This window comes from Aristolochia californica, unplaced genomic scaffold (assembly GCF_029961685.1).
Source record: "Aristolochia californica isolate CCGP_79_NKW_82.1479 unplaced genomic scaffold, dmAriCali1.0.hap1 SCAF_5, whole genome shotgun sequence".
In the NCBI taxonomy this organism is placed as follows: Eukaryota; Viridiplantae; Streptophyta; class Magnoliopsida; order Piperales; family Aristolochiaceae; genus Aristolochia; species Aristolochia californica.
This window is the reverse complement of record NW_027182214.1, coordinates 5,128,489-5,272,667: the sequence shown is the minus strand read 5'-3', so window position 1 is coordinate 5,272,667 and position 144,179 is coordinate 5,128,489. Positions and strand designations below refer to the sequence as shown.

Genomic DNA, 144,179 nt, shown 5'->3' with positions numbered 1-144,179 from the left:
TTGATTAGTCAATCAATTAACATGCATTGATTCATAATCCTCTTCTAATGACTCTAGTTTTTGAATGATTGATTGAATTAAAATTTTAAAAGTCTTAATTCACCTCTTCCTTTTCCCCCATCTACCTTCTCCCCATCTTGGGTTGCTGCTTGGACCAACAAATACAAATTCTAAGGTAATCAATATTGTTAGAGCAATACTTAACAATTTGAGAGAAATATGCTTTTGCATAATTTTTTGTTATATATAACTCTTAGCCACATAAAAGTATTTGGACAATGCACTAAAAAATAATACCAAATGTTGAACCCAATTGATAGATTTCCATGTTGTAGAAACCAAATTTAAAAATTGGGTATGCAGCCCACATTGCTTGCTTCAAAGCATAAGGGTATTCATAATTTTGGGCTATGTGAGGGTTGGCATCATGAAAGTATTTGAAGACCGGTTTGATGATAGTTTTTGAACAATTGTAACGAATCGTAAGTGGCTAGTGCCTTATCTAGTCTTTCTGGGACTATACCTTCCCTATCGACCATTTGACCAAGTAAACTTTGCTCCACGTAAGCCCACATCAACTAGTTCCATTAGACACTATATTAGTTATTATAAGTGAATTCATCTAATTTGGGTGTAAACAAGACATAATAAGTTATAAGGGTAGTATGATCATTAAGTAGCCATCAGAGTTAATGTTAGTAAGGTAACACTACTACTTAATGGAAGCTAAAATTTGAGTTTAGTAATAGTTAACATTTGAGCAATTTATTCTTTGGACAAAGAGAATGTTTAGTTTTCTAGCGCAAATCCTAGAGTTTTAGTATTAGTTTTTATTTATTTATTTATTTATTGTGGATTTTGTACCCTTTTCTTCTATGATTTTTTCATGTTTGATTGTTTGTCGACTTTCCAACACGGCAAATAGCTTCTCATTCTAATTCTTTTACAAAGAAAATTTGATCTTAGAAATAGTGGAGGTCAAGCAGAGAGAAAGTTATGAGAGGCAAAAAGAGGTTTCAATCAACTAGGGGTATTCACCATCAAGAGTGAACTAGACAATAAGTTTGATCTATAATGCAAGAAACAAGTTATTATTCCAATTTTTTACAAAGAGAAATAAATGTTGGAGTTAGCAAATTTCAGTTGAAAGCAGGTTGGCATTTTTCATTATAGTAACTAGACAATTTTAGGCTTCGAATAACTTGAAAACCAAAGTGCAAGAAATTTTATGAAAAGTAGGGCTCACATTAACTAAATTTTGCTCACTATCAACAACGAAACAAATTAGGGGTGCTAAATAACACATACGTCGAACACATTATTGATTGTACTGACTCCAATTTTCAATTAGAAACAACAAATCAACCAATGTGTGAAATCATGACTGTGCTTTACCCTAATGAAGCACATACCGAAAAACCACATATAAGCCTCCAACCTTAAAATCGTAAGTTGCAAATTGGTTATGTTGTAGTCAGTTTGAAGTTGGCTTCACCGACACATCAAACAACAAAAATGCTTGTTGAACTTTTTCCGACATGAAGTTTAGGCCTCACCAAGGCACTATACACAAAATCAACTCTTACCAAATAAGTGACAACATTAATTCCGCAATGTCTTTCGTCAACTACTTGTGGCTTATAAGTCAAGTGAACATTTGATCCTCAATTGGACATAAACTTCTAAAGAAGTCGGAGACAATGAGACAGTAGATGACACAAACAACATCGATCATTGTTGAACTTGCATGATGAGATTCTTGAACTGGGTCAAATATATGGCATTATATTAGGTAGTACATAAATTATGTGCTTATGAAGGTATTAATGTTATGCCCTAATTTATTTTTGTATTATTTTTTGTGTCTTCTCTCTCAAACAATTCCAAGAAAGACCATCAAGATTTTCTATGTAGTGCGAGATTTGGAGTCTCCCACAGAGCTCTGAGAGGAGTCTTCTAGTATCAAAGATCCGTGTCCTAAGCTAATATTTATCCAGGGGCTGCGCCCATCGAGCCTTAATTCTGCTCTAACAACTGCTAATAGAATTCCGCTTTTCCTCGGCGACTCTCGACAGAGGCCACGCTCTCCCCAAAGTCCAGTGTGCGCGACCGATTAACAAAACAGGAAGCCCGTCTCGTTTTGGCTCGCTCGGTCGCTCCTTCTCTCCTCTCTCTATTTCGCTCTCTCACTCTGTCCTCCTCTCTCCCCACCGTTTCACTTTGAGCCTTAGTACCCGCCAAAAAGCCGCTAATTAAATTCCCACACTTCCCTCCTATTCGCCTTCTTCAAATCCCTCTGTTCCTTCTGTTCCCTCCATTCCGATTTCCGACTTTCCCCTTGTCGTTAATTTCCATCTCTTCCCCCCTTCTTGGTATAGATTGCTGGATCTGATCTTCCTCTGGTTTTATCTTTTCGGATGTCCAGGTTCTGTTCAGAATGTGAATGTCGGAGGCATTTGTGTGTCCTTCTCCTATGTGATGCCCTATAGAGTCGGAAAAATTGGGTGAAGCGGTGTTTGTGGGTGGGGGGTCGGCGGCTTGCGGTAAGTACCTTTCCATTGCACAAATGGACGTGGTCGCCCCAGTGAACGATCGGGTTCAGGAGAAGGAAATTTCACTTGCCAATGAGAAGTCATCATCTGACGTGTGCGATTTGGAAAGTGAGGAGCGGTTGCCGAAGAAACCGAAGGTTAATAGTGGTGAGGACTTGAAGCGGGTTGCGGAGATAATCATGGTTTTATCGGCTATGGGGAAGATTCGGGCCGGCAGGAACCCTAGCGCAGCCGAGAAAGGACTCATGGTAGAGGCAAGAGAGAAGCTCGCGGAGATGTGCGAGTCATTGACCCCCAAAGACCTTCTCTCCAGAGACGCTGTTAGGGTTGTTATGGAAGACCTTGGACTTCACAAGATGAAGGAGCCCTGGGCAATGGAGATTCGCCCCTCCAAACTTTCCATTTCACAGAGGTTCTCTCTATCAAAAAGAAAGGTTGCGGTTATTCTCCGTTTTGTCTTTCAAATCCCTTTAGTTTCAATAATACATATATTTTGTATTAATGTATTCATTTTCATTAAATTTGCATGATGAAATCATGATTTATATAAATGTATATACTTAACGCAAGTCTAATATTTTCTTTATTCTCTGAGGCTTTTAGGTTTCGTGTTTCTTTCAACTTCTCGCTTCTACCAATTTATTATCTTCCTATGGAGCTGAAATTTCTTGCTTATATTTTTAGCTTTCCAATCTAATAAAGATTTTATTTTAAACTGTTTTCCTGCAAATTAGTTTCTCTCATGGCTGCTAAACAGATCAAGTCCTACCTCAACACCGTATAGCCTTCTTAAACAAAACCTGGAACAATTGTAAAGTCATGCTTCATGTAACTGGAACTGGTACAGAACTGTTACGAGTTATGAATTTGGTGAGCAGGGTTAAACCATATATTTTTCTGATGGATTCTTCATCTGGATTCAAACTTTTGGATACTTTTTGTCTCACAGATTAGGTTCTTTATTTTATTAGTACAGTAATCACATCGATCATATTGTAATATATTTTATCGAGCACTCAGAAAGTCTATGAGTGATCCTACTTTATTTGAGTAAAATTCTCATCTGATATTTCTTCTGTGTTCTTTCCTGTAGATGGAAGAAGCACAGAAGACTGCATCACAAGCCTCATATACCTCAAGAATGCATACTGTGAATCTTAGCCCTGATGGCCAGTGTACACAGACTCATCCAGGTGGATCCCATAGGTTCCCTTTGGACAAACCAAATTCAGCTCCTTTATCTACTGGAAACTTCCAGACTACCTCACCTATGGTCCCTGTTTCTGCAATGCCATCAGTATCTGCATTGAATCCACCAGCTGTCTGTAGTGATGTGCAAGCACAGCCTGCTATTATCCTGATGAATCCACCATCTAGTAACTCAGCAGCAAATGATTCCCATTCATTTGTGTTGCCTCGAACAGAACCGGCGCATTTCATTTTGGAGCAGCCATATAATGGAACTTATTTATTTCAAGTTCGAGGTTGGACATCTTATGACTTATGAATTGTTATTGGTTGTTTCCTTTTCTTTTCAAGGAGCTAGACAGATGCCAGGATGTTCTTTCTTATTATCTTTATAGGGTCTTATGCCATTGCTCTTTCTTTCCAACTAGTTTACATATTTCCTATTTGTATATAGCATTTGTTTTTGTTCTGGGAGAGAAAGCATAATTTTTGCTTACACGTTTCACTGCTAAGAGCAACTATCCCTTAGATATTACCTTGTTTAATCTGTTTTCTTCATGTCTGATTTCTGTACTGAATCTTTCAGATTCAAGATGGTTAGGCGCTGTCAGATACTTTACTGCATGTCCATACTTTTTTTTCTTCTACTTTTGTTGAAGCACTTCCAGTTGTCCTTGATGGCTTTCTTTGTCAAAGTTTCTCTTGTTAGAAATATCCCTTTTTTAATTGAATTCTGGGATATTGATTTTTCTTATGAAAATTATTTTGATCATGGAGTTCCCAATTTTATGGCTGCTCCTTGAATAAGTGACATACGATACGGAATATGTCTATTACTCATTTGTGGTGGTTCAATTTATTGGTATAGATATAGGAACATTTATTTGTTCACTCATCTTACCTACTCATGCTCATACCCTTGGACAAGAGCTCAGGAATGATCTCATCTGTTTTAAGTCTCTTGGGAAAGTTGCTTTATTGGCAGTAAAAAACCAATTAATGTTGACGCAAACAGAAGGTTGCAGTACATAAATAAATATTTCAATGGGTATCTTTCTGGTCTTAAATGTTTGCTTTTACTTTGGACTTTCTTAAACTGTGTAGCAGAATTACTCCATTCACTATAGATGAAAGGAGAATACAGTGTTCATTTGGTCTGTCACAAATTAGGCAGATGATATATTTGAAAGTCATTAAGTCTCTGCTGTTAGAATGGGCTGATTAATAATAAAGCGAATTACTTCAGTTAAATTATAAACTTGATTCGCTAATACTTCCAGCATGTTCAGGATCCAGCAAAAGCTCTACCACTTCCTTGGACATGTTGCCTGTGTATTATTTATTGGAATTAAGGATGACTAGGTAAAACTGCACTTAGCAATAATAATTTTTTTATGACCTAGTTATTCTTTATCCTTTGAGAGGAAGACAACTTGACATAGGACAGGATTTCAGGCTCTAGGGTTCTAATAGGTGCTGACTAAACAAATCATATTAATTGCATACTAGCACCATAAGAAAATCACTTAAACAATGAAAATGTTTTAAAGTCACTAGAAGCATTCATAACAAGCACTAACTAAAGGAGAAAATATCTTAGGGATGAATTTCTAACAAATCTGAGGGGATAAAAGGAAAATAAAGCTTAAAAAAGTCTCAAAACAGGCTAGGAAATGAAAAAGATGCAATTGTTTTGGGTAGATGCTACCCTAATTTAGGCAACCTATCCTAGGAAAAGCAAATTTTGATGAAAGAACTATAGGTGATTGTGAGAATTGATAGAGAGATGTTGTAATTGAAGCAAATACTCTTGAAATTGAAGAAAAAGAACTGAAATTTGTAGAAAAGAGTGTCAAAAGAGGAAAGCCAGCAACTTTAGGGTTGCTACAGAATCATGCAACAGTAAAAACGAAAAAAATGGCTTCTTTCTCAGTGAAATTGAATTAGAATGAAACTACAACGAAAGAAGAATATTTTGGAAGCAAAATCTTAGAGAAATAAAAACAAAGAAAGAAAGAGAAAGGGAGCATAACACCTGATTTTGGAATTTACTTCTGAGAGAGAGCGTAGCTTCACACCCAAATAACATAATTCTGGAATTTCATTCATTAAGTGCCAATTACAGGACGCCGGTGGCTTTAACTAGCCACAACACTAAAATTTGTAGATTAAAAAACATCTTATTGATTAAAAATAATGGCCAAGATTAAAATTCAAAAGAACCCTAATAGACCTTAAACTAACACTAAAAAGGGCCATTAGACTAAAAAACTAAAATTACAAATACAATCAATTAATTCTTATGGACTAAGACAAAGCCCAACTAACATAAGCCATTGAAAATAATGAGGAAATTACAACTAAATCCCACACAATCTCTTTGTTGAGCCAAATAGCCACATTTTTTTTTCTTCCTTGTACTTGCTTGGAAGTCTTGATCTCCATCACAACTTGAAGTTGATTTTATTGTCCTTTAAGAGTGTGCTTTAGTGTATTTTCCCTTTGTCAGTCTTGGGCATTCTTTATCAGTGTTATTTGGAAGAGTTGTGTTATTAGACCAGTGAAACCTAGTCAACTTATGAATTTGACCAAAGTTGAAGTGTTTAAGAAATTTCTTTTGTTTTAAATGAATTAGAGATTATGTTTTATGATTCTCTCTTTTTCTTAGCTCCACTGCACAGAACAATCTCAACTTACCATACATTGTCTTTATAAAACAAATACTTCTGATGATGACTTGCAAGAGAAAAAACACAACAAAAAACTATTGGAATATAGTTGATAGGCAAGGCTGGAATATGAGTAACCCAACCTCTATTTTCTTCCTGGTTATCAAGTTCAAAGAGATTTGAATTTTCATGTGTTTTGTGACTAACTACATGTGAACAAGACCTCTAAGAAATTATTCTCTGAAAAAAGAGAGAAAAAAAAGTTGCTCCAGCAACTAAAAAACCTTGTACTAATCTTCAAAGCTGATTAATGGTTACTGAGAAATCTTCCTATTTATATTCTCTAAAACCATTATGACCTTGCCAAAATAGGCTACATCACTATAATAGTATTGTGACTTACTTAATTGAAACCACTTGCTAGGAAAGAATTCCAGCAACTATCTTGGATAGATACTACTAATAATAGACTTGCGAGCTTTAAAACTTTCGTAAATTAACTTGCAATAGAGGGAACTTACTAAACACTTAAACAAAACTCTCTTAATTGGACTGTAGACAAACTAAGTAACTATTAAAAGTGGAAATTTGTTGACTTTCTAGAAACAATGTACTAAGAAAGTGCTTTTTTGATGCAATAACTTTCCCAAAATGTAAACAGTTGTATTTCAGTCTTCATTCCTTTTCTTCTTCCTTTTATATATCTTCACATGTTTTGGATGACTTTCTTCTTCCACGATTGAGTCATCTCCTACTTCATATATTGGAACTTTATTTTTTTTATATGAATTTAGGGATTGATTTATGATTCTGTCTTTTTCTCTGCTCAACTGCACATAATAATCTCAACTAACTGTAGATTGTCTTTACACAGCAAATACTTCTGGTGATAACCTGCAAGACAATAGTCCATCATCTTCCTCCCAAACACCTTCTGTGGCACTACATAAAGTCAGTGTATCAAATAAAGTGCCAGATCATACTCCAACAACATCCGAGAAATCTCAAGAACCAAACACCCTTCAAGTAGCTTCGCAGGCTATGAGAGATCCCAACCCCAAAGCTTTTGCAGTTCAAACTGCACCCTTTCAGGGCTTAACTTTTGTGCAGCAACCAAGTTCATTTTATACCCCTCATAATGACATAGCTAGAAATGTTCAGAAAATATTGCATTCTAAGGTTGCTGATCAGCCTCAGTGGGTCCCACCTTCCATAGATTACATGAACAAGCCCATGACTTGTGAAGTGTGCAAACTAATAATAAATGATGTAGAGAGTCTTCTGGTTTGTGATGGTTGTGAGAAAGGAGTCCACATAAAATGCCTTCAGTCGTTTAATCAGAAGGTCATTCCTAAAGGCGAATGGCATTGCTCCAAGTGTGTGCAAATCAGCAATGGACGGCCATTGCCCCCTAAATATGGCCGTGTTAGTAGGAATCTTGCAACACCAAAGACATCCATGGTCTCCTCTGGAGCTCAAGCTTTGTCTGATAAGAAGTTGGAAAATACTGATCAGAAGATTGTTGGTCACCAGAAATTATTAGCTAATGGAAGCCCTGGCTTACTAAGTTCTGCTGAGTCTGTGAGTGTGGATAACGTCCCTAGTGAACTTCCCAATGACATCAAAGCACCTAATAAAACAGAACTGCAAGTTGTCACTTCAAATATACTAAGTGTGGAAGATGGAGTTTGCACCAGGACTTGTGATGATCCTCCAAAGGAAAGGCCAGTGAAAATTCGTTCTCCTGGTGTGTCAGAACAGAATGATGATCAAACTGAACAAACTAATGAATTCATTTCGTTTGATGCAAAGATGTCAACTGTTGCTCATAATCTGACTTCAATGGTTGAAGCCAGATCTCTGTCTGATTGTTCAGGAGGAATTGTGCAGGGCGCCTCTCATGCTGAAGCCCTGCCTATTTCACATGATGATAGCAAACCACAAGTGCAAATTGATGATGGGGTTCCTGAAAATCAAATACCTGAAGCTAGCAAGAGTACATCTGAGTTACATAGACCAGCTAGTTCACAGAATGCTATTGTGAGTAGCAGTGCAGTGGAGCAAAGGGAAAAAGGAGAGACTCATGTGTTTTTTGAGGGGGAAAATGATGATAGACCTGCTGACAAAAGGTCTTCACTGCAGAAATTGCCTGACGTTGAGTGGGTAGGTGATGTAGTCAGAGTTGTTGATGAGAAGACTTATCATGAATCCTGTTCCAGTAATGGGATGGTTTATAAGCTCCAAGATTATGTTCTTTTTGCCTCAAATCATCACCTTTTGCCTTCAAAACTGCAGGTATCTACATTCTGTTTGGTTTTGTGGTACCTAGGGATGTCTTTGTTGTTGTCCTGGTAATTGTGTTCATGTCATTAACGTTGATGGATTAGATGGATTCTATTGAAATAATTGTTTTTAGCTATAGTGGATAAATTATTTATGAGAAAAATTTCACGATTTTTCTATATAGGGTTTGTGGGAGGACAATAAAACAAAGTCGAAGTGGGCTCTTTTGAACAAGTGCTACTTCCCATTTGAACTGCCGGCGGTTGTTGGCCGACCATGTACTCCTGAAATTGATGAGGTTTGTCGATGCAATTTCTGTTTGGTGATGTTATTGAATTTTTTACCACCTATAGATAAGTAGAGAATTATCAATTATATTTTATTTTTCCGGTATTTTCTTTTTAGAACCCTGTTTGTGGCTTGTATATTTTCTTACGTGTGGAGATTATTAAATTCTGAAACTAGGTTTCTTAACCTTCCTAGTGTATGTGCTTTATGTAACTTTTGTTATTTTAAAATTGCATGTGTTCTATGTAAATTAAGTGAGATATTATGGGGCCCTATTTGGAGTTTGGTAGTTTTGGAACATGTTAAAAGAATCAATTTCATATTCAATTTCTTTATGCAAAAAAATGCACAAGATTTTGTGCTTCCTTGGGCAATAAATTAAAATTTGGTTTTTCTTTTTTAAACAATACACTTGTTAAAGTCGGATTTAGATCTATCACGAAATGACTAGCCAAAGTTAGGAAACTTCCTTTTCCAACCATGCACTTTTTCTGATATTGGTTCATTATTCCTGTTAATACTCCCTCTCACATCATGACCTACTCAAACACAACAGTTTTGAGACACGATGGATGCAAATGGCCCAATAAGACAAATGTTTTGTTTTTGTACCATGTTAAAGTTGGGTCCATGTCCATCCAAAAATGACTAGCAGAAGTTAAGAGTTTTTTTTCCTACTATTAATTTGTTGAATTTCTGGAAAAGAGAAATAATTCATTGACTTGTTGTAATTTGAGTACAATGAACTTTTATTTATAATAGAGGAAACAAGTAGAATCTAATAATAATTAAACTACCCTTGTCCTAGTTACACCCAAAGTCAAATACTTAAAATAAGTCGTAGAACAATTGAACAACTGAATATTAATAGAAGACTATCATAACTAAAACACTTTTAACTGAGACTCTTCTATGAGACTTCTTCTTGTGAGACTCCTGTAAGACTCCACCATATTAATTCAGTCTCTTTGAGACTTCTTACTATAATAGTCATGTAAGACTTTTCCATATCTGCTCTTCAACACTCTCCCTCAAGTTGGAGTTCATAACTTTAACTTGCAATGAAAACGATTCTAGCTCTTCATTTTTTTTTTTTTTTTTGTTGAGTTTACTAAAAAAAATTCTGCATAGATGTAAAATTTTTATCTTTATGCAAAAGAACTTCATTTTTGTTTTCTCTTTATGTTGAATATTTTGGTCACATAAAAATTTCCACAACATGTGAAACAAAATACTTATTTCTTGTATTTATTCTTCTTCTCCCCCTCAAGTTGGGGATAAAAAGGATAGAGAGATCCAACTTGGACAAAACACAATATGGGAGAAATAAAATCACTCGTAGTCGTATGACAAAACTCCGTACACCAGTAAAAAATGGTCATAGTGTGAAATACACTTTACTCAATTTTAAAGGCAGAAAAGGCCCAACTTTAGGGCACAACAAAGAGACTACTCACTTTTTAAGGGTAGCTCAAACACAAATCACCTCTTGGGTGAAGAATAAAGACTTGATTCAAGCTAGATGTTGGACATACTCCTATACTTTTTAGGTAATGGATCTAGGCATTGCTTTGAAGTGAGAAGAACACAAGATGATAAACTGAAGAATACTAAAGGAAAACAACTTTAATTGGAAGGAGGCGGCTATGCAACACTTTCCAAAGTGACCTTATTTTTTTTTAAAACTTGAAAAAAACTATAACGGTAGAACTTAATAAATTTGACCAAGTATAACTTTTTTTTGGGGTGACCACAATTTTTGGGAGTTAAATATACGGAAGATATTCGACCATGTAACAAAAACGCAAAACTTGAAAGCAACATCGAAGTAAAATATAGTATACCTTGAATGAGCACATAATAGAATGATGAAGTTTGACTAAAACTCTCTGATTAGAAAAGAAATTTGGCTAGAAAACTCAGATTTTAAGAGAAAAGGAAACTCAATTCACGTTAATGCAAGGAGAGATAATGGGAGAGAAAATAAATAAAAAAATGATTTTCGGTAGAACTGACCTTTGGTACTTCTAATATCAATATCTCCAAAAATGTATTCAAAATCACAAACAGTTTGTTGCTCAAGAAACTAGACTCAGAGAGCTTTAAATTGATACATAATTTGACATAAAAGGCTTTGTTCTTGAATCTTTTATAACCTCTTGATTTTCTTCATTATTTTGCTTGACCCTTGTCGACTCCAATACGAATATCTATAAATCAGATTGACATAAAATTTTCTCCTTCTGAAACTAGATTTCGATACCTTTCATCCAAGTATAACTTTTCTTCATAAAATGTACTTCTTTTAAGAGAGAATTTGATAGATTTCTGACTCTTTAATCTGGTCGAACTAAGTGCTCTTTCTTCTTTGGCTAACATGACCATTGACTCTTCTGAGATTGATATCTCCCTCTAGAAAACTTAGATTGAAAGTTGGTTGGATAGGTAAAAAAATAGACTTACAGATCTTTCTCTTGATATATAATTCTCCATATAAAGTCTCATTCTTGATGGTATAAAATAGCTCAAAAGTTGAAGCTTTTTGCTGTTGCTTGAACCTCTCTTGCAGTCTATCTTTTGTTGCTTCAAATATTGATTTCTCTTTATAGAAAACTTTGATTGCCAAACTTCCTTGCGTTGGAAAGTGGACTTGAAGATTTTTCCATCAATATATAATTTGCAACATGAAAAGTTTAGTATGGAGGTGCGAACGCCAAGAAAACAATGGGTATTAGGACAAGAAAAAAGAAAAAAGATAGAATGCAAACCTAAACTACCATAGATGATAAATCAGAAAAGGATCACATTATCTCTATGGGTTGACAGAGTCAACTCACAGAACCCGCTCTGTTATCATGTTGAAGTTATGGAAAATAGAAACAATTCTTTGACTTGTTGTAATTTGAGTACAATGAGCCTGTATTTATAATAGAGAAAAAAATAGAATTTAATTACAATTAAACTATCCTTGTCTCAGTTACACCCAAAGCCAAATACTTAAAGATAAATCCTAGATCAACTTAATATAAATAGAAATCTAACATAACTAAAACACCTTTAATTGAGATTCTTCTGTGTGATTTCCTCCTGTGATAATCCTGTAAGACTACCATATTAAGTTTGGCTCTATGAGACTTCTTACTGTGAGAGTCATGTAAGACTCATCCAAGTCCGTTCTTCAAAAATCAAATGACTTTTCTTGACATTAACCCATGTGGGACTATTCCCATTATGAACACCATATAGAAATATTTACTATTTTAAAAAAAACTATGACATTAAATGGGAATTGATGTTATCATATGAGTACTAGTGTACTATTCTTTGCAGGGCACCCACATAGAATTCCTGAGAGCTAAATATTCATGCAAAATGGCTTTGCAAATTTTTGGTTGGACATCTCTAACAAGTTTTTTATTGGTAAATATTCCATCTACTTAGATCTACTGATTAGATGAATGATTACTTTCTAAACTCTTGATTAACACCACATTTGAATTAACGCTCGCCATTGGATGGTTCTAATAATGTTAGTCGGAAGGCGCCCTATGAATGAATACCATACAACTAGGGGTGGCATTGAACAGAGCCGATTCACGAATAGCTCGAGCTCGGCTTGGTTCGAATAACCCGATCTTGAACTGAATTTGTGATCGGGCTTTTGATTCGTTTAAGTAAACGAGCCGAACTCGAACGAGTGACGGTTCGGTTCACAAGCTTGCGAGCCTGCTCGTTTAATTAAACCAACATCTGAAGTTCTAAAATATGCCAATGCGAAGACCTGCCTTTCGGGATTGGATGAAACACCTCTCATGTCTCAGCGAATTTGAAATGCCTCTCCAGTCTTGGCGTCGTGTTTCGAACCTGGGGCTTCTTCTAGGGCTTGAGAATCCATAGTCGTAGTCTTGGATTAAAGAGTAACGACGAGAAGAACCCTTACCTCTTTTGGAGTTAAGGTTATAGAGTCTATTGACAATCATTGGAATGGTAAGGGTTTCAATTGTTGTAAAATTGTCCATGAGCATCAGAGTATGAGTAACGAGGAGAAGAACCCTTACCTCTTGTTGACGTCTGAGCCATGGAGCTCCATGGAGTGATTTTTGTAACCATTTTGACGATGATGATTGTCTTCAACATCGGAGGATGAGTAACGAGGAGAAAGAACCCACCCTTACCTCTTTCCAGCGTTCGAGAACTGCTTTGATAGTTGGGGCGTCGGTCTCTAGTAGGGTACTCTACCATCATTCCTTAATCTAACTTTATTACTTTTTATTTTAATTTATGATTACTTATTGATGTCATATTTAGTCAAGAAAGGGTCAAAATCAAGTGACCTAGGTTCAACCGGTGAGTGATCGATTATGATTTTTAATTTCACTAATACCCATCATCGTCATCCCATTACACAAACTATTTTTTAATCAACTTATCAAAACTAGGGGTGGCATCAAGCTGAGCCATGCTCGACATATGTTTTTGACCATAACCTATTGGTGAGCTTTTTGTCAACTGGTGTCCACTCTGTGCAAGTCAATATTGATATTTCATTTAAACTTTTGTGTTTGATTATTTAACAAAGTTTATGCATAATTTATGAGCGTGTATGAACAATATTATGCAGAGTGTATGGACAATTTTAAATAGAGTTTATGTACAATATTTGTGTGTAATTTTATACAAGAGGTCATGCACAATTTTCTTTAGAATTTATGCATAATTTTATGTATAATATATTTGATATATATTTTACGAAATTTTTTAAATATAGGTTGGAGCTCAAACCCGACTTGAACTCGAGCTCAAACTTGATTAAAATTATTGGGCTCGAGTTGGATTCCAATTTTAGGCTCGAGGTTGAGCTTGAACTCGAGCTCTGAGTTCGAAGTATCCAGATCAAGCCAAACTCGAACATATGCAGGTTCGAGCTTGGTTCGGCTCGATGCCACCCTTACATACAACAAAGATGGCCATAGGCAACATATATACTTCTTGTTCTAATAAATGATTGCAAGAGTTGCAACATCCAACAAAAGCAGCTCCTTTGTTTATTGTTGCAGAGTTTTATATTGTCCTGTTCAATGGATAGCACTGATATATCTTGTAGGAGCCAAGTTTGCTGGACTTGTATGTTCCTTGAGTGTTGTCTGCTGGTTGGGTTCACTTTCATCATCCTGGATTGAATAAATTATGGAAATTACAAACTACTTTGTACGTCAATTTTGAGATATGGCAATTTTATTGTACAAATCAAACTGCTTGTTTGATAAGTTTGCATTTGTTTCTCTCTCTCACTCTGGTTTGAATTTCATCAATTTGGACGTCACATCCGCATACTTTATTTGTTTTAAGCTCTATAAATATAGTCACAGTTCTTGATTTATTCTGGTTCTCTATTCTTTCCATTGCAGGTGTACGAATCTAATCATGGAAATGTCATAGCAGCTCGCCTAATTCAAGGCCCATGCCAAGTCCTACCGCCCATCAAGTTTAAGGAGGAGAGTGAAAGGAGAAAGGGGCAGCCTGGACTAACTCCAGTTTTCTTGTCCAAGTAAGTTGTTTTTGAAGTTGTATGTATTTTCTAAAGAATTTCATGCTGCTTTTAGCATTGTAAAGTTTGAGATGGGGATGCAAGGAAAAAGAAAACAAGAGATAAAGAAAGAAGAGGAAAAAGAAGAGAAGAAAAGCAGCGTGAGAGGCTGCTCTCGGTAGGGGGACGACCCCTCACATGCTTTATAACACTTGAGTGAAAAAGGGGCAAAATGGCAAAAGTGCCCCTGATTACAAGGATTCATAATACACTAAATATAAAGGCATAAAATGAACAGAAGCTAGAATAGACTTATAGACTAACTTCCTATACTGTGTACAGGAAATAGAATAGACTTGTAGACTAACTTCACAACTAGAAGCAAAAATCACACAGATAGAAATACTCTTACTCTCAATTTCTAATACCCACCTCAAGCTGGAGCATAAATATTTAACAAATCCCATCTTGTTAGAAAGTACCATATGCTCATGTTTCCCAAGGGGTTTAGTTAATTTCTCCTAATTGCTCAGAAGACTTTACATAAGGTGTAACTATCTTCCCTTGTATAATGACATCTTGGATAAAATGACAATCAATTTCATTGTGTTTTGTTCACATATACAACTAGAACCATAACACATGACTGTCTCTATAGCATAAATATAGAGTGATCACAATGGCTTCTAGAGCATCCAAACTCTATAACCACTTGCTAATTTCTCCTTTCCAATTGAAGTAGAATTATTCCTTGCTGGTTTCCAAACTTCTCCCAACAACTACTGGAAAAATGCTTTGTTCTGCCACAATGAATGCATTTTATATTACTTCTATCAGCACGCCATATCCTTGAATAGAAGAATCTTTGCCACGACCTCCACCATTTTCTCCATAACCCCGTGAGGCTTCATACTTGTTTGAAGTAGAGTTAAGGTTGAGGGCTGTAGTTTCAACAGTTTTATTATCTTTATTACTTTTGGTGACCACGGCACCTTTAACATGAATTATGCGATTGAAAACCTGTTCAAGGGTAGAGACATCATCATTCACAAATAGCTAGGCCCAAATAGTATCATACTTACAAAGTTCATCTGTATTAGTGGTAAACTGGTGAAAAATACTAATTTCCTGCAAAACACCTCACATTTCAGTAACATAGTCAGTAACTGATCACTTACCACTTTGCACACTGAAATACTTCACATATAATTTACATACTTTTCAAAAATTACTTTCTTGAGAAAATATAGATGCAAGTTTATTCGTATTGTTGTAGAAGCCCCACAACTCGTAACTTGATCATTAAACTTTGGTCATTGCTATTAACGAAACAGTATTTCAGTGTAGGACCATCAGATGACCCATAGGGGCATTAGTAGAATAGTGGACTGATCAATCAGCAGTAGAAGCCATCAACTAGATAGTTATGGCAAAAACAAAAGTGGAAAAATCAGACCTTCCTCCCACCAATAGAAGAATGTGAAGGATCCTCCTGTAAAAACTGAAATATGAAAAGTGAGAAGAGGAGATTGCAAGAAAAACTTCCCTAGCTTGAAACTTATCTCTATGTACCATTTAAAGTTTGAGATTGAGATGCAAGGGAAAAGGGAAAAGCGAAAAGAGAAAAGAGATAAAAAAAAAGAGAAAAGAATCAAAGAAACGTAGCTTGGGAAGCTGCTCTCTTTCGGGGGAGAATTCGACCCCTAACAGGCTATATATCACTTAAGCGAAAAGGGGCAAAATGGCAAAAATCCCTCTAGAGTATAAAAATTTCACAATACACTAAATTTAAGGGCATAAAATGGACAGAAAATAGAGCTGACTCATAGACTAACTTCCTAGAGTGCTATCTGACCATTAGAATCAAATATCACACACATAGAAGTACCAAAATTATGCCCTAATCTCATATTCTAACAAGCATTAAAATCCATTTTGGTCTAGGATATGCTAAAATCAAACATGTATAAAAGTATGGAAATCGGAGAATTTTACGCTCGGAAATATGCTTATTGAGCTAATTTACGGAGGTTACTGATATGCACAATATACTTGGCATGATAAAATTTTTATCATGTCATAAAATTAAGCAAAATTATATATGGAAGCCATTCCAAAGAAATATGTTTTTGAAAGGGGTTTATTTCCTACATACCTATGCAAATGGTATAAATATCTAAATAGCCTGTACATATATATCTAAATACCCTAGGTTTCAAATTAATATGTTGATACGCCTATCATAGCCTGAAATATACCTACATACCTTGCTGCCAAATTATGTTCGTGAGATTAACCTAAAAAAGACTAAGAATGCCCTCTTGAAAATATTATTATAACTTAGTAGGCCTTACATGGTACTGAATTAATGTGAGCCTGTATAAGTGTGGGCCCACTTAATAGCTCTTAGTACTACTGTTATTATTGAATCCGGTCTTGAACCTAAGATCTCCTGAAGTTTTTTTTAATATGTTGTTATTTAGACGGATCCCACATTAGTCAATTGGCCTGTATTGATTGCTATACTGAGAGGCCCACATTATGAAATGTTTTATCATTTTTGTGGCTTGGCCCATTGTGAGATTTTGGGTTCAAGTCTCACAAGCATTAGGCTTAACTGTAAAAAACAAAACCATTTTTATGGCTTGGTTGGAGTTGAGTAAGTATTTATGATGATTTTACTAAGATGATGTATGTAATGTGTTAAAACCCAGGGTTAGGCAAGTATCTAGACCGTATTTCGGTGTTATATGGATAACAAAGAGAAGAAGTATGCATGTAGTTTCTGATTGGGTTTACACCTTTCTAGAAATCTATCATGTTGAATGCATTCAAGGGTAAAAAATGCCAGGTTGACTTTGATTGCTTTGTAGGTTTTTGGTTTGTTTTAGGTATACTGAGATGTGGGGTTTTTGGTTACTTCTGCTACAGTCATGTCTAACGTATAGTGCCACTTGTATTAGATGCCTGGTTTTGGTTAATACTTAAAAATATTTCATGGCTTCAATGTATTACCTCGTTGACCTACAAGGATCTGAGTAACTAGAGATAAACTTACTGGAGCGTGCTTATGAGTGTTCCTAACAGAAGGGCGAGTAAAAGAGCGCTGTTTGAGATGGTTCGGACCTGTTTATGTTGGTCAGGCAGTGCACTGATAAGAAAAGGTTGTTGATGGACTAACAGGAGGAATATTGTATTGTACCCAAGGATGTTATTGTGAGATATGCAGGAAGAAATGAATCAGAAAATGAACCTCGTCATACGGGCAATTTAATTTGAAAAAGGAGTTCCATAAAGTCAGCAATAGAGTTAAGACAAGGATCAGGAGATGATGAGAAGTCTAACGGTAGTAATATCAATTATTTGTTAACTCTTTGTCCTCTATATCAAAGGATGTAGGATTTGTGCAGGGGAATAGGTGAAGGGCAGTTTTTGACATACATATCCCGCTGATTTTTGTTTTTCGTGTAATACATATTTGTATGTCAAGTGCCTAATCTTGGATACCGTAGGTCTTATCAAACTTTAAGATGCTTTTTGGTCCAGGAAGCTTGTCAGTGGGATTCTTTTTTCTAATTAAAAAAAATTATTCTTTTCCCCTCAAAAACTTTGAGCCTCCCATGATAGTATATTCTGCTGTCCAGGCCCCTGGGTAACCTAAAATTTGTTTTGCAGGTGGTTTTATGATGAATCCAAAGGGCTCTTTCGACCAGTGACCGACTAAATCATACCCATTTTAAAAACCATACAATTATCATGTTCTGGGAAACAGTCCCTGCAAGCCCGGCAGGGCCCCATCCAGAATGTTGGGTCCTTGATTAATGCTGCAAACCTGCAATATTACATAACTGCAATTTGATCAAGCTTTCATGATTTTCTGCGATGCTGGCATTCCTCATGAGAATACAAGGAGAATTGATGGTGGCTTCATCCGGCCATCCTGTTTATTCAGATGATGGAAAGTTTCTTGTTTGTCTCGAGAGCCAGGTCTGTAAAATGGGCCTCGCTGGAACATGCTGTCACCAACTTTATGCTGTAAATTATCTCGCTTCTCTGCTGTTTATAAGCTTCATATTGATGTTGTAATCCTAAAATCATCTTTCAGTGAAGTCTCTGCAGTAAATACAGAGTTTTTTTGGCAAGCGTGTGTCGATTGCTGGCTGGTGGATGATGATATACCCTTTTGTCGGGTGATCAAATTTGCTGTTGAGCTTGCCTGGTCAGTATCCCTAACGTGGTTAATCTGTAGAATTCTGTTGGGTCTGCTGGAGGTTTTAAAAAATCTGGGATGATAATACCCTTCACAAGGAAAAGTAGTGCTTCCAAGTCTGGGATGATAATACCCCTGTGCGAACCTTAATCTCAAGGCAAGGTTGTACAACTCTAAAATCTTTTCTTGTCGTTTACCATTCTCTTTACTGATTAAGATGTGTTAGATTTAGGATCCCATGATAGGTACTTAGCCAAGAGGGTGAGAGATGAGAGAAAAGAAGAGGAAGAAAGAAGAGGGGAGGGACGATTAAGGAGATGGAGAGAGAGAGAGAGGGTTTGAGAGAAAAGTGCAAAGACGATTTTGAGAGAGAAGAGGGGAGATTTAATAATCTATCCCTTGCTTTGAATTTTTTTTTATAGTTTATGAACGAAGTTACAATAATTACATTGCTTTTAGGGTTACAAGTTATCAAAAGGAAAAGACATAAGTAGATATACATCATCTTCTCTATTTGCACCTTTTGTATCATATTTATGAGGAGGATACTAATTTATACCTTTTGTTATCTTTTTTACGTGGAAAAGATATTTACCTTAATACCCCTTTGAGATGTTTTCTAACAAGATGTTAAACCCAAGACATTAAAATGCACTTGGCCTGTTGTATAGAACCAATCACAGTGACATGTATTACAGTCTGATTGAGAAGGAAAGGACTCGGTTGGTGATTTACCCTTTTCTGGTTAGTAAATTTAATCACAATCGGACTTTCTTAAGTTGAAATAGTTGCTAATACTTCGGCTGAACTGTGTCCTTTTCGTTAGTGGGTGCAGAGGGCAGATGTCATCTTTATCTATAGGCAAATTAGTCTCCTTGTGTAATGGGTGTTTCTAGGTTTCGAGAGAAGATTTATTCTGGATAGTGATCAATCTGTTTGTGGAAATTCCCATATGATATCACTGAAGAAGAAACGGACAAGTCTTATATATGTCCAAGAAGCGGATTGTAAATATGTTCTGTTGCTTAATTCAATCTAAAACATCAAAATTCAAGATTCGAAACTGTTTTTATTTAGTTATTTTTAATTTTTAAATGTTAGGAGCACAACACAGTCACTTCTACTAAGAGTAGAAAATCAGATTCTTTATGGTTAAATAGAATGAATGTAAAGAAAATCAAAAGTTTTTCATTAGAAAAGCCTTTGACTAAACTCTTTGATGGAGTTTCAGCCTTTATGGAGAGTGGATTTTCAGAGTATCATTTGACTCAAACAGGGTACAGGTTGGATGTTTGATTCATTCAATCAACTCTCTCCCTTTCTCCCATTTACTCTTCATGAATTAACTTAATGAAGTGAGAAAGCGTATCAATGTGATGCATGCCTGAAGCTTGGTGAGATATGCATATGGATGACAATGAAGCAAGTTCACTGGAAACCCATTGATAGAAACTCATCTCTATCGACTCAGCTTGACTCGCTTTATTTGAATATGAGTTTCTCATGTACCTTGCAGGGTGGAGAAATGCTGCTTCTTTCCCACCAAAATTTCTCGGTTTTGGTGATTTTCCCGTATCTTTTCCTTGTCGGATTCGAGTCCTGCAACGAGTAATTTGTCTATAAGTTATTAATGGATCCATTACGTGTTTGTCTTGGTCAAATGGGCCGGGCGAGGACCATGAGGGCCACGGTGTTTCTGTTTGTTTAGATGAAAAAAAAAACTCCTTTTATTAATTCCAAAGTTATTTAATAATCAACATTTCCAATTAACTTAAGACAATATTTAACTATTAACTATTTTTGTTAATGACTAACTAATAATAATTAAGTGGTAATAGTTTATTATCTTTGATAATAAATTAATCTTTAATCCTTGATGGTGATTAATATTTGAGGTATTGGTATCTAATCAATGATTTAAAATTTTATCATAAATTGATTAATTAGGGACATAAGTAATAAATTAATGACGAATAAATAAATTAAAAAGGTAAATTTTATATTATATTTAAAATTTATATAATATAAAATAAAATGCAATAAGGTAGTTGTTTATGGTTAATAATTAAGTTTTAATTCTAATAACAATAAAAATAGTAATGTATAATAAGTATAACACCAATTACTAATACTAAGTATGAATGATAAGATATAATAATAATAATAATAATATAATCATGACATGTGGCATAAGTCTTTATTTCTTGAAATTACAACATGTGGAGGAGCTAAGTCTTTATTTCTTTAGATTGTGACACGTGGCAAAGCCAAATATTCTACCATGTGTTGGATGAGTAAACCATTTTATGCTATGTGGTGATGTGGAACTCTTTGTTGCCACATGTCACTTATGTGCCAATTCCTCTGTTTGTGTGACACTTAATTACAGTATATCTCCTAATTTAATTTTGGTGGTAGTGGCTTGGTACCATCGACTTCAATCTTGAAATCGCAGCACATGGAGGAGCTAAGTCTTCATTCCTTGAGATTGTGACACATGACAAAGCCAAGTATTGGATGACATTCGTTTGATGCCATGTGGTGATGTAGAGTTCTTGTTGGAACCACATGTCACTTATGTGCGAACTCTTTTGCTTGTGTGGTGCTTAATGGCATTTATTAGACCTAAAATAGAATTATATTGGCCTTCATTTTTTTAATGATAACAAAATGAGTAGCTTGAAAGTGTGCTATTAATGGTTGTTATTTATATACTTAGACACATTCATTCCGGCATGAGCATTATGAGGTCTATGACAAAAGCTCTAGATAAACAAAGGTTGAACCAAAGCAAAATAAAATTGAAGATTATTGTTAGGAGGAAGAATATACAAAAAAGAAGATAAACGAAGAATTGAACCACATATATGGTATGGAGTTTTTGAACCTGCATATTTCAAAATCGTGTTTAGCCGATGCATTAACATGTTTTATAACTCGCTAAACCTTCTTAGGAATAAAAAATTTCATGCTTTGAAGTCAATTCTAGCAAACTGGCTTTGGATTGATCGATCATTGTCTGCAATGATTGATTAAACAGAATGTGTAACTGCAAGAAAAATAAAGCATAATTGATCAATATGTGATCATTGAACGATCAACTAGAACTCTGCCAGATTGTGCTATAAAACATGATCAACTATTCCAAGTGGACTGATTGATCATACATGTTCAGACAAGAAAATTTGCAAAGCATGATTGATCACCCTATGAGACTGGTCGATCAAGCAGATTCATGTCAGTAAGAGACTCGATGCATGATCAATCATTGCCTAGACATTGATTGATCATAAATGTATTACACAACTAGTAACTTCATCTCATGATCAATTAGTTTGTGTACACAGACGATCAATAGTAAAATATTGACTGATCCTTCACTTTACATTGATCAAACAGTGAGATGTTAGCATTTTGTAAACGGGCAAATAACTACTAGTTTGACTTGGGGAATTTATATATACCTCTCCCAAACATCTTAAGGAATTTGAGTTGTGTCTATATTTGAATATCCAAACTTTGGAAAATTGTTTTGAGCTTCACTTCCTCATTTTTTCCCATTAGAAGAGAAAATCCAAAAATTGCCCAAACTTTCATTTTCTCTTCAATCTTCATATTCATCTTAGTTTCTACCAAGCTCCTTACACATATTCATGCTTAAATTCTAGAGACTTAGATCTTACATGGAGAAAGGGTTATCTCTCCAAAGAAATTTGTAAGTTTGTGTAACTTTCCTTTTTTCTTTTTCATTGGAAATTTGTAAAGGTTGTCTACGACCTTGAGTCTCGAATCATTGGAAATTTGTAAAGGTTGTCTACGACCTTAAGTCTTGAAAGGAAAGGCCTACTAGAGCTAGAATTTAGTTGTAATCTTTTGGGAGAGTGAAATCGCGTAATAAGGTATTACATGTGGCTTAAAGAGGGTTGTATTTTCTTTTATATTTTTCCAACTATTATAGTAAGATAGTAGAAATTTCCCAAGCAAGGGTTCTTGGGCAGTGACTGCCATTAGGGGAACATCGATAAAAAAAAATTTGTGTTCCTTTTTGTTGTTGTGTGCTCATGTGTTAATGTTACAATTCATGTTTAATTTTGTGATTCAAATGAATGATTAATTAAACAAAATAATAGTTTTTAATTATAAATTCTCAATTTTCCCCCTCTTGAGAAGCCACCAAGGCCAAAAACATCTAAGTGACATTTCTCCTAATCTAATTTGGTGGTGGTCTGGTACAATCGATTTCATCCTGATAATTGATCAAACTTCAATCTTGTTTGTTGATTTAGATTTTAACTGAAGCTATGATTTTGACAATTGACAAACTGTTTGACTAAACCTTCTTTGTCCCGATAATTGATCAAACTTCAATTTTGTTTGTCGATTCATAATTTGACTGAAGTTATGATTTTGACAATTGACAAACTATTTGACCAAACCTTCTTCATCCTGATAATTGATTAAACTTCAATTTTCTTTGTTGATTCAAATTTTGACTGAAGTTATGATTTTGACAATTGACAAACTATTTGACCAAACCTTCTTCATCCTGATAATTGATTAAACTTCAATTTTCTTTGTTGATTCAGATTTTGACTGAAGTTATGATTTTGTCAATTGACAAATTATTTGACTAAACCTTCATGCTTTCATCTTTGGGTCGTTCAACTTTGATTAGGTTGATTTGATTTGAATTGTTGTTTGATGTCGATGATCCAAATCATTGTTTGGGGCTTTAATTTTGGCGATCAAATGTCCATGAGTTGATAAACTACTTTATAATTACGTTATTCACTTAATATAATTAAATTTTATTATGATATAATTATGATTACAATAATTATTAATGAATTAAAATATACATAAAAGCAAAGTGTAATCCCCTTCACTTTCCCTTATACTCTCTCTCTCTCTCACACACACACACACACTTAAGTCTCTTGGCCTTTTCTATCATTGTCCACAGCTTCGTTTCACATAGCTTCAGAAACGCATCTAAACCAAATTCAACCCACTCAGGTTCATTGTATTACACAAAGCAACATACACAAACTGGATAAACACAACCAGGTAAAAGAACCAATTGCAAACCCCTTCACAGCCCGATTATACAACCAACAGCAAGTCCCAGCAGATACATGAAGTGGCTGTTGTTCACAGTGGCAGCGATCGAGGAAGTAGGTCCAGCTGCCATGGCATGGTCGTGGATTGGCTTCTCCGATGCTGCCAAGGCATGTGATTGTTGGGCCGTCACCGCCGGTGGTTGCACGTTAACATCTAGTTTCAGGCCTTTCTTGCAGCTCTCCGATCCGCCACTGGTGAAGTAACGCATCCCTTCACGGTCAAGGTCCAGTTGCAGCAGGCCGTCGGAGTAGAGCCGTATTGGGTTGCTAAGGTCGCATGAATCGAACTCCTCTCTGCCACCCAGCTCTATTACGTTATCCAGTGCTCCAGAAAAGGTGAACCCTGCCAAATGCCGAGTGCCAAGTGCCGCGGCAAACACCATTAACGGACCAGTAGAATAAAAGATGACAAAAGAGCAGAAAATAGCTTAATGGTTTTTAGCACTAGCTGTCTCTTTCCTGAAGCAGGAATGCTGGGTCTGGGATTTCCCAGGACCGTTGAATCCCTGTCACGGGTTTGGACTTAGCGCAGGAGGATCCAGAAGCTCCAGAAAATCTCGAATTGCAGATCCAAGGGCAAAGCAGTTGAAAACGATGGCTTCGCCCAGAATGGAAAACGGATTGGAACCTCAAAAATCTGATCTTCCTCCGTTACCAAGAGGTGGACTGGAACTCAAATAAGTCATTAAAAGTTTAGTTTTTGAGACAAGTTAGTCATGTTCCTCTGCGAGTCTAACTCTAATCAGCTGGATTTACATCCAGCGGATTTGACTCAGACAGTTCTGGGCACAACACCAATTCCATATGCTTGGCTTGGATCGACTCACTTGCACTAAAGAAAGATTCAACTCAGTGAGTTGAGAAACCATGATTTTAGCAACTGCTGGAAGACAGAACAAGAAGTGGGCCTAATGTATGTGTCCCTTCTCCTAGGTTGTTGTTATTAATTCCTATTGTTCTGTGTAAACTTCGACGAAACTTCGTTTTCCCACCAATAAATCTCAGGAAACACAGTCCGAGTTTGGAAAACGCTCTCGGATCACTCTTGTCTTATTGGAAATCGAAAATAATGGTGATGGACGAACTGACAATTTCGTGATATAGTGAGATTTGCAGCCAAAAGAAAAATTATCTGCGTTCTGTGTGTTTCTTACAGGATGAAATGTAATGGGAATTTCGTAGTTCGTAGTGTACATTTCCTGATAGCAGATGTCCCATGCATTATTGATGATACAGAAGGGAAAACTTCATCTTCAATGGGGTCAATGAAAATTTTCAAGAACACAGGCGATCAAGTTTGTTTCAAAATGGTTATTTGTTTGGAGGATTCGCGAAAAAGATAGTTCGAGTATTTTTTACGGCAATCTCAACTGCTGTATCTGCCAATAACGTAAATGTCATGTAAACCCACAGATAAGAACAGAAGAAGAAGAAGAACCCAGAAATAGAGAGCTTACATATTTTATCACCGACCCGGAAAACTCTGCCGACCGACCATTCTGCAATGTTCGACGCCGGCTCCCATCCACGGTCTCCTCCAACGACATGGTGCACTTGCGCTTCGCATCTCCTCCCCTGACTCCCTAACACCGCGACAACCATTACAACCCCTACCATAAAAGAGGTTCTCATCTTCTACAAACAGAAAGCAACTACAGTACCAAGGGAAGGAATCGAGAGCGGAGGAGCAAGGAGCCACGGCGGAGTCTTGTTCAAGCAAAACCGTGAAGGAACTTTAAGAAGAAGCCCGATTTTTTTCCCCTTTTGTCTTCTACCCCACTTTCTTGTCCGTGGAATGGTAGCTTGTCTTCTAGAAGAGCATTAACGATAACAGTGGTAGGTCGCGTTCATTAACTAATAGCCATTCATTCTATTCTCGAGCACGGGACGCTAAAAATTTATTAGAATTTCGTTCTAATGACGGTAGTTTCTCCTGTTGTCATTAGATTGATGAGAAGAGAAGATCTCCAGTTTGTGGGGGTTAGTTGAGATTCCTGGTTTGAGATGGGGAAGGTTAGTTGAAGCTTGTGGTGCGAGTGGTGCTGGTTCTATAATAGAAGGGAATGGGTTGACGGGCGGACGAGGCCAGACTGTAATTACGGATTTGGGCCGGAATTCCCGATTGCCCGAATTTAGCTCGGCTTTTGTTTACTCAGCCAGGAATCAGATTTGGATGTAGAACATGTTCAACATTAGGAAGGAAAGGAATCATAGAGGTTTCTCCTGGACACCAGCTTTTTCCATGCGTCTTCTCTGAATGAGTTTCAATTCCTTGCAAAATGGAGTTCACATGTAGAGGCTTTGCTAGCAAACCCTATTAAGCTAGTACGTTTAATTTGTTGACTCTTATCTATATTTTGATGATAACAAAACTTAATTGATTTAACAAATTACAAATTGAGCATTTCAAATGCATAATCTTTAAAAGACAAAAACCAAGGTCTATGCAAAAAAAATCGACATAGTCAAATCAAGACCGCAATCTTCAATCGTTTGTCAAATCATCTTGAAGAATCACTCACAAGTAAAGAAATGAAGAACTAAAGATTAGAGTCCAGGTTACATAGAAAATCCCCAAGACTTCAAAATTGAGGTACAACTTGATATTCCAAAAACTGTTAGAATCAATTAAGAATCACTTCTCATGCTTTGAATGTTCCAAAAACTGACATTGGATTGATTGATCAGTATTTGTTAATGAACGATCAACCAGGATGTGCACTAGTAAGAATTACATAACATGATCGATTAATACATGTTCATTGATCGATCAACCAAAATTGCACCAGACTGTGCTATAGAGCATGATCGATCATCCATTGTAGCAATAATCAACCATACTTGTCCAGGCATACATAATTTGCAAAGCAAGATCGGTCATACACTGTAGCAATGATCAATCAAGCAGAACAATGCCAATTGGGGACATGAAGCATCATCGATCAACCTCCTTACATTGATTGATCACACTTGTATTGCATATCTAGGAATTACAAAGCATGATCGATCGATCATTATAGCATTGATTGATCAACTTATTTTTGTTAGCCAATGTTCAAATACTAATTGATCAATAAGTCATTTTTGACAAAAATATAGTTGTTATGCACGATTGATTGACTAATCACTTTACACTGATCAATTATTGTTAGGTGAACCTTTTGCAAATGGGAAAAAAAATCTAGTTTGACTTGGAGATCTTATAAATACCGCACCAAACATTTATTTGAGCAGTTACTCAGCATTTATTGACAATTCAACTTAATTCTAAGCATTCCAATTTGAATTTCCATATTGAGTTCATTTTTTAGAGAGAAATGGTAGTTTTTTTTGCATATCTCCACCATTCCTCTCAAATCCACTCCTTGTATTGATCTTAAACAAGCTCCAAATCATTTCAAAGTGTGCATGAAAGCTGAAGATTTGATCATTTTGAAGGACAAGGTTGTCTCTCCAAATTTAAAAAAGGTGCAAGCTTTTCATTTTTGTTATAATCTTTTGATTTTATTTGATAGATTCATCTAGAACTTTTAATCTAGATTGAAGATTTTGCTAGAGTAAGAATCTAGGTCAGTCTCAAGGGAGATTGCTTGTAATCGTGTATTTGATCATATATGTAGCTTGAAGGGGAGCCGAAATATATTTCTTGTAAAATTACAAGCTATCAGAGTTGGCCTTAGACATTTGAAATTAAATTTTATTTGATTTCCTATATATTTGATTTCATGGTATCTCAAGACAAAATGCTCATTCCTGAAGGACAATCTGCCAATTGTTCCCCGCAATTCAACGGAGTTAACTATATGGATTGGAAGGTAAAAATAACAAGGAAGACAAAGAGCAACTCAAAACAAACTTTAAGGCCATCAACTTGTTATTGTGTGCCTTAGAACCATAGGAGTTCAATCGAGTCTCTACATGTAAGACCACAAAAGAAATTTAGGACAAACTAAAGGTCACAAATGAAGGGACTACTAGAGTCAAGGACTCTAGAATTAGTTTTTTGATTGTTCAATATAATGAATTCAAGATGAAATCGGGCGAATCAATAGTTGAGATGAACTCTAGGTTCACTCATATCATCAACGAATTGAACATTCTAGGGGAGGATATCTCCCTCCATAGATAAAATGACAAGCTTCTCAAGACACTTCCAAAGTCATGGGATATAAGGAAGACCACCATTCATGAATTCTTGGGTTTGAAAGAGCTGCTAGGGATTCTTTAACATATGAGATGGAACCCCAAGAGAAAGAGGAGGAGCAACCCAAACGGAAAATTCTTTCTCTCAAGGTGAAGAGTAGTGCTGAAAATGACACTAACGAAGAGAGCTCCAGTGAGGTGAGCTTCATCATTAGACCTCTTCCAAAGATGTACAAAAAGAAGGAAATTTTTAGAAATGGCCAATTCAAAAATCAATATGATAAATCTTTCGAGAAGACTGATGTTTATTTTGAGTGTGGTAAACCAGGCATAGAAGAAACATGTACCCTAATCTTGAATGTAGAACCTCATCCTCAAGCAAAGATCATAAGAACAAGAAGAAAATAATTTTTTTCCCAGCTTGGGATGCAATGGAAGAAGAGTCTACTCTTTCCAAAGAAGAAGAAGAAAATGATGTCAAACTCATGGCATTTGAAGAAAATGACAACGAGTCTACCACTTCGAAAGAGATAAGTGACTCAGACTATGAACATGAATTAGAAAAGCTTTTGGAAAAATCTATTTATAGTTAAACAAATACAAAGATAAATGCAATGCTCACAAACATGAGATTGCAAAGCTCAAGGAAAAATTCAATGCCTTGAAGGAAGCAAATGAATGTTATGTGGCTAATGTTTCAAGGCCATGCCGTGTGATAGACAATCTATCATGTGATAGACTTGCCTTCTAGAATAAGAGCATTGAATTAGAACAACAACTCAAAACTCTATCACCATAAATCACATCTAGGAGGAAAAATTGGAAGAATACGAAAAATCAAAATAAGAAGTTACTCCCATTCCTCATATCAAATGACACTATTGCAATGGCATGAGACACTATGCCCACATTTTCCAAATTAAGAATGGTAATGACATCAAACAACGATGGGTACCCAAGACAACCAATGAGTTTGTGGTAACCAATAAAACCTTGCGTAAATAATTTTGGATGCCCAAAACACTGAGCACTTAAAATGGATCTTGAAGGGTGAAATTTATTGTGATGGTGGTTTGTCTCCGAACCAAGAGAATGAATGATTCTCGATAGCGGGTTCTCAAGGCACATGACCAAAGATAAGAAGAAGTCCGTAGAACTCAAATCAAAAGTCGGTGGTCATGTAACATTTGGAGACAATAATAAAGGTACCATTAAGGGATTTGGCAAAATCGGTACCTCATCCTGTTTCATATCCGATGTCTATTAAGTAGAAGGGTTGATGCATGACTTATTTAGCATTAGTTAATTTTTTTGATAAAGGAAACAAAATCTCATTTGAGAAGGACAAATGTTTATTAAAGAATGAAAATGATGAACTAATTTAAGAGGGACATAGACATAAAAACCTCTATGTAGTGAACATAGTTGATTTACCCTCAACTAGTGTCATCTGTTTGGATGCAAACATCGATAAATCTTGCTTATGGCATAAGAGACTAGTGAGAGGACTACCAAATAAAAAATTTGTAAGAGAGAAACCTTGTAATGCTTGTCAACTTGGAAAACAACACAAAAAATCTTTCAAACATAAGACATAGTTTCAACCTTTCGAGCTTTCAACTAATCCACAAGAACTTAGTTGGACCTACTCTAACCTTAAGCTTAAACGGAAAGCGTCTCACCCTAGTGATTGTAGATGACTACTCGAGGTTCAAATGGGTAGATTTCCTAGCTCACAAGGATGATGCTTTTCTGACCTTTGTAACGCTATGTAGAAAAGTTTAAAAAGAGCGAAGATATATCATTATCAAATTCAAGAGTGACCATGGAGAAGAATTTGAAAATTCACATTTCGAGGAATATTGTGTAAAACATGGTATAGACCATACTTTTTCAACTCATCGAACTCCTCAACAAAATAGTGTTATCAAGAGAATAAATAAGTTTTTCATTGAGATGGCAAGAGCTATGTTACATGAATACAATTTATCACATAGATTTTGGTCCTAAGCCGTAAACACAGCTTGCTATTGATAAATATGTAATCTTAGTGAGAACTCTTATTGTGTAAAATTTTATCTCTTTGTAACTTATAAATACATGTATTGATGAATGTAAAACATGGTGAAATATTTCTTCTGATTCTTCAATAGAAATTCGTTAGGAGAAGTCAAAATCCTGATACGATTCTCTGTTCGTAGCATATGGGAAAGCCACAACAGATCAAAGTGGGGATACACAACAGAACTCTTCGTACAATGAATTAAGATAACTGACCTTTGGCTACGATGCTTTAGTAGGTTGCTGTGAGTAGAGGCACTGGGGATTCGAGAGATAGAAGGGGAAGGGGATGAACCAGTTTGTCATTGCAGTAGGGGAAGAGAAGAAGATCACATAATTGCCGAAGGGAAGAAGAATCAATCCGTTGTGTTTTGTTTAGTATAGAAAGAGTTGTAAATTGTTTGATTTGAGTGAGAAATGAGAGGAGACAAATAGGGAAAATGATCACTTTGATCTAGAAAACATCACTTAACATAATTGATCGCAACTGTTTACTCCATTTAGGTGTTAAAGAATGAGGCACATGTCTCAAATATAGAGAAATACCTTGCATTCAGTTGTTTTTCAAGTATTTACGCTATCTTTGGAACAGAAGAAAGCAGAACTATAGTGAAGAAGCACATGTCAGATATCATGATGTATAAGAACAGAAAGTCCTCTTAAGTGAACTGTGACAGATCACCTACTTTCTCCTAATGGGAAGTAATCGATCACGATATTAACAGTTCATCTCTAACACTAGTTGCTGTAGGTAATGAACATTAATGCTTTTGGAGACGAAGAACTGGAACTACTTTTCATCTTCATTGTACAACAAAAGTAAAAAGAAAAAGAAGAATGGTGTGCGTAGAACAAGGAAAAGAAGCAAAAAATCTCGGCCGCAATGATCGTTTTGTTAACCTGACCGTTAATTTGGTTTTACCTGATAATGAAGTAGATAACGATATTAGTTAACTTGAACCTTCCCTACTCTGTTGGTTGATTAAGGGTTTTTTTAAGTCTTGTCTCAGAATGAGATATAATGAAGAGAAGGCTCAGCAGTGCCTGTTTCTAATCTTTAGTGCCTGCAATTCAATTATAAAAACACATTAATTTCCAGGCTGATTAGCATCAATCCACAAGTAAACCTTGAAATCATGATTTTCATCGAATAACTTTGTGGGGTCTAACCAAGTAGGCAAATGTTCCTTATTCATGGGAGTGCCCATGCAATGTTACCCACACTTGCAACACAGATACATAGAAAAACCTCCATTTGTGCTCCTAAGGAGTGCACTCACAAGCAAGAGGCATCATCCCTATCTTCCAAATCAGACAAGACATATTCATATCGCCACTCCCTTCCTCGGATCCACCAACCCTAGCCTAGGACTTATTTACCTACAATCGCTTCTCACTCTTTCTAGCTAGATGATAAGGCGCCACTAAATTGAATAATGCAACGCGCTAGAATCCATGCAAGCGACTGGATAGACCCAGTTGATTGAGGATTGGTCTTCTTCCTCTGTCAGCTTTCGTATTTTCTGTAAACAAATAGATTAGAAAAAGTACAGGGGAATGATCAGTTCTCAGTCCGTTACTCCAAAGTTTCAGTGTGAGTCGACATATGAACGACAGGAGGAGACGTAATGACCCCAGTGTTTGGAAGTTTTTGGGTGGTTGTTAATGAGAGCATGTGGCAGTGGCGCTTCATCATAAACCTCCCAAATCATGGAGTTTTCCGATTTGAATCCCTGTTGTGTTCTTCGATAAAGGGGTCCCTACTGTCCCCTTGTATGATTCATTTATTACTTTTCTCTTTCTTCTCGTAGTTCCATTTAATACGGTAGAAACAGAGGAATCAGTTCATCACGTTTTCTAAAAAAAATAATTTCAGACGAGCAAGTACAACCACTCCAGGCTACAAATTCTACATGCGATGATGGAATGAATCCAATGAGAGTCCTGAGGAAAATAACAAGCAAGAGAAGCACAGAACAAACCTGAAGATTAGAATAATATGATGACTGAGAGATTAGAGGAGAAGCCGATGATTTGAAGAGGGAATGACGAGGGCCAAAGAATGGATGATATATCCTAATAGCTTATACATACCAGAAAAGAAATGTGGGTGCGTCTTGTTTCACGCGAAACGGCGATTATCACGCGAAAGTGGAGTAGGGGAGAGAAAGAAGAGGACAATATCCCGGGTCTTAAGAGGGGAGGGGGCTCCCCCCTACGCTGCTGACTGATTTGAATAAAAGAAAAAGTAAGGCTAGAAAGGAGTAGGAAACTTGGAATTTTGGGGGAGACGATGGGAAAAGCGGATTAATCATTTGTTCTTATGACCAGTTTTGATTAGATGGATTATGTTCGAAGTGGGTTTTGTTTGCCGACACAAAGGAACGCGCTCTGTAATCTACATACTGTTTGTCCTTTGAATGTGCGAAGATGACAGAGAAAGTGGGAGATATATTTTGATGTTTTGGTTAAAGGCAGACAAAAATCTGATTACTGCAGATCAAGTGGAGGTTAAACTGTTAACATCAAAGCGAAAAAGAGAAGGATTATTTCTTTTCCTTTTTTTTTCTTTTTTCTAGCTTCAACAAGTCAAGGTTCTGCAACTTTTTTCTCCACCATCTTTTGACGCTGTTAGCAAGGTACAGTGCTTTAGGACTTGAGAGCTATTTGAGAAATTTCAAAAGAAAAAGTTTGTGTTCTTCGTCACAAAATCACACCCTTGAGATTTATTGATTCCCGGCATTGTTTGGTCCAAGATGGCAAAATTATTCCTTCACACGAGACTCACAGAGATTATCTAGTTTTCTGAGCATTACGGAAATTATAGAATCGGAATCAGGGTGATCCATTCATATGAAACCCATATAAACACATAATTGAAAAGACCAGAGTTGGAAATCGATTAAAAAAGACCAGAGTTGTAAATCCAACAATGGATTTCCGGCACAAATCTTGGGAATTACTGCGCCATGTGAGACCCATTCTGCTTGTGCGCATTTTACTTTATCTTCATAATAACTCCCGCCCCTCGCTCAGTGAACCAATGGAGGCTTTTCTCAGCTTCCTTCCTCATCCTATATATACGCGGTCACCTCCTTGATCCCTCCATCAACCCACAGAAAACCTAATAGCAGCGAGGCGAAGAGGGTCCACTTCATGGATACTCTGCAAGGAGACGACATGGTAGTCCCTGAATTGAAGCTTGAAAGGATGTTCAGCATGAAGGGGGGTAACGGAGAGACGAGCTATTCGAATAACTCGCAAGCTCAGGTAATTAATCTTCGTCTCCGCTCAAGCCTCAGAATTACTGCACAAATTTCATGCTCCTCTATTACGACCCTTTATAGAATTACTCCTCGTTAATCGCCTCATAATTTTCTTTTCAAGATTTCATGCTCTATGGTTTTTACTGCACAGATTGAAGAGTCTGAAAGTCGCTCGATCTGTCTGAAACAAGAATTTTTTTTAGAATGTTGCGTCCCACGTTGTCGATGAGTAGTTTGTGATATGTTGTAGTTCTCTAATGACATGATTTACGTCGGAATCCATTCATTATTTATCGTGGCTTTCGTTTCTCTTGACGGAGTTGATTTAGTGGCTGTTATTTGCACTATTCGCTTCCCTCCTCTTAACCCCTTCTCTGGTTCTCTACCAACCTTCAAAATCCTGACCGTGGGGAAACTGAAAAGGATTCACGTCTACCTGTATATTCATGTCCCCAAAATGAAGCTTGAAAATCTCCTCAGCATCAACGGAGGAAACGGGGAGACGAGCTACCCGAAGAACTCAGTAGCTCAGGTATTGGAGCTCATTCGCAGCCTCTCCATGCATGACTAAACCGGAAAGTTTGTCTCTTTTAATTCGCTTTTCTTCGTCTTTTGCTTTCCTTTTTTTTTTTTTTTTGGTCTAGTTTATGTACAGCCCAGAAACCAAGAAAATGTTTCATTTGGATGCCCAGAAACGTTGTGTCCTTGTTGTTAAAGCTAATCGAACTATGGATTATTGTAATCATCAACCTGAACTAGGTTTCTGATCATGTTTCTCATCATCATCATGACAGTCAAACTTTGTAGACTATCTTAACGACACAATGAATTCATAGATTAAGCTCGAGTTGTAAATTAATTTAGGGTTGCTGGATTCAAAGATTTTGTGTGAAAAAGTGTTTTCAAAGTGATTTATGGTTGGTTGGATGGTTATTCTTGATGAACAGGCTCGCCATGCTCGGTCCATGCTGCACCTTCTGGAGGGAGCTCTGAACAACGTCCTCCTCCCCTTCTCCGACACCAGACCCTTCACCGTCGCCGACTTGGGTTGCTCTTGCGGCCAAAACACACTTTTCATTGTTGACGTCATCGTCAAACACTTCATCAAAAAATACGAGGACGCCGGGTGCGAGCCGCCGGAGTTCCAGGTTTTCTTCTCCGACCTACCATCCAACGATTTCAACACTCTCTTCCACCTTCTCCCTCCCTTGGCCGTTAAAGGGAGTCTCGAGGAATGCCTCTCCTCAGACGCTCCTCGCTCTTACTTCGCCGCCGGAGTCCCTGGATCTTTCTACCGGCGTCTTTTTCCAGCGAATTTCATCAACGTCTTCTATTCTGCCTTCTCCTTGCATTGGCTGTCCCAGGTTTGTTCAAATCTCATTCTATCCTTTTTCTTGCACCACCAAGGAAGTGATCGAATTGACCGATATGATGGCCCCACTGCCAATGCAAAATCTGTACAAAATGCAGGTACCGGAAAGCGTATCGGACGCGAGGTCAGCGGCTTACAACAAGGGGAGGGTGTTCATACACGGAGGCTCAGAGCATACGACCACTGCCTATACGAAGCAATTCAAAACAGACTTGGCCTCATTTCTCAAGTCTCGCTCACATGAGCTCAAACCGGGAGGCTCCATGTTCCTCGTCTTTTTGGGTAGGACCTCCCTAGACCCCACGGATCAAGGTGGAGCCGGTATCTTGTTTGGAACCCACTTCCAGGACGCCTGGAACGATCTTGTCGATGAAGTTAGTTACTTGATATAATTTTTTGATTAGTCTAAAGAATGAATTCAGTAAGAAACTGCTTCTGAAATTCATGTAGGGTTTACTGGACAGCCGGACTCGTGACAGTTTCAACATTCCGGTGTACGCTGCCAACTTACAAGATGTGATGGAGGTGGTGGAATCCGACGGATCTTTCCAGATCAACAACCTGGAGATTTTCCGGGGAGGGAGTCCGCTGGTGGTGAGCAGGCCGGAGGACCCTGCGGAGGTCGGACGGGTCCTCGCCAACAGCTGCAGATCCGTCTGCGGCGTCCTAGTGGACGCACACGTCGGCGAGGAGCTGAGCAATGAGATCTTTGCCAGACTGGAGACGAAGGGCGCAAGCCATGCCAGAGAGTTACTTGAGCAGCTACAGTTTTACCATATTGTCGCCTCCCTCTCCTTGAGGTAGAAAGATACCACAGAGACGTTGTTTATATGTTGCCTAACCTCTCTTGGCAGACTTATAACAACCTTTTGCTTTTGAGATTGGGGTTGTTTATAAGTCCATAACAATAAGGTAGGATCAGAGGTTATAGAACTTTGGTTGTAAGTACTTCGCAAGTTACATGGATTTGGGGAATCTTTAAGACTTTTGTAGCTTAATCAGTCATTGACATATGTGATTTTGCCCTTCATTTCCTTCTGCAAACGCTGTCTCAGAAGAAATATCCACAAAAGAGTTGCCCATCCATTCGTGCTCGACCAAATGCTTGAACTTCTCCTCCCTTTCTGATTACATGTGAAGTTAGGTCCAAGAGTCATTCCAAAATGACTAACCAACTTAGGAAACATCTTTTCCAACTAATAAATTCAACATTTTTTTACTCACTAATCTATGTGGAACTATTATTTAACACCCCCTCCTCACGTATAGACCCTCTTTTATGGCTTTACATGTGGATAATTTTGGGTGGAGGCCCATATATGAATACATGTTCTGATACCATGTGAACTTGGGTCCAAGTCCCATCCCAAAATGACTAATCAACTTGGGAAGCTTCTTTTACAACTAATAAACTTAACATCTTTTTACTCACTAATCCATGTGGGACTATTATTTAATATTACATTCGGAGAGGTCGTCACCCATTCTTCTAGTGTCAGTTTTTTCAATGTAGGTCACTTTTCTATCATACTCTCCAGTGGCTTCTTCTCCATCCACAAACACGAAGGTTTGAAAAAATCAAGAATCCACTCTGCCTCGGCCATTTTGTGGTGATTGCTTGGATGATTATCATTCATTCGATAGTAGCTCATCAGTTGATTCCCCTAGAACACACAACCTTCCTCCCATATATTATTTTTCCCTTAGCAACTGATCATGTCATGGTAATAAGATGTTACACGGTTGAGTTGAGGAAAGAATGGATTAGTGGGTAGTTTATAAAGAGAAGAAAGAGACGATAGCTCCAGAGAAAGAATATGAACGCAACTTCATTATTATCTACTTACTTCATATAAAACAATTGGTATCAACTTATTATTATTGACTAAAAGCTTGAGATTCAGTGCAGTTATCTTTAATCCTAATCTTTGATTTTATTTTCCAAAGACCAAAAGCCAAAACTTTGAACGATCATCCAATTTCCATTTGCTAATTTAGAAGACTTTTTTTTTATGGGTAAGAAGATTGCAAGCTAAGAAAACAAATTGGTGAGTTAATTTGAACAAGGTCACCGAAATCAAGAGAATTTCCTGTCTTATAAAAACATTTTTTTTAATTTTTGGCTTCTAGATAGTTCTCTCCCCCATCATGTGTAATTTTTGAATCAAATTTTTATTTATGAACAAGATTTTATATAATTAAATGATAAAAAAATAGATTTACCAAATGTGTTAAACCTAATAAATCTAAAAATTTAACAAAATACATTAAAAGAAAATTGAAAACCAATACATCTATATATACGATTTCCAGTACTTTGGTAGCTCATTTTTTATGATGAGTAAAAGGAAGTCAATGTGGCTTCCCTAACTTGCAACTAATACAAAAATTATCTGCTATGCAGTTAGGTTTCTTACAAATTAGATAGTGATGGGAGGAAAATCCAACTGTGTTCAATGGTTGAGAATGTTGTTGCTATTAGTTTGTGTAGTTTAAACTCTACCTTGGCTTGCTGCAATGCTTGACCTAATGGAGTTTGATTGACTACTGGCTGACCTTTGTTGCTAAGTAGTGTATGATATCTAGTTTTGAGCTGTTGAAATTGAGTAAAATGGTCCTTTATTTATAATAGAGGAATACATAAAATCAGAGCTAAATCAAACTATCCATGTCCTAGATAGATATAGAACAATTTTTTTAATTAAAATTAAAGTAAACAATTAATACAAAGTACAAATAAAACTAGAAGACCTCTGAACTGAAACACTTCTTCTATGAGACTTCTTCCCAAGAAATCTTGTTAGACTATACCATATAAATTTTCCATATGTGAAACTTCTTTCTGTGAGAATCATGTAAGACTTTTCTAAATCTGCTATTCGATACTCACCCTCAAGTTGGAGTTTGTAACTTTAACTTACAAAGACAATTATTGGTCTTTAATCTTCTTTGGCTGAAAAAAATTATTCATCCTGTTCTCCCCTTGAATATTCTGGTCACATAAATTTTTTTACCACAACATATAAAATTCTTCATTGCATACTACATCAAATACCACAAAATACCATTTTTTTGTACTTCTTCTTCGACTTCTCCCCTATAGTTGTGAATCAAAAGGACATATTGATGACCTAGGGTGACCCTCATCCATTTTTTGATGATAATAAAACATAACCAAATTGAGATAATATTTACAACTCAAGTATTTCATATGTATTTCCTTCAAGAGATACAAAATCAAGGTCAGTGTCAAGTCGTCTTGAAGAAACACTTTCAAAAAGCTTGAAGACTTGAAGATCAAGATTCAAGTCAATTAAGAAATATCTTAAAAATTCTATCCATGTAAGAGGATAATTATTGAAGAACAGGTATGAAAGATTCTTACATGACTCTCATAACAAGAAGTTTCATGAAGCCAAAATTAATATGATGGATTCTAAGAGGAGTCATGGGAAGGAAGTTTCACAGAGGTTCAGTTTAAAGGTGTTTTAGTTATGTTGGTATTTTTTTATGTTCAATTTTTTAGTTGTTCAAGGACTTATCCTTTAGTATTTGACTTTGGGTGTAATTGGGAAAATGATAGTTTAATTGTAATCTAATTCTATTTTTTTTCTTTATTACAAATAGATGCTCATTGTACTCAGTTATAATCAAGATAGTGAATTACTTTCTTCTCTAGAAATTCAACATGGTAGTAGAGCAGGTCATAGAGTTTATTGGCCAACTCTTAGATATTGTTAAAGAGTAAGTGTGGGAGAGTCTTAAATGACTCTCATAACAAGAAGTATCACAATGATGAAATTAATACGGTGGATTCTATAAAGAGCCTCATGAGAAGGAGGTCTCATAGAAGAGATTTAGATTAAAGGTGTTTTTAATTATGTCAATCTTCTATTCATGTTCAATTATTTAATTATTTTAGGACTTACTTTTTGGTGTGTGATTTTGGGTATAACTAGAACATGGGTAGTTTAATAGTAATCTCATTCTAATTATTTCCTTTGTTATAAATGCTCATTGTGCTCAATTATGAACAAATCAATGAAGTATTTCTCATTTTCAAGAAATTCAACATGGTACTAGAGCAAGTTTTGTGAGTTGCCTCAGTCAAATCATAGAGATAATGTGATCTTTGTTTTATTTATCATTTTTAGTAATTTAGGTTTATATTCTACCTTTTTCTTCCTTCTTTGTCCCAATACTTGTAGTTTCCTTGGTGTTCACACCTCCATACTAAACTTTCTATATTGAAAATAATATATTGATGAAAATATTTTTACTGCTAATTTCCAACTAAAAAAGAATTTTGGCAATCGAAACTATGACAAAGAGAAATCAATATTTGAAACAAAAAAAAATCAAACAATAAGAGAAGTTCGAGCAACAACAAAAATCTTCAATTTTTTAGGTGTTTTAGGCCATCAAGAACAAGACATTATGTGGGGAATTGTATGTTAAAAAAAATATATGTAAGTCTATTTTTTAACCTTTAACACCAATTCTCAATTTGAGTTTTTTATTGAGATTTTTATCTTTAATTTATGTTTAGTAGTTTAATTATTCTATGACTTCTTTAAGAGTTAGACTTTCGGGTGTAACTAAGACATGGGTATTTTAATTCTAATATAATTCTACTTATTTTCTCTATTACAAATAAAAGCTCATTGTACTTAATTATTATTAAGCCAGTGGATTATTTTCTTCTCCAAAAATTCAATAGGATAACCAATATGTGATCTCCTACTCTCGATAAACAATGTGGTATCATGTTTAAGTTAAAGAAAATAATTTCAATCAAGAGTAGGCTCCGCCTATAATACAACTCTCTAGGTGCATCTTTTAATCCATACGAAGCCTTTTTGATCTTGAACATATGATTTGGTTTTGAAACATCTCAAGACGTGGAGGTTGAGTACATATACCTCTTTTTCAATTAGATCATTCAAATTTTTTGATTTTCCATCCATTTGATATAATATGAAATCCTTAAAACATTCAAAGGCTAGAAAACTTCTAATTTCTTCTAATCTAGCCACCAGGGCCAATCACACTCAATACCCTCTTGAGACTATCCTTGAACAACTAACCTAACCTTGAATCACCACTTCACTCAATGCATCAAGCTTTTTCCTAAACACTCACTTGGTTCCTATGACATTACGTCCGTCGAGTAGAGGAACTAAGCCTCACACTTTACTCTTAGTGAATTAACTTAGTTTTTCTTAAATGGCTTAACCAATTGAGATCCTTGAGGGTCTCCTTTATGTCTTTTGGTTCAAAATCTGAAATGAATGCATAATTCATTTCCTTGTTTAAAATACCCCTACTTATCATTTGGTTGCTAATTTCTCCTATAATAAGCTCTCTTGGATGAGTTGACATGTATTTTCGAGCTTTAGGTAGGCTATTTGTGAATTCTTTTTCTTGAGTTTAACTTAGAATAATCATGAGATGTTTCCTCTATTTTACTTGAGTTAGGTTAGTCATGGAGTGTTTCCTCTATTGGAAGGTCATGATAATCCTTATCCACATCCTTTTCTTTATCAAGATTGATCTCTTGAAGCTTTGTTTGAGCTTCAAGGACCTCAATTTCAACCTAATCACTACTTTCTTGGATAAGGAAAAATTTTCTTGGATAACTCTCATCAAACTTTACATCAATGAACTTTGTTATGGATTGAGTTCTTCTATTGAACACCCTAGAGGCCTTACTCATTGTTGAGTAGCCCCATAAAAATCCCTTCATACGATTTGGATTCTATTTTGTAAGTGATCCTTCATGTTTAGGATGTAACACCTATATCTAAACACCCCGAAGTTCCCAATATAGGGAGTACTACCATTCCAAAAAATCTCATATTGGGTCTTTCCTATGGTGCGTTCAGATACACTTCATTCAATATGTAACAACTAGTGCAAACTACTTTTGCAAAAAAATATTTAGGCAAATTGAACTCATTCAACATGATTCCTCAAATCTCTTGTATGGTCCTATTCTTCCCCTTAGCCATTCCATTTTGTCCGGGTGTCCTTGGTGTTGAAAATCATGTTTCTAACCCTTTTCATCATATAATTTTTCAAATTTCCTCATGAATTCACTACCTCTATCACTCCTAATTGTAGTGATATTCTAACCTTTTTCATCATCTACCATGGTGACCTATATAACACATTCTCTAAATTCATCACTCTAATGTGCAAGAAATAAATCTGGGTATCTAGATAAATCATCAAAAATCCCAAAGACATGAAGTTTTCCACCCAGACTTGCTACTCCAATATTTCAGTACAAATCCTTGTGAAATAGTTGTAGAGGCTTGATGGTAGAAATTACTTTCATGGAATTATATGAGCTTTCCAAATGTTTAACGTTCATGCAAGCATCACACAAAACTTGATTTAAAAATTAAGCTTTAGAATACCCCAAACAATATTTTTATTTGAAATAGTTAAAGAAGAAAATAAGGAAGCATAAGTGACTCTCATGATAAAGGAGACACACTCATAAATTAATTTGATGGAGTCTTATATAAGTCTCATGGAAATAAGTCTCACTTAAGAGGTGTTTTAGTTCTATCAAGTATTTATTTTATGTAATAGTGATTTACTTTACTCATGTTTTTTGTGTAACTAGGGTATGGATAGTTTAATTTTACTTTGATTCTAGCTATTTTTCTACTTAGTGTACATCAATGAATGGAATTTATCTCCTACAATTTTAATAATGTATAAGATCAAGTCCTCTAGGTTTGTGGGTTTACCGATCAACTCACAAAGAATATGAGTTATTCTTAATTTTATTCTCATATCTTGTTCTTCTTAAGTTTGTTATTTCTTTGTAATTTTTTGTGAGTTTTTGGCTTCTGTCATTCTTTTAGCTCCTTGCATGATTTTTAAATAGTCGGGTCATTGTTCCCCGCTACCCATGTGAGGAGACTCGTTGGGCTCAACAACAAGTATTAGATTCTTGGCTCTGACTCTCAGCCCCAATGAGTTGGGTTCCCTACCTGTTCTTCTTCAATTGACTGCCCAATACTTACTAGTAGCTTCCCTCATAAACTCTTCATTGTCAAAATCCCGAGTGTGATTCACTCTCTTCCCATTGGTTTTTACTCGAATGTGATCTCTAAACCACCTCTATGAAGTCCAATTCTTTGTCTTCAAGTCCCTTCTTCTCATTTCTTCTTGCCATAATTTTGCGGTAGATGGAATTGTCCAATTCATCATCGTCGTGCGTAATTTTACCTTATTCTTCTTTGAAATCAATGTGATGGTTGATAAAAGATCATGGGGAGGGTAACTTTTAAAGGGCATGGACTCAACACTATCTTAGAGAGCGAGAGTCGAAAAGGCATCGACATCAGCAACCAAGAGAGCTAAAATTTGTAGATAAGTAGAAAAAATGATCTCTCTGTTGCAATTTGATTACTTAATAATGAGGGAATGTCAAGTCGACTAACCAACAAAAATGTTTCTTTCAAACCTCATAAGAGGTTCATGAGGAAGGCCCAAATTTTGTGAGGGAATCCACAATTTTGAGAAGAATGTTTCCGCCTTTGCCATCAAGGAGCTCACCAGAATCCAAGTGTGATCACCAATGGATGCCAAGTGAATTACAGATCTCCCATAATTTTTGTGTCTCAATCTGACTCAGTACCTTGAGTCAACTTGACTTGGTATTTTGACTCCGCTTTACTCGCTCATTATCAAAGTTCCTATTGTGTCACATTATCTGTTGATGCTTCTAGTAACCCCGTTGCTATATAAGTATAACTTGGGCCTTGGCTCATTACCATAACCGATATTGTCTCTCTTTAATTGAGACATTTGTGTTGAAGAAAATCCTCAGATTGATTACCTTGTATTATTACTCACAGAGGGGTTTGGTTTGTTCACAAGTTCAGCACTATGATGGCTCTTAAGAACACCAGAGGCCAGAAGACTATCTCTATAGAAGAGTTTGCACTACTTCAGAAGATAAAGCATTTAATGGCTTATAGAAACAACCAAGCCACCTCCACCAAGATTTCTCCTATTATTGCTATTTCTATAACAAGTATGGTTTCAGTTACTTCTCCATCCTAGATCATTCCTTTGGGGCCTCTGAGCACTTGATAGATAATGGTACCCTCCTGAATTCTATTTCTCCTTGTTTACCTGACAATTTTGTTTATATAGCTGATGGATCCCAAACCAAGATACGTGGGGAGGGGTCCACATTTGTTACACCTACTCTTCATTTAAAAGATGTCTTATTTTTTCTTGAGTTTCCATTCAACCTTTTATCTGTTAGTCAACTCTCAAAAAAAAAATTAACTATGCCATCACCTTTTCTCCCACTTCTCGTGTTCTTTAAGATTTGAAGACAAAACGGGTTATTGGTGGAGGCCGTGAAAGAAGGGGGCTCAACTATCTTGATTCACCAGCACTAACAACCACTACTAGTGCTCAACATACGACTCTTTAGTGGCACAATAGGTTAAGACATCTTCTATCACTCAAATTGATTACTCCCACATTACAGTCCATTTTCAGTCTCAACAATGAAGAAAGTCAAGTGAGTAAACACCAACAGAGTACTTATTCTCCTTGCGGTGAAACCAAAAGTGTTGCCCCATTTTCTTTAGTTCATACTGATATATGGGGCCCTATGAATATCTCCAATGTTTCCCGATCAAAGTATTTTATTACATTTGTGGATGATTTCTCTTGGGCTACATGGTTGTTCTTATTAAAAAAAAATTAAAAGTCTTACCTCTTTTTTAAGTCTTTTGTACCACGGTGCCTACTCAGTTCAACGTTACCTTAAAGATTATTCGCTCTGATAATGCCAAGGAATATCTGTTTACAAACTTCCAATGTTTTTACTAGGAAAAAGGCATCATTTACCAAACTTCCGGTGCCTACACACCACAACAAAATGGTGTAGCTAAAAGAAAAAATACTCACCTTCTTGAAGTTGTTTGTGCTCTCCTCCATCATATGCATGTGTCTCATTTTTATTGGGCCCATGCCATCCTCATAGCCTATTATGTTACCTTCTTCAGTGTTCGGTAACCAAACACCATATTCTCATCTTTTTTCCCGGTGATTAGTTGTTCTCTCTTCCTTTGAGAGGTTTTGGGTGTACTTGTTTTGTTCATAATACTTCCCCCCATACTACTAAATTGGATCCCAAGGCAATTAAATGTATTTTTTTTGGGGTACTCTCTTTCTCAGAAAGGATATGTATGTTACAATCCGTCTCTTCGGAAAATGTTTATTTCTAGTAATGTCACATTCTTTGAGGATTATTGGAAGATGGGCCCAAACCCACACATTCAAGTGTGTTAGAAGATGGGTTCAAGCCCATAAGACGAAGGCATACATATTCAAGAAATGTGGAAGATGGTTCAAGGCACACAGACCAAGGAGAAGGCCACAAGTGATGCCATGAAGGTAAATAAAGAGTATCTCTTAAAGATGGCATTGATGTAATTAATTTAAGTTTTAGATGTATAATTATAATATTATAAATTATTGATCTATAAATTGAGCTTCAAGGGAAGGGTTAGGATACAAGTCCATAACTTCTTCTTCCTCCTATTTTCTCCCAATGGGTGTCTCTCTCTTAATTTATGGAGTCCTAAAAATCAATATGGTATCAGAACATTGATTTTCAGGACTCGTAGCTATGGTGTTTTTAGAATTCCAACATTTTTATTATTAAGTTCTTTACTTCTGCAATCTTCTACTCGGATACTCTCTTGCTGTTTTTTTCTCATTTTAACCTGTTGATTTTGTCTCTGCCTGCTGTCTCCTCTGAACCAGAGTTCGAAACTGGTCCTTTTGATTCTTCCACAAAAGAAAGAGAAGAAAGAAAATCCGAATCCCAGTTTCTTTTTTGAGTTGCATCCAAGTTGAGCCGAGTTAACTCGGCTCAACAACGCCATACAAGGTTCCTGCGCAAGCGTTATTTCTTTTCCAAATGCATTGTGATGTCTGTCTCCAAAAAATGAGGTGGTCTAGGGACTCCCCATCAAGAAATCCTCAAACCAGAAACCAGAAAAAGAGTCGGAGCACAAGAAAGTACGGCCGAGATGAGCTAATCTACCTTGGCTAACTCCGGGGCATGACTCTAATACCATTTGTAAGGACTATGAGTACTACCTATCTCCACATTGGTATGATATTGTAAGCCCTCATGGATTTGCTCTTGAGCTTTACCCCCAAAAAACCTCGTACCAATAGAGATAGTGTCCATACTTATATATCCAAGATCCTCCCCACTTCTAAACAATGTGGGACTATTGGTCGTATACCCAACAGAGTCACCGTTTCTGACCCTAGCGATGCGACGAGTTGAGGAGAGGCTTTCCGTAGCTGAAGATAGACAAGTGGTCGATGGTAGCTCAAAAGCGCCATGGTTGGAGGCTAGTAATTTTCATATAAAATCTCTTCGATATGAAGGTTCACACTTAACAGAGAAGCTCTTATCTTCGTGAGTCAGTTATCAAAGAAGACTAGACGGCAACAACCGCCTGAAATAAAGATGTTTAGCTGAGAGTGAGACAGAATAGATGGCTGTATCTTGGGGACACGAAGATTTTCACTTTTTCAGATGACGGATCAGATGAAGAGAGTATGAGAAGCAAAACGAACTGGGCAAGCTAGATTCAGAAAGACGAAGTTTTGATAATTGTCATTTTGTTCTTACAACGCTTTCGATTACTCGGTTCACATATCGACGATTCCTGGTATCTTCACTTTGCTAGCGTGATTTATTTCTGGAAAGATTACTCTGGAGCAATTGGATACCAGAGTCGTGAAATCATTCCTGTCTTGGTGATTAACAACATAGAAATTCCAGCTGGTTTCATCAACTTGGGATTTCCAGCATCGTGAAAATCCTTCTTGCTCTGCTGTCGATGACTTGCTCTGATTGGTAGCTTATCGGCTGCTTGATTATCTCCAGCCTGAACTCGACTACTTATTGATTGGTTATGCCGAACAACTTCCAACTGCTTTTTTACCGCCTGGCATCCAAAAATTGCACTGAAGATGACGATTTCTCATGGCGAGGAAGTCGTGAAGCGTTCCTGCCATGATTGTCGACCGAGAATAAATTTTCTTATGTTTCCTTTTCCGGACAATTCTCTGGCCCATCAACTACGGTAATCTCAAAAATCTCTCCCGAGTCGTGGAAGCAACTTCGCTTTGGTTTTTGCGCTCTGTTCGGTCGTGGGGATAATTAAAATGCCTTAGTAAGGTATGTGCTTTTAATCCCCCGAGTGACCCGAATTGGGTGTGTTTTGACCTGCAAGATTAACCCAACGGGCGGACGCCAGACTCATTCTGTTCCACTCAGGTTAACCCAGTCGGCCGAGTCAACTCGGTCTAGATCAACTCTATCGGGTCACCTTGACTCGGCCCAACTCACTAGCTTCCTGCCTCATTGATACATATCCAGGTTCGAGTTCTATACCAATTTTTTGTGCGACTCAACTATATTGGTCTGATATTTAACTCAGCTCGACTTAGTCATTTTTCTTCGGCTGGATTATTATCTTGGATTCCATCATACTATTTGGTGCAACTTTCTTATTTAGTGATGGACTATTTGCAGATTATTTTATGGGTCATTTTTAAGGACTATTTGTTTCATGTTATATGGGTCCAAACCCATTTCAACTATTGTTATTGTGTCTCTTTGGTTGGGATATTATTATTGAAGAACTTCTCAATTGTTGTTTGTTGTTAGCATTGATTATTATGATAAAGAAGAAAGAACATGGTGGCCCCAAAATATTATCTTCCGGGTTATTACCCGTTACCCCCCTTATTTGGCATTTTTACTCCTACCATTTGAGAGTCAGTGTCCTGTGGAGGGACACCGTGATGGAAGAGTTTATTACTACACTTCTAAGCAATGCCTACAGGCCCACTACCTATAGAGGATAAGAGTATGCCCAACATCTACCGTGAGTCAAATCTATTATTTTCCCAAGAGGTATTTTTTGAGCCACCCTGAGAAAGTGGGTCGACTCCGTGCCCCACATTAGGGCTACTTTTTTGGATGTGAAATTGAGCAGAAGTTATTTTTGACTATGACCATTTGACTGGAGTATGGAGCGAATTCTTACGGCTAAGAGTGATTTTACTCTCTCTGATATTATGCCAGTTGGGTCTCTAAGAGACCACCAGCTTGAGGAGTGTTAGAAGATTTGGTGGACTGCCATTTTATACGGGAAGATCTTATACACCATTTGTAGCAAGTTAGGCGTTCATGATGTTCTCTCACCCCCCAACTTAAGGGGAAGTGTTGGAAGATGGGCCCAAACCCACATGACCAAGGAAGGCCCACACATCCAAGAGATATGGAAGATGGGCTCAAGGCCCATAGGCCAAGGAGCCACAAGTGACGACATGATGGTAAATAAAGAGTATCTCTTAAAGATGATAGTGATGTAATTAGTTTAAGTTTCAGGGGCATAATTATAATATTTTAAAATTATTAATCTATAAATTGAGCCTCATGGGAAGGTTTAGGATACAAGTTCATAACTTTTTATTCCTCCTATTTTCTCCCAATGGGTGTCTCTCTTTTTTTCTTCATGAGCTAAATCCATGGAATCCTTAAAGTCAACAAAGACCAGCTCTGTTATCCATCCATCGGTATCCCACCTAGATTTTATGTAGCCAATGAGTTTCCTAAACCTATTGTGTCGATTGATGACCCAACAACTCATGGTTGTATTGATGTACCAGCCCCGCCCCCTGAAGCATTGCTCTGACACTATACATGTAGAGTCTCCAGATTCCTCTAAGGTAAGCTCTCCTTATTTTCGGTCCTCCATTTGATACCCGGCCCATTGCTTTTCGGAAATAACCTAGGGCCTACACCTGATCTTCTACCTCTCACCCCATTGCTCATTTTTTATCCACCCATCAATTATCACCATTTTGTTGTCAGTTTGTTGCCTCTATTTATTTTGTTGTTATTCCTCAGTCTTATCAGGAGGCCCTACAGAATCCAGATTGGAAAGCAACCATGGACGAAGAGATGACAACCGTTTACAAAAATCAAACATGGCGCCTTGTTTCCTTACCATCTGGAAAAAAATCGGTGGGTTGTAAATGGGTCTTCACTATCAAACAAAATCAGGATTGCACAGTGGCCAACCTTAAATCTTGCCTTATGGCTAAAGGCTATACCCAATGTTATGGGATTGATTATGAGGAACCTTTTCTCCAATCGCCAAACTCAACTCGATGCGTCTCTTATTATTTTTTGCTACCAATTCTCGATGGCCTGTCTTTCAGCTAGATGTAAAGAATGCCCTCCTCAATGGCGATATTAAGGAGAGATTTTATATGTAGCAACCACCTAGATAAGTGGTTGAGGGGGAGTTGGTTTGTTGTGTTTAAAAAGTCATTATATGGTCTAAAGCAATAACTGTGAGCCTGGTTTGACATGTTTAGTTAAGCAATGATTCGATTTGGGTTCACAAGGTGCTCTATGGACCATTCTATATTTGTCAAGCATATTGAGAAAAAAGTCATACTACTTACTGTATACGTGAATGATATTATTTTGACGGGTAGTGATGTTAGGAAATAGACGCCTAATTACAAACTAATGAGAGTAATAATAATAATCGTGGAAAAAAAGAAAAGCAAGCACGAGAAAAAAACAAAGTTTATATAGGTTCGCCTCAAGGTGAGACTATGTCTTGTCTTCTACTGTTGCAGTAATCCACTATAAAGATGAAATATTTTACAAGAGAAATCGTACACACTTACAAGTTTTTTTCTCTAACCTCTCTCGGGGCCCGCAACTAATGAGGCTCCGCGGATGAATGAACCCTAATAGCGGCGCCCAAATATAAAGAGGAAAATAGGGCAACCGCGGTACAAGAGTAAAATTCCCAAGCTACCCTTAATAAAACATTGACTAATATATCGTGGACTGGGCGGGGGCTCCACCCCACACCCCTGGGAGGGGGGCTTCCCACCCCCTTCCAACACCCACAATGACATTTCCGCGAAGGTCGATCCACATACCAACTTAACGTAGGACATTGATTAGGCTCCATAACTTAACAATCTCCCACTTGTAGAGTAATCCATCATTAATATCTCATCTGCAATGGCAACAACTTCTCAATCCTCAGAGAGAAGTCTAACAGAAGTTGCACACAACTTCAGTTTCTCAATCCTAACAATCATTGTCAACATATCAGTCAGATTCTGACTTCCTTGAATCTTCTCAATTGCCAAGACTTCATCCTCCAAAGTTGATCTGATGAAGTGATAACGCACCTGTATGTACTTTGTTCTGGCATGATAAATAGGATTCTTTGGTAAATAAATAACACTTTGGCTGTCACAATACAACGCATTCTTTCTATTATTGAGACCTAATTCTTCCCAGAAGAACTGCAACCATACCATCTCTTTGTTGGCTTCGGCCACGGCAACATATTCTACCTTAGTAGTGGAAAGAGTAACAATCTTCTACAACTTAGAGACCCAGCTAATTATTTTACCACCCAATGTGTATACATATCTAGTGGTACTCTTACTGCCATCAATGTCTCTAGGCTTGTCAGCATCTACATAACCCTATAATACCAAATCTGACTTTCTGAAACATAAGGTTGAGTCTGCAGTGCTCTCAAATACCTGAGAATCCACTTCACTGCTTCCCAATGTTGTTTACCCGAATTACTCGTATATCTGCTCACAACTTCATATGTATTTTCTATGTCTAATCTAGTACACACCATGGCACATATGAGACTGCCAATAGCAGAAGCATAAGGCACATTGGCCATGTAGGCTCATTTATGCTATATAGAAGGTGACTACTACTTAAATAGCCTAAAGTGACTAGCCAAAGGATTACACACTGGTTTTGCATCATTCATGTTGAATTTGCTCAACACCTTCTTCACATATTCTTCTTGTGACAAGACATCAATGTCCCTAGTAATCCTCATCCCAAGGATTTGTGACATCAATGTCCATAGTAATCCTTATTTTCTATTTTTAAGCATTTTCTATCAACATGTCATCGACATACAACAGTAGAATAATGTAGGAGTCATCAAGCTTCTTAACATAACAACAATGATTCACCTGGCCCCTCAAGAAACCATTACTACTCATAAAGGTGTCAAACTTGTTATATCATTGTCTTGGAGCCTGTTTAAGACGATACAAACTCCTTTGAAGTTTGCATACCATTTTCTCCTTTCCTTGTGCTTTGAAACCCTGCCGCTGCATCATGTAATTTTTTTCTTCCAAATCACCATGAAGAAATGTTGTTTTTACATCCAACTACTCTTAAGTGCAAATTTTCATTTGCACTAGTCCAAGCACTGTTCTAATAGTAGTCAATTTCACTATTGGAGAGAAAATATCAGTGTAGTCAATGCCTTCTTTTTGTTGAAAGCCCTTTACCACCAGTCTTGCTTTGTACCACTTGCAGCCATCATGTTCATCTTTTATTCGGTACACCATTTGTTATGCAAAGCCTTCTTCCTTTTTGGTAGCTCGGTCAACTGTCATATCTGATTGGATAACAATGAATCCATCTCATCCTTCATGGCCAACTCCCACTTGGTTGATTCATCAACTTACACGGCTTCCTCATAACTCTTTGGTTCACCTTTATCAGTCAACAAAATATAATTCAGCATAGGGGAGTTCCTCTATGGTGGTCTACTAGTTCTGGTAGATCTCCTGAGTTAAGTCATAGGAATATTCTAATTTACTTCTAGGGGTATATTTTCCTGGGCTACCTGAGCAATATTCTCCATCTTATTAATTGAAAGATCTCAACTGAATCACTTCAAACTTCTTGGTTTCATCACTTGTGCTCTCAGACTCTGTTCTCAACCTACCTTTATACAAGGCACCTTCATTGAAGATCACATCTTTGCTCCCGATAACCTTACGACTTTGGTCGTCCCAAAAGATATAACCAAACTTGGTACCACCATAGCTAATAAAGAAACATATCTTAGATTTAGCATCAAGTTTACTTTTAACAGTAGAATCAATATGAATATAAGAAACACAACCAAAACTTTCAAGAAAGAAAGGTTTACCCCTTTGCCACTACAGGCCTCTTCTGGTATTTTGCAATCCAATGGTGTTGAGGGACTTTAGTTGATCAAATAGGCAGCAATGCTAACAGCCTCATAACAGAACATCTTTAGCAACCCCGCATGTAATCTCATGCTCCTAGCATGCTCATTAAAAGTTTTGTTCATCCTCTAACCCACACCATTATGTTGAGGTTTTCTAGGAGCAATCTTCTTCATTTTGATTCCATTATTAGCACAGTACCGATTGAAATCATCATTTATGTATTCTACCCCATTATCTGACTGCAAGCACTTCACCTTCAAATATGTCTCATTCTCAACCATTGTTCTCCATCTCTTGAATGTATCAAAGATATCATATTTATTTTTCAGGAAATAAACTTATACATTTTTGCTTGCATCATCAATAAATGTCACGTAGTAGTTAGAACCACCAAGGGAAGTAACCATTGAAGGCCCCCACACATTAGTGTGAACCAACTCCAATTTAGATATCTTTTGCTCTTTTCCAGCCTTAGAAAAGCTAACCCTTTTCTACTTGACGAAAATACAGCCTTCACACAAACTATTGTTTATAGTTTTCAACCTTGGTAGCTTCTCTTTGGATTGAAGCACTTTCATTCCCTTGTCACTCATGTGATTGAGCCTATAATGCGATAAATCAGAATCAGTAACAGCATCAGCAACCGCAACCGTGTCTCTACAACTGGAAGTGATATACAAAGTTCCAGTTTTAACTTCTCATGCAACAACCATGGCTCCCTTTGTGACTTTCCAAGCAGTACCATTAAAAGTCGCATTATGACCTTCATCATCAAGTTGACCTACTGAGATCAACTTACGCATTAGTTTTGGTACATGTCTCACTTTGTGAATTTTCCACACTGGCCTGTTTGACATCCTCAAACTGACATTACCAATACCAATAATGTCCAAAGGTTCTCCATGAGCAAGATACACCTTCCCATTATCTCCAGCAACATAATTATCCATGATCTCATGGTGTGCGGTGGTGTGACATGAAACTCTTGAATCTAACACCCAATAGTCAATAGGGCTATCAACCGACAAGAGTAAAACATCTTGTACCTCTTCAGTCACCGCATTTGCAGTATCACTTTTCTTTTCATCCTTCTTCGATGCTCTACAATTCTTCTTTATGTGACCAGACTTTCACAATTCCAGCATTCCACATTCCTTCCGAATTTGGACTTGCTTCCTCCATTCCTTGACTTTCCTCTATTGTTGCCCTTGTTGGAATTCCTCTCAAAGTTTCTGCCCCTAGTATTGACACTTAGAACATAATTAGATGTTGACGCTTCCCTGAAGTCCTTTCTACGAACTTCTTCTACAATAATGGTATCCCGGACATCATTAAAGATCAATTTCCCATCGCCTACGGAATTGCTAACGGCAACCCTCATAGGCTCCCAACAATTTGGCAGAGAAACCAAAAGAATTAAAGCACTAACCTATTCAAATGCAATGCCACTGATGTATTTTCTGTCATCTTTAAATGGAAGAGTTTTTTTCATGAGATGTACCTTATTATTTGCGGAAGGCTTCTCTTACATGTCAGAAAGAATCTTCATCATCCCCACTGTGGTTTTCTCTGACGCCACATCGTGATCAACATTCTTCAACAATGTTAACCCAACACCTGTCTATCGAGGAGATTTCACTCATCATCTTTCATACATTCTGGTTTCATATCTAGAAATGGTGTGTTCAGCTTTTTACTGTAAGGATATTCTTCAATCTGCATCCTCCAGAACACAAAATCCACACCATCGAACTTATTGATTTCAAGTATCGATCCTTCTCCGCCAGCCATTGCTCTCAATCACAAACCAAAGCCCTGATACCACTTGTTAGGAATTAGATGCCCTAATTTCAAACTAACGAGAGCAATAATAATATTCGTGGAAGAAAGGAAAAACAAGCACGAGAAAAAAAATAAGATTTATACAAGTTCGCCTCAAGGTGAGACTATGTCCTGTATTCTACCACTATAGTAATCCACTATAAAGATGAAATACCTTACAAGAGAAATTGCACACACTTATAGATTTTTTTCTCTAACCTCTCTCAAGGGGGCACAACTAATGATGCTCTTCGGATGAATGAACCCTAATAGCGGCATCCCAAATATAAAGAGGAAACTAGAGCAACCGTGATACAAGAGTAAAATTCCCAAAATACCCTTAATGAAACACTAGTTAGTATATCGTGGATCAGCGTATCGACTCAGTGTAGGGCGTTGATTAGGCTCCACAACTTAACGAATGATACCAATAGTATCAGTCAAGTAAACAACAAGATATGCAATGAATTCAAGACGAAAGACTTGGAACTCCTTAAGTATTTTCTCGATATTGAAGTTCTTCAATCCAAGCATGATATTATCCTTTCACAGAGAAAATATGTTCTTGACTTACTGGAAGAAACAAGAATGATGAGATGTCGTCCTGCTGACACCCCTATGGAGACAAGTAAAAAACACTGTGTTGGCTCGGGAGAAGAAGTTGATGTTGGCAAGTACTAGAAGTTAGTTGGCCAGCTTATCTATCTCATTGTGACTAGACCAGATATTTCTTTTGCAGTCATTGTGGTCACTCAGTATATGCATAAACCTCAGATGTCTTATTGGCAGGCATTGGAGAGAATTATCAAATACTTAAAAAAAACAACAGAACAAGGACTCTTATATAAGTGTCATGGTCATCTCATTATTGAAAGTTTTGTCGATGCAGATTGGGTTGGAACACCAGATGAGAGAAAATCTACTTCAAGATATTGTACTCTAGTTGAGGCAACCTTGTTACATGGAGAAGTAAAAAATAAAATGTGATTGCAAGGACAAGTGCAGAAGCAGAATATAGAGTCATGGCATATGTGGTAAGTGAGCTTCTATGGATTAAATCTCTTCTAAAATAATTGGGATTTCATAAAGAAGACCCTATGGAACTCTATTGTGATAATCAAGCAACGATCCACGTTGCCTCCAACCCAATTTTTCGTGAAATAACTAAACATGTCAAGTTGGACCGTCACTTTATGAGAGAAAAGTTGCTAGCAGGAATTATAAGCCTTAAACATATCTCTACTCATAGACAACTTACTGATATGTTCACGAAGTCAATCAACTCCAAAATTCTCTCCACTGCATGTACCAAGCTGGGGATATACGATGTTTTTTTCACCACCAGTTTGAGGGGGAGTGTTGAAAGACATAGACAAGCTTAAGTGTCATTATTATGAATATCTTATATTTTTTTGTCTTTTCTTTACTCTCTCTGTATATTTGTAATTTATGTACTCTTGACATCTATAAATTAAGGTTAAGGGGGAGGGTTTGGATATCTTCCACAACCCTAATTTTCCCCCTCATTCTCTCTCAACGTGATTCTCCTCTTCTCCTCTTGGTCGTCCTCTTTCTATTTTATCTGTTTCTCCTCTTTTCTTTTTCTTCCTCTTCTTTAGCGGAAAGTGCAACATATGGAATCCTAAAAACCAACAAGATTGTTTAGTTAATAGGTGTTCTAGTTATTTTAGTTCTCTTTAGTTATCATTTAGTTTTACTACATTAGGAGTATTTTTCTGGGTATAACTAGGACTTTAGTAGTTTAATTTCATTATAATTCTATTCATTCGAATTATAAATAGAGGTCTAATGTACTCAAATTACAATAAATCAATAAATTATTTCTCTCATCCAAAAATTCAACAATTCTTATTGAACACACAAGAACTATTTGTTGTGTTATTTTCAACAAAATGAAATATAGTGCACAAGTTGAACCAGACTCAAAAAAGGTGTAATCTCTATGACATAATCGAGATGAGCAAGTTTATCGATTACAAACTCTAAAGTCTAAGCATGACAAGATGTGTTAGATCTTCCTACAGCTACGTGAAGAGCAAGAGAGGTATTTGTTCATCAAGAGTTCCCTAGAGCGATATGCTCCTTGTATATTTTTTGTATTTTTATATCTTGTAAATTTTTGTAGTTAATTTTATGTTCATTAAATATTATTTATAAATTAATTCATTATGTTCAATTTATTTCTTATTTATTTATATTTTTTATTATTATATAATTTTGAAAGGATAAAATTAAATATAAAAATAAATTTTACCTTCTAACAATGAAATTTTAATTGTGGTAGTAGAAGGTACATTTAATTTTTAAGTATTATAACTTTTTCAACAAAAAACAAAATTTCATTGGGACAAGGTGAAACTTTTGCTAGCGAAATTTCATTTTTTGCAGGTAGAAGGTTATTAATTTCAACTAAAATTTAATCCTCTACCAAAATCTGTTTTCTCTTGCAAAAACTAAGTTTTGCCAACAAATTAGAGTTTCGCTGGTAAGAGTATTTCTACTTATGCCAACAAAATGAAATTTTTTCTAGCAAAAGATTTTAAGTTTTTGCTAGCGAGAATTATATTTCCCTGAAAAAGTAAATCTTTGCCAATGAAGTTTCGTTGGCATAAATTGTAGCATCAGAAACGCGCATTTTGACAAGAACCAAACATCTCAGACAACCAAGACATCTCACCAGCGTGATCCAGTAGACTCGTTGTAGCAAAAATGATCATACATTAGACTTACAGGAGAAAAACAGCTAGCTAAACTGTTTAAAAGTGCACTAAATGGTCTACAGTAACTACTCTTACAATATTCTAATGCATTAATACCTAAGTCATTTAAGTAAACATAGCAATGTAGATGAAACCCATTTATCCAAACCTGTACTAATCTCATGGTGAAGATGGTGCAGGCTCACTCCCAGAAACGTGGGATGCAGCATCCTCTTTTGCTATGGCCACATAATTCACAGGAGCTGCCGGACGGTTATTGTCCCTCTTTCCGTCTTTGGTGCTTGATCTACCACCACTCCCGCCACTCCCACTACTCTGGAGCGATAATCTTCGACTGGGAGTACCATTCACTGCACTGCCATTCGTGCGTGGACCCACCGCCTTCTTTGAACCAAGAGGGCGGCTAGGGCTTGGCCTTGACCCAAATAGGGTTTCTTGTTCCGTGTTTAGTTGTTCATGAAAGCGCTTCTGGTCCTGCTAGTGATAGAATCAAAGTAAAGATTTATAAATATAGTGGACAAGGGGAGAGAGAAGTAAGCCATAAGCTAAATTCCAGTGTCACCCAAATCACACCATTGGACTTGGCACATGACCACAGCCATTATAAGAAACATTATGCTGTAAACTTTCGTCACCTATAAAGGAATTACCAAGCTATCTAATATATCTCAATTTAACCCTATTCATAGAATAGATCGTCAGACTATCTCCTAATGGTACTAGCATTAAAAATATGTTTTATTGTAAATGATACTGAGCGTAAGAAAGAAAGAAACATGAGTGTACCCTCATTCTTCTCCTGACTTCCTCTCTGTCGTGCCTGAGCATGGCATATTCATCTAACATTGCCAGAAGAGGAACACCATCATAGCTGAACGTAATGCCCCGATCCTCTTCCCAAGCCCGAGTCTTGGCAACCAATGTGTCAACCAAAGCTATTACAACGAAAAGCAGTTGCAGCTTGAATAAGCTTCTAAAGCCAATTCATTAACTGTAAAATTAGTGCGTAAATATGATCCAAATTTCTTGTTTTCTGCTTTCAAATTGGCAAGACTTGCATATCAGTAACTGATGCCATGAAGAACGGAAAATCAGTGCATACAGAAAGATGCTAATCCACATAAAGAAGATTTGAACCTGATATTTGAGTTAAATCATAGTAGGTTTCAAATATGAATCTTCACTCTGACAATACCTGGAATTTTGTTAACAAGGATGCGAGCTTTTTCTGCACGTTTGAGGTTTAAATGTGCGCCTCTGCTGGAATTATACCTGTTTTCATCCTGTTTCCAAACATTAATATAATATCAAAATAAAGAAAATCAATAGGAGTAGATATTGATCTGCAAAGCTACATGTACTTGGAAAGCCATCAAGGTGGAAATCCTCTAGAACATTTGAGAGAACACATGTCTTTATTGGTTAAATTGATGTCTTGCCCAATGAGAAAGGTGGTGCCCCATGAAAACTGTTGAATAGTAAGTATAGAGGAGTCTTACATGACTCTTAAAGAAAGAAGTCTCACAAAGAAACAACTAATATGGTAGAATCTTACAAGAGTCTCATAGGATAAAGTCTCACAAAAGTGTTTCAATTTAGAGGATTTTTAATTATTTTAGTCTTCTACATATATTATAGTTGTTTAACCATTCTACGACTTATCTTTTAGGAGCTGACTTGGGTGTAACTCGGACATGGATAGTTTAATTTTACTCTGACTATATGCATTTCCTCTATTATAAATAGGGGCCCTATGTACTAAATTTCCATATTATGAATGAATTATTCTTTCTCCTAAAATTCTAACATGGTATCAAAGCAGGTTATGTGAGTTGACTCGATCAACCCACAGAGACAATGGAGCACTTATTCTGATGTAATACTTTGAGCTTTACTCTTTAATTAGTTTTTTAAAAAAAAAGATGTATTTATATTAACAAGAGAATTTACAAAAGATGAGGGAGCAAATCCCTTACAACAAGAGATTGCAGGGAAGCTCCCTCCTTGGCAAGCACATCAACTACCGAATTTGCAAAATTCGGAATGTGAGACCAATTACAAGAAAATGATGATGCAATATCCAAAATCTCCTGAAATATGTCCCAATACCTCCATGGAGGAGGGGAATTACGCTGGGACCAACCAATCACTACCTTGGAGTCCCCTTCAATGTGAATAGGCCCACTGCAATTGTCTCTGAACACAGGGAGCCCATTAAGAAGGCCATGTAATTCTGCCGACGTAGAGTCTGAGATACCTAAAGGACAAGTAAAAGAGATACACTGATTTCCAGATGAATCCGAAATCACACCCCCAAACCCGGATTGCCAAGAGAAGAATCATCAAAATTCAATCTTAAGTGACCAGTCTCCGGGGGAGTCCACTCCTTCATTACTTAAACCTTGGTTCCAATGTGCATCCTCACCAAATTGCTCCAGTTATCTCGAATAGAGGTGACATTGAAAGAGCAAAAAGGCTTTTTAGTCAGAAGCCAGGTGGATATTTGCCCTGTCACTCTATCAGCTACTCTAGCCTCAGATTCACTTTTAGCATCGAACCACCTTCTATTCCGTTCATTCCAAAACCCCCATGGAACGAAACTAGTGCAGGCTGAGATAATCAATTTACCGAGACCAAGAAGGGGATATCCAATGATCAACCTGCAGAAACCAATCAGATCAGCAGATATACAGAATTGTATCTCCAACTTGAGTAAAACAGAGGTCCACACATTCAATGAGAATCGACACAGGAGAAGAGTATGGCTGGTTGATTCAGCTTCATTGTTGCAAAAAGGACATAGTGGGTCTATAGATGGGTGGCCTCTTCTATGAAGCACATCAGCCGTAAGAATTTTACTTTGGCATGCATCCCACATGAAGAATTTTATCTTTGGAGGGGCACATAGACGCCAAACGAAGTAGATATCCTGCTCACTTTGCGTCAGATCCCAACCATTGATGTATCTGTATGCTGATGAAACTAAGAATTTTCCGCTTTTGTCAGGCCACCAAATGAGCTTGTCTGCATTGGAAGGCCTTATTCTGACATTTTAGTCTGTAATTACTTTAGTCTTTTATTTTAGCTATGTTCAAGTTTTAGTTCAAGCATTCTCCCTAGACTCGACTTTATTTTTCTAGTTTGGTTTGCTAGGGTGCCTTTCCCGCCTCAAGTAATCTCCTGGTGCTAGACGAACATCAACAATCAATTTTAGAAATCCAGACCGTCAATTTTTCTTATCAACCTTTCTTGGAACAAACTTGCTGCCATTCTCATTGCTGTTGTTGAACCTCAAAAGATTGTTGAAATCTGCTTCTATTTCTCTAATTGTCCAATCAAATTACCAATGGTGAATCAATACACAAGCAAAAGATGTTTATGTTTCTCCAGTTTCTGCTCTCGCCTCTTCCATCTCTGTTTATAAATGCCATATCTGTCATCAACCTCGTCGCTTTATCACATGTACGTCCCTCATAGGTCAAGGGTGAACACATTAATTACTCCCAATTCTGGAACACTAAATCCCAGATAAGGAGGTGGAGTTCAGGGATCAAGTTGCTTAACAGGACAAGGATGTTTGAAATCTACACACTTGCACTGTTAGATGCAAAGGAAAGTTGTGTTTCATAGCTACTTTGCTTGAGACCAAATAGCAGAAGAAGTGTTCATTGAGGTGGAAGCCATCGAAGGAGTCTATGGCCATGACTTACGTGTAATCTAGCACTTCCCCCCACCAGTGTCACCACAACCATTGCTCCCAGATTCAGAAAAAATAAAAAATAAAAAAATAAAAAATCTGCATCTAAGAAATTGAGGAAGTGATTTTCTGGACCATTGATGCCAAATCTCAGTATCCTCGAACACCCAAAGCAGCAGCAGAATCTGGTTAACACTGCTTGAAGCCTTGCACTTGGGTTTTGTTTCCTCCAGCGTTTGACTATGAATTTGATTGCCTTAGGAACTTCAGTTTCTGCTATTTTGACTCATCCTGCTTGAGTTCTTGTTTTCTATAATTGCTACAAGGTTCTGGACACCCTAATACATGTTTCTGTTCCTCCTCTATCTTTTTTAATCCTCCACTGGAGGCAAATTCATCCATGCGTGAGTTTCAGTTGCATATGTTATTTTTTGTCTCTGCTTGTGACACAAATTTTCATGTGTAATTTTGTATTAAAATTGTCATTCTTAGCCTCTTGTGATTTCCATACGAGTCGTGGATTTGTTTTTAAAAAAAATTGACATGCTGCTTGCAACTTCCTCTTTTAATTGAATTGGAAACTTTTCTGGCATCACATGGTGTTTTACATTCTTGCTTAACTAGACTGCTGTCAAGAATTTTCCTAGTCTTGTGTTTATATGTCTCTAGAATTTACTTGCAGCAACTTCTAGAACTCGTGCTTAGTTATGTTGTGCCTTTTTTTAGTTTCTACTTTCCTCTTGTCAACCATTGTTTTTTCTGGTTTCCTTTTACTTCTCTATTACATCCTGCTGCAGCTGCAAAACAAAATTGCAGCTGGTTAGATACTTGTCTACATATTCTTTGCCAGCATGCAAGCGTTGGTTGAATTTGTTTCTTTCCTCGGGTCTTGTTAAATTGTTGGAAGCCACATGGTGCAGTTAATAATGGTATACAGGTTCGGCTTTCCATACTTGAAGGCTGGTTCAGGTTTGTTGGTGGAATACCTTCCTCGGTTGCTGTTTTTTTTTCTTTTTTCTTTTTTCTTTTTTCTTTTTTTTGTTAATGATCTGCTGGCTCTCATCTCCAGCAATTTCTGTGCACTTTGATTTCTTTCAGTCTATTCCTAATTCAAATAGGAGTTCATGTTAGGAATTTAAGACAGATAGATATTCAATCATAGCAGTTGTCAATTGAAGTTACACCTCCACCATCACTGTGTTGCCGTAAGGTCCAAGAAGTTCTTTGTTTCCTGCTATTCTGAACTCTCTGTCCTCGTCTAGCGAGAGTTAACTTGAATTAATTTTCTGGTACAGCAGTCTTTGAGCAAGGTCTTCCTACTGTGTTTTCTTGTTTGCCTATACAAAATTCTATTTTTTTGCTGCTTCTGAATTCAGCTGATTCGTCCAGAATGCAGCAGTGACCTCCTTGCCTCCATTCACAACTTAACTCCTTGAAGCAACAGCAGATGTCACTTTTAACTATTCATTATATTTCTTTAGAGTCACTAGGTGTTTTGTCAACTTTTGACAGTTACAACATTGAGGCAACTAAGGCACAGAAAGTAATCATGGCTGTAGCTCCTGATTTTCCTTTTTCAAATTATCCTTCTTCGGGTTGCCATCTCCAAAAAAAATTTAGCTCACCCCCCAAAAAATCCTATTGAGTTCATACTTAGTCCAACTTGTTAATTTTATGATTCTAACGTTACAATCTCCCCTAAAATTTCCTTCGAAAAATTGTTCACACTTATTATTTTATTGATTTGATAAGTAACTCATTATTTTCTTTAAATTTAGATATCAGATTTGGAAGTAGGGTGTTGCATAGTAGCCAAACTTCTTTTTCTTTGCATGCTGAAGTTACAAACTCCAACTTGAGGAGGCATGTTGAAGAGCAAGTATGAAAGAGTCTTACATGACTCTCACAGAAGAAGCCTTACAGAGTAACAACTAACATGAACGGAATCTTACAGGAGTCTCTTAGGAGGAAGTGTTTCACTTTAGAGGAGTTTTAGTTATTTTAGTCTTCTATTTATATTGTAGTTGTTTAATTATTATAAAACTTATCTTTAGGAGTTAGACTTTGGATGCAATTGGGACATGGGTAGTTTAATTTTACTCTAACTATATGTATTTCCTCTATTATGAATAAGGGCCCAATATACTTGTTAAATTGGGTCCAAGGCCCTATCCCAAAATGACTAGTCTTCTTAGAAAACCTTTTTTCCAACTAATAAACTCAAGATCTTTGTACTCACTAATCCAAGTGGGACTATTCCTTAACACTCCCCCTCATATGTAGACCATCTTTTGTGGCTCTACAAATGGATAATTTAAAGTAGGCAGTTTAGGTGTAAGCCCTCTTTTGTGGCTCTACAAGTGGATAGTTTTTAGGTGTAAGCTCTCTTTTGTGGCCCTACAAGTAGATAGTTTTTTAGGAGTAGTCCCACATATGAGTACTGGCTCTGATACCATGTTAAGTTGGGTCCAAGGCCCTATCCCAAAATAACTAGTCTTCTTAGGAAACCTTTTTTTCCCAGCTAATAAACTCAAGATCTTTGTACTCACTAATCCATGTGGGATTATTCCTCAACAATACTCAATTTACATACTATCAATGAATTATTTTTTCTCCTAAATTTTAACAAAAACCATAACTCTAATTAATAACTTGCAAACAAAAACAATTCAAAAAAGTATGGCTTTTTTACCAACAGATGTTACACGATAGAGACCCATATCTTTGTCTTGAAAACAAAAGAAACAGGGAATGAGAAAAGAGACATGTTACCTGATTGTAGTCTTCCAGCCAGCTTTCTTCTTCACATGCCGACATCCACTTATCAACCTTTTCCAGTGTTTCTTTCCGACTGAGAGCCTCTTCTTTGGCTTTTAATATCTGATTATCCATGTCAATTAGTAGCTCAGAAGGTTCAATATTCCCAGAATCTATAAGGGTCATTATTTTCTCACGAGCAGCCTCAGTATCTATTTCTATGTGGGCCCGGCCATATATTTCCTCAAGCTCTGTCTGCTTCTTAAGTGCAATCTCCATCATCTTGCTGGACTTAAGCTGATCTAGCCTTTCAACCTCCACCTCAGCCTTAACAACAGGGCAAGAAAATAAAAAAAATTAATAATAATTTAAAAAAAAAAAAAAAAAAAAAAGCAGAGCCATAAAATAAGATGCAGCAAGCTCAAGTGACTCAAATAAGGTGGAAAGATCAGTAGACCTTCATATGTGGTTAATAAACAATAATTAAGGGGATGACCGCACCTGCTCAATCAAATCAAGAGCTAGGGCCCCAGGAACAATAACTTCGTCAACAGAAGAGGAGATATTACATGTCACATGATCAAAAAAACTCTGTTCTTCCATTGGAGTATCCATCAGATTCCAGAGATCAAATAACTGTTGTGCCAGATCTTGCAGCTGAGAAAGACAATCATTAGCATTTAAATTAGGTATTCATAACTAATCAGAGTTAAAAGAAGAAGAGAAAGACTAGGTTCGAGACTTTAGGAATATAAAATTGTCAAAAGAAACAAGATAATTTACCATGAAAAGCTACTATTAGACAGCTGAGTCACATTTAGGGACAAAGACAAAGATAAGAACATGAAGTGTATTTTCAGAAGTAATAGGCTTATGTAGATAATTTAGGCAGGCTCATGATAGCTTCTGCAGAATGCCCAAATCATGAAAAGGCTGCTAGAGATAGTCTCAAAACAACTCCTTACAGAACTCGACTTCAATTTTTCAGCAGTCATAAAGCATTCCAAATGGCTTTATTATCCACAAATCACCTCCTTCTACCATAGCCATTTTTCCAACATACGTATAATGCAAAAGAAAAAAGAAGCTTCATCGTTTAAAACATCAGAAAAACTAAAAATAGATGTAGAAACTGTTCAACATTAAAAGGCTGATAACAACTCTGATAACATGATATTGATAATGACACAGAAACTCTTATAAAGTACAAGACACAACCATAAGACCAATACTATCGTGTTCTATGAAGCACCTTGACATGAAATATCCTAATACTAGAAGTGATCTACAATATAATCCGAATCAAAATTTAAAAGGTTAAGACAGATGGATCACTTTTTCAGGAACAAGAGACGATGGTACTCTATTTCTTCCACATTGCCCTCTTTTATCAGACTCTCTCATTCAATTTAAAAAGGTAAGTTAATTCTCAAAAGTGTTAACAAGATTTAATCATCCCGAAATCTTTACTGAAAGTTGCATGAATTTTCATTGAGGTACTTTCAATTAAGGATGGCTAATAGACTATCAGATTAGACAATATTTTCAAGACACAAAACAACAAAAGACAAAGTGTCACAAAGCCATCCTTTGTACATGAATTAAAAGAATTCTTTATTCAGTCATTTGCAGAAAAACATAAACTCGTCCTTAGTACATGAATTAAAAGAATTCTTTATTCGTCATTTGCACAAAAACCTAAACTAAAGTGCAGTGACTACCTTTTGCAGCCTCTGCTTTTTATCTTCTTTCAGTGTTGCAACTGTTTTTGCTAGCTGAGATAGAGTGTCATTGCTGATGCTCTTGGATTGCACCCCAACTGAATCATTTAAACTTGGATGAACTTCAGTAACAGTACTATAGAAATCCATACCCAGTACAGCACAGAGATCATGCACAGTGCTTACAAAATCAAGAACTTTGTGCAACCTGTCACTCTGCCCAAAGAAAAACTTCTAGAATAGTGAGCAAATAGGGGTAATGGCAAAGAAAGTTCTGGGAAAAAAAGACAATGATCAAGAGCAAAGGAAGAAAGTTGCACCTTTTCTTTCTGAAGTTCTTGCAGTTGAGACTGGAAATCATCCAATTTATTCAGGGATAGATCCTCCTCATCCACAGTAGGTGGCCCTGCCTTCTCAAATTTGTCAATATTACCAGAAATTTCTCCACGTATTTTTTGAATCTGTGACTGAACATCAGTGAATTCCTTTATTCTCTCCTCTTTCTGCTTCCAGAGTTGTTCCAATAAAGGGGCAATAGCAGCAAGTTGTTCCTTGATAGTACCAGTTGATTTATCAGGCTGCTGAACAAATACAGAGTATTAATCTTTTTATTATATCAAATATATGATCTTTTTATATTTTTTTTGAAAGAGATATATGATCTTTTTATTACATGAGATATCTTTGCCAACAAAGTGATACGGTACCGATAGTAGAACAATTACATACAATGCCAACATAAGTCTTCTCTCCAAGAGAAGAAAGAAGTCTTGACAGCTCAGCGTTAGAATCAGCCAAGGTCTGAAGGAGGTGAGCCCTTGACTTTGCAGCCTGGTCAACTTTCCTCTTGTAAACGTCTAGACAATCCTGCTCTAACTGGAGCAGCATTTTATCCCTTTCCTCATCACTCTCGCCAACTTCATCCCATATTAACTGCAATAAAAGGCCAGTGAGTAATCCATCTGTCATTACATTCATATGGAGCAACTAAAACAGATGTCAAACAAGGTTTAGCCCACACATAATCAACTGCAGCAAAGACAGAATTGGCCCTACAAGATACTTCATGCATTTTTTACAGAGACAGTCCCATCCAATGCTGGTATTTGCATCAAGATTTTTTACACAGGTAGATATTGTAACACCCTCATGTAGTCCAACCTGAAGCACCCCTAGAAGCTAAAAGACCAGCAATACGTTACCTGTAATTGCTGAAGCAAAGAACCACAGGTGGTCTCTCCCAGCAGCGGATTCTGGGTACCAGTGATTGCCATTAGATGGTCTCTCCCCACACCCTGCATTTTTTTGAGTGTTTGTGAAAATTTTGTCGAGATACAGAAGCATAGATGGAACAAATAAACTAACGATAGATTTGCTGACCCTAACAGACTGAGTTGTTATGCGAAACTGATAAAGCATGTTGTGTTACCACCGAAAAGTATGACAGAAGGATCCGATAAGTAGAAGGGGAAAAAAAATAAAAGTTGAAATAATATATGAACCAAATCCCACTAACATGAATGGCCAAAATTAAATTATTATGACATAATGCAGTTTGGCTTTCAACACTGTATGATCTAGTACTAAACTTCTGTCATCCGCCACTGAAAAGAAAAAGGGAAAAAGCACGATCCTCCACGACTAAAATTCACAACCCGAAGCTCCATAACCAAAAATGATAGCTCCAGTGTCTGCTTCCCTTGCATTACTGAAATAAAATCGACCGAAATAAGAGGCAAGAAATAGACCCAAGATAGACGTGAAAGACCCACTCAAAGTAGAAAACCTTGTCATTTACTTACAAGAAAACCCTCTAAATAACTCTTGCTCTGCCATAAACTTGACTTACATAAAATCCGTCTTCCAAGTAGAAGATCTTCACTAACCCGAACTTCTAGCAGATAAGAAAAATATCTATAGAAAGATCAAACACTTCTGAATAACTCATCCAATCCCCGAGTCATCCTAGTGAAAGTCATCAGGAAACAGGAAAATTAAGCAACTTTAGGAACTCAGAGAAGAGAGAAACAGTAAAAAAAGTCTTCACTCTCCCAAATTACAGCCATTTCGGTCACTGTAAAACAGTACCAAAAATGTGCTCAACCATCACGCAAGAAGTATGGTCATCTCCTCTTCACCCACATTCAAAAAATCTGTGGAAACAAAGAGCTTGAACATCAAATGATCTAGCTCTCCTCCAAATCACAGCCATTTCCAACCAGAAAAAAAGACCACATAGCAGAGTAGAATGCGGGACAACAAAGAGAGTATTTGCTAGGAATAAGAAGAAATTCGATCGAGAAAATGAAAGAAGATTACCAGTGCTAGGGTTTTGAGATCTTTTAATCAGATCTGGAGCAAGACTATGGCTGGCAGTAGTGAAGGAGAACGCTGGTGGAAGTTGTTTCTCGGACACAGGAGGGACAAAAGAAGCACTGGAAAATATTTCGACGAATATGACCCTAAGAACTACCATCAATGACATACATGTCCGTAGTGAGGAGTTGTGAATACTGGAATTTGGCGCCTCTCCATCTTTAAAGCATATTAATGCACTAATTTGTAAATAGAAGCAAATAAGCAAATAGAAGCCCTCACAATCTTCAATGCTCACCTTTGAAAATTTAACATTGCTCAACTTGGAAGTTGATGTTTGTGTGTAAATTTTCAGGGATGTTAAGAAAGAAAAATCCGATAAAATGGGATAGAGATGGGTCAGGTTTTACGGGGAGGGATAGGGACAGGGTGTGGAGATGGTGATCGGGTCGGAGTCAAGTTTGACATTTTAGGTTGTTTTGGATTCCGATTTTGGCATCGGAGTTGGTTTATCAACTAATATGTAAAACATACTAACACTAACTATGAAATTCTAAATCAATCTTTACAGTTTAAAGAGCAAAATAGTGGTTATCTCGATTGCATTTCATACATAAGTTGTTTAAATTAAAGAAAGATTCAAGGATGTCTCTACCTATAGGAGTTTCGACAGTTTATATGATTTATTACCATATCTTTTTTTTACATAAACCTAAAAGTTCGAATTTTAATTTCCATCAAGTGGGTTATGGATGAGACGGAAAAAAAAAATCCAGGGATATAAAATGGGGTAGAGACTGGTCAGGTTTACAGGGAGAAACAGGGATAGGGACAAGGTGTGGAGATGGTGATCGGGTCGGAGTCAAGTTTGACATTTTAGGTTTTTGTTTTGGAATTCCAAGAGTTGGTTATCAGCTAATATGTAAAACATACTAACACTAAAGTATGAAATTATAAATCAGTCTTTGCCCCTGTTTTATACATGTACATACAAGTTGTTTAAATTAAAGTGGTAGGAGCATTAAAGGTAAAAGGCTGTCTCCACGTGTAGAAGGTTTGGCCGGAAGTGAGTTAAATTCAATAAAAAACCCTGTAGCTCCTCATGTCTCATTCACCACTTATTTATTCACAATATCCAACTTTGCCAGAGTTGACACATGGGTGGGCCCTTTCATAAAGCCACATGCAATGCGTTCCTTCCTGGGCAATTTACAGTCTCCTCTCACCCAAACAGACCTGCTTCGTTGTCTGTTGATCCCAAAACAAATTACCTTTGACCCGAGACTCCAGCCTCCGGGGCCCCCAACAGCTCGGCATTCGTTGTCTCGTGGTGCTCAGACAGGGAAAGTCGGAGTCTCTGCGTTGAAACGCACACAGCCTCACATGGTATTCTTGGACGTTTCTTCTCCGTAAGTCTGCCAAGCCATTTTATAGTTTATCCAAACTGAACCAGATTAGAGCCCCAACCGTTCTTCTATGGCAGAGTCTGTGTTCTAGCCTATGCAATATGTTGTTGTACAAGAGATATATACCTTTTGTGCACCGACAGGATTAAGGCATCTTTGTAGATTGCTCATGGATGAAAAGATAGAATGAAAAAACAAATGGAAGTTGTCGATGGGGCCAAAATGTGTCGTTTCAATGTAACCCGTTTCTTACTAAACCTAAAATAATGTATTGAGCTATGTTACAAGTGAGCTTACTAGTGAGTTAGCACAAACAAGTTAGAATGTGGTAAACCATGATCGGATTGACAAGTTGGCTTTGAAGAACAACTATATATATATCGAGCAAAGATTAGATTTCAGTTTTTCATCACATATCAAATTCTCCAAGAAAATTCAACTTAATTAGCATGTAGCTTGACATTTAAATTATGGAAGAAATCTACCAATTGAATTGTGTCCTTTCTCCTTTCTGTGTTTCCCATACCTCAAACCATGATTTTCACATAAAATCATAATAATAATAAAAAAACCATGAACATACAAGCACAATTAGGTCATTTGTTTCCATCTATATATGAAGGGACATCATGAAATCATAAGTCTGACCAAAACTCTCTTATTAGAAGAGAAATTTGGCCAAAAAACTAGGATTCTAAGAGAAAATGAAACTCAATTTACATCAATGCATGGGGACATAATAGGAGAGAAAAAAAGGAAAAGGAGAGAATTTCGATAGAACTGGCCTTTGGTATTTCTGATATTGATATATCTCAAAATATAGATCAAAATCACATATGGTTTGTTACTAGGGGTGGCTTCGAACCGAGCCGGTTCGCAAGCGACTCGTGTTTGGCTCAGTTCCGGCTCGGTTTGACTCGTTATATTTCGAGCTCGAGCCGAACTCGAACTCAGAAATGGGCTCGTTTAGGTTAACGAGCCGAACTCGAATAGAACCAGGTTCGGCTCGTCGGCTCACGAGCCAACTCGTTAATTTAACGAGCGGCGGGATCGGGGTCTCTTTTCTCTCCTGAAATTTTTTTTCAAGCCGCGCGGAACGAGAAATCTTTCACTACACAGGTCATCGTCCCCGCGAGCGCCGTCAGCAGTGGGAGACGTCTCTGACTCCGAGCTTAAGCCTTCTGATGACAGGTCATTTCGGACACACCCTTGTGGCGAAGAATGTTATTCCGGCAAGTTCCTCCGCCGCACAGTCGGCGCCGTAACGGTCTTTGTCCTCGAAGCGACTGTGGCCGTCTTGGATTCGTCGCCGGGACCGATGCCCGCGGCGGAGGTCCACGGAGACTTCTCGTGGGCTAGACGCTATGGCATCTGATATTGATTAAACGGCGGGAGCTTCCGAAGATCGCGTCTGCAGGAAGCACGACGCAGGAGTTTCTTCTCCTGCAGTTGTGGTCGGACGGGTTATTCGTTTATACAAAAAACTATATTTAGATTTAATTCTGGTCTCTCTGATCATCTCCAAAGTTGCCAACATCCTGGTACTAATTAACTTCTTATTCTCATTCTTCTCTACTTTCCTTCGAAAAAAACTTTTTTATATGCGATTCCCATTTCACTCCACTTTATCGAACACTATAAAACGTGAAAAGGAGTAAATACGAAGGGGAAGATCCTCCCACGTTTAACCTCTCCTCAATAAAAGGGAAATGAGGATCAAATAACCCAGAGGCCAGTGCCATAACACTTAGGGGTTGTACAATTAAAATTTTGCAAACATGGACAATAAAACAATGGTGTTCATTTTTAGTGCATGAAATAATTTTCTTCACTTACAGTTAATATAGTTTTTAATTTTTTGCATACATAAACTCTAAAATTTATATTTTTTTCTGATCTCTTTGCCTTATCTTTTTTTTTTTTGCAAGAAAAATGGGAGAATAAAAACTCAAGTTTGGACTTGAAAAAAAATTTAACATCCAAAATTGAAATGCACAAATGCTAAGAGAGATAATTCCAAAAAGTATCTATGATTTTTAAGGAATGTAAACTCTTTTAGTTTTTTAACGGTATAAAGAAAAATCAAAAGGTGAATTTCTTTGAGTAATTATTTATTACGATATTTTTTAGTTTTATTTATTAAAATTTTGTTTTATGATTATAGCCTGAGAAGAAGAGTGTAAAGATAACGCTACCAGCTACATGATTTTTCATGTTTTTCTCATCATGATAATTTTAATATTTTTAATGACATTAAGTAACTACTAGTGGAAGAGTATTTTTTATTTGACAATAACTAATTTTTTTTTTTAGTCATAGGTGGAGATTTTGCTCAAGCAAGGACGTATATTATTTTCTAGCATAAAGAGAAATAACTATAGTTTGTAAATTTATAATGGATTTATAGTTTTTATTTGGGTGATTGTAAATTGATAGTGATATTTCATTTAATTTTGTTGTGTTTGATTATTATATGAAATTTATTTATAATATTATGCAGTGTATAGAGTGTTTAGACTATTTTATGGAATATATAAATAATTTATTGGAGTGTTTATGGAATGTATAAATAATTTTATGGTGTATTTATGCAGGTATTATGTATGTTGATTATGCCCAATTTTATATAGAGATCATGTCGAATTTTATACAGGTATTATATATATAGATTATGCTTAATTTTAAGTATGCCCAATCTTATACATGTTTTATATATGTAGGTTATGTCCAATTTTATGTAAAATGTATGCATAATTTTATATATATTTTATTTGGTATATATTGTTTGAAAAGTTTTAAATATATGTTGAGGCTCGAGTTCGGCTCGAAGCTCGACTCGAACTTGGTGGGCTCGAGCTCGATAACAATTTTAGGCTCGAGATGAGGCTCGGCTCGAAGCTCAGCTCGAAATATTTAAATCAAGCTCGGCTCGAACATAGATAGGTTCGGGCTCGGCTCGGCTCGATGCCACCCCTATTTGTTACTCAAGAAACTAGAATCAAATAGCTTTAGATTGGTACCTAATTTGACATAAAAATCATCATTCTTGAATATGCTCTGATTTCTAGATTTGCTTCATTTTGTAGTTTGACCCTTGATGACTCCAATGTGAATATTTTCTTACATATAGATTAGATTGACATAAATTTTCTCCTTTTGAAACTAAAATTAGATACATTTCGTTCAAGTATAATATTTATTCATAAAATATACTTCTTTTGAGAGAAAAAATCTAATATATTTCGGACTCTGTAATCTAGCTGAACTGAGTACTCTTTCTTCGTTGGCCAATATGATAGTTGACTCTTTCGATATTGATATCTCCCTCTAGAAAACTTAGATTGAGAATTGGTTTGATAGGTAAGAAAATACACTTACTGATTTTTATTTTGAAATATAATTTTCCATATAAAGTCTCATTCTTGATAGAATAAAATGCCTTGAAAGTTTATTCTTTCAAGTATTGCTTAAACATCTCTCGTAGCCGGACCTTTGTTCCTTTAATATATAATTTTCAATATGAGAAGTTCAATATGGAGGAACAAACACTAAGGAAATAATGGCTACTTGGACACGAAAGAAAGGAAAAAAGTAGAATACAAACCTAAACTACTAGATATGGAAAACCAAAAAAAGATCACATTATCTTTGTGGGTTGACCAAGCCAATCCATAGAACCCGCTTTGATACCATGTTGAATTTCTGGAAAAGAGAAATACTTCATTAACATGTTATAATTTGACTACAATGAACCTCCATTTATATAGAGGAAATAAGTAGAATCATATTACAATTAAACTACCCATGTCCCACTTACACCCAAAGTCTAACACTTAAAGATAAGTCATAGAACAATTAAATAATTAATTAGAAAACTAACATAACTAAAACTTATTTAAATTAAACCTCTTCTGTGAGACCTCCTCTTATAAGACTCATGTAAGACTCCACTATATTAATTCTAGCTCTATGAGATTTCTTATTGTGAGAATCATGTAAGACTCTTTCATAATTGTTCTTCAACATTTATCATGAAGAAACCTTCTCTCCTATTGCAAAGCTTAACTCTTCTAGACTTTTTATCTCTATTACTAAAAATTCCATGTGGTCCCTTTATCAACTTGATGTAAAGAATGCATTTTTCAATGGTGATCTTCAAACATAAGTCTATAGGCTTTAACCACCTGATTTTGTGGTTGAGGGGAGCGGTTTATAAAGTTAATAAGCCAATATATGGAGTTAAGCAATCACCCTGGTTATGGTTCATTAAATTCAACAAGGTTGTCTATGGTTTTGGTTTTAAGAAATATAAGATGGATAATTCTATTATTGTTATGCATACTAATCATGGTGTCATTGTTATGGTTATATATATGGATGATATTATTCTCTCTGGGGTGATCAAAGAGGTATTTGCCAAATAAAGGAGAAGTTGTGTCAAACTTTTCAAACCAAATATCTTGATTTATTGAAGTATTTTCTTGGAGTAGAAGTATTACATTCCTAACATAGTATTGTTTTAATTCAAAGAAAATATGTATTGGATATACTCGAAGAAACTAGTATGCTTGGATGTATGCCATTAGATACTCCAATGGACCCTAATGTTAAGATGTGTGTAGGCTCCGAACATGAGGTGGATGTTGGTAAGTTTTAAAGGCTGGTTGTCAGTCTAATTTTCTTAACAATTACTAGACCTGATATCTCATTTGTTATAAGTGTAATTAGCTAATTTATGCATAAAACTCAATAGCCTTATGGGCAAGGCCTTGAAAGAATTTTGAGGTATCTAAAGAAAATTCTAGGACAAGGGCATGTGTATAAGAATCATTCTCACCTTAATATTAAGGGATTTGTTGATGAAAATTGGGAAAGCTAACTTGATGATAGAAAATCCACCTCTAGATTTCGTACCATGATAGGTGGAAATTTAGCAAATTGTAATCAAGAAGTAGAATGTGGTAGCAAGGTTCATTGTTAAGTAGAATAGAGAGCTATGACACAAGCAATTAGTGAAGTTTTGTGGTTGTAATCACTACTCAAAGAACTCGATTTCCAAACAACATCTCCTATGCAGCTTGATTGAGATAATCAAGCAGCCATTCACATTGCAACAAATAGATTTTGGGTCAAGTTTGTTTTTTCCAGGTAAAAGATTATGAACAAAATATACAAACTAAACATTTTAGCAAGAAGTAGAAAATCTTGATCATTACATAAAAGGGATGAAAATGGTGATTTTAAATCAATAACACTAGAGGGTATACGATCAATAGAACTATGGAACATGGATGGACAGAAGTAGGAGTTGAGCAATTCCTAAGAGGTGTTGGTTTTTCCAATCAACAACACCATTTTTTGGGGTGTATATGGACATGATGTTTAGTGGATGATTCCCTTTCTGTTGCAAAAGGAGTAGAATTGAGATGATGTATATTCTTCAATATTATCTAGAACCAATCACCACCTCTTGTCCAAAACTTATACCCGGATATCCAGTAGTACACGCATATTCTATGTAGTAGAGATGAATTTTCTTCCAAAATATGGCATCAGACATGTACTTTTGGCTTCTTCTTTATTGTTTTCTTTGTCGATGATCACTCAGCAAGAGTTGTTGAGGTTCTCCTTACAGTATGGGTATTATTCTAGCTCGGAGTCGGGCTCTCAATATTCGCTCTATCTTATAACTGATCAAGTGATGTGGAGGTTTCATTATCCGGGTACTAAAAACCGGCAAGGGGAACTTGGTATAGCTCTACTAGAGAACGCCAAGGGGAACTCGATATAGCTCTACAGGAGAACGCCAAGGGGAACTCGGTATAGCTCCTCTACATCCTTCATTTTCTTCCAATTTTTTAACATATTCATTCTTGAATTTCGTCAATCCGCCCAATTGCAAACATGCTTCTTCTTCTTACTAAGCCATCGATTTTCTCTTATTCATCAAAGTACAATGCGAGACTTGTAGTCTGGCAGAAACTCGAAATCTTCGTCACAATCAAAATGTGAATGGAAGTGATATATGTGAAGCTCACACCCCGCGATCATTTCCTCCACAAGGTCCCCAAGCTCGACCACATGATTCATTCAAACAAAGACCAGAGTGCAGGAAATCGCAAATTGTAGTAAGTTTTTTTACCAAAGTTTGAAAAGAATTCTAATATGAGAGCACTATTCTCTTGGGTTGGCCTTTGCATGCAGCTGTCTCAACATGATTCTTGGCTTTATTTCAATATCTAAAGACTTTTTCCCAATTTCAAGGGGGGCAGATTTACTTGGAGAAACCAGGTTTATCTACAAGTATGATTGAGTTCTGGTGCCATTAGTCATCTGCCAATTAAACGTTATTCTGCACTTGTTGAGAATAGTCATGAGGCGGAGTGGAAAATAGATAGTTTTGAGATTAGTCAACTCTGGTCAACCTTCTTAATTAATTCAGGCCCAATTTATGGTGTCTTAGATGGCATCTTCTCTTGATTGATGTTTGCAATCAAATTTTTGGTAAATTTTATGGTTATTATTTTTTTATGTTTGTCTGGATTGTGATTCATGGTTATTGTACTTATTTCAATATCAATCTCCTCATAAGTTTTTTGTGTTATCCTCTTTGGTGTTGAATTGTTCCATTTCTCTCTTCAATAATGAATCATGTTTTTTTTTAAGTATAGGTAGAAAACCTCTAGTGTTTCTTCAATTTATCTATTATTTTTATCACTTCCTTCAAAGTAATGCCTATAGACCCACTACCTGTAAAGAATAGGAATGTTCCCAACGCCCAGCTTGACTCAAGTCTTTTATTATTCACCCAAATAGTATTTTTTTTAATTCTTAAAATAGTGGATAGTCTCTTTTCAATACACTAAAATTGGGTTTTTTTTTTCTTTCTTTTGAAATTAAGTGGAGTTTCTTTGAGTGATTTTTTTTTATATGTGTACCTTTGAGCCCCCAGCTTGACGATGAGAAGTAAAATGAGTACTATGGAAGAGACATTGAGGAGCCTATAATGAAGAATTTCAAGTGTTATTGTAAAAAAAAATTATGTGATCAAAACATCCAGGGGGGGTATAGAAGATGAAGACTTAATTTTTTTGAAGTTAGCAAGAATTTCTTCTTTAGAAGTTGAAGTTAGCAACTCCAACTTGAAGAGGAGTATTAAAAAGTAAAATATGGAGGAGTCTTACAATACTCTCATAAAAGGAATTATCATAATGGAAGAATTAATATGATAGTGTTACTTGAGTCTCATGGAAAGAAGTTTCACAGAAAAAGTGTTTCAGTACTACCAATTCTTTGTAGTAGTTGTTAACTTTATTTCTTATTAAGAGTTCTATTCCGAGTGTACCTAGGACATGGGTAATTCAATTTTACAATATTTTTTTATTATTATAAATAGAGCTCAAAGTACTCCGACCATAATCAATCAATGAATTATTTTCTCCTCAAAATTTTCAATAGGAAAGCATCAACATGTGATTTGGATATAGACATAGAATCAAGGTGAGATTAAAAAAAATTAAAATAAATAAAAACTTGTGTGGAAGAAAACCAATTAAAGGATACAAATTTGAGATAAGGTGAGTACATTATCTTACTCCTTTCCTAAGTGAAATAGGCAAATGAAGATGAAAGAATATAAAAGGAGGTTACCCACCTTTTGAAGAGTGGATTGGAGGGGAGTCTTTAGGAGAGAGCTCGACTGTATTCTTCTCAGCATCCTGTCCATTAATGGCATCCAAAAGAGGAGCTACTTCCATTTGTTGTTTGGCTAGCTAAATAGTAAGGAACATTCTCAAAAAAAAAAAAAAAAAAAAAAAGATACATCTATTGAAACAAACCAAATGAGGGTTTGGGGGTCATTACATTGATATCCTTTTTGAACTTGAGAATAACTAAGAATGACACATTTAATGATATGCGGTGATAATTTCTTCTTAGTGGATTAGAGTTACATACATTGCATGTACACCCAAATATTTTAAGTGGAGAAACAACCAGATGTCCATTTAGACTCAGAACATGAAGTGAGATTTTTCCACCTTGATCTCAGCACTTAGAAGTACAGGTTTTGCCCTCATGAGACTTCCTATTGTATCTTCAGAGGTAGGTTTATCAGTTGTAGCCAATATTTGAGTCCTATAGCATGTAATAGTCTCCTAACCTTGATTTCTTCTCTCTCCATTTCAAGCACAGCTTGATTCAATTTCAATGGGATGATACTTATATTCTACCAAATGCCTTTTAACACCCTACCATGGGTGTTGGCAGTGACAACCTCTCATCTAGTAAGTAATAAAGACAACTCGGAGGCCAGGTTCAAATCCTGCAAGAAGGAAAAACACCACGTGGAGTTAGGTTGATCAGTCTTCCAACCACTTGGATTAAACCCACTCAAGTGCCATGATATTCCAGAAGGTTTTAAGGGATTTAGTTTATGTTATTTAAGATTAAATGAAGAAGAAGAAATATGTCGAGTAGAAGAGAAAGGTAAGAGAAAGGAAAACAGAGAATTTCTCGAGCAAGATTACCTTCAACTAGGGATTCATCCCCTCCCATCTTTCTTACTAATGGGGAGGGTGGGGCTCATCCCCTGTATGTATAAAGGTGATGCACTCTGTTTCGCCATGAAACAAAGAAGATAGCGGAGCACCACCCACTGGAGGAGCCCCAGCCCTTCCCGTTGTCATAGCTTGTATTTCAAGAGTGAAAATTTTCCAGAAAACTTTGATTTTGAATCTCATCCTTACAAAATGGTGATTTTGAATCTCATACTCAAAAAATGATTTTCATATACAAAATATGGGAAAAGAAAGACCTGAGGCAGCAGAGCCACCATTGACAGAGCTATTCCCCGATGGAGAGACTTGCTTTTTGAGTTTTGAAAATGGAGAAACTTCTATAAGAAAATATGAACTCCTCTCTCACATTTTGAAGCTTAAATATCCAGTTAATCAGAAGCCTTTAACAGTTTGAACTCGCTCAGCTGTGGTTATCGATGAAGAGCTGGACAATAGCCAGATGTTGCTTTCTTCATAGCCAAAAGGATCTTTTCTTTTGAGGAACTGGATGTGGCATTTTCCAGACTATATGACCATATGATGAATGGATTGTAGTAGCTTGTTTTGAATTTCAGGAATCAGTATTACTCAGACTTCTTCAACCTGCAATACAAAACTCGCAGCATTGACCAACAAGCTAAGAGTTATCCAAATTGAAATTTCCATTAATATGTTTCTTTTCAGAAGGCTCAACTTTCAGTTGGTAGTTCAAACAGTAAAAACTATTAAATGAACCAAGGGAATATGCACACACAAATGCAAATTTGTTTTTCAGATTTAAATTTTAGAAGATGAAAAACCAAAAATTTACCAACCTGGGGAAGACTCATCAACTCAAGGACAGCCTTCTTGGGGGTGAGCTCATTGTCAATTATTCGAGCTACTGCTGTCAAAACAGGCATCTTAACATTGTATTTTTGAGCCAAAGCAATCACAGCTCCAGCTGTCGATACACCTTCAGCAACCTTAGATAGGCAAAGTTACATCAGTGTGCACATCATAATAATTTTAGATTATATTCATCATGGAGGTGTTTCTCTTACTGCAAAGGGTCGGTTAATACTGAACCAGGTCCAGGATGAGATCAAAAGAAGATGGCATTCACCTGATTCATTGAGCTCAGAATATCTTCAAGATTTTCACCTGATCCAAGACACACACCAACTGTTCTGTTTCTTGAGAGATTGACGAAACACGTAAGCATGATATCACCAGTTCCAGACAAGCCGGTCAGAGTTGCTGGTTTTGCACCCATCTTCAAAGTTAAATTGAAGTATAAGTTAAACCTCACAGATAGGAAACAGATAAATTTGTATATATCAATGATCATAACTGTTAGAAAATCAGGTGAATGGTAGTTTCATTATTCTACATCAGCTGTAGTATTCAGAGTAGACATTATATTATTCAGCATGTTCAGATCTAGCTCTAGTTCTAATTTGGTGTATTTTGAGTATGTATATTAGGAGATATATAAGGGTTTAAGTGAAGTGTAAGTGAGTAGGGGCATATTTATAATTGTTTATGACTTAAGCGAATTAAAGAAGAAAGGGTACGAGCACACCCATTTTTTCAATATTACTCCTATTTTTCCTTTCTTCTCTCTCTATAATCTTCAATATTACTCCTTTTTCCATGGTATCAGAGCAATAGATCTTGGATACAAGCCTTCATCTTCCATCTTCTTTCTTCTTTGGAGCCTAGAAATTCAAGAATGGTGATCTTTTGAGGCTTGTGCATGATTGTTAACAAAAACAAGGTTTTTTCTCATTCTTTTCTGCCATAAGTCTAGGGTTGTTGCCAAGATAGAGTCCTAGAGGGATTCTTTGACTTGGGAAAGTCCAATTGTTCTGGTGCGTAATCCAGTACTGGGCTTTTCTAGGTGCATCATCCAGTGGTAAGGTCACGTTAACCCTATTTTTTTGTTGATTTGCGATATTAGTTGGTTGAAATCATACATACTGGTTGATATATTAGATTGAATTTGGTTTTTAATGCAAGTGCGCATAAGAACCCTAATTTCTGAGGAGTGGGGCCCACTTCCCTACGCACCTATCTTGTGATTGAAGGTTTGTTTGCTTGATTGTGACTGTTGGGTGATAGTTATGGCTGCTCGAGTGAAGCAATTACTCCCTCGAAGGAATTTGGAAGTCCTTAGGGAATGGAGACAATTCTAATTACTTCTAAAAGACTAAATGACCAAAACTATCTTATTTGGTTAAAGTCAATTTGGATATATTTGAAGGCTATGAGAAAGTCCAAATTCATTAGGGAAGACCCTCCTGTCCCATTAGAGATGATGACCTGGCTGATTAACAGCACTGATTCCAAGTTGAGGAATCAAATTTCGGATTATGACACGCTAAGAAGATGTATCCTTAGAATCTATATATGATGAGGAGAGGAACTTGTCATGAGTTTATGAGTTATATGCCAAAGGTCACTTCTATAGAGTACTACAACAAGTTGACTGGTATACTGCATAAGATAACGTTTGTCGTCTCTTAACGAAAGGGAGTCTAGAAAACAACATGGACAGGCACATATTGCAAAGTTTCTGGATGGTTTGGGGCCAAACTTTGACACTAGTTGGGCACAACTATTCAAAGGATGTTCAGTTTTTGTCCACAGCTTTTAACAGTCTTGCAAGCAAAGTCAACTATTATATCCCAGGTAAGTAAAGATGCGACTAGTGCTTCTTGTATCTACACTTAATACTCTAGGCTCCTTGAAATCGTCTAGAGGTAGAGGTGGAAGTACTAGAGGCAAAGGAAGAGATAGTCAAGGAAGAGGCAGAGGCAAAGGAAGAGATAATCAAGGCAGAGATAGAGGCAGAGGTGATAGTAGGCTGGACAAGAAGTGTAACCATTGGGGACAGTCTAAACATTTCTCTGACAAGTGCTGGGCTAAGTTTGGCAAGCCTACATGGATAAACTCACTTATCCATGAGAGTGCGGAGACATCTACTGGGCCCACAATGAACATTGTTCTAAGAGCATCTAATGAGAGGCAACAGTTAGTTCGGCGTATGGCACAGTTGGCTGCTACTTCTACCTCAGCATCTTTGGCTCAGTCTTCCATCTCTACAACCACTCTGGATAGTCCACGTATATCTGCTCTGCACGTGCATCCTTCACCCACCTGGGTTTTTAACTCAGGTGCTACTACCCACATGTCATCTCTATTTTTTTATTTAAAAGAGTTTGTTGCCATTAAGCATGTCACCTTAGCTGATGGATCCATTTCATCAGTTCAAAGAATAGGTACATTAGTTCCATCTTCTTTGATGTTGCTTCAATCCATACTGTTTGTTCCTAAGTATCCTCTTATACTATTATCAATTAGTAAACTCACAAAGTCCATGAATTGTTTTGTAACTTTTTATCCTTCTTATTGTGTTTCTCAGGATCTCGCAATGAAGGGGACGATTGGTTCCACATGTGAGAGAGGCAGATTGTACTATCTGGAGAGTCACTCACTGGATTCATTACAGGCATTGTATTTTGCAGTCTCACCTTTACAATGGCATCTACAATTAGGTCATCCTTCTCCTGTAAAGTTGGTTCAACTTTTTCTTATATTTCCTTCTAGTCTTTCGTTTCAATGTAATTCCTATCAAATGGGCAAGCATCACTAGACACCTTTTCCATTAAGTCAATCCAGAAGTAGTTGCTTATTTGACATTGTTTATTTTAATGTTTGGGGTCCTTGTTCTACGCCCAATATTTTTGGTTATCACTTTCTTTCGTTTATTGATGATTTTAATCGTCATAAAAAAAAATCTAAAGTATTTGATGTGTTTCAACTTTATAATGAAATTAAAGTTCAGTTTGATATGTCACTTTGTGTATTTCACACTGATAATGGTTTGGAATTTTATGAATAAAAAATTTGATTTATTTTGTCAAAGTCATGGAATCATACATCAATCTTCATGTGTATTTACTTCATAGCAAAATGGAGTATCTGAGCATAAAAATTATCATCTTTTGGAAGTTACATGTACTATGATATTACACATGAATGCACCCAAATCATATTGGGGTGATACGGTTCTTACTACTTGCTTCCTCATTAACAGGATGTCTTCCTCAGTTCTTGGAGGAAAAATACATATACAGGTGTGGTTGCCATCTGACTCCTTGTTTTCATTGTCTCATCGAGTGTTTGGATGCGTTTATTTTGCACATGTATTTGGTCCTTCTAGGGATAAATTGTCTCCTCATGTAGTAAAACGTATTTTCTTAAATTTTTCTCATACACATAAAGGATGTAAATGTTTCCATTCTTCTACTAAAAAGATATTTGTCTTTGCATATGTGATATTTTTTGAGAATACCCCATTTTTTCCTTTACCCACCACAAATGTGTCTTCATCTACTACAAGTCTTGAGATTGTTGTCCCCACTTTTGTAAAGAATGTTCCTATTTCTTTATCTGATGCCACTATAGAGAAACCACTATAGGTATATCACAAAAGGCGTGTGACTCAACACAAGACTCTGGTTCCTTCTCTCATACCAGATCATGATTCCTTCTTGCCTGTAGATCCTATGGTGAGTGATTTTCACCTCCCTATTGCGCTTTGGAAATGTGTTCGTAAAGTTACACGGTACCCTTGTCCAATTTTGTTCCTTTGATTCATTGTCAGACCGGTACAAACAGTTTGTTCTGTTACTGTCTTCTTGCACTATTCCTTCTTCTGTGCAAGATGCACTTTTATTTCCTCAATGGAAGTAGGTCATGGATGTTGAGATGGAGTCTGTTCTTGATAGAGGCACCTGGATGTTATGTGACTTACCTCCTGGTACTAGAGTGGTTGGGTGTTGTTGGGTATATATTGTGAAGTATAAGGCAGATGGATCGATTGAAAGCTACAAGGTTTGGTTGGTAGCGAAGGCGTACACAAAGACATATGGGTTGACATGTTTGAGATTTTTTTCCTCAGTTGCCAAATTATCTTCTATATAGATTTTGACCTCTATGGTTGTGAACCAAGAGTAGTCGTTGTCTCAATTTGACAACTAAATGCCTTCTTTTCAACCAAGGCTTTGTTTGAGACCATATTTAGCCTTTTTGAATGAAGAAGTTTATACGAAACAACCTACTGGGTATGTTGCTTAGGGGGAGATGAACAAGGTATGTAGACTAACGAAGGTTATATATGGTCTCAAACAAAGTCCTCAAGCGAGGTTTGAGAAATCCTGTTAGATAGTTATGTCTATTGGCTTTTCAAGAAATCATTGTAACTATTCCCTTTTTATCATGAAGCGCCAATCTAGTACTACAATTTTGAAAGTATATGTTGATGATATTATCCTATTTGGCAGTAATGTGAAAGACATTGAGGATGTTAAAGCATATTTGGTCAAACACTTTTAGACCAAAGACCTAGGTCCCTTAAAATATTGTTTAGGTATTGAAGTACCTAGAAGTAAGGCCGGTCTAGTATTAACATAGAGAAAGAATGTCACAGATATGTTGCAGGAATATGGTTTGTTGGGTGTTAAACCAGTGGAGACCCCTATAGAGGTTGGGCATGATCTTCATGATGAACAAAGTGATGTACTTAATGACAAGACAATGTATCGTCGATTAGTTGGTAAACTCATATATACCACAATCACTCGTCTTGACATCTCCTTTGTTGTTAGTGGTTTTTTTTTTTAATTTGAAAAGGATGTAATTATATTAACAAGAGAAAAATTACAAAGGAAGAGGGAGAAAATCCCAAACAATAAGAGATTGCACGGCGCTCCCTGCTTGGCAAGCACATTTGTTGTTGAATTTGTGGATCTCGGGAAGTGAGACCAAATACAAGAGAATAGTTAGGCGATTTCTAGAATCTCTCAAAAGACGTCCCAATAGCGCCACAGGGGAGGGGAAGCACACTCGCACTAACCAATGACCACCTTCGACTGCAATTGTCTCCGAAAACGCAAAGCCCATTGAGGAGGCCATGGAGCTCAGACGACGTTGAGTCGGAAATGCTTAATGGGCCAGCATAACAGAAATACTGATTGTCGGATGGATCCGAAATAACTCCCCCAAAATCAGCAATCCCAAGATTGCCAAGAGAAGAACCATCAAAATTCAACTTTAGGTAACCAGCTTCAGGGGGGTCTACTCCCGCATGACTTGGACCTTGGTCCCAATGTGCATCATTGCCAAAGTGCTCCAATTTTCACAGATAGAGGTACCCTCGAAGGAGGAAAAAAACTTCTTAGTGATAAGCCAAGCAAAGATTTGACCTGACACCCTGTCTACGACTCTTACCGCTGATTCACATTTTGCAGTGAATCGCCTTCAGTTGCGTTCATTCCAAAGCCCCCATGGAACGAAACTGGCATAGGTAGAGATCACTATTTTTAGACCAAGAAGGGTATAGCCCATGAGCGACTTGCTAAAAGAGATCAGATCAGCTGACATACAGAGTTGCAGCCCCAACTTGCAAAGAACGGAAGTCCACACATTCCACGAGAAGGAACACTATAGCAGACTATGATTGGTGGTTTCAACCTCAGTTTTGCAAAAAGGGCAGAGGGGGTTGATAGATGAGTGGCCCTTTCTTCTAAGCACGTCTGCTGTGAGAATCTTACTTTGGCAAGCACTCCACATGAAGAATTTTATCTTTGGCAAAGTACAGAGATGCAAAACAAAGTATATCTCATGCTCCCTTTGAGTCGAATCCCAACCATTAATGTATCTGTATGCAGATGAAACTGAGAAAGTGCTGCTTTTGTTAGGCCACCAAATGAGCTTGTCTGCCTCGAAAGGTCTAATTCTGACAGAATTTAAAGAATCCAACAAGCGCCTAGCTTCCAAAGCCTCCGTGTTGGAGAGACCCCTTCTAGGATGTAGGCTCAGACCACCCCCCTCAAAAGCATCAGCTATTGATATCTCCCATTGTGTAGAGAGGAGGAATAGATTTCTGAAAGAGATCTGTAAAGGTTCCTGCCCCATCCACCAATCATCCCAAAATTTAAGGGATCTACCATTTCCAACAAAAAATCTACTGCAGAGGAATTTTTTTTGAAGAAGTGAGTATAGTGATCTCCATATTAAGGATAGGCCTCTTCGATTATCACTTGACATCCACCATGTAGAATTCCAACCAAGCTTCACAAGAACCATTTCCTTCCAAAGGTTAGAAGAAATTGTGTTAAACTTCCATATCCATTTTAAGAGCAGAGCTTGGTTCATTTCCTTTGATTTCCTAATCCCCAACCCTCCCAATCTCTTTGGCTGACAAATTTTATCCCACTTGACCAGGTGATATTTAAATGCATCGCTCGATCCCTTCCAAAGGAACCTTCTTTTTAGCTTATCCATGATTTTACATACTGAGGAGGGGCAAGGCATAAAGGATAAAGCATAATTTGGGATGCCCGCAATACAAGACTTAAGGAGGATGAGCCTTCCAACTTTGCTGAGTAAATGCCCTTTCCAGGTTGCTAATCGGGACTCAATCTTTTCGACCACTGGATTCCACAGACTTTGGGATATGCAGCCATTGAATAGGGGGAGGCCAAGGTAAGTTGTTGGGAGGCTAGTTGTTGTACAGTCAAATATATCTGCCATCTCTGCAAGGAGCTCCGAGCCAATGTTGAATCCCATGAGAGAAGTTTTCCCCAATTAACTTTCTGCTCAAAGGCTAATTCAAAAAGGTCCAAAACCGCTTTGATCCTTCTAGCTCCTCTATATTTCCGATTCCAAATATGATGGTATCATCCACATACTAAAGTATGGGGATATTAAAAGCCTGCTAAGGAGTAGTGGGGGGGAGCCATCCAAGATTAATAGCCAAATAAAACATGGAGGAGAGGAATTCTGCTACCATGTTGAATAAGAGCAGAGAGAGCAGGTCGCCCTGTCTGATCTCCTTGGTCCCTTTGAAATATCCACAGACCGAGCCATTGAGGATAAGAGAGTAGGAGGCCGAGCCCACGCAACTTCTGATCCAAAATCTCCATTTTTCACTGAAACCCATTTTTTCCATTATCTCATCAAGCAAGATCCAATTAACTTTGTCAAAAGCTTTTTCCAGATCAAGCTTTAGGGTAATTCTCGGATTCTTGTTACGGCGAAAGTGATCAATAAGCTTATATGCTGCCATTGTGGAATCTAAGATATCTCTCCCCTTAAGGAAAGCGCCTTGCCCTCTGTGGATGACATCAAGGAGCAAAACCTTTAAACGATGAGCTAAAATTCCTGCAAATACTTTGAAAGCACTTGTGACAAGACTAATTGGACAGAAATCTTTTGGTTTCTCAACACTAGCTTTCTTTGGAACCAAAGTTATAAAAGATGTGCCAATGTACGGAAGGTGATGCCATTTCTGAAGAAGCCATGGATCATTGCTATGATATCCTCCTTGAGACGGGACCAAAATCTTTTTACAAAATCTCCATTGAAACCATCAGGGTCAGGGGCCCTATCACTTTCCATGCCCAAGACGGCCCGCTCAATTTCTCCAATAGAGAAAGGGGATTCTAACAGTAAGGCAAGTGTTGGAGAGAGACGAGAGAAGCTGATGTGTTGAAGCTTTGGCTGGTTTGGACACTCCTCCGAATATAAATTTGTGAAAAACTTAATCGACTCATTAGTGATCGAGTTCCGACATGACGTTACCTCATTATTAATACATAATGAGGTAATTCGGTTGGATCACCTCTTTGCCGATGCAACGGCGTGAAAAAATTTAGTGTTTGCATCACCCTCCTTCAGCCATTTAAATATGGCTTTTTGCTTCCAACGGATCTACTCTTGATGCAGGATGGTATTGAGATTAGAATTTAGAGAAACTCAGGAAGAGAACTCAGCAGGAGTTAGGTACCTTTGTTCCTCCACCAGGTCCAAGGCAGCGATCTGAGAGAGGAGGGAAGCCTTCTCGACACCCAAAGAGGTATGACGACTTGCAGCCCACTCCTTTATTTTTCCTTTAATGAATCACAGCTTTAGAGGGAAGACCCACTCCCTTCTTCCAAAGCTTGAACCCTTAGTCCACCATCCATCAACAAGAGCTTCAAAAATTTTCTCAACCAACCATGAGTTTTTGAAACGGAAAGGAGAGGGCCCCCATTTTTCAAAATAGGTGGTCAGCATAGGCCAATGATCAGACCCAAACCTTATTGAGAACTCTTCCAGTAACGTTCCTGAAAAGTTGCAACCAGTCGTGACAAGCCAGAAAACTGTCCAATTTTGAGAGGATAGGTTGCTGCTAGTCGTTAGACCAGGTATAATTCTTTCCGGAAAGAGATATCTCATCCAGCCCACATCCGCCAATGAAGCCTGAGAAGCCTCGCATTGAGGCAAAAATGCGGGTTGTCGGAGGTTTCTTCTCGTTACAGTATCAAATAGCATTGAAATCACCCACAAATAGCCAAGGGAGATTCCATGACTAGTGAAGCTCACTGAGCTCTTCCCAAAAGAGTATTCGCTCCTTATATCTAGTCGGACCATATACACCACCCACACACCATATTCTGCCAAAGGAGAGATCCTGGAGTTGGATGCCCAAAGAGAAACATCACTCAATAATATTAAGAGAGTCAAAATTCGTTGAGTCCCAAGCTACAAAGATACCTCCGAAGTAACCAATGGCGTTCACCACCACCCACTTGATTGAAGGGCATGACCAAAGCTCCTTGGCTATGACATTGGTCATCTCCTGACATTTCGTCTCTTGGAAGATTACTATGGAGGGCTTAAATTGAGAGATGAGGCTAGCTATCATGCCGCGCTTCTAGACAACACCAATTCCTCTAACATTCCAAGATAGCAAAATCATTTGTTACCTCGTTTCTGGACTCCCGACGCGGTACTGTCTCCTGGCAATTGACCACTATAGACAACGCCCATAAGGCGCACCAAATTCGTCATCTGTTGCCATGTCTCATCATCATATTTATGATGTTCCACTTGAAGTTCCTCTGCTAGACGAGTTGATTTGTCATTTGGGGGAGGGGGAGGGGGAGGTTGAGTACTAATATCTCTCTCAGGGAGTCGAAGAATGGTCGAACTAGATTCACCCTAAGGAATATCAATTTCCTGACGCCTTCTTCTTCTTTGATATGTAGCTAGGACAGGGGGGAGGCTTGATGTAGAGGAGGGGAGGTTTCAGGGGTGGTTTCTGAATCTGGGTGATCAGGATGTCCAGGCTCCATGTGAGTGCGAGGGGGTGAGGCAAGGGCCAACGGCCTTTCTGTTCTCAGATGGAGGGAGTCTTGCTCAACAGGAGTAAGATGGAAGCTAGAACCAAAGAGAGCATCTCTTGGTAGTTGGGCATTCCATTCCCCAAAAGATACAGAGTTTGAGGGGAAGAGGGCTATGTCAACAAGGATTCCCGGTAATCGCGGTGCTCGAGGTATCAAAAAACGAGGGTTGGCTGTGGTTATCACGGTTGGACTTTGTTGAGGCCTCGGGATGAAACGTGGTTGGGGAACTTGTCTCAAGGTTCAGACTGACAATCTGCTTTTGGCTATTTGTCTTCTCGAGTTAATCAGTGCACTTGTGACCAGCGGATATCAACTGAGAATTCCAAGATCTCAAGCTCTACGTAAGGGTTTCTATGGGCGAGGGGGAAAAGGTGGAAGTAGCACTTTTCGTGAAAGGACTGTTCTGGAAAAGAGGGTTGGACAAAAGGTTTGTAACTGGTTGGGGGTCTTTTTGAAAATTTGAAAAGAACCGGACATGGGGGAATATGCATTTTCAGGATTCGGGAAAGCCGAGTAGGTAGGTGTTTCTGACAAAGGACTGGAAGAGAAACCTGACAAAATTTGAAGATTTGGAGCTGAAGTGCAAGAAGGTTCAGCATCGGAGATCAGGAAAGAAGGGGTGGGGTCTAACATGTAACCAGCTTTCCCTTTTTGGGACTTGGGATTTAAGTTTAAAACAACCGATGGGGTGGCCTTGTTAACCGAGACCACAGCAGAGGGGACAGATCTTGGGAAACTCGCCAGACGATTCAAATTTGAAATTTGAAAATTTGGGGTGAAGATCGAGGTGATTCCGCATTGGAGATCGGGAAAGCATGGATGGATAGGGAATCTAACATGTATCCAGCTTTTACTTTTTTGGAATCAGGATTTAATTTTGAGACATCTGACGGGAGAGCCTCGTAAGCCGGGACCACGCCAGAGGAGACAAATCTCGAAAAGCTCCCGAAGAAATTCAAATACAAATTTGAGTTTGAGTCAAAACTCGAAAGCAATATGGACTCACCTGAGCAAGAGGGATCCTGTTGAGTGTCTTTTGAGTTGACTCAGTGGGGAGGTAATGTCGTGAACTCAGGAGAGATGCATCCCTTCATGTCTGGCGACACTCCAACGACCTCAAGATACATTTTTTCCGAAAGACACCTCGATCCATACAAACTCATCGCCAAAGATTAATTTCAAGAAGAAATGCTCGGTCCAACAAGAGTTTGGCGCGACGAAAGCCCTCGTGACGTCTAGTTTTGTTCTCTCCAACGTGTTTCTGCCCACTGTATCTGCTTTCCGAAGAAGCTGAAGATACGGTTTAACACCTCCGTCATCCATAATTCGATCGACAGGCCTCGGACTGAGACCCATTGTCCGAGAGGTCGACACAGCGGGGTCTCCTCCCACTTCGACACAAACAACTCTTCATCTTGCTCCCATTTTCTAGTTTCCAAGGCAGCCTCTACCTCCTCCCTCGATTTTGAGAAAAACCAGCCATTTTCGAGGTTCCAACCAAGCTATTTTGGGCAAGTAATCAAGTTGGAAAGTGGTGTGGATCCATGGTGCAAGAGTTGTGCTATTCCAACAGTTTGATTTTTTCGCCACAATTAGGCCTGCGCTGAGCATCTTCTTTCCCGTTATGAAAATGTTGGAGGATAAGTATATAGTAGGGTTCTGAGCAGTGGAGTGGGGGAAAGGGTTTTGTTTGATTTGGTGGCTTAGGGGTTAGACTTTCCTGGCCGGTATTTGGAAGGGGAGGTAAGTGAAGAAGGTCGATTCTGGGAGGGGTCAACCTCTGCAAACTTCTCTCTGATGGATAAGATAGTGTTCTGCAACACTTTCCAACAAGGAGAAGATCCAAAAATTTCCAGTAGGTAGACGTGAGCCATTATGATCATCCCCCATCTCTGGATGATCTTGAGTTCTCTAATCCCCTTCTTTCAATACACAGAAAGAGAGAAGGAGATCTCCCTGATTCGGATTTCCTAGAGTCCCGACGCTCTCCCCATGTCCCCTTCTTCAAAATAGCGAGCAAAATCCGAAATTGCAGCCAAAGGGATCGAGATGAAAGATCTTCTTCGCCAATTTCTTATAGTTATACGGATTACCTTTTTACTTTACCCTTGTTTCAGTTCCAACGAAATCTCAAAGTCGCCGCAGACCCACGATGAGTCCCAAGCTTTACGTTTTTCTTTTCTCTCTGTAGTTCTTCCTCTTGTCGTGCTCCAAAGTCTATCATCCTCAGTCGCCGCAGATTTTCCGAGGTCATCTTGTCTCAGATGAGTCGCCGCGACTGTAATCTCCTCACCATCTGCGGTTCTAGGCTGGAAATGTCGATGAATCACCCTCTAGCTCCCCTGTAGACGAGGACAGCAGCAGGGCGACCCCAGCCTCAAGCGCCAATGCTTGAAGACGAGGGGTTCCGAGATGAGTGCGCTCCTCCTGTCGTCTCATCATCTCCTGGAGGATCTTTTGTTGTTAGTGTTATCAGTCAGCATATGGATTACCCACATAAGGTTCACCTAGAGGCTGCACAAAGACTATTGAGATATTTGAAGCGTTCACCTAGAAAGGGACTATTCTTTAAATCTCATGATCATTTGAAAATAGAAGCCTTATCGTATGCCAACTATTGTGTGTTCTTGGGAGGTAATCTGGTTAGTAGGAAGAGCAGGAAGAAAAACATTATAGCCATATCCAGTGTTGAAGCTGAGTATAAAGCTATGGCTCATATTGTCAATGAATTGATGTGGGTAAAATTAGTGGTCAAAGAATTTAATCTACAAAGGGAGGAGCCAATGACCATGTACTGTGACAACCAAGCAACCATATTCATTGTAGGAAATCAAACATTCCATAAAAGAACTAAACATATTGAAGTGGATTGACACTTCATTCGAGATACTGTAATGAAGAAGGAAGTTGTCACTCCCTATGTTAGGTCTGATAAGTGGCAAATGTATTTACTAAATCATTGGGTAAATGTGAGTTTGAATCTTCCAATAGCAAGTTGGGTTCATGGACATATACACTCCTACTTGAGAAAGAGTGTTAGAAAATCAGTTGAAGGGTAGTTTCTTCATTTACATTAGATGTAGTATTCAGAGTAGACATTATATTGTTCAACATGTTTAGATCTAGTTCTAATTTGGTGTATGTTGAGTATGTATATTGGGAGATATAAGGATTTAAGTGAAGTAAGTGAATAGGGGTATATTTGTACTTGTCTATGACTTAAGTGAATAAAAGAAGATGGGGGTCGAGCACGACCCCCTAAAAGAGCGATTTCAGACTTTCTCCCATTTTTTTCCTCTTTCTTCTCTCTCTCATCTTCTCTCTCTATAATCTTCAATATTACTCCTTTTTTCAATGACAAAAGCATAAACTCCAAAATGACTTACTAATCTCTACACACAACACAAAAAAAGAAAAAAAGTCTACGAATATAGAAAACATGTTCCTTATTCCAAATCATCATATACACTGCCAGGAGAATATTTTTTAACATTACTTAAAGTGCATATGAAAATGTGTACAACACAGAACCTTTACTTGTAGAATCAAAATAAAAGATCAAAGAACAAAATCACAGATTAGCTTTCACTAAAGAGATGGATTTAGAAAATAAGATTTTAACTTTCAGGCTAGTTGACATGCCATTGGTGTATTATAGTACTGAAAACACAGACAAAGGATAACTTCTCTAAACTCTCAACTGAACAGCAACTAATTGGCAAGTTGAAATGTGAAAGAGTGATGTACATTAATATCAAACCAGGGGATGAATAACTTGCAAGGTCACCCAGACAGGCTGCATATGTTCATACAGAGTTACTCCAAATTCCAGAAGATTATGGAATTGGCGAACAAAATGCATTACATACTTGTTAATTCACAACAGGACAAATGAGCAAATGCATAACATAAACAAATTTCAGAGTTCATACAGTTTACCATATCCACAGCAAATAGAAAAAACTTATACCACAAAAATCCAACAACTGAAAAAAAAAAAAAAAAAAATCATCAGGACAAGAGGCTTCACAATAAGTTTTCCAAGCATAAAGCAAGAATCTGCATACCTTTGTTGCCAGCCATCGTATTTCTGAGCAGCCTTGTGCAACAAGAGCTGCCATGCAGTTATTCCCAAGATTCATTCCTTCCACAATCCCTGCAGCTATGGCAAGCACATTCTTGAGTGCACCGGCAATTTCCACCCCTGTAACATCACTGGAGTATTACAGGTTACCAGTTGAACATGTGTCCTTATCTATACAGAGATTCCATAGCAATTGTCTAAAATTATCCGCTAGAAAACGTACAAATCATAGAATTAATCACTGGGACTTTGAACATAATGAATGAGGCCCACAAAGAACACAAGGAACACAAAATGCAGAAATAAAAGAGAGTTTTGCCTACTTTGATGAGCTAATCCTCAGACTGTGGGAAGCTATTAGTTGTTGAACAGATTTTGCCAGCTTTTTATCTTTTGATGCCACCACCATTGCTGCAGCGTCATAATTTGAGTATAAGAAAAAATCTCCTCAACATTGGAACCATGAAGAAGCTGCAGCTACAGCGCTAGTATATTAGTGGGGATCGATGTGAGGAAACAACTTCGATGTATTAGAAGCAGGGTATGACAATACAAGTCAGCCATGATTGAAGGTGGTTTAGTGCTGATAAGTTGGCAAAACCTGTTGGCAATTTCTTCATTATCTCCAGTGAAAATGAAGGTCCAGATAAGGTAACAAAAGGCTGACTAGGGTTTCCAAGTGAGTGTGGAATAATCTGCGACATCATCCTCAACGTGTTGAGTTCCAAACCTTTGCTAAGTGATATAAAGGGCAACTTTGGGTCTACATGCTGAGCAATACCTTCAAGAAAAGATGAACTGAACTGCAATAAGATACCGAAAGTACTTTTAGATGACCCACTGAAAAGAGGAATTAATTCTTCTCTTTTATATGTAAAAAGGCAATGTTTACAAGTAGGAAATGTTCTTATTTGAAGAGAGTAAAACATCAAGAAGCACAAGGTCAACTGGAGGCTCAAGTTTGAAATTATAATAAAATGTTCAACATCTCATAATACCTGCACTGGCACAGCATGAAAGCAAAAATCAGCTCCAACAAAGCAGCCTTCATATCAGTCGTTGCAGTAACATTTCCTGGTAGCTTCTGATCTGGAAAATATTTGCTGGAAATGAAAAAGCTAAGTTAAAAGAGAGCTGATCACAGACCCAAGTTAACAAAGAGTATTTAGAATGCAAAATTTCAGTTCATCATCATGATAGAGCCTTATCTCAATTATTTAAGGGTTATGGCCATGGCACCCTACCCCTTCCTCCTGGACTATCAATTAGTACTTCACCCTTCCACAAAGTCTACATAAAGAGCTTCAAAATAATAGCATAGTGTGACTATGGCAACTCAATCCGAACAGAAGTTTGGTCTGGCAGTCAAATTATCATTGCTTTATTCCCTAAATTGTTTTCTTAATGATCTCTATTCCTAAATTCATAGGTAACTTAATAATAGCTTAGCACCTAAACCAGCCTTACAAGAAGAAATTTTTACTGAGACCCTCTCATCAAAACTGAAATTAGAACAAAAATTATTTTGTTGAGTGGGAAAAAATTCCACATTGAAAAATGAGAAGAAATGTTAATGGGGTAATAAGGTTGAGCAATAGGCCTCCTAAGTGGCTAGTCATTTTGGGATGGAACCAAGCTCAACCCAAAAAATTCAACATGGTATCAGAGCAGGTCATGTGTGTGGCTCAAGACTCACTTTGCACTCTCCAAGATATTTGTGTGATGTGGGTTCTATAAGGTAGGAGTCTGTTTATTGTGAGCTCCATGAAGGAGTCTTTGTGTCCCATTAGAGGGTTTGTGCCCACGTCTCAGGCCCTATGTGTAAGCCTGGACGTAAAAGGTAGTGTTGAGTGAGAAAAAGTATCACATTGAAAAATGAGAAAAAACGTTAATGGGTAATAAGGTTGAGCAATAGGCCTCCTAAGTGGCTAGTTAATTTGGGATGTAACCAAACTCAATGCCAAAAACTCAACACCTTTTTTATAGGATCTTTTTTACTTCTAGGATAAATTATAACAATATATTTTCCATTATTTTTTTTTTGAAAGCCATGATTTATACCAATGTTGTACAAGGTAATTTATAAAAAATCTTACAATTACATCGGCAGGAAATGCCAAACTGTTAGAAAGCAAATTGGAATGAGATACAGCTATTTAGTTCTGTATTTATCACTTTCTTTATTTACTTTTCTACCAGCCCAAGTCTCAAGAGCATTCTTGTGATACATAACAATTTTTAAGTTATTATAATAGAGAAGATTAGGAGGGGGCATGACTGTATAGCCCTAACTGCTCACCTTTTCCATCTCTCAGTTTCTCCCTCACTTCACACACGTTTTTCCTATTTTCCATATCTTCTACTCTTCTTCTCTCCATTTCTCTAATACACACATAGATCCCTAGAATCTAACATGGTATTACAAAAGAGATTCTACGGTTCGTTTCGGTTACTGCTCAGTGCCATTTTCTGCTGCAGGAGTTTTCCGCACTTTGATCTACTAAAGACTAGATAAGTTCTATGCTCCATATCAAGTTCTTGCTATTGAGACTGTTTTTTCCTCTTTTGTTTAGTATAAAAGAAGAGGCTTCTTGATTATAGTTTTGGAAGGAATTCAGAGCTTTGATAAACTCATATATGTACTTCCTAATGAGTGCAGCAAATTGACATGAATTCCTTTCTTGTTGCCATTGTTCTGATTGAATGAGGTCAGGTTGCAGGCTGCAGTGATTCTTTAAAAGGCCTGTTTGTTATTGCATGCAGTCTATCCCTGCTGCTACTTCTCCTGGTTCCTTTGCCGGGATAGTCCTTCTTCTGGTCAATTGTCGCCTAGCTGAATTGTCTTATTGCATGCCACCTGTTGCTGTTTCAGAAACCGTGTTCTGATCAAACACAGTGCAATAAACTAAGTTTAGCAGTTCTAGTTATATTCAAACACTTCTACCTCTTCACATTGGAAGGTGCCGACATCATCTTGGGTGTCGTATAGCTCCAATTACCGGGAGACATCTATCTGAATTGGAGGAACCTTTCCATGAAATTTGAGATAAATGGGAGAAAGGTGTAATTTCAAGGAGAACCCTCACTGGGCACTGTCGAGGCATCCCTGAAGGTCATGACTAAAACTTTTACTCAGGAAAGACAGGAGTGCTTACTTTAATTCAATGGCATTTCTCAACAAGAAGCACAGACTCCCACAGAAACACCTGCAGCAGTGACAGACAGACCTCCTCACAGAGTTCCCCAAGGCCTTCAAACCATTATCTGGGCTACCGCCGGACCACCAACAGACCACTCCATCCCCCTATAGGCACACAGCCACTCCCCACGTATCTGACCATATCGATAGCCGTTCTACCAGAAAACAAAGATAGAGTGGATCGTGAAGGAGATGTTCTCAGCTGGCACCATCAAACCCAACACCAATCCATTCTCCAGCCTCGTGCTATTGGTGCGAAAGAAAGATGGAGGTTGGCAGTTTTACGTGGATTACCAAGCCCTCAACAAAATCACCATTCCAAACAAATTTTCCATTCCAACAATCGAAGAACTACTGGATGAATTAGGGAATTAGAGGGTATTTACCAAACTGGATCTAAAATCAAGGTACCATCAGATCAAAGTACGGGCAGAGGATGTCCACAAAACGGCCTTTCGGACCCACGAAGGACACTATGAATTTCTGGTCATGCCTTTAGGCCCCACAAATGCCCTCCACCTTCCAAGCACTGTTAAATCGAATATTCCAGCCATATCTTCGTAAGTTCATCTTGGTCTTCTTCGATGACATTCTCATATGTAGTGCTGATTTTACATAACATTTGTCTCATCTGAGAATGACACTTCAATTACTGAGAACTAATCATTTGGTATTAAACCTAAAAAAGTATGCTTTCGGTAAGCTACAACTGGATTATCTGGATCACTTGATTTCAAGCAGAGGCGTATTGGTTGATCCCTCTAAGGTTGAAGGTATGCTAAGATGGGAAGTGCTCTTGGATGTCAAAGGCTTAAGGGGATTCCTCGGCCTCACAGGCTATTATCGCCCGCTTGTGAATGATTATGGATAAATAGTGGTACCCCTTACCCAGTTACTTAAGAAGGATTCCTTCGTGTGGAATGATGAAGCGCAAGTAGCATTTGATCAGTTGAAGATGACCATGACCACGGTACCTGTGCTAGCCTTGCTAGACTTCTCCGAGACATTTTTTCTCGAGACCGATACCTCGGGATGAGGAGTGGGGGCAATCCTGATTCAGCAAAGGCACCCCATAGCTCATTTCAGTCAGGCCTTATTAGAGAAAGCAAGCAAAAAATCAGCATACGAAGAGAACTCATGGCCATGGTCTCAGCGGTACAAAAATGGCTTCACTACCTCATGGGTCGGCACTTCATAATAAGGACAAACCAATGCAATTTACCCTTCTTGTGGGAGCAACGAGTGACGGCTGATGAACAGAAAAAGTGGGTTGCTAAACTCATGGGTTTCGATTTTGAGATCCAATATAAACCCGACTGAGACAAGAAGGTGGTAGATGCCCTTTCACAAAAAACAGCAGCCCTCACTGTCTCAGCTATATCCTTCGCCTGCTTCATGAGACTTGAGGAACTACAACACGACATCCAATAAGATGACCGCCTCCGCCACATACATCAAGACCTACTGGTCAATCCCAAGAGTCACCCTGACTACTCCCTAGTTAACAGCTATCTCATGTTGAAGAACCGCTTGATTCTCCCTCCTTCAACATGCATTCCACTCCTTCAGGTGGCCACTCAGGATACCTTCGCACCTACAAGAAGCTAGCTAGCATACTGCATTGGAAAGGCTTAAAACAAGACGTGAAACAATCTGTCGAGTCTCACTGAAGTTCTCACATACCTCACAGCCTTTGCCTCTCTGCCTCACTGAAGTCCTCACTCTCGTTGTCCACCCAGCCAAACTACTTGACACTCGCCACCTTCCCAATCACCCACATGAAGCACTAATACAATGGCACAACCTTCCCCAATTTGAGGCCACATGGGAACCTGTTGACACCATTTGTTTCCAGTCTCCTTCCTTCCACCTTGAGGACAAGGTACCTTTCAAAGAGGAGGGTAATGATAGACCCTTAAATTACCGAGTATATGAGAAAAGGGGCAGGGGCAGAAAAGGAATTTGAGGAGAAAAAGAGGGGATTGGAGTAAAGCTAGAAGGGGAGGCAGCAACACAGGCCAATTGTCCTTCCCAGGACAGTTAGTTGAGGCCAAACAACCGTGGGAGAATAAAGGAATAAAGGAATTGGACGAGAAGAGGATAGCAAGGAAGAACCTAGAAATTGGGAGGTCAGGACCCTCGAAGTCTCAAGTAATCTCTCTCTTCTCTGGTTTCCCATGACATACATACATTTTTTTATATTTTATGGGCCCTTACAAATTTTTTAACCAAATACTTGATAACTATAACTTCATGTAGGCTTCAGGCTTTTAACTTTTTAACTTTATTAATCATGTGAAGAAGACTAATTTCTCAATCTTTATCGCGAACACTTTACTCTATACCATTGAGCCTATACATGGCATCAATGTTGGCATTCACATTCTAATTATTGAATTTGAAGTGAAGTTTCCTTGATTGAAGAAGGAAGGGATCTGGCAAAAAAAAAAAAAATACAATGGCAAGAGAAAGAAGATGGAGAGGATATTTAATAAATCATCCAGGGCTATTAGGAGTGCAACAAAGAAAAGGAGTAAGACCTTCAATGGCTGTTAGCTCACCAAACTAGCAAAAGGGGACTCACTGTCAATAAGTAGCACTAACAAAATAAGTAATAATTGACATGTCGAAGTCAAACCACATTTTTCTTAGGACTCTAACATCTAAGTTACTAACTAAAGAATCATTCTAAATATGTGTTAATTTGTTACATATAGAAAAAATGTAAAATATCAAAAATATTCTTTTCATATTGAACTAAGAAGAGCCCATCATTTTTTGGCATAGACTTGCATCAGTATAAAAGTGCAATAAGTTAATATAATTTCATCCCCAGCAAGGGAGAAACAAAAGAAGCAAGACAATACATTCACAGAGATCATTATTCTCTAACCTACCAGTTAATGCGGCTTTGATTTATAGAATGGCATATGTAACTATCACGTACAAGCATGCTGACCTCCACTTCTGCTTTATTCCCTGCGATATGAGCTGCCATTGCCGTTCCAAAAGAGCCACCTCCAAGAACCACCACCTACATAATGGATCTTTTATAAAATGTTTTTACAGCAGAAGAGCATACAGTCTGGAAATGAAATAGAAAATTATTAATTCTAAGTATAGCCATGTAAGAGAGAGACAGAAACAGATTCAACCTACTCACACACGGAGGACACACCTTTCCAAATTTATCCATGTTCTTTTGCATGATTTATGTAATACAATTTAAAAATATATATTAAAGATTGTAGACTAAGAGTAAACCTGTGCATAAATCAGAACCTATAAAGCAATGCTTCATAGCACAGATATGAGACTAGGGAAATGAATAAATTTATACACTGAATACAAAGAAAAGAAGTGCAATTAGTAGCAGTTTATGTTAACAAGAGATATTAGACATCAACTATTCTTAGAAAATGAATACAGAAAAAAACAGAAAAGGGGTGAGTGTCTCGCCGAGACATCTTGCAGTATCAAATGAAACATCTTGAATTTTCTTGGGGGGCGAAATGATATGCTCCCCTTTATAAAATAACAAGGTCTCTCAATTTTTTTACAAGGGGAGATGTCTAGGAACAAGATGACCACCACTGACACTCAACGGTAACTCACTCAAACATCACCTTATCAAGTCTAAAAGCTTCCTACGACAAGGCATTTTAGAAATCAACCAAAACAAGAATTTATGATAACTTATCAGGAATGCAACAAAGTCGTATTTTAAAGGCTACCACTATTAGACAAACACACCCAATTTACACCAAGTCCAGCTGACTGAAGCTCCTCTTCAGGGATCCAATTTTGCCTCATGAATACGGACAGAATAGAGCAGCCCAAGTTGTCTCAACAGGCAGCTCTACTACAACTATGACCTGTGATAACATCATGTCTAAGTTCAAACAAGTTCAGAAAGCTATCTAAGTGTTACAATTTTCAAATCCAAAGAAATATTTGTCCCAAATTCACTTCAATCAACTACACTAAGTGATAAGTTTGTAAATTTTACCGTCTTCTTGAAAAAACCTACTAAACAACATTAAAATTGAGCAAATGTCTTAAATTATGTTGTTGAATATCTCAAAAACCCACATGTAAGACATCCATTTCAAAATAAAACATTTGCAAGTTCATTTGGTTCACTTTTGTACACTATAAATATACTTATTTTTGCCTCTACTTTGTGGAACATATTTTGGTCCTATTTATTAATTTCAAAATACATAAACACCCTTAACAAAGAATTAATAAAAAATACAAATTAAATTTGACTCTTTTGTATTGCTATACTTCTTTTTGAAAAGTTGAAAGGAAATTAAACGTCATTTTGATATGACAGCTTTCTTATTTAATTTAGACTTTAGACACAGTTACAGACTAAAGTCGGGCACTAATAAAAACAACATGAATAACAGTATTATTCAATTTTTTGAAGGAAATGTGTAAAACACATATTTTTTAATTAACAAGCCTATGAAAATAAAATTCATTTATAAACTTTTTGGATATGAAAGTTCTACAAATGGTCTGTATGGATATTTTAATAAGAACATTTGAGGTACCATTTATCAAAGGATGTTTACCAGATTCTGTTTATGGGACGACATAAATAAGTAAGCATGTTAATTAGGAGGCTATACTGAAATAACAATAAGCCACTGATCTTTTATGGATATAGAGGTTTATGGAGGGGAATTTTTAGATACTGCGCAACCAGTTGAGAACCACTCTTTCAGTCCTAAGAGGCTCTAAACATCCCCTTTTCCATTAAAAGAAAGAAGATATAGAACTAATTTCAAATCTTCTGGATTTGCAATTCTTTCTTAAGTGAGAATGTCAAGAAACATATGTCCAATCGCCTGAAACAATGCATTGGTGCGTTGACTACTGTTTAGCAGGCAAAAAAGGCCTACCGTTGTGTCTGTCTCAAGGTTTGGTTCTGAACCATTGACGTTTAATAATTTAAATTCCATTACTTCAGTCTACGATACATTCGTCTGAAGAATTATATTTTCCTTAATACCAGGAAATGTTCTCTCCACACTATATATACTCTAAAGATAAAGTTATGAATCTTCCGCACCCACAGTTGCCAGGAAAAAGAAGAGAGAAGAGAGCAGACAACTGCTAATTCCTCTTAACCGTGTGGTCTGTATAACAGCATTGGATCCATTAGCACCCACCAAATTCAGTAAGAAGTAATCGAAAAAAATTTAAAAAGAACTTAGTTCGTCGATTTTAGAAACGTTTTTACGTAAATAAACAATAAAAGCAAAATAAAACCAAAAAGTTAAGAACGAGTTGTGAAGAGACATAACGTGAAAGGATTTGGAACCTTTTTAGTGCGTTCGAGAACATCCATTTGGGCTTTGGACCGCCACGACCGTGACCAGCGGACTAGCTTCTCCCACGCTATTCGCACTGCCCTGCGCCGATCCTTCCGCAGGTTCGAAGCACCAGTACTGGAGGTAGACCTAGAGGTAGTGTTTTCTTGCGCAGATTCGAGATCCACCTGAGTTCCGTCAGCAAAACAGAGAGGTTTCGACGGAGAAAGGAAGTGAAGAAACACGGAGTTTTTTAGCTCTCTGGGATTGCTTTGAGGACATGAAGAATGAGGAAAGGAAGCAAATTTGAGAACAGAGGCTTCTGGAAGAGCCGCCATGGGAAACCGAACCACGAACGTGTTCTTTTCTTGCGATTACGGAATACGGATGGAATAGAATGGCAGCGGAGATGAAATCGCTTTTCGATCGAAAGCTGCTTTCTATCCGTTTGGTTCTCCGTGACGTGGCCTATGCGCGCGGGAAGTTCAGATTTGGTCGCAGCCGCGAATCTGATGGATCCCGTTGCTCATCTACTAAGCTTGGAAAAGTATAACGATGCCAATGATGCAAACCTTCCGTACAATGATTGGAAAGAAGACTACCTCCAAATAAAATAGGGCATGGAATAAAATTATTTGAAAATTAGATAAGGTAACTTACTTTGTAGTGGGTTGATCCAATACGAAAAGTTATTAGGTGCGAAATATGTGAAACGTTATCTTAGTCGTTCATGATCAACGGTTATTTCAGTCGTCCAATCAATAGCTATCTCAGTCATTCGATCATGATCAGACGGTTGAGATAGTTATTTCACATATTTCACACCAAATAATTTTTCGTATTGGATCAATCGTACACTTAAATATATCTTATTTATTAGGTAAAAGACATTTTGGTACTCAATTGAGTCATTATATGTTTATACTATGTATATTTGATCATTCTATCTTATAAAATAACTCAATAGTACTTCAATTTAGAATATGTGTAATGCCATCAAGACAAGATAACATATAGAAGAACCCCTTATCAATTTGATTTTTACCTATTTATAGGCATATTAATTGGAAGATTCATTTAATGTGTTCAACTAATTGTCTCTTTGAAACTAGGGGGATCGGGGTGGTTCTTGTTGGCCACGTTACAATGAATTATATTGGAAAAAAGTTACAACTAGCTAATCTTTTTGATATTGCACTTGACTTGATCACAAGAAGCTTTTACACAAAAGGAACTTGAGGATCTTGTTAGCATTTTTGCTCTATGGGCCTGCTTGTATTATGTGATTCCATAAAATTCATCCATTTGACTATAATCACTTGGATTTGTATGTCATATTGACATTGTGACCCGACGCTTAGTACTTAAAATTTCATTTAAGTTAGTATTGTTAAATATTGGGTCAGTTTATTTATACTTTTATATGTTAGATAACCATGTATGGGCTGTTATGCATAAGATCATGCATTGATGAAATGTAGAAGATATCGTCTTAATTGGTAGTGATGTAGATAGCATAAAAGAAGTCAAATAAAAGATATGCCAAGAATTTAAAACAAAAGCTCTTGGACTTCTAATTTTTTTTTTTTTTTGTGAATTGTAGTATTCCAATCAAAACATGGGATTATATTATCTCAGAGAAAGTATATATTGGATCTACTAGATGACGTAATGATGATGGGGAGTCAACTTGCGGATACTCCTATGGATGTTAATGTAAAACTATGTGCAAGCTCTGGACAAGATGTTGTTATAGGTAACTATCAAATGTTTGTGGGAAAGTTTATTTACCTCACGGTGACCAAACCAGATATACCATATGCAGTAAGTGTGGTGGGTCAGTATATGCACTAACCCCAACTTACCCATTGGCAAGCCTTGGAGGGGATACTAAAATATTTAAAATGAGCTATGGGGAAAAAGGGTTTCCCTATAAGAATCATGACCACTATAACATAAAATGTTTCTCAGAGGTAGATTGGGTTGGATCACTTGATGACAGGAAGTCCACTTCATGGTATTGTACTTTAGTTGGAGGTAACCTAGTTGCATGGAGAAGCAAAAAGTAGAATATTTTTGCAAGGTCCAAGGCATAAGTGTAGTATAGAGCTATGAAGTGAGATATGACCCACATAGTCAGTGAGCTTCTATGGATCATATCCATTATGGGATTCTATAAAGGAGCTTCTATGGAATTAAATTGCGACAACCACTTCATATCACTTCAAATCATGTTTTCCATGAGAGGACAAAACACGTTGAGGTTGACTACCGCTTTATAATTGAGAAATTTCAAATTGGTATCTTTTCTCTTAGTCATGTTTCATCATAAGGGCAAGTGGCAAACATTCTTACAAAACCAGTCACATTCAAGATATTAACCACTATATGTGGTAAACTGGGTATCTATAATGTTTTTTCTCCACCAGCTTGAGGGAGAGTGTTGGAAGACACCTCAAGTGGCATTAAGGTAAAGACTTTACCCACGTCAAGGAGGTGGCACAAGTGTAATTTAATGATCTTCTCATAAGGATGACACAAGGGTGTAATTAAAGAAGATGATGTATGTTTATTTATATTTTTTCCTTTTGAGAGCATGCAGCCCTAAGGGCATTGTAGTCATTGTAACCTTCCTTCATAAACTATAAATAGAGGTTCAAGGCAAGGAGTAGATCATTAAGTCTTCCCTCTTCTTTGTTAAATTCATCCTTGGTCCCTCTCTCTCTCTCTCTCTCTCTCTCTCTCTCTCTTCTCCTCACTTCCTTCTTCCTCTCTTTTTCTTCTCTTCTTCTTCCTCCTCTCCTCTTTCTCACCCTCTACTCAAGGACCTTATTATGAGATCCTAAATCCAACAGTGTGGATGTATTATGAACAAAACATGTACACTCGAAAACTCTCAAATGAAGAGAGAACAACTTATCACGAGGAAAAAGACAAGAATATGGTGTCTATTGACCAAGCACTGAAGAAGCTTGTTAATAAGATAACAGGCGGTGAGAAGAACATGGGGCCAATAGAAATGAGGCACATGCATATGGAGTAAAACACGGGCAACTCAATAAGGTGTCTATTTTTTTCTTTTAGCCACGCCAATTTGTCGTGGTGTGTAGACACAAGAGGTTTGGTGATTGATGTCTTTGTCCTAGCAAAACGTTTGGAAGTCTTAAGATTGATATTTCATCTCATTATTAGAGCAGATAGTCTTTAAAGTAGTGTTGAATTGAGTAGATATCATGGCACAAAAAGACTTAAAAAGAGGTAAAACTGATGATCTCTCTTTTAATAGTAACAACCATGTAACTAGGGAGAAATCATCCACAAATGTAACGAAATACTTAGACTAGGAAACATTGGAGATGTTCATAGGGCCCCATATATCTAGTATGAACTATAAAAAATGGGGCAATAGTCTTGGTTTCACAGGGAGGAGAATAAGTACTCTTTTGGTATTTACTCACTTGACAGTCTTCACAATTGATACTGGAAATGGACTATAATGTAGGAATAATCTATTTGAGTGACTGAAGAGAAGGATGTCCTAACCTATTGTGCCACTAAAGAGTCGTATATTGAGCACTAGTGGTGGTTGTTAGTGTTGGTGGATCAAGATAGTAGAGCCCCCCTCTTTCACAACCTATACTAATAACCTATTTTGCCTTCAGATCTTGAAGAACACAAGAAGTGGGAGAAAAAGTGATAGAACAGTTAAATTTTTTTGTAAGTTGACTAACGGATAAAAGATTTAATGGAAATTAAGGAACAAATAAGACTTCTTTTAAATGAAGAGTAGGTGTAACAAATGTGGACGCCACCCCAGGTACCTTGGTTTGGGATCCACCTGCTATAGAAAACAAACTTGTCAGTTAAACAAGGAAAATTTAGAATTTAAGAGGGTACCATTACCTATCAAGTGCTCAGAGGTCCCAGAGTCAATGATCCAGGATGGAGAAGTAGTTGAAACTATACTTGTTATAGAAGTAGCAATAATAGGAGAAATCTTGTTGAAGGTGGCCTGGTTGTTTGTATAAGTCATCAGATGCTTGATCTTCTGAAGCAGTGAAAACTTGGCGATAGAGAGTCTTTTGGCCTCTGGTGTTCTTAAGAGACATCGTAGAGCAAGGTGAGAATAATAATCCAACATTAATAGCTGAGAATAATCCAAGGTAGCAGATAGCAGATATCAGCTTTGATAGGGAGTGAGTGAGTCAAACCGAGGTAGAATCCTGAGTTAATCCAAGTAAAAAGCTGAGTCTTGGACCGAGTTGAGATGGCCTAGTCAGGCTGACTCGTGAGACCAAATTTACCCGAGCAGAGTGAATCGTTGTCGCAAAGCCAGGATATGTGACCCTTCCGAATTGGTTTTAGGCTTCGAATGGTAACCAAGGTTAGAGTTTTTGTGAATAGCAAGATACAAAATTATTTTTGTCGAGCCTATATTTGTCAAGCCAGTATGCAATGGTTAATTGACGACAAATAATCTCAACCAACGACTCTGATAATAACTCGGTTTCAGATGTTGGACCTATGCCAGATAGTAAGGCACCAATTAGAGAGAAAATCTGCACCTAAAACAGTTGGAGACATCCAAAAACAACATGGAAAATCCTCTGCTAAAAGGAATACTCTCTAATTAGCATCCATTAATCTTCCAAAAATATGATAGATGGCAACAAAGGCAATTTTCCAAGATAATATGATTCACCAGTAGATATGACTTGCTGGATATATGGTGCTTAATTGAAGATGAAGCTGATCAATTAATGAAGCTTAACGAAGCTGTCGCTGGTCAATTACAATTATGTTTGCGGAATGAGATACCAGATGCCAGCCACAGAAGCTCCCTAATGAAGATGCCAACCAGCTGGTTATTTCCTGATATATTGAAGGTAAGAAATAGCAACGTTCCAGGAATATAAACGTCAAAGAACCAACGAAGGCGACTTTCCTTGATATAAACAACAATAGAAAAAAAAAACTTTGTTGTATGGTGCTGGATGGACTTGTGATGCAATCATGACAGGTTGTATATACAAATGATACTAGGTTGGATCAAGCCAGCCACGTTATGTCAACCGAGTAGACAAAGCAAGTTACAATAGTAAGGAGCCAGGCTACATGAGATAGTGCTGAATTGATCAAAGGAGATATGACAACTTTCTAGTCCGACAAGATTGACGAAGATACCAGAAAACCGAGTAAACGACGACACCAATCCACCAGGCTGTATAACGAGTAACAAAGCAAGTTAAGGAAGCAATAAAATATAGAGCAAGTTATGAAAGCCATCTACTAGGCTAATAAACAGCCAAAAGAGCTATTCCAGCAATCACCAACCAGACAGAAGGTAAGTCACTGGTGCTGTTTTTGCTTGGGTCACACAAGATCACCTAGATCATCAAGAAATCTCGTGAAGGCAATGTAGAAAGGAGGTGATCGCCGATGCTACTGTGAAAGCAAATCCTTCACCCGAAGGCAATCCCTTTTGTATAAACAACCTTTGCAAGGAAGAAGCATAGCTATGCCACCGAGTCCAACCAGAACAGGGTTGTAAAAACTCCAAGTGGACGCTTAGTCTATCAAACAACAATGAAGAGGGCAAACAGTCCGAAGTGCCTCACCTAAGACCTGTTGAATACAAGAGGTCTAGATTGGCTAGGAACAAAAGAACAGTCAATCGTGGATATGGTGGGTTTCTCTCTGGAAGTGCTATCAGAGAGAATTATCCGTCCATCTTGCACAAAGCACCTGACATGCATGAAATTGGTGCAAAAGACCTATTGTTTCATAGAGAAGTAAAGAGGAAAAGGACTTATCTTTTCTGAAACAACATAGGCAGTCTTCTTCGAACTGAATGCCCATGAATTCTTCAACATAAATCATCATCTTCATGTTTCATAATCCAAGAAGCAATGAAGCAAATTGGAATCCTTGAATCACTACTCTGATACCATGTTGATTTCAGGATATAATATTAAGATCTTCAACATAGAGTGTAAGAGAGAAGAGGAAAGGAGGAGAGGAGTGAAGTGAGGTGAATGAAGAGAGAGGTAAGAACAAATGTGAGAGAAAAAGAGACAGAGATGGACATGTAAAGGAGAGGAGAAAAATGAGAATAAGGGTTGTGGAAGATATCCAAACCCTCCCCCTTGACCTTTATTTATAAATGTCACGAGTACATTAAATTACAAGTATACTCTTTACTCTTGAGAGAGTGAAGAAAAGACAAAGAACATAAGTTATTTACAATAATGTCACCTAAGCTTGTTTATGACTTTCAACTGGACGCATGAGAATGAATGATCCTAAGTGCTTCTAACATGTTTGAAATATGTATATGATGGTTTTAAAACATGTTTGAATGCATGTTATGTTCTAAACTCCAAGTTTGCATTGTACCTCAAATTTGAAGGAGTTGGATAGTTCTTTTTTACATAGATTGAGTTTTGGAATTTCTCCATAAGTCCTAAAACTTTAATCTTCAATTTGGCTTCATCTTTCAAGGGTGATTCTTCAATATTTCTCGACTTTCCATAATGCTTGAAGTCTTTGAGAAGTTTGATTCATTTTGATGCTTTAGAACATGTTTGAATGCATGTTATGTTTATGACTTTCAACTGGAAGCATGAGAATGAATGATCCTAAGTGCTTCTAACATGTTTGAAATATGTATATGATGGTTTTAAAACATGTTTGAATGCATGTTATGTTCTAAACTCCAAGTTTGCATTGTACCTCAAATTTGAAGGAGTTGGATAGTTCTTTTTTACATAGATTGAGTTTTGGAATTTCTCCATAAGTCCTAAAACTTTAATCTTCAATTTGGCTTCATCTTTCAAGGGTGATTCTTCAAGATTTCTCGACTTTCCATAATGCTTGAAGTCTTTGAGAAGTTTGATTCGTTTTGATGCTTTAGCCCTTGAAATGAAAATCTCTTGAAGGAAAAGTATCATAAATACTAAATTTACAGTTGTTAACTTTATTTAGTTTTGTTAGCATCAAAATCAAGAAGGGAGTCAACATACAGTCAACAACTTTTAGTCTTGGGTCCACAATATTGTTTTGGTCCTTGAAGAAGCAATAGATCATTGCACTTTCACCCCCATGGAAGCAAAATACAATGCAGTCACATATTGTGCCACACGAGGAGTGTGGCTTTACAAGTTGCTTATAGAGTTGCACCAGAACCACTAAGGTGTGGTGGCTACATCAGCTATTGCATTGTCTAAAAAACCCAGTGTTTTATAGGAGGAGCAGACACTTAGTCATCTAAGTATCAATACATCAAAGATCTAGTGAAGGACGAACCGGTGCTTGAGTTTGAAGGTTAAAAGTTCAAGAAGAAGTTCGGCATAGCTAGCTTCAAGGGAGTTGATAAGAATCACGAGCTAAGTGGGAGACATCATACAGTCTAGTTTTGATTGAAATAGGAGTCGTGGGGTTAAAATAGGAAGTATTTTTTATATTTTAAAAAGAACTTGGTTATCGAAAGCTTTCAGGGGATTGCATTTCTAATAGGAAGTTATCCTTTGTTAAGAAAAAACCCTACACAAAGACTACTAATTGTTTAGATTAGTAAAATGAAACAAATTACGTGCTCTTCAAATGAATATTTTCTCTACCTCTTTCCTTCACAATGATTTTTCTCTCACAACCTTTTCATTCTTCTTCTTGTTTTTACTTTCTTTCATTACTATATCAAACGGCTATGTGAGCATACATACAAGGACATAAACCGACAACCCCGATCAGAGAGAAGGATGTTCCTTAGACAAAAACATTTATTAAATTAGTCTAATTAAAATTTTAAAAATTAAATCTTTTATAAATAAATTGAGTAATTTTACTCTAAAAAAGTATAAAAATCCGTTAAAAATTATTGAAAATTGCCCTCATAATAAAATCACATCCAATCAAACTCCATTCGTCCTGCTTAAAAAACAACTCGTGCGACAGGAACCAGACGCGCTGACTGGTCGCCACGCGTCACACACGCGTGGAGGCTTGGATAACCAATTAGCAATTTCGGTTTCACTTTACAAAGTATGGAATCTTAATTCTTAAGAAACGCGTGCGGACTTCGGGCCACGATGATAAAAATGGAGGCCCTGGGGTTAAACTGCGTCTGCATTCGTAATTTCATACAGAGCGATCGGAAAGCTACAGTTGGATAGGCTTCGGTCCTCTCCTCCAGCTAAGGTAGGGTTTCTCTCGCATCCGCTCTGTTTTTGCTTTCTTTAATTATCTTGGTGTCTTCTCCGTAAGAAATCCTGTTCATTTCTGCATCTTTCTACTGGATTGATTGGTTAACATTGGCAAGATTTTATTTATTATTATTTTTTTAATTTAGTTTTTTGAATCACTGTTTGGCTGGGGTTTTGCTTTCATCCTTGACCAAGAATATATCTCATTTAAATAATAAACAGGAGGATCTTAATGAAGCAACATCGAGAATTGGCTTTGGTTTTCTCTGATTGAATTTGATTTACGAAACAGAGTCGATTTTGTTTGCCAGTTTCGTGGCTGAAGGAGTAGCTATGGGACATCACCACCATCATCATCATCATCATAGCCATGATAGCCCGCGTGATGATCCCCTTTTGGTTTGCTGTTGCTGCCCGTGTTTACTGATCTCTTACATGCTCAGAGGGATCGGAAGATGCATCTTTGTTGCTTGCTATCCTCTGTTGCAGTGCTTTGGCTTGGATGAATGCAGACATCACCATCATCACAGTCATTTCCATTGATCCAGTAGGTTCTCATCTTGTGGTTGTTTGTGTATTTTCATTTGCTTGATCCAATGTATTTGTGTATTTTATTTTTTGGGTTTAGGGTAATCTCTGTGGTTATGTTCTTTGATTCCAAAGGAAAGACTAAAGAAATCTTTTACCTGAACATTTTTTTTCTTTTATTTTTCTTTTTAAAAGATAACTGTGTAGAAGATTTGATTCAAGAGCTTTATATCTATGAGTGTCTCCTAATGCAAATTTCCCAAGATGGAGATTTTCAAATGAAAACACATCTCCATTTGTATGAAGACATACTTATCAAATGGGCAAAGATGAAAATCCCATCAAACTATTTAACCAGATGGGATGTGTAGAAATGGTGGAGAAAATCTTTATTTGAGCTAAACTAAAGTTGCTATTAGAAAATGATAGAAAACAGACTAACAAAAAAAATGATGAAATGTTGTGGTGCTCTCTTGCCCAAAGTCCTTTACAAGAGGGTCTATTTATACACCAAATGACACAGAATATTCTCAATAACAGAACGGACACAGCTATACATTCTAGACTCTTCTATATTATTTGGTGAGTTGGCCTAGAGGTGCTGACTTGTCTTTTGCACTGAGATGGAAGAGTTGATATTGCTAATAGCCCCCGGTGATCCCAGCAGCCCTGGCAGGACTGAGGCTCGATCTGAGTGTGCAGAATCTAGTAATGGACAGTAGCTTTGTAAAAACATCTGCGATTTGATCTTTGCTTAAAAGGAACGAAACTTGAAGAGTCTTGTTATGAACACGATCTCGAACAAAATGGTAATCAACATCCACATGCTTTGTTCGGGAATGCATCACAGGTTTCACAGATAAGTAAATAGCCCCCAAATTATCACAATAAAGAATGGGAGACTTAGATAAGAAGACACCCAATTCAGACAATAAAGATTGTACCCAAACAAGTTCACAAGTAGCACGGGCTAAGGCCTTGTATTCAGCCTCTGTGCTGGACCTAGCAATAGTTGTTTGTTTTTTTGAACTCCAGCAAATGAGATTAGTGCCATAGAATAAACAATATCCACTGGTGGATTTTCAGTCGTTTGGGCATCTTGCCCAATCGACATCAGAGAAGGCAGCCAGAACCGGGGACCAAGGAGTGAGGGCCAAACCATAACCCAGTGTATGTTTCAAATATCTTAAGATCCTCTTCACAGATTGCCAATGAGAAAGACAAGGAGCATGCATAAATTGACACCCGATTTTTGAGAAAGCTAAATCAGGTCTGGTAAAGAGAAGATATTGTAGGCTACCCACCACACTCCTATACAGAGAAGGATCCTCCATTGATGTTGAGTCAAAAGCAAAGAGTTTAGTGGAGGGAACCATAGGATTCCCATCTGGTTTACAATTAGTCATATTGGTCTTGTGCAATAAATCAAGATTATATTTTCTTTAGGACAGAATCATCCCATTCGAATTTCTGTGACACTCAATACCCAGGAAGTAATGAAGATCACCAAGATCTTTTAAGGGAAACTTAACACTCAACAATTGAACCAACTAAGTAATAGCTGAGCTATCCGAACTAGTAAGGATTACATCATCAACATAGACTAAACAATAAAGAACAACAGATTGATGTCGGTATATGAACAATGAAGTGTCAGATTTGGAAATGACAAATCCCAATTCAACCAACTTACTGCTCAGGCGTGCATACCACGCACGAGGGGCTTGTTTAAGACCATATAAGGCGAGATTGAGCTGGTAGACATGTGGGAAATTGAGGATGAACAAAACCTCTTGGTCTGGACATAAACACAGTTTCATCCAATGTGTTGTGTAAAAAGGCATTTTGTACATCTAACTGATGAACCGGCCAATTAGCAAAGAGGGCAATAGAAAGAACCAACCTGATGGTTGTCGGTTTGACAACGGGATTGAAAGTCTCGGAGTAGTCCAAACCCTCGAGTTGGTTGTAACCCTTGGTGACAAGGCGTGTTTTTCTCCTTTCAACCGAGCCATTTGATAGATATTTCATTTTGAAGATCCATCGGCATCCTACAAGATTCTGAGAGGAGGTTGGAGGTACAAGAGTCCAGGTATTGTTAGATAGAAGGGCATCAAACTCTAGTTGCATCGCATGGCGCCATTCTGGATATTTTGAGGCTTCAGTAACAGAGGAGGGTTTGTCTAGAGTAATAGTGGAGGTGACATGGACCTGAGGTGTCGGCCAAGCAACGGTGTCGTCAGTTTGAATTTTTGGAAAATGAATATTGGATTTGGACCTAGTTTGCATAGGATGAACACTGGAAATTGGGGAAGGAGAGAAGGCTGAAGACTCGGGAGATATTGGCGAAGACGGTGCTCGGGAAGAAGAAATGGGATTAGAGTGAGAAATAAAAGGAGAGGGAGAAGTGGGCTGCGGTAAATGTGAGGAGGTGGGCCGAGTTGGTGAGGAAGTATTGGGCTTGTCGACTGACGGAGAAGTGGGCCAGGTAGATGAAGTAGGAGTGATGGGATTGGATAAGGCTGAGGTAATGGGCTGAAAAGAGAAAGAGGAGTTGGGCAGAGTAGTATGCAACGGAGTAGATGGGATGGATGGAGAGTGTTGAAATGGAAAAACACTTTCATAAAAAAGAACATCTCGTGAGACATACATTCAGGAGGTAGAGATGTGATAATATAAGTAGCCATGATGATTGGGGTTGTACCCAAGAAAAATGCAAGGAAGAGATCTATAATTCATTTTGTGTCTATTATAAGGTCTGAGATTAGGCCAATAGAGACAACCAAAAGTTTTCAAGAAATTATAATTTGGCTGTTTGTTCCACAATTTTTCAAATGGAGATATCTGGTTTAAAACAAGAGTTGGTAACTGATTAATTAAGTAGGCAGCAGTAACGAAAGCATCAGACCAATATTTTTTAGGAGAGAAGGAATGTGCAAGAAGAGCAAAACCAATTTTTACAATGTGTCTTTGTTTCTTTTCAACGGAACCATTTTGAGAGTGAGCATATGGACAAGACAAGCAATGAGAAATGCCAAAAGATTGTAACACGGTATTAAGAGAACGAAACTCGCCACCCCAATCAGATTGTAAGGCACGTATTTTTGTATGAAGTAAATTTTCAACGTGACATTTAAAGGATAAAAATACGTTAACTACATCGGATTTACAATTTAATGAAAAAATTTACGTAAATCGAATATAGTCATCAACAAAGGAAAGATAATATTGAAAACCACCCCTACACACAGTGGGGGCAAGACGCCATACATCGGCAAACAAGAGTTGAAATGAAACAGTGGTCCAAGATGGAGAATATGGATATGGTAGTTGATGGAGTTTGGCTAGATAGCATAAAGAACATAACCCAGTGTACGGAGAGGACTTCACAGGGAGAGATAGTTGTGATTTTATTATTTGAACTAATTGCATGGAAGGATGACCCAAACGAGCGTGCAATTGGAATGGGGTGACTCTAGAACCAATATGAGCTTGATATGAAGATGTGGCTAGAGGAAAAACATACATGTCGTGACTAGTAGGACCTTGCATAAGGGTTTTCTTGGTACGATAGTCCTTCACATAGAAAAAAGATGAATGAAATTCAAAGAATACACATTTATCTTCACAAAAAATTTTAACAGAGATTAAATTCTTTGAAATTGACGGAACATGATAAAATTGAGGGAGTAGGAGATTGCCAAAAGATGTGGGAATAACAGAGCTGCCAACATGGTGGATAGGGAGAGAGTTGCCATCACTAACCCGTACCTGCTCATCGCCCTTATACTTAGAGGGATTAACAGATAAGTTAGAAAAATTATGAGTAAAGTGATGAGTCGTTGCGGAATCAAGATACCAGTTATGATCAACAAAAGATGCAGTAGCATGAGAAAAAGGGGCAGAGGTGAAATGAGCAGCTAATAAAGGAGGAGGTGCTGATTGATATGCATGATCAAACTGATAGTAGAATTGAAGAGCGATATGACCATGTCAGTGACAAATTTGACAGGGAGGACGATTTTGGGAAAAATGGGAAGGGTTGGACCGACCTACATTGTGACTTTGTCCACGGTCCATGTAGCCTCCTCTGCCTCGAAACTGGCCCCTGCCTCTGGTGCTGTTATTGGTGGGATTTGTGGTGGTAAAGTTAGCCGAAAATTCTGGGGACACAGTGAGGGTTGTTTGTTGATGAAGGAGACAAGATTCTTGGGTAAGGAGGTGACTGTATACTTGGGAGGGGTTAAGAGGATCCAGGCAAGTGGTAATGGAGGTCACAACCGAATCAAAATCGGTTCCCAAACCAGCCAATAGGTATGCGATAAAATCAGAGGAGAGGATTTTACCAGCCGCCGCTAGGGTATCTCGGATGAGTTTGGTTTTTTTATAATACTCAGTAATCGAATCCGAACCTTTCTTAAGGGTAGTGATCTGATATTGAAGCTGCATCACGCGAGGTTGAGATTTTGAAGCAAAAAGGTCTTACAAGATAAGCCAAATTTCCCGTGAGGTGGATGCATCCACAACATGAGCAATGATATTTTCGGTAAGAGAGGAAATTTGGATGGTCATAACGGTTTGGTCTTGCTGTTTCCAAATCAAATATGGAGAAGTTGGGTCTGTGGGATTTTCATCGAGCAGCTTCGGTGCAACAATGGACCCATCAACATATCCATAAACATTCTGGCTGTTGAGGAGGCATTAGTTGTGCCTTCCACAGCAGATAATTGTCATTGTTTAATTTGACAGTAATAAAATGAGAGGGAGACGGGAGGGAGAATTTGGGAGGGTTTTGTGATTCAGCCATGAGTGGGTTTGGACGTGAGTCCTTACACAGCTCTGATACCATAATAGAAAACAGACTAACAACAAAAATGATGAAATGCTTTGGTACTCTCTTGCCCAATAGTCCTTTTACAAGAGGGTCAATTTATACACCAAATAACACAAAATATTCTCAATAACAGAATGGACACGGCTACACATTCTAGACTCTTCTATATTATTTGGTGAGTTGGCCTGGAGGTGCTGACTTGTCTTTTGTAGCTAAGATGGAAGACTTGATATAACTAATAGAAAAAGTCAGTGAAAAAAATTTCTGGCTCATGATCATATTAATCTTTTATTTTATCAACCAAAATATTCAGTGTGTTTCATTAGAAAACCAAATTCACTAGGGTTTAGAGCCCCCATTGAATTGACCTCTTGCAAGAAGAATACCTCCATGGATCAATAAAATATGATTTGTGTACAAAGCAAAAAGAAAATTGAACATAAACGTACTCTCGAATGAGTAGGAAAGACAAATATTTTAAGAAAACTATTTTTCATTACAAATATTAAATTATCTAGCTCTACCATATGCAAGAGTTAGACTACGATATTTATGTCCGCCAATGTGCTGGCCAGTTTGGTTTGGTTGGTGGCGACGTCTCTCAGGCCGATCGTGGCGGTCGATCGCGCCTCGCCGCGTGTCATTGAGACTTTTCTGATCTTCAAGTACTCGGTTGTGAAGAACCTCAAGCTTGGAAAGGGCACATTGGAATGTGTCGTGTGCTTGAGCGAATTTAACCATGACGAGTTTGACAAAGGCTGGAGTGGGTCTTCTCTTGGTATTTGCTTTTTTTTTGTTATTCTGCCAAGTTAACTCAGTTCAACTCGGATTGGACTCGTTGGAGAATCCTAGATGGGTCAACGATGAAGCACCTTCTTCTCAAAAAATAAAAATCAAGAGAAGAGGAAAAACAACTACCGAGATGTTGCTGAGAGCAGCTTCGTCTCCGAAAATAATTTCTCCCTTGTTATCAACACCTATGTTTTCTACGTATCACTGAGTAGTGTAGAAAAAACATGGTAGTCTCTCAATGGAAAAAAAAAACAACATTGTCTAAGCCAAATAGAAAGGATTGATAATGGCAGAGTAATGTTAGACAACAGGAGAAAAGCGAGCAACAATATCAAAAAACGAAATTTTAGCAACGGTGAAAAAGTGAAGCATCAATATGATCAAAGAAAAAATATAGGTTTCTGGAATCCTAAAAACCATAGCTATGAATCTTAAAAATAAATGTTTTGATACCATATTAATTTTTAGGACTCTATATATTAGCTCATAAAGAAAATGAGAGAATGCATGTTTGGGAGAATATATGAGGAAAAAATAAGTTATGGATTTGTATCTTAACCCTCTCGAAGCTCTATTTTTAGATAATAAAATTATAATATTATAATTATACGCCTAAAACTTAAACTAATTACATCAATGCCATCTATACAAGATGATTCTTTATTTACCATCATGTCATTACTCTTAGACGTGTGGGATTTCCTTAGTATGTGGACTTGAACCTATCACCAACCTTAAAGCTAACATAAAGGTTTTATACATTTTCAAATGGATGTCAAGAGCGTATTAACTAAATAGTTACTTTAAAAAAGAAATTTACATAGAACAACCTCAAAAGTTTTGAAGAGAAGCCAAAACATGTATATAAGTTGCAAAAAGATAAGGTTTAAAGCATGCCCTTCATGCTTCAAACGAATTAATTAAAATTTTACTTACAATGGTTATATCCATGATAAATTTGACATGAATTTAGTGTGAAAATAATAATTGCCTCAAAGTTCAAAACAATGTAAGTGATGTTACCTTTAGGTCAACTAATGAGTCAGTTTATCAAGAGATTGCTATGGTAATACAAGATGAATTTGAGAAAAGTATGATGAGTGAGTTCACACCCATTCCTGGATTGTGGGTAAATCATAGCAAAACAAAGGCTATCATTACTTCTTCTACATTCCCGAGGGCCAAGTGAGTATTAAAGCAGCGTTTCATTGTAGAACAGTGAGATGTTTGCTCTGCAAAATCTGTCTCTATTCCTGAAGAATTCTTTTTGAGCCTAATGTTCAATTTCCATCACTCAGCATAGAGAAATAGATATACAAACAAATCTTCAAATTCATATTCCTTGGTTCATTCAAAAGCCAATGACTACCTATCGTTTCAGTAGGTTCTTCACTACAACAAACTACATTCGATTATATGAGAAAAACACAAAAGATTGAATATGACAGACTCAATTTGACTGAAAATGTGCATATCAATTGCAGCTTCAGAAAACATAGTATCTAGTATCTGCCAACCTCTTGATATGATACTCGTTGCTGAATGATACAAAAATTGAATAATCCTCTAAAATAAAAAAATAGATCCAACATCGTATTCTACCAGAAAAAATTACATACCTCATTGTTATACATTTTCCGTCATCATGATTGCGAAGGCTCAACCATACAATTTGATATTATACACAGCAGGCTCTCAGCTGCAAACATATCCATCGGCCAAGGACAAGCTGCCACTGTTCAATTTGGTTTCTTTCTGGGCAAGTGCCCATTTAGGTCCCAAAGATATGTCTATGCACTGGAGCATCTAAAGTCTTAATTACATCTAACCATGGCTTGTCTATTATCAACAATGAATCTTCAGAGAGGTGGCCAACAAACAAGACAGGATCTCTGAAAGACATAAAATCAAAGTTCTTTTTACTATGTAATGTAGTTTCTTGATCTAAATCCTTCCTTTTGCGCTTCACTTTCCCATTTGCAGAAGAACCAGCTGGCTTCTTTGAAGGTGAATCTTGACCATTAATCAAATCAGACTCATCACACTTCGATACAGGCATCCCAAAGTCTATTAAACACATAGCCCTACACACAAAACCTCAAGTTGATGAGCAGTTAAGACTCATCATACGTCAATACAGGCATAAAAATTTGATTAAGTACATCACAAGAAACCCCCAAGTTGATGAAAATTAAGTGTTAAATACTACTGCCAAAAAATAGATGACCTATTCCAGTGCTAAAATTACAACCCTCGCTAATATATAAAAGCCAAGCACAATCATCTCTCCAGTTTTCATGCAGCTCTAGTGGAGAGACACACACACATGACTAAGCCACTCGATTTACTTAAACAAGAATGTAGTAAGAGATAAGTTAACAAAAGCACCTCCATATACCACAATATCTAAAAGTGAATGCTTTCCCATATTATCCAACATCTCCAGCTTTCTATCTTGAAGATTTTGTCCTAACAATTGGTGCTCCATACATAACTAAAAGTGGTTGAAGCACTTTCAGGAGCTTCACTAAGAACGTACAGAACACAAAAAATTTCTCTATTTGTTCTACTCTGAAATGGTATGCACCTATAAGATATGTGTATTAAAGAGCTCAGCTGTTTCCATTAACCGATCAACTGCAGTGTCACTTCTCCCATATCATTTTTACAGGCTCCTTCACTACCTATATTGAATCCTAAAAAAAATAAGGACAAAGAGACCCAACTTGAAACTTGGCACTGCTTTTGCATGCAATTTCGTACAAGCAGAAAAAAGACACTCTAGCCACATTCATGCTGTTTTTAAAATGCTGAAGATACTTGGGAAAAAAGCCAAACCTGGAGCTATATATGATAACAGAAGTTGAAGAGAATGAAGGAGGAAAGGAGAGTCCAATGACCTCTCCAGGAAACTCCTGAAATCTCCTTGGAAGAACAAGTGTATGACGCCTTGACCATTCGCCCAGTTGTTTAGCCTCCACATCGAACACATAGACTTCGTTGGAAGATGTTGTAATGACAAGTACATTACTATTTTTAGGAGGAAAACCTCCAGCAGTAACAGAGGCACCATTCAATCTGGAAACGAACCAGTGTTGCCTGCAATGTTAAATAGCCAAGCACTGCATCAAAAGCATGACCATAACAGAAAAATAATAAAAGAAATGTTTAATGAAGAATTATAATATTAATGCCAACCATGACAATGAAGAATTGAAGAAAAGTTCAATGATGAATCACAATATTAACGTCAACCATGACAATGAAGAATAGAAGAAAAGTTTAATGATGAATCACAATATTAACGCCAACCATGACAATGAAGAATAGAAGAAAAGTTTAATGATGAATCACAATATTAACGTCAACCATGACAACGAAGATGGCATCAACAAAGAGCAAACTCAAGCAAAATGCTACTAGCTGCACCTTTGTATCTCCAGATTGAAGATGTAGATATCCCCAAAGCAATTAATAGCAGCCAGCCACTGGCCATCTGAACTACAAAACATTTTCGTTATTGGGGGTTCAGTTGGTGGTGAATTGATGATATCCTCTTTCCTACGGGGAATAAAAGTATGTAATAGTTCTGCTCTTTCCACATCCACCAGCTGTGACATGAAAATAAAATTTAAAAAAAAAATTATAAGAACAAGAAAATGGAAAAGACAGAAAATGCTGAAATTATTCTGCATAGATCTCTTTTAACAACATGATAGGTAAGAATTTAAAACGAATAGTGCTTACATATATCTTCCTATCATGACCAGCAAGCACCAAGCTACAGGAATCAGAAGAGAAAACAATAGAATGGGCAAATGGTAGGTTCCGTGGAAGACATCTTTTACTGATGGTCAACCCTTTCCTTCCAATATTACACTTCAAATCGAACAAATTGGGTTTGACGTGATCAGAGTAAGCAAACATAGATCGACTACTTGATATTGCACTACATATTATCTTCCGAGATGCCTTACTTTTAACACGAGCCAGTAGAGTAGTCCTGGCAGCCTTCCTGTTGCCCATATCAGGAGGAGCATCTTTTTTCAATTGAATAGACAGGAGATCTAAATGGCTAGTGGACTGAACTAGAATCATAGAAGTTCCCTTTAGGAGAGTATTAGGAACCAAGTGTATGGGCACTCTCTGAGGTGCAGGGCAGATATCATGTGGAGCAAATTTGGTGAATTCTTTTGCAGAATAAGCATAGAGCTTTGCATCATCACCAGCTGAAATAAGCATAGGAACCCCCGTATGAGCCCACTTGTGATAACTGAAGTCCATGGGCTTCTCTCGACGACGGACCTTAATTGCTTTCTCATTGAGCAATGCATCTGTAGAAGAGGAAAAGTAAGAAAAGGAAACAACTGCAACGATTTAAAGTGAAGAGTCAACAAATGGTGAGTCTGAAAGATTAAATCTTAATAAAAACCAGCAAACCTTCTCTACTAACAGGGACAGCCATAGTGAGCGCCCTCACGTCATGAGTATGGGATCTGACATAACCAACAATAACCCATTTCTTTGTTAATATTGTGGCTGAATCATCACCACCAGATCCTGTTGAGTTAAAAGTGAGCTTTAATAAAATAACCTGAAAAAAAAAATAAGATGCACGAGTCAGATAGTCAACATTGACAACTAGGATTTTTCTTGTAGAGCTTTCAATACGGCAGATGATCAGAACAGTCAGAAAATAAATATTTCGCCAACATTTTACTACTAGTATTCACAGTCAAGATTGATACAAAAGAACAGGACAACCACTGTTAGAGACAAAATACTATTGATTCTACTGTAGACAAACACAGCATTAAACTACAGGTTGGAACCCAACATAATCTATATTTTATGCCTTCTTTTGTTGAGTGAAGTGAAACTTTATTTGAAATAGTAAGAAACAACCTAGTTAAGGTGCATTCCCTTTACAACAAGGGAGTGCAGGGAGGCACCTTGCTTAGCAAGAGTGTCAGCAAAAGCATTTGTTAACCTCGGAATATAGGACAAATTACAAGTAAGGGAAGATACAATATCAACAATCTGATGAAAAATGTTCTAGCGTTGCCATGGGGGTTCACCAAAGGTTGAACACCAGCTAATCACCACTTGTGAATCACCTTCAACAATAAGGGGGTCATCCAGATGATCATGGAAAACAATTAGCCCATGGAAGAGGGCATAAAATTCAACAGAGGTGGAGTCAGTAATCCCTAATGGTCCGGAGTAGGTGATGAGAAGGGTAACTCCCCGAAAACCAACAAGTCCAGGATTGCCATGAGCACTTCCATCGAAATTTAGCTTGAGGATGCCCAAGTGAGGTGGATTTCATGCAATAATGGAAGGGCTTCTAGCAGACACAAACATATAACTCGAAGGTGGGAGTCTCTCAAGCTGCTAAATTCCTTCCTTGTGTGGAGCTAGGCAGATATGTGGCCAGTAATGATGCTAGAAAACTCCTCCACACTCCTGAATTTGCAACTAAAGCGCATGTTTTTTCTCTACTTCCATATGCCCCAAGGGATATGGGCTAGCTAGGTCGAAAGGATGATCCTTCCAAGCGTTGGGATGTGAGTGCCAAGGATCAAATGACAGGTACCAAGGAGGTCCTTGGGGAGGTAAAATTGAAGTTCTTGGTTGAGCAGCCGAGCCCCACAAATAGGGGCAATGGAGAAGAAGATGGGAACTGTTGCATCAGCCACGTTGTAGAGCAGACATAGTGTGTAAGGAGCATTATTACCTCTCCTCCTTAGGTAGTCTGCAGTGAGGATTTAGTTGAGGAGAGCACACCAGATGAAGAACCGAACCTTTAGCAGCCCAAAAAGTCACCAAGAAATGGTTGTGTCATGTGTAGGAGATCCAATTGCACCAATGACGAGATGGTAAGCAAACGAAACCGAGAATCTGCCACTGTCATCACCTCTCCAAACAATTTTACCTTGACTATGAGTTCATAACCGGACCAATTGGGGGTCAGACATGAGGTTGGATACCTGCTGGACCTCCAAACCATTTAGACCACGCTGAAAATTAAAGTTCCAGCAAGCACTGGTCCCCCAAACTTCAGCCACTGTAATGGATTGTTGAGTGCAAATTTTCATCAAGGCTTCATAGCAGTCAGCAAGAGGTCCACTTCATGTCCACCAATCCTTCCAAAACCACAAAGTATTCTGGCCACACAAGAGTTGAGGAGGATTAGCCGGCCAGCTTTAGAGAGAAGGCCGCCTCTCCAAGTAGCAAGGCATCTTTCTAGCTTCTCAATTACTGGAGTCCATAGTTGTTTGTGAGGTCTGGAATCAAATAAGGCGAGACCCAAATAAGTGGCAGGAAGTGAGATCAGTGTGCAGCCGAAGTAGGAAGCCATAGAGCTTTTGGCCATTGTTGCCCATTAGACCAGGTATGTGTGTTTCCTGAGAGCCCAATCTCCTCAAGCTCATAGCAGCCAATAAAATCGGTAAAGCCCCGCATTGATGAGGTGATTCGGTTACATGGAGAGGACTCCTCATTTCTGAACCGAAATGCATTGAAATCGCCGGCTAATAACCATGGAAGCTGCCACAGTTGAGGAGATCAGAAAGCTCATCCCAGAATAGCTTTGCTCCCTATATCGGGTGGGCACATACACCCCTACCAAGCACCAGGTGCTTCCCATACTTCTATCACGAAGTTTCAGCCCAATTGAGTACATTCCAAGCTTCTCATCAATTTTGTCGATAAGGTTTGCATTCCAGAGGATGAGGATCCCCCCAGCAAGCCCAATAGCGTTGACCGTTACCCAAGCAAAGTTTTGACAGTGCTAGAGATCATCGACGATCAAATTATCTATGTTTTGAGTCTTGCTCTCCTGAAGGATGATGATGGCAGCTTCGCTGCAGTCCAAGAAGTATCAAATTGTGGCTCTTTTCCTCTGAGAGTCAACTCCACAGACGTTCCAAGAGATAATTATCATTACTTTTTTTCTTTGCGACTCTCAAATCGTCATTCACCCCTGGTAGTTTCCCTTTATACAAAACTTCCAAAACCTCCGTCAACTCCATTTGTTTCCAGGTCTCATCATCATATTTATGTTTTGCAGATTGCAATTCCACCACCAATTTGCATGAGGGCTCCCCTGGAGGTGGGGCAAATGAGGCGCCCAGATTCGGGATCAGTCAGGTATTGGGCTTGGTTGCTTGATTCTCCTTGGAGAAATCTGCGGGGCTGGGATCTCCCCTTCCTTTGGTAGGTAGCCAGCAAAAGAGGTGAGTGGCTTTCTGGGAAATCGTGCTGAGGATAAGCTTTCCAGGTTAGGCTGGACTCTAGGTTTGTGGCTGGAGTGATGGATTTAATGTCTGAGAGGTCGGAGGGTTGGACATTCCAGAAATGGAGGGGTGAGTTTTGTGTACTGGTTTGGTCACTGGTCGGATTTAGAAAGGTGTTTGAGAGCGGTATGCCATCAGTAACAGTATCTTAGGCAGTATTCACACAACAAGAAATGACACAATTGCTAAAAATGTATAATAATTTTTATACGAATATAACACATGCATGTATACATAAAGTCTGCTGATGAGTAGGTTTACCAAGAACAGAATTAATGCACTTCTTGTGTGCACTAATCATATGCCTCATTAGCTATCTTTGTGGAAGAAAAACCCAAATGCATTTACATGAAGTTTCTCCTCTATAAAGCAGATATTTCATGATCCAGCATTCAAATAGGGGTGCAAAAGTAACAGGTTCAGGGTACGTTCTCAAAAACCCTGCAAGCCCAACCCTGGACTCGTCCCTGCAAAAATCCATTACAGGTTGGAAAATCCTACCCCGACCATGCTACCAAACTCCCCCCACTGTCCCCACCATGTCCCCACACTATCCCTGCATCCACAGGCCATCTCGAATCCAAACCTGTCCATGCTGACAAACTTCCCCACCTTGTCCCACCCTATCCCTACATCCACATGCCAGCTCCACATCCCCAGAACATCGTGACAACAGCCCATGGCCCATCCAAACCTTCTTCTAGAAAATCTTGTTTAAGTTAATTTTTTTAATACTATTTGTCTTTTCTTTAAAAGAGGTGCCATAGTTATCCGTTAGTATTTAGCTAAACTTTTCCTTTTTTCTTTTTCCTCAAGTATCCTCTCAAAAGGAAAGAATCTTTTATATAGAGGGTGGAAAGTCTACCCCCGCCGAAAGACAGCTGCAGGTCGGGTGGGGTAGACCCTTTCTGTGCTTTTGGCAGGTCGGGCGGGGTAGACCCCCATTAAACCCACCCTGGATGCATCCTTACAAACAAATAAGTTCAAAAGACAGCTGCAAAGCAGATTCCGGTGGTTTTGGCAGATTCTATTATTTCCTGTAATCACTGATTATCATTTGTAATTTCTCTTCACTTTTCCTGCATCAAAGTCCTCCCATCTGCCTCCTACTCCAACTGTTATTTTGATTCCTCCCTCGATTACAACTCTACCAATAAGGTCATTTTATCCCTTTTTCAAAGAAGGGAAAGAAACAAGAAAAGTATAAAAGAATGCATCAGCAAAAGTAAGAACTTAAATACCTGCCCATCCGAACCACCAGAATACACTCTGTTTTGACTTGGTACTGTTGCCAAAGTATTGACATCACCCTTATGACAAGATTGAGCTTGCAACAGAGTTCCATAATGACTGTCCCAGAACTGAACAGCACCGGTACTATCTCCGCTCACAAGGGTTCCACACCTGAAAAACATCAGTTTTCCAATCAGCCAGGGGAGATTCTCCATGCATCAAGTAGGATAATTGTGTCAAAAAATGGAAGGCTAACACTTGGCATCCATTAAATCTGATGGTTCTTTTCAGCCATCTCAAAATCTAAGCAGAGAAAACTAATTATAGAAAATTCATACATATGTAACTTTTCCTGCTAAAGTTTCTTCCTATGATGTGCATCTCATATTTTTGGGAACACGAGACAAGCATTTACTACATAAGAAGATTGAATTGCTACTGCACCTTAAGAAAAGTAATGACCACACACAAATTTCAGATCCACCACCCAACCCTCCTTGCCCAACTGTAATCCTATAACGCTCATGAGCTGATTGTGCATCCCAGCATCTTATAAACCTGCAAAACCCAGCTCCAAAACAGAACCACATTAGATGCTTCACTGAACACAAACAAAATCTTATGTGATAAATAGACTCAACAAACCGAAATAGAACCTAATAGTACTTACCCATCACTGCTCCCAGAAAATATTAGCGTTGCATCAAGACTCCAAGCAACACTTAATACCTTCCCTGCAAACCAGCACGCAAAAAAAGGCTTCTGAACAAATTACAAAAAATAACAATTTCATAGTGTGCATGCAAACATTTCTAACAGCACAGAAAGAAAGTAAAAGTTAGGATAATCACACCACTAGCTCTAGGAAATGATCTTCTGTAGACTAGTTCATCTGAATCAGAGACAGCATATAGGCGAACACAGCCATCATCACAACCAAGGGCCACACTTGAACTCCCCTTGTAACTGGAAGCAGCAGAAACTTCAACAGAATTATCTTCACCATCATCACTGTCACTAGTATCACTACTTTCACTGTTATCATAATTATGACCTTTATGTCTCCCATTCTCACATCCATTTTCAAGTTTGCCACAATCCATTAAATCAAGTAAAGGTTCCTCCACTATCTTCCAGATAGAGACTCCAATTGAAACGAGCACTATCTTCTGCCAATGCAGAAACAAGAAAATCATTATTGCAGCAGTGAACAATCAAACGATAATAGACTGGTCATTTTGTTTTTTCTGGTCTCTGTTTCTTTAAGATAAGAACAAAGTTGATAACCGTTCAGAGTGAGCAGTCTTTTCTCCCTAAACAGTTCAAGTTAAATACTTCATCTAGTAATTAAGAGTCATCGAAGCAAATAGATAAGCAACCAAAATGTATAAGTCATTATGCAATTAGCAAAAATAATGAAGAAGAAGTAACACAATCACCAAAATGACTAGCATCTGTTTTAGGTCTGCCACAAAATATTCAATAGGAAGATACACGACTTGCAAAGTCGCAAATAACAGATAAAACCATATAGACCATATTCAATAAGCATTAGGTCCTTCAATCAGTACATGCTAATAAACCTTGTTAAGGAATACACTAAAAAGTCAACCTGCTGCAGTGAGAAGAGGTCCCATTCAGAAATCGATCCATCGATGCTCGAAGACAGCAATTTACCATTGGGTTTACTCTTCGATTTAGAGCGGCACCAGATTAGAGAGGAGACTCTAGAGTTAGGATCCCCTTGTATCGTCTGAAACATGACAAGAACAGAAGTTATCGTCTGAAAAAAACGTAGGAAGAATGCAATTAAAGAAAACCAAAATAAACGGAAGGACCAACGTCTTACGAGTTGACAGTGCCAGCCGACGGAGCCAGGAGAGACGAGATAGATCTCGAGAGAGCCGTCCTCTCGAGCGGCGGCGACTTGAGAATCGTCGGGGCTTGTGGCGAGCGCGACTACGGGAGATGGGGTCCACTCGACGGAACTGTTTCTGTAAATTTCAAGCATTTCCATCACTGGACTGACAAAGAGGCCTTACGCTGAGTGTTCTTTCATCAAATGAATCGCAGACGGCGGAGGGTTTTAGAGGAGATACATGGGTTCTAGGGCGCAACGTAGAGATGACACTGCATCTTAGTTCTCTTTTTTTTTTTTACTTTACTACGTCTCTCTCCTCCATGGCTCCAATGGGCTTAAACTTGGGCCTGGCTCTGAGTTGGGCTTTATATGTGCGTTTTTTAAGCCAACCCAGACTACATGCCCACAACAACATCTGATAGAGGTAGAACAGCCACAAATAAACTTATTTTGACATTGTGTAATGCCCACAAATACATTATCCCAACATAGGGTTAACCCCAAACTAATTACTATGGATTGTCAACCCCATAAATCAATTTAATACAAGGATTTTATATATATATCTCTTTATATTGTATGTAATGTAAAATTTTGTTAAAGGAAAAAGAATGTAAAAAAGGATCATAAGGATGGTTAGGTTTCAACGATAGGTGTTGGGGTGGAGAAAATTGAAAATTCGACCTCATTACAAGTTGAAGGGAATCTGACCTGACCCAACCCCATTTTTAGGAGATAGGGTTTCGCCCAATAATGATATAGGGTGGGGATTGGTTTTTCCATCTGTACCCCAAAGTCGACCACCCAGGAGGTATACTTACATGGTACATTTTAAAAATCATATATAAGTTGAACAACACAAAAGGGAATTTTTTTATTCTTTTTGTTAAAGGTCTATTTAACGTAATTTTATAATTTATTATTTTTCATGTTCATCTCATGAACTTGACCTAAAATTTGTCCCTGCAAAATTCCATCATAAGGTGTTATGTTCCACTTGCATGCAATGTCTCATGAGGATAGCTTTTGGCTTCAGGTACCTAATAAACTTATTTTGTGAAAGAAAATCAAGAGTTTTTGCATAAAATTTTTCCGACCCTGTACTTAAATATAGAATTAGCGTTTTGGACTTTACATGATTATAACTCAAGATCTAGGGTTTGGATTGAGAAATAGGGAAGTTGGTTGGATAGATGGCTAAGTTAGGAAAGGAATGGTATAGGTTTTATAGATTTATAATGTGTAGAATTTAGAGAACTAAATGTCTTTTGTTAAATGCTTTGAAAATGGCAACAATGGACTACTTTTAGGTTTTTTTGTAATGACTCTAGGACAAAATAAGACAGACTTATATAGACTCTAGGGACTCATAGGATACTAGAGAAGACATCTAGACACTTTGAGACCCTTTATGAGAAAGAATGGAGAAGGTTTGAATAGGAAATAATTCCTTTCTAGAGTTGGTGCCACTTATGAAATCAAGAATAGAAAGTCATGCTTTTGTAAGATTTTATTGGGATTCCTGGATTCTAGATGGACATTTGGAAACACATTACTCAACTAGGATACTTAGAGAATAAAATAAGAAAGGACTCCTTTATGGGAATTTTTGTGACTCTTTTTTATACAATAAGGACTCTGGAAACTTTACACTTAAGACGTACTATAAGAGACTCAATTAATGTGTAATTTTCTAGTTAAGTTTCACTCACTACGGGTCTGTTTGGAACCCCATGGAAAAGAAAATAAAAGGAGAATTTAACCATTATTATTCCCAAAAATAGTTAGTTAAAAAAAGAATTTGATCATTATTTCATTTTCACTAACTATTTTTTAAAATAATAATAGTCAAATTCTTATTGTCTTTTCTAGGGGTTCCAAATAGATCCTAAGTATACAGTAAGGTGCTTAACTAAGATACTCTTAACTACACTATTTAGAATACACTCTCATGAGAGAATTACTCCAATTGACATTCTTTAACATGCAAATAATTAGGCAAGTTTAATTTACTTAAGGCTAATTGAATTACTTCATCAATGATTCTAACACAAGACATTTAGACATTAGGATAACTAAGTTAGATTAACCTCAACAAACTTTGATTAATTAGTGGAGGTAGTTTTCACTTAGAGAGAGAATACTCCATTAATGTGAGCCTCTCTAGGGCTACTTATATGTAACTAATGTAATCTCAAGACTCTCTACAAGACCAAAACAAAAGAAAGATGAAGGGATAGAAAATTGAATTGGCTTACCGTTCCCAAAGGTAAAACCTACTTAGAGAAGGATAAAAAAACCTTTGATTGGATGTGAGCAACCTAAAATATCTTTAAATTGTCAATCCAGATGCCTTGGGGTTGGACTAAAACAAATTAGAAGTTCATTGACTTCATATTATGATTACATTGCCCATAAAGCTACATATTTATAGTACTTTACTAGCAAACACTTTTTACCTACCCATGTGGGATTATGTGCTAACTCATGATTTCTCACTTAAACATCTAGCAAACTATCTTCTAGATTATCCTGCACTCTTCTAAACTCATGTGGCTTTAACCGGAGAGTTTCCTTCTCCTCAACTTTACATAAAAAATGTACACTCCTACTTGACTTAGAATTTCAATAATTAAGAAACGATTGATATGACTCATACTAGCCACTTGAAGGCTGAACTCGAGTTCACTCTTCTAGCCATCATCCACAACAAACTCGAGCTCTTGTAGGCTGATTGTGGACAAGTTGAAGTCTGAGTTAGGGGTTGAGTTTGAGGTTTACAATATTAGGTTGTGATGGGATTGGAATTTCAAACCTATCATAGGTTTTTGCGATATCAGGCTTCAAGTCCGGTTCACAGACTGGGGACCAGTTTCTGAAAACCCAACCCACCCTCACCCCTAGGTTGAGCATGGGGTGGTAAGGTGCAGTTGAGTTTTCCAAACCCCAACCCAAGCCCAACTTATTGTTATCCCTAGATGTGGCAAGATAACTAAAGCAAGAAAGTAAGGGGAGGTGGCAGTGAGGCGTGCCAATTTTCAAGTAGCCCAACTTGGTGTTATTCTAAGTAGTCAAGCTTGTGTCAAGATGGACTAATAGATCTCATTTGGTTGAATGAGTTGAGCTTGAATCTAACTTTGTTTGGGTCAATGGCTTATGAGTCGGCTTGAACCATATGCAATTGAGTGTATACCTATGAAAAACACCTCAATCTTTATGATAATTGCACCACTCATAGTGAAGTATCATTAGGCATGTACTCTGGTAATAGAGGCACATCTTCCACCAACTGAGCTTGTGGTAGAAGTTATAGAGGAGGCCGAGGAAGAGGTGGAAGGACTAATCCATCCAAAACAGACAACCAAGGAGGCACTCACTGTGGGAGATCCAACCATACTATAAAAAATCATTGGAAACTCCATGGAAAACCAAACTGGTCCAAGACTAATCAAGCCTTGGTCAACAGTAAAAAGAAGGACAAGTTTGAACCACAGTCAGACAAAAAGACCCTCATTGATGATGAATATGAACTATTCTAGGGAATGAAAACTCTTATGGTATCTCCTACTACATCTTCCACTACTGAAGCTAGCACCATCGCTTCGGGTTGTCTCTTTGCCACTACCTCCTCTTCATCTTGGTCTATTGACTCAGGGGCATTAGAGCATCTCACAGGTAACAAAGGTCTACTACATTCATTATCTTCTTGTCTCTTAGATAAATTTGTTACCATAGCTGATAGATTCTAAACCAAAGTTTTCGGGAAAAGATCCACCTTTGTTATACCATAACTTCCACTCAAATATATCCTATTTGTTCTAACCTTTCCCTTGAACCTATTGCCAATCAGTCAATATACTAAACACTTTAATTGTTCCATCACCCTCTTCTTGTGTGTTTCAGGATCTAAGGACTAAGCGGGTGATTGGTGGAGCTTGTGAACATGGGGGACTTTACTACTTAGACCTGCCTCAAATAAATGTTATCTCAACCAAACAAACCGAGGCAAGATTATGGCACAATCGGTTGGGACACCCCTTAGTACCATATCTTCAACATCTCTTTCCAACATTTAAAAATCTATCAGTTTTAAACTTTGAAGTGTGTCAACTAAGCAAACACAAGAGGACCGCATGCTCTCCTCAAACTGTACTTAAAGGTATTGCTCCTTTTCCTTGACCCACACCAATCTATGGGAACCCTTAAGTGTCTCAAATATTTCCAGAGTTAAGCATTTTATCACTTATATTGATAATTTTACTCGAGTCACATGGATACTCCTCTACAAAGAGTGATATGAAATTTTATCTATTTTAAGTCCTTTAATGCTATGGTGGCCACTCAATTTGGCAAGAAAAAATAAGTACTTCGTTTTGATAATGTCAAAGAGTATCTCTATAGTGACCTTGACTCTTCTTGACAAGAAAATGGTATTATCCATCAAACATCTTGTGTCAACACCCCTCAATAGAATGGTGTAGCAAAACGGAAGAACCAACATCTCCTAGATGTAGCCCGCTACTTACTATACTACATGAAAGTATCATACTTTTATTGGACACATGCCATTCTTATTGCATGTTTTCTTATAAATAGGCTACTCTCGTTCATCCTCGGTCATAAATCATCATAATCTTTATTATTTCCAAATGATGAACCATTTTTACTTCCTTTAAGAGTCTTCGGGTGTACATGTTTTGTTCATGTTACATCACCCCAGATAAATAAACTTTACCCAAAATCTATCAAGTGTATACTCTCGCACACAAAAAGGTTATGTTTTTTATAATCCTAGACTCTGAACGTTACTTGTATCTAGGGATGTGACCTTCTTTCAAGACAATTCATACTACTCTACTGAAAATGCAACTCCGGGCCTCTCCTTTGTACAAGCCTCTCCTTGACCAGTTGTGCCCCGTGTTGTGGATACTCTTCAACCCCCTGAAGCATTGGCCGATACCACACCTACGAATTTTAGGGATCCCATTGAGGTAAGTCCATCTTCACCTACTCTTGTTCCATTTGAACCACGATATGATACTCGGCCAATAGCCTTAAGGAAATAACCCATAATTTGTACTAGGTTCTCTACTTCTCACTAGGAGTGGCATCGAGCCGAGCCGAGCCCGAACCTGCCTATGTTCTAGCCGAGCTTGATTTAAATATTTTGAAATCGAGCTCGAGCCTAAAATTTTTATTGAGCTCGAGCCCAATAATTTTAACCGAGTTCGAGCTGAGCTCGAGCTTCAACATTCATTTAAAACTTTTCAAAAAATACATGACAAATAAATTGTATATAAAATTGGGCATACATTTTACAAAAAATTAGGCATGACCTCTACATAAAATTGGGCATGACCTCTACTTAAAATTGGGCATAAGGGTGGCCTTGAATCCAACTGACTCCGACCCATCCTATGTTCGAGCCGAACTTGATTTAAATATTTCGAACTCGAGCTCGAGCCAACCCTAACGTCAAGCCTAAAATTGTAACCGAGCCCAAGCCAAATAATTTTAATTGAGTTCGAGCTTAACTTACAGTTAATACTCTAGATAAAATATATATCAATAAATTATATATAAAACTATGTATACATTTAAAAAAAAAGAATGATAGCGGAGGTTTAGGATTGAATCTCGATAATGGATTAGAACGCACCAACATTAATATTTTTTATCCCAAATATTGTCTAGCTTATTTTTTAATTTTTGAATCTGGCCATAAATTTACTATGACCTCCTTAGCACCCCTAGTTGAAAATTTATATTCTAGGAAAAACTAGAAATGTTTTTCTTATGATACATATTTCCAAAAAATCATTTAAATAAAATCCTATTACTATTAGTGACTTACTAGAAAATTACAAGAAATATTTAAAAATTTTCTTAGGAAAGTTAAATGGACCTTTTATTGCTTCTTCTAAGAAAATAAATAAAAATTAATAATCAATCTAATATATTACTATACTTATTGATAAATTTTTAATCAAATAAAATGTCAAACACAAAATTGCTATGAAAAATGCCTCATGCTAAAAGTATTACAACATCAACTGTTAAATACTTATGCTAGCTCATCTTGGTAGGAAAATCTTACTTAGAAAATTATATGATTTTTTTAATAAGAATTTTCAATTAGGAAAATGTTTTCAAAAAATGTGAAGCACTAATAGTCACTAGAAACGTATTTCTACCAAAAATATCTTTTCAATATTTTTTGAAAAACACAAATAGTCCCTAGAAATGTATTTCTACTAAAATGTCTTTTCAATTTCTTCAAGAGCCATGAGGAAGGGACAACCGGAGTTTAAGAAAGTGTTTTTTTCACCTGCTTATGATCTCGCACATGCGAAATCGTCTTCGTGCATAGGGGGGTAACTTAGGTCTCTCTGGTTTTTGGTTTTCCCCACCGAGATGACGCCGACGGAAAGGGTCTAGCGACACTGGCAAGGACCTATCGTCGGGGATAATGACGGCGACGGAAGCGGCGACTACAGAAACAGAGGCGAAGGCGAAGGAAAAAAATGGAACCAACCGGCAAAGGCGGCCAACGAGCAGTTGTTGACGGCGTTGCGGACGGAGGGGCTCGGCGGTGACGAGGGGAGGAAGAATTTTCCCCCCCTTGCTCTCACTTTCGTTCCCACTCCCGCTCCCGAGTCCCTAACTCTCGAGCCAATTAACGAGCCAACTCGCGAGCTTTCAAACCGAACCATGGTTCAGTCGAGCTCGGCTCGTTAACACAAATGAGCTTTATTTAGATCTCGAACTCGGTTTGCGATCTAGATAAATCGAATCAAGCTGAACCGGAACTGAGTCGAGCTCGAGCTGCTCGCGAACTGTCTCATTTGATGCCACCCCTACTTCTGACCCAATATCTAATTTTGTGTCTCACCATCATTTGTTTTCTTTATGTTGCTAATTTCTTGCATCTATCTCTTCTATCTCTGTACTACAGTCCTATCTAGAAGCTCTAAGGCATTTAGGATGGAAGGGGGAAATACAAAAAGAAATACATGCACTATATTAGAATTAGACACGGGTTCTAGTTCCTCTTCCTTTAGGCAAAAAACTTGTGGTTGTAAGTGGGTTTATACCATTAAACATAATTCAGATGGATCGGTTGCTTGCTTTAAGGCATGGCTCATTGCCAAATGTTATACTCAATGCTACGAAATCAATTATCAAGAAACATTCTCTCTGATGGCCAAATTGAACTCAATACGTATATTGTAATCTCTTATTGCTAATTCCTCGTGGCCAATATATCAGCCTGATGTAAAAAATACTTTCTTAAATGAGGATATTAAAGAAGAAACACACACACACACACACACACACACAGATAGATAGATACACAACAACATGAAACAATCTCCCCATGCGTGGTTTGATAAATTTAGCCAAACATTGATACGGGTTAGAATTCATCTATACTTAGTCGATCACTCCGTATTTATTAAAGACACCCCTGAAGGAAAAGTACTTCTGGCAGTCTATGTAGATGATATTGTCTTAACCGACAGTTAGGGGTGGCATCGAGCCGAGCCGAGCCCGAACCTGCCTATGTTCGAGTCGAGCTTGATTTAAATATTTCGAGCCGAGCTTCGAGCCGAGCTCGAGCCTCAACATACATTTCAAACTTTTCAAAAAATATATATCGAATAAAATGTATATAAAATTATGCATACATTTTATATAAAATTGGGCATGACCTCTACATAAAATTGGGCATAACTTATATATATAATATGTGTATAAGATTGGGCATAACCTCTACTTAAAATTGAGCATAATCTATATATATAATACTTGTATAAAATTCGGCATGACCTTTACTTAAAATTGGGCATAATCAATATACATAATACCTGCATAAACACTCCATAAACACTCTATAAAATTGTTTATACATTCCATAAACACTTCATGAAATTGTTTATACACTCCATAAAATAATCTAAACACTCCATACATTGCATAACATTATAAATAAACTCCATACAATAATCAAACACAACAAAATTAAATAAAATATCACTATCAATTTACAATCACCCAAATAAAAACTATAAATTCTTTAAATAAAATCATATTACTATTACATACTTACTAGAAAATTACAAGAAATATTTTAAATTTTTCTTAGGAAAATTAAATGGACCTCTTATTGCCTTTTCTAAGGAAATAAATAAAAAGTAATAATTAATCTAATATATTATTATATTTATCGATAAAATTTTAATCACATAAAATGTCAAACACAAAATTACTATGAAAATTGTCTCATGCTCAAAGTATTATATCATCAACTGTCAAATACTTATTCAAAATTTTTCTATATGGTTTTCTTAACCATCTTGGCAAGAAAATCTTACTTGAAAAATTATAGGATTTTTTAAAAAGAATTTATAATTAGAAAAATATTTTGAAAAAATACGAGGCACTAATGGTCCCTATATTTCTATTAAAAATGTTTTTTCAACATTTATTGAAAAAACTAGTCTCTGGAAACGTATTTCTACTAAAATATCTTTTCAATTTATTTAAGAGCCATGAGGAAGGGACAAAAAGTTTTTTTTTTCCCTTGTTTATGATCTCGCACGTAGGGGTGGCTTTGAATAAATTATATATAAAATTATGCATACATTTTTAAGAAATATAATGATAGGGGAGGTTCAGGATTGAATTTCAATAATGGATTAAAATACACCAATATTAATATTTTTTACTCCAATTGTTGTCTAGCTTGTTTTGTAATTTTTGAATTTGGCCATAATTTATTATGGCCTCCTTAGTGCCCCTAGATAAAAATTTATATTCTAGGAAAAACTAAAAATATTTTTCCTATGATACATATTCCCAAAAAAACCTTTAAATAAAATCTTATTACTATTAGTGACTTATTAGAAAATTATAGGAAATATTTTAAAATTTTCTTAGGAAAGTTAAATGGACCTTTTATTGTCTCTTCTAGGGAAATAAATAAAAATTAATAATCAATCTAATATATTATTATACTTATCGATAAATTTTTAATTAAATAAAATATCAAACACAAAATTACAATGAAAATTATTTCATGCTAAAAGTATTACAGCATCAACTGTTAAATACTTATTCAAAAAATTTCTATACAGTTTTCTACCCCATCTTGGTACAAAAAATCTTACTTTGAAAATTATATGATTTTTAATAAAAAATTTCAATTAGAAAAGTGTTTAAAAAAACATGAGACACTAATAGTTTATAGAAAATTATTTCTATAAAATTTATTTTTAACTTTTCCAGAGGAAAAAGTTTTTTTTGTATTTTATGGTCTCGCACGTGCGAAATCGCACGTGCGAGATCATCTTCTCGCGAGGAAGGGGGAGATTATTTCTCCCGTGTTCTGGTTTTCCGCCGAGACGACCCCGAGGGAAGGGGCTTACGGCGCCGGGGAGGATTTATCGTCGGAGATGACGGCCACGATGGAGTCGGCGGCGACGGAAACAGAGGCGACGGCGAGGAGAGGAAGAAATCGAACGGACGGACACAGAAGCGGCCGGCGAGCTGCTGCGATGGCGGTATAGACGCCGGAGAACAGCTACGACGGCGGTAGAGGCGGCGACAACAACCGATGGGAGGGTCGGCGGTGACGAGGGGGGAGGAAAAATTTTTCCCCCCCTCGCTCTCGCTCCCGCTCCCGCTCCCCCGCTCGCTCGCGATCCCGTACCGATTCATGCCGATCTGACTCATTTCGAGCCGGCTCGCGAGCCAACGAACCGAACCTAGCTTCGGTCGAGCTCAGCTCGTTAAGGTAAACGAGCCGATTTCGGTGTTCGAGCTCGGCTCGAGCTCGAAAAATGACGAATCGAACCGAGCCGAACCAAGCCGGCTCGCGAACCGGCTCGGCTCGAAGCCACCCCTACCGACAGTGATTCAAATGACATTTAAGAGGCAAAAAATAAGATATGTGAAGAGTTCAAAACAAAAGACCTTGGACTACTTAAATACTATCTAGGTGTTGAATTTATGGAAAATAGAAATACTTCATTGACTTCATTAACTTATTATAATCAGAATACATGAACCTCTATTTATAATAGAGGAAGGTAGTAGAGTCCAATTACAATAAAACTACATTTGTCCCAATTAATCCCAAACTCTAACACTTAAAGATAAGCCATAGCATAATTAAATAACTCAATATAGATAAAAGACAAACATAACTCAAACTAGAACTCTTCTTGGACGTGACCATAAGATAAAGATGCCTTTGTGAGTCATTATTGATCTTCCAACTTATGTGATAAGGATGCCAATTTTTGATAACCATGGTGGGTCCTACTTCTTATGTGCTTGAGCTCATCTTGTGGGCATTCTTTGGTCCTGTAACCCATCTTATAGTACTCTTAGATATGTGGGTCTTCCTTGGTCGTGTGGGCTTAGGCCTATCTTCCAACATTTCCCTTCAAGCCGGGGGTGAGAGAACAACATGAACTCCCAACTTGCTACAAATGATGTATAAAATCTTTTTTGTATCAAATGGCACATCTTCCAATATGCCTTCATCTTCCAACACTCCCCCTCATGCTGTTGCGTCCTTCCATGAAGCCCTGCTGGCATAATATAAGTGAGAGTAAAAATCACTCCTTGCCAGTAAGAGATTGCTCCATACTCCAGTCCTAATGCTGGATGTAGGGCACACTCCGTCTTTTGTAGGTAGTGTGTCTATCAGCATTGGTCCGAAGTGTCCACCACCGTGTCCCCCACAGGACAACGACTCTCAAGTGGAAGGAATAATAAAAGCTATTACAAGGGAGGTAGTGGGTTTATTTATAATGGTGTTCCAATCCGGACACCGACTCTCATGGTATCCCAACTATGGTATTTTTTAGAGTTAAATTTATCATGGTGTCCCAATCCGGGCACCGACTCTCATGGTGTCCTAACCGTAATATTTTTGAGAGTCAAATAAATTATGGTATGAGACAAGGTACTGAGGCTACCTCTTCTTCAATAATAAATTATGTCTCATCCAAAGGGACATAATAGCATCAACCGTAATGTACCATGACCATTTTCCAACACAAATAACACGAACCAAAATAATAAACTTAGTAGGACCCATGAAATAATCATAATCCAATATAAATATTTTTTCGTAGATGCAGAAGCTTCATCTTTTGTGCTTCCCCTTTCTTGAATATTTTGGTCACATAAACTTATCCACACACAAGGAATAAAATACCTCTTTCTTGTACTTCTTCTACTTCTCCCCCTTAAGCTGGGAAGTAAAGATAGTGATCCCAGCTTGAACCAAATATCATAGATGTAACAATAAGTCCAAATAACAAAGATGCATAAATAAGCCCTCAAACCAGGGAGAAGTGAGATATTTTCCTGATAAATCAACTCAAAAAGTGATGCAAAACAATGGACATAAATTCGAATTTTTCAATACAACTGAATACCAACATGACCTTTGATTCTTCCAATGCAAATATATGTTTAAATATAGATTAGATTGACATGAACTTTTCTCCTTCTAAAACTAGACTTAAATACCTTTCGTCCAAGTATAACTTCTCTTCATAAAATATAATTATCAAAAGATAAATAATCTGATAGATTTTGGTCTCTGTCATATGGCTGAACTAACAACTGTTTCTCATTTTTTTTCTAGAACGGCCATTGACTCTTCCAAGATCAATATATCTTTATAAAAAAAATAATACCGAGAATTGGTTGAATAGGTAAGAAAATAGACTTAAATATATTTCTTTTGATATATAATTCTTCATATAAAGTCTCTTTCTTGATAGCATAAAATACCTCGAAAGTTGAAGCTTTTTGCTACTGCTCAAACCTCTTTTGCAATCCGACCTTTGCTGCTTCAAATATTGATTTCTCTTTGTAGATAACTCAAATAAAAAATTGGTTGAATAGGTAAAAGAATATACTTACAAATATTTATTTTGATATATATTTGTGCATATAAAGTCTAGTTCTTGATAGCATAAAATACCTCGGAATCTGAAGCTTTCTGCTGTTGTTCGAACCTTTTTTGCAATTTGACCTTCGCTCATTCAAATATCGATATCTCGTTGTAGATAACTCCGATTGGAAGCATTCGTTTTTCTTTGGAATTTAGACTCAAACATCTTTTATATAATTTGCAATATGGAAAGCTCAGTAAAGAGGTGAAACATGAATAAACTAACGGGTATAAGGACTGAAAAAAATACAAACCTAGACTTAGGGTTTAGAGAAAAGGATCTCATTATCTTTGTGGGTTGACCAAGTCAACTCACAAAACCTGCTGTGACGCCATGTTGAATTTATGGAAAAGAGAAATAATTCATTGAATTCATTAACTTATTATAATCAGAGTAATGAACCTCTATTTATAATAGAGGAAGGTAGTAGAGTCCAATTACAGTAAAACTACCTTTGTCCCAATTACACCCAAACTCTAACACTTAAAGATAAGTCCTAGCATAATTAAATAACTCAATATAGATAAAAGACAAACATAACTCAAACTAGAACTCTTCTTGGACATGACCATAAGATAAAGATGCCTTTGTGAGTCCTTCTTGATCTTCCAACTTATGTGATAAGGATGCCAACTTTTGGTAATCATGGTGGGTCCTACTTCTTATGTGTTTGAGCACATCTTATGGGCCTTCCTTGGTCGTGTAGCCCATCTTATATAACTCTTAGATATGTGGGTTTTCCTTGGTCGTGTGGGCTTGGTCCTATCTTCCAACATAGTCTAAGCATGAGATCATACTATCTGAGAGAAAATATGTTTTTGGTCTACTTGAGGAGACAGGAATGATGGGGAGAAGACTAGTAGATACTCCTATGGATTCATATACCAAACTATCTGGAGGCTCTTGAAAAGATGTAGATATTGAAAAATATCAAAGACTTATGGGAAAACTTATTTACCTCACTGTCACAAGACTAGATATATCATATGCAGTAAATGTGGTAAGTCAATACATGCACAAACCACAACTTACTCATTGGCAAGCTTTGGAAAGAATATTACAAAATTTGAAAGGAGCTCGAGGAAGAGGGCTTCTCTATAAAAACCATGGTTACTTCAACGTAGAAGGATTATCAGATGCAGACTGGGCCGAATCTCTAGATGATAGAAAGTCTACTTCTGGGTACCGTATAATGTTAGGAGGAAACTTGGTTACATAGAGAAGTAAGAAATAGAATGTGGTTGCAAGGTCCAATGTAGAAATAGAATACAAAGCCATGATACATACAGACAGTGAGCCTCTATGGATTAGATCCCTTATTACTGAATTGGGATTCTATAAAGGAGATTTTATGGATCTATATTGTGATAATGAAGCGGCTATCCAATTCACTTCAAATCCGGTTTTCCATGAAAGAACAAAACACATTGAGGTAGACTACCACTTTATACGAGAAAAATTCCAAAATGATATATTATCCCTCGTACATATCTCATCACAAAGACAAGTTATAGAGATCCTTACAAATCCAATCATTCACAAGATCTTATCCACCATTTGCTACAAGCTGGGCATTTTATGATGTTTTCTCACCCCTAGCTTGAGGGGGAATGTTAGAAGATGAGATCAAATCCACATGACCAAGGAGAAGTCCACAGGTAGAAGAGAGGTGGCATGATGGTAAATAAGAAATCATCTCATAAAGATGACACAAGGATGTGATTAGTAAAAAAAAATTTCTACTTATGTCTTTCCTTATGTAAAACTTGTAGCCTTAAGGGCATTATAAACATTATAACATCCTCTCAAAAACTATAAATAGAAGCCCTTGGCTTGAGGTAGAGCATCAAATCTCTCTCCCCTCCTCTCAATTCATCCCTAAACTCTCTCTCCCTCTCTCCCTTTACTCGAGCTCCTCTCTTGCTCTCTTTTCTTTTCTTCTTCTCCTCTCTCTTTCTTCTTTTCTTTCTCTCTCACCACCTTGTTTGATGTTCTAATCATGTGGTCCTAAATTCAACAAATAAGGAAGGTTAAGAAGAGAGAAAAAAGAAGAGGAAGAAGAAGGAAGGAGAAAGTTAAACAAGAGGAAGAGGGTTGGGAGGAAACAGAGAGTTTTGGGCATGTTGTTCCCTTGTCTCTTAGGTGTTTTATTTATAATAAACTTTTATAGAAAGATAATTACAAAGTTACCCTTTTACATAAGTGAAAAATAAAGGTAAACACACAATTAAAACACGATTAAAAAATATAAGAAAAATTATAACTTAAGACAATGGTTTTCACTTCTCCAACAAATGATATACGTAGATATTTAAAAATAATTATTTTTAATTATTTTTAGAGGTTCTAAAATTCGTATAAAAACCCATCATTAGGTAAAAATAAAATTTGATTTCCAAATCTATCTTAAATTTGCAGGTTCTTACAAGCTTCACCGGTTGGGAGTGGGTCTGAAAACCCGGCCCACCGACCCCTAATGCCAACGCTTGCCATATCGAAGACCAAACAGACAAACGTCTTATTGGCTTCTGATATTGGAGCCTTCCCATAGTAATCTTTCGTGCCACCAAGTCCGACGACTCTGAAACGCGAATTTTGAAGGCAAGAGAAGCAATCTAGGGTTTCATTCCGCAAAACACATACAGAATGGCAGCCGGATCGGGCATCTTCAAATTCCTCCGTCCGTCGCTTCGATCTCAATCGACTGACATATCGGCGGCGGTCACTTGGGGCATCGCGGGCATAACCGCCGGTCTGTGGCTGGTCCAGGTACCCTACTTCTCGCATTGGAACTGTTCCCATGTTTGACAATTTCTTCCTCGTGGGAGTCCATTGGTTTTTATTCTGAATCTCTGGATTGCTCGTGTCGATTTTTCTCCGCTGGTGAATCTGGCTCTATGATTTTCCGTTCATCGTCGCTTTTTTGTGTGTATGTTTACGTGTCTGCATCTTTTTCTGGAGGGACCGTAAGCGGGTTCCTTTAGTGGCTTCGCGGAAAACGTGTTCTGCTGGCAGTAATGTATTGACGTCCAATCTTTCTCTCGGATAAACATTTTGGGATTTGTTAGCTTCTGTTTGATTTGGTCGCCGGTTTCCCTTTAATCTGGCTGTGAGACAAGAGTTTAGGATGGATAATACGATTTCTTTAGGTTCTGTGTTTGTAATTTGAGGGGTGTGTTTAATCTGTAGTGTACAATTTCTCGAACCATTCCAATAAACAACTTCATGAACCAATCCAGCTGGTAATAATTAAACATTTCTGATATTCTCTACGAGCCATGTGTAATTTCTGGCATTTGCTGTGCCATGTAGCTCTGGTTTATGCTTTTACCATATAGCAGTATTTTATTGCTAATTGATATGAAAGGGCCGAATTTCACAGGATCAATGGCTATGGTTTTCATTTGACGAAAGAAATAATGTCTTGAGATGCTGTTTATGGTTTAAGCGATATTTCTTTTTCTGAAGTAATTGTGAACCCTTGTTAAACCCTTCTTACTACCTACCTTCGTGAGAGAACTTAGCGGAGCCATGTGGGTTCTGGTATTATTGTTGGTAAAATAATTTGGAGGACAACTTAAGTGGTTTTGGCCACGGGATTAAAATACAATGCATGACCTTAAATATAATAAGCAGATGAAAACAGATAGGTAAGGAGCTAGAAAACAGATGCTAAGCATTATTCCGATAGCTCCTACCATCTTCAGGACCTCACACTCTATGTTTTTGTCTCATAAGCATCTTTAATTATTGCTTTGCATACATTTTCAATAAAGATCATTCTTGTAGGCAATTAAGTAGATGTCATTTTGTAGGCATTTAGAAGGTAGGATCTGGAGATTGACACTCACAGAGTTCTTCATTTTGCAGTTCTGATAAATCTTTTATATGTTCGTCAATGCTAAACCTGGCCATGTCTAATGCAATTTGAATAGGCTGAATAGGTTAAGATGCACTAGAATATCCAAGGCATATAGCCTAAACTATATACTACAGAGAGTAAGCTGGAGAGAGGAATCTTCTAACTTCTTTCTCTTTCAGTTCCTGTATCTTGGCTTCTTGGGTGACCTAGTATGTCAGGCCACATGCTTGCATAAATAAGTTGGTATCTCTTGGTGATTTGCTTTGGCAGTTTAGGCTCTGACATGATCGAGCATTTACTAGAAGAATAGAGACATGCAAGGATGTTTAACTTTTCTAGTGTTAGGTTTCAAATGAGTACTATTTTATTATTCTAACTAATAAGCTTCTATATAGGTTGCTTCATAATCCTTTTTCATCATCATGTCTTAGTGCAGAAGTCACGTGGGACAGCATTGGCTATTAGGTAGTCAAATGTTTTGTTGCTGGTTGTGGAATTCTAGGGTTTAATCCATGGATAACTTGGTTTGAGAGGAAGAAAGGAAGAAGAGATGAGAAGATGAGAAGGCAAAGGCAAGAACACGAGTTGAGGAGAGAAACTTTAGGGGTTAAGAGAGAGCACATGAATGAGCTGCCCCCCCTCCTTCCCTCTCTTTTATTTATTTATATAGGTGGGGCATGGATGCCTAATACATAACAATAAAAAAAAACACTTAAATTGACTACTAATTACAACTTATGCCACTCTCTCATAATTACATAGAATACCACTCAAACTACTTCAACACTCCTCCTCAAGCTGGGGAGAAAACTTAAAATATTCCCAGCTTGGAGCAGGTATCTGTGAGTAACTTTGCAGCAATAGTTTTCATGAAGAAGTCCACCAATTGATTTTTTGAAGGGAAAGAGGACAATTCTTTATCAAAACTAATAAATATTTGAAGCTATGGAATGCAAAATTATGAAATGTCAAGTGATCAAATTCAGCAAGTAACAAGCAAGGAAACCAACCAATAGATCGCACGAGCATGACCAATTTCTCAATTTATTTTTATTGTTTCAGATTCTAAACCAGAATTCTAATCACCCAATGACCAATGGTGATTAAAAAAGGAAAAAAAAAGGACTAGGTGCTGGTAAGAAAGCAATCAAAAAACAAACTAGAACTAGTGAGTACTTTCCAAAACTATTTTTCAAATCCTAACTTAGGGTTTTAACAACTTAATTGAGCAACCATTCTTTCAACAAACCAGAACTTAAGGAGAACTTCAAGAGGACTTTTCAAATTCCTAAGGAGGATTTTTTGGCATAAAAATTAAATGAAGAAAACAAGGAATGAGGGAAACTCATGCGCATGACAAAAAAAGTGATTTCAGCCATTCAATGTGAAGAAAAAAACAAACAAATTTTGAGGGGGACAAGTAGGCTTGAGTAAAAACAATTTTGTGACTATAAAAAACTTGAATTGAATCTCTCATAATGTGAAACATAAGGTGAAATTTATTTGATTAAAGAGAGAACTTGCTGAATTGACTTCTGCTTTTTGCTCCTGTTCAAAATTGGCCAAACCTTTTGTTGCTTGAAGGCTGAATTGAGTTTCCTTTCCACTAAACTTTCATAACTTGATCAACTCAACTTTAAACCCTAGAATTCAAGCTCTGATACCGTGTTGAATTCTAGGGTTTAATTTATGGATTATTTGGTTTGAGAAGAAGAAGAAGAAAGAAAAAGAAATAAGGACGAAGAGGAAGAGAAGATGAGAAGGATAAGGCAAGAGCACGAGTTGAGAAGAGAAACTTTAGGGGCATAGATGCCCTAATATATAAGAATAAAAAAATGAATACTTCTAACTACTAAGTACAGTTTATGCCACTCACTCTCATAATTACATAGAATACTACTCAAACTAATTCAACACTGGTTATCTTCATTTCATGCTCTAATAAGAAACTGTTTGCAAATACAATCAATTTGCAGTTTGGATTGTGGGTTCATAATGTGAGGTTGGTTTAATCTCATGGGGTTGAGGTATGCTGTGTGGACATAACAAATACACAGAAAAAAAAGGAGATAATGCCAGTGTTTTTTTTTTTTTTTTTTTTTATAACTTGCAATTCTTAGTGGTCTACAATAATAAAAATAGTGTCTTAAAATATTTTTTGAAGGCAGAGACATCATAGCAAGGTCTAGAATTGTTTTGACATTATTCAGTTGTCTGGTGCCATCGGCTATTTGTGGTTGTAGATATGTTTTAGACTATTTTGAGATGCCTTTGACTTTTGGTGCAAAATGATACATCTTTTCTGGAAACTCATGAGATAATTGGATCTCAGATGTCAATCTTTAGAAAAAAAAGTAAATTATTATTGTTGTTATTATTATTATTATTTTTTTCTGAAAGATAAAAAGAAAGAACAAAGAGGAAGTATAAGATGAAGGAATGATAGAAGAGGTGCATTTAAATTTCTTTTGCTGCAGTTCTCTCATTTATTGGCTCATGGAAACAGAATCAGCCAGAGCTGGCTAACTTCTGTAATTTAGCACGTTTGGTGTTATGCAGAGAAATATGTACATATCTTTTATGGTGCTTTCAATTGAAAATAGTCTGTTTTTTGTTCTACTAGATTTGACTGTCTTTTGAATAGTTAAGGATCTAATCTTCGTTTGTAATCTTGTTTTGCAGCCATTTGATTGGTTGAAGAAGCAAATTTTTGAGAAACCTGCTGAAGAGTAGAAAAGTTTTTTTTCTAAATGCTCAAGTCAAAACAGGATAAGCATTTCAGTCTTCCTGTTGGTGATGAATTCACAAACCAGAATCATTAATAATAGAACTCGTTGGTTTTTGGCGACTTCATCTCTTCTGCTAAGCTTTTGTGACAATTTAGTTGGGAAACGGAAAAAAAAGAATTTGTTTTTGGTGAATTTCGTAATATGTTTTTATTTTTGCGCATGGTATTTGAACTCGTTTTTACCAAAGTTGGATCACCAATCAACCTGTAAGCCAGTCTGGCTCAACTTGATATGATTCATCAGCTTATACATCTGAGCGGTGAATGAATGAAGGTAGATCAACTTAAGGGGGCGTGAAACAATTATCTCACAAAAAGATAACCCGGACTGGCCAATGTTTAAGTTAACCCATTTGTGCTGAACGTATTATAACATCAATTGTCAAATATTTATTAAAAAAAAATTCATATGGTTTTCTGGAAACTTTTACCTGAAAAAATTATAAGATGTTCTTGGTAAAAAATTTCAAATAAAAATTTTTTTTTAGGAAACATGAGACATTATAGTCCCTAAAAATGTATTTCTACTAAAAATGTTTTTTTAACATTTTGTGAAAAATGTACTAACAAGACCTAAATACGACAAGATTGTAACACTGCCACTAGTATATAATGACCGTATCTGGGGAACTCCCTACGAGCAAACAAAGCATATTGTTGAATCCCCTTTCAAGCAGGCCCTTCTCTCTATACATTTGTTTGATTTTTCATCAGTATAGCAATAAACAGAATCTTCCATGTGAAAAAATAGTACAGAGTTTAATGAATGTCAGAAGCTCTACAGGTTTATGCTGTTTCCACTAAGATCTACATAACATCCAACAGGTTTCATTTCATTTACTCTGCTATACCAACTAGTCAATTAAAATGAGAAATGTTTTCAGTTGCACTTCAATCCAACCCTAAGTCAAGGATATTACTGGCATCTGCATCAATAGTGTACACCTCTGGTTTTTTCATAATGTGATATTGTCAGAAATTAAGAACTCAACTACCTCATTCAAACTTGCAGGCAACTGTCAACCTTTTTGGCCGAAGGAAATAATTCCAGCCAATCAAAATGGTCAATTATTCATGTAATCCCCGGCTTTACAGCTTCCACAACTGCTCAATTCCCGGATCGAATTTTGTGATCCTGACTGTGTTTTACTCCTCAATCCTCAGTAGCATTTTGCATCAATATCACTACTGATTGTAGTTAATTTGACTACTATAATAACACCACTGAGAGCATCAATCTCATATCTCCCCATCTTTTCCATCACAAAACATGCAAATACCAACATTGCAGGCAGAAGAAAACAATTGTTGCCTACCTTCTCACCTTCCACAATCCCTGAATGTCAGATTAATTTTATCATTCAGATTAAATTTACCCATTTAGTGGATGTTCCAGTCAGATCAACATCACTATCCTTTTAAAAAAATATGAATAATGGAGATTTCAATTGAGAAAGATGAAACGGCCCAGGTACAGAACTACAGGGGAAGTGATGAATACAAGAAATTGGCGGCATTCGGTTAAATGATCAGGCATTCAATTTGCAGACACGTTAAAAGAGACCATTTAGATACAACATTGTGCTAAATCTTGGATCTCGTGAAAGAAATTCCATGGCCTCCAAGGAGACTCAACAATGTTTTTACACAAGCTAATAATTGATTCAGAGTCACCTTCATGCTCAAGGGAGGTGACAAACTTGGAAAGGTAATTTATTAATCCATGGAGAAAAGCATAAGATTCGGCAAAAGTAGAGTCTGAAATCCTCAGTGGACCAGCAAAGGTCAAGAAACTGAATCACTGAGCCAATGGAACAACCCTAAGCCAGCAGGACCTCGATTACAGAACAAACAGCCATCAAATTTCAATTTAATGGTGCCCAGATTAGGAGGAGCCCAAGTAGCTGAAGGAGGCTGCTTGTAAACAGAGAGACCAGCCACTGTTTTCCAATTACTACAGATCATACCATCAGAAATTCTTTGAATTCAAGCGCAAACCCCACGAGACAACTTGCTGAGATAAGTTATCAATGACTGTATCAACAAGGGCAGACTTGTGGTCAAAGCAGCTCCAATTACTCCAAAGCCAGATCCTTCGAGGAAGTAAAGGAAGACAAAACTGTTACATGAGCCATCCCAATCTTGGA

At 37.4% G+C, this 144,179-nt stretch overlaps 4 protein-coding genes, 3 long non-coding RNA genes and 1 pseudogene across 9 annotated transcripts; 4 read left to right on the top strand and 4 right to left on the bottom strand.

Annotated features, from left to right (window-relative positions):
* The first annotated feature begins 2,114 nt into the window (after positions 1-2,114).
* LOC137965906 (uncharacterized) lies at positions 2,115-18,741 on the top strand. The gene is made up of 6 exons (XM_068812287.1): positions 2,115-2,986; positions 3,646-4,036; positions 7,284-8,704; positions 8,877-8,990; positions 14,389-14,528; positions 18,183-18,741. The coding sequence occupies exons 1-6, from the start codon at positions 2,567-2,569 to the stop codon at positions 18,229-18,231; spliced, it is 2,535 nt and encodes an 844-aa protein (XP_068668388.1). The 5' UTR covers positions 2,115-2,566; the 3' UTR covers positions 18,232-18,741.
* A 4,919-nt stretch (positions 18,742-23,660) lies between these two features.
* LOC137966229 (uncharacterized) lies at positions 23,661-25,713 on the bottom strand. The gene is made up of 2 exons (XR_011116200.1): positions 25,295-25,713; positions 23,661-24,180 (listed from the first exon to the last, which is right to left on the bottom strand). It is a non-coding gene; the product is annotated as an uncharacterized lncRNA (long non-coding RNA).
* A 7,451-nt stretch (positions 25,714-33,164) lies between these two features.
* On the top strand, positions 33,165-35,663 carry LOC137966548 (indole-3-acetate O-methyltransferase 1-like). The gene is made up of 4 exons (XM_068813210.1): positions 33,165-33,311; positions 34,255-34,671; positions 34,778-35,053; positions 35,130-35,663. The coding sequence occupies exons 1-4, from the start codon at positions 33,198-33,200 to the stop codon at positions 35,481-35,483; spliced, it is 1,161 nt and encodes a 386-aa protein (XP_068669311.1). The 5' UTR covers positions 33,165-33,197; the 3' UTR covers positions 35,484-35,663.
* Positions 35,664-55,329: 19,666 nt separating this feature from the next.
* On the bottom strand, positions 55,330-65,941 carry LOC137965520 (65-kDa microtubule-associated protein 1-like). Of its 2 annotated transcripts, none has more exons than XM_068811778.1 (10): positions 65,873-65,941; positions 64,756-64,848; positions 64,283-64,486; positions 63,874-64,134; positions 63,554-63,769; positions 62,334-62,489; positions 61,848-62,159; positions 56,574-56,661; positions 56,165-56,313; positions 55,330-55,855 (listed from the first exon to the last, which is right to left on the bottom strand). In XM_068811778.1, exons 2-10 carry the CDS (start codon positions 64,825-64,827, stop codon positions 55,538-55,540), a joined length of 1,776 nt encoding a protein of 591 aa, XP_068667879.1. In that variant the 5' UTR covers positions 64,828-64,848; positions 65,873-65,941; the 3' UTR covers positions 55,330-55,537. The 2 variants fall into 2 exon arrangements, with proteins under 2 accessions (XP_068667879.1, XP_068667880.1); XM_068811779.1 differs by having other exon boundaries at positions 55,330-55,852; positions 63,874-64,131.
* A 10,084-nt stretch (positions 65,942-76,025) lies between these two features.
* On the bottom strand, positions 76,026-99,100 carry LOC137966235 (glycerol-3-phosphate dehydrogenase [NAD(+)] 2, chloroplastic-like; annotated as a pseudogene).
* Positions 99,101-106,758: 7,658 nt separating this feature from the next.
* Positions 106,759-107,619, top strand: LOC137966716 (uncharacterized). The gene is made up of 2 exons (XR_011116238.1): positions 106,759-106,853; positions 107,170-107,619. It is a non-coding gene; the product is annotated as an uncharacterized lncRNA (long non-coding RNA).
* Positions 107,620-114,445: 6,826 nt separating this feature from the next.
* LOC137966340 (WD repeat-containing protein PCN-like) lies at positions 114,446-123,661 on the bottom strand. Of its 2 annotated transcripts, none has more exons than XM_068812922.1 (11): positions 123,393-123,661; positions 123,156-123,296; positions 122,397-122,712; positions 122,214-122,277; positions 121,988-122,101; positions 121,552-121,714; positions 117,453-117,606; positions 116,760-117,346; positions 116,442-116,623; positions 115,851-116,111; positions 114,446-115,096 (listed from the first exon to the last, which is right to left on the bottom strand). In XM_068812922.1, the coding sequence occupies exons 1-11, from the start codon at positions 123,558-123,560 to the stop codon at positions 114,784-114,786; spliced, it is 2,463 nt and encodes an 820-aa protein (XP_068669023.1). In that variant the 5' UTR covers positions 123,561-123,661; the 3' UTR covers positions 114,446-114,783. The 2 variants fall into 2 exon arrangements, with proteins under 2 accessions (XP_068669023.1, XP_068669024.1); XM_068812923.1 differs by having other exon boundaries at positions 122,397-122,709.
* Positions 123,662-137,921: 14,260 nt separating this feature from the next.
* On the top strand, positions 137,922-142,092 carry LOC137966582 (uncharacterized). Its single transcript, XR_011116222.1, has 2 exons — positions 137,922-138,151; positions 141,927-142,092. It is a non-coding gene; the product is annotated as an uncharacterized lncRNA (long non-coding RNA).
* The last annotated feature ends 2,087 nt before the right edge of the window (positions 142,093-144,179 follow it).

What these genes read in the sequence shown, in the direction of transcription:
- LOC137965906 (XM_068812287.1), top strand. Translation starts at nt 2,567, where the DNA reads ATGGACGTGGTCGCCCCAGTGAACGATCGGGTTCAGGAGAAGGAAATT. An exon ending in TTTTGCCTTCAAAACTGCAG is followed by an intron (nt 8,705 to 8,876) that starts GTATCTACATTC and finishes TTTTCTATATAG; the next exon opens with GGTTTGTGGGAGGACAATAA. An exon ending in ACTCCAGTTTTCTTGTCCAA is followed by an intron (nt 14,529 to 18,182) that starts GTAAGTTGTTTT and finishes TTTGTTTTGCAG; the next exon opens with GTGGTTTTATGATGAATCCA.
- LOC137966548 (XM_068813210.1), top strand. Translation starts at nt 33,198, where the DNA reads ATGGATACTCTGCAAGGAGACGACATGGTAGTCCCTGAATTGAAGCTT. An exon ending in CGAATAACTCGCAAGCTCAG is followed by an intron (nt 33,312 to 34,254) that starts GTAATTAATCTT and finishes CTTGATGAACAG; the next exon opens with GCTCGCCATGCTCGGTCCAT. An exon ending in CCTTGCATTGGCTGTCCCAG is followed by an intron (nt 34,672 to 34,777) that starts GTTTGTTCAAAT and finishes TACAAAATGCAG; the next exon opens with GTACCGGAAAGCGTATCGGA.
- LOC137965520 (XM_068811778.1), bottom strand. Translation starts at nt 64,827, where the DNA reads ATGGCAATCACTGGTACCCAGAATCCGCTGCTGGGAGAGACCACCTGT. An exon ending in AGAAGACTTATGTTGGCATT is followed by an intron (nt 64,135 to 64,282) that starts GTATGTAATTGT and finishes GTATTTGTTCAG; the next exon opens with CAGCCTGATAAATCAACTGG. An exon ending in GGCTGGAAGACTACAATCAG is followed by an intron (nt 56,662 to 61,847) that starts GTAACATGTCTC and finishes GTTTGGAAACAG; the next exon opens with GATGAAAACAGGTATAATTC.
- LOC137966340 (XM_068812922.1), bottom strand. Translation starts at nt 123,560, where the DNA reads ATGGAAATGCTTGAAATTTACAGAAACAGTTCCGTCGAGTGGACCCCA. An exon ending in ATCATTTCCTAGAGCTAGTG is followed by an intron (nt 122,278 to 122,396) that starts GTGTGATTATCC and finishes GCTGGTTTGCAG; the next exon opens with GGAAGGTATTAAGTGTTGCT. An exon ending in TTTTCTGGGAGCAGTGATGG is followed by an intron (nt 122,102 to 122,213) that starts GTAAGTACTATT and finishes TGGGTTTTGCAG; the next exon opens with GTTTATAAGATGCTGGGATG.